General features: G+C 43.5%; 1 protein-coding gene across 2 annotated transcripts; it reads left to right on the forward strand.

The window, feature by feature from the left end:
* Positions 1-11129: 11129 nt before the first annotated feature.
* Positions 11130-94258, forward strand: LOC147443564 (arginyl-tRNA--protein transferase 2-like). 2 transcript variants are annotated; one of them, XM_086526381.1, is made up of 7 exons: positions 11130-11455; positions 64923-64961; positions 65048-65198; positions 65269-66477; positions 93354-93639; positions 93718-93843; positions 94121-94258. In XM_086526381.1, exons 1-6 carry the CDS (start codon positions 11359-11361, stop codon positions 93838-93840), a joined length of 1905 nt encoding a protein of 634 aa, XP_086382507.1. In that variant the 5' UTR covers positions 11130-11358; the 3' UTR covers positions 93841-93843; positions 94121-94258. The 2 variants fall into 2 exon arrangements, with proteins under 2 accessions (XP_086382507.1, XP_086382508.1); XM_086526382.1 differs by lacking the exon at positions 11130-11455 and having other exon boundaries at positions 64892-64961.
* The last annotated feature ends 49921 nt before the right edge of the window (positions 94259-144179 follow it).

Below are 144179 nucleotides of genomic sequence, written 5' to 3' on the forward strand. Positions count from 1 at the left end.
CCAACCAAAAAAGGATGCATAGCCACTTCTGATTAAAAAAAGTTAGTGATTATTGCAAAGGTGAAGAGGGGAACACCACACTGCCCACAGAACATCAAGGGATAAAAGCAATTGCTATTCTGGATAGTGGTGTAGGACTTGCCATTGCTACTAAAGTAATCTAGGAAAAATGGAGAAAACCTGCCCTTAAGAAGACATGGATGAAATTGCAGTTATAAATTATGGCTATATCGCAAAGTTTTTTGGTGTATTGGAGCAGGTGGTGATGACTTCTTGTGGAATTGAGTATGAACATCCGTTTGCAATAGTCTATTTTGGTACTAAGAATAACTATGATGTTAATCTAGGAAGACCATTCATGCGCTAGTTAGTTAAAGATGGTTCAAAACTAGGGCTATAGTTATATCTACTTGCACCACATGGAAACCACCACTCGCATCATTTTAAATGACCACAACTACAGAGATGTATGGAGAACACGTGTAGAAGATTTTGATTCAACGATTGTTGCAGAGTTTGAAGTACCTACGTGGTTGAACTCTAAAGCTCACCTATGGATGTGTGGAGCTTTTGAATGCGGCAGCCTTGCAAAAGTGGAGTGTAAAGGGGCACAGGTCGTTTGAAGATTCTGATTATATACCTGAACCTTTCCCAGAGCAAAGAATGGAACCCCTAGAGTGGACTCAAACTTTGGCCAACTTAGATGTGTGTGTCAATGAGATCACCCCTACAAAGTTTTGTGATGAGGAAGGCTTTGACATAACTCCCGTTTTATGATAAAGGTGTTGTAGTAAACTAATGAAAATTTCAAGTGTGAAAGCAGAACATGCAAGACAAATAGGTATGTCATGGATCACCATGCAAAGACACAAACGAAGGAAGAAAAACCACCACAAGAATTTGTCATCATCAACATACCTGAAGAATTGATAAAAGTTGTTTCAACGAAGTCAACTCCCAAAAAAGCACAATTGACGTTGTGTTTGGGGTATCCAAATTCTTGGGTGCGTACCATTAAATGAGTCAATCACTTCTCAATGCTACTTCCAAGGAAATGCTAATGTTTGCGCCAAAAAGCCTAAAGTAATAGCCTCGACCTACTCACCTCAACTAAGCGATTCTACACAGAGCAAGCTGAGCTATCAACAAAGACAACCACCTCAATCAAGAGAAATAACAACCGCAATGAAAGGCAAAAGCGACGATCTTCAAAGAAACACGCAATGCACCAAGTATGGGTATCGAAGAGGTACAAAAGTCATACTTCAACAAAGCTACCCAAAAAAGACAGGTGCAACAGCGTATGATTCCAATCAAGCTACTCAAAGCATAAGTATTTTATGAAGGTAACACTCGAATAGTAGCAGCTCAACCTGGAACAACAAAAATCAGCAGTCATGTAGCACAAGGCTCTACCCAAAGGCAAGAAGTCAAAACCAAGCACCAACAAACGATAGTCAAAATTGAAGATGATACAACCTCCAGATGGATACCTCATCTTCAACTATATAAGCAAGGCCTTTACAATGGTAATCATCAGGTTTGGATACTAAAGCCTAGTGTCCATCAATTCATCAAGCAAATGGAGCAAATGCAAACAGAGCGGGACATGCAAACATTGCATCCCTCCATTGTGAGATGCATTGGTTTCACTATAGACGCCCCAAGGATTAGTTTCTTTCCATACTATAATGGGGGCTTGTTGATGGGAGATTTGCGAGGCACATTTTGATGTTGCATACACAAACTCCAGTATGTTTGGAAGAAGTTTCCCCCAACAAATCAACAACCATCGGAGATAGAACATCGCATCTTAGAATGGTGATTTGAACATATGTCAGTCATTTTGCACGCTTTGGTTGATGGCATCCCAGCCGCTCACTCAGCTAGCATTGTACACGACAATCTATATCCACATAACATAATGTTAGATTTTACCCGCATAAAATAAACCTCGCATCGGCATCATTATTGATTGGGCATGATTCTTAGAACCCCACCCAAGTGGATGTCAAATAATTATATATATAATGCAATCCAATCTTTGGAAGCAAAGAAGGCAAGAGAACATGAGCTGTCAAAGCGGCCATGGATTGCTCCAGAATGTGGTTCCCTTATCATTCTAATCTTGTACGTGGATGATATGCTTATAGTTGGGATGTCAAAAGATGAGATTGCACTTCTCAAGGATTCCTTAAGCAAGCAATTTGCCATGGAAGATTGGGTGATGCACATCACTTTCTTAGTATGCACATCAAGAGATCGTAAGCATGGAATACTTGAACTATCATGAGAAGAGTATATTCACAAGGTCTTGCACCATTTTAACATGAAATGGGGGAAAAACATTTGAGTACCCTAATGGTTGCATATGTAAAACTTACCAAGAATGAAAAGGCACGGATGGAAAAGGTTCCATATTCTTCGGCAGTTGGTGGGTGTCTCATGTTCGCCATGGTTAGCACGCGACCAAACATTGCATTTGCAATGGGAGTGGCCAGCAGGTAAAATCTGGGCAGAAAGCATTTGAAAGCAGTGAAGCATATCTTGAGAACAATGATGCATCCATAGTTGGATACATTGATTCTAATTATGCGGGTTATGTGGACACTAGGAGATCCATATTTGGCTATGTTTTCTTGTTTGCTAGAGCGACAGTAGCTTGGAGATCGTGTATCCAAAATTGCACTTTGTCTTGCACCATAGAGGCTAGGTATGTTGCAGTTTACAATGCCAGCAAGGAAGTTGTGTGATTATCTCACCTAGTGGGAGACCTTGGTATACACCACACTCCAGTGTTACATTGTGACATTCAGAGTGTGATTGCATTAGCAAAGAACCAAGTGTTTCATTCCAAATCAAAACACATCGAGGTATGGTATCATGTGATACGAGATATTTTGGCTAGCAAATGCATTAAGTTAACCAAAGCCCACAATCTAAATTGGAATATTTTTCTCTACCTAGCCATCTTCACAGTTCCATTGAGGTGACTTTCTTTTTTTGGTAGCTGGCTCATCCTATGATGGACTCTCTGACTGATGCTTTTCCAAGTCACTACCTCTAGCCTCTGCCAAGTCTGATCTGACTTGCCTTACCTCTTCAACCAGACTCTAAATTGCAGCTATCATGGATTCATCCAATCCAGTTGCTGCTTTCTCCTCACCCATTTGCTTAAGTTTGTTCTCCTCATGAGCCCCTGAAGGATGAGGCCATAGTTTTTGAATTATTCTAGCAGCTGAACATTATGGATGCTCTGGCATCTTCTTTGTAATCTTGGCTGCCAACTCTCATTGTTCCTACCATTCATCAACTACTTTTTCTTTGCCTTTTGCCTTCCATGTGGCTCTCTGCTACCCCATTTCTTGGTTTTAGTAGCTTGCTTCTTCTCAGGTTCTTCTAGAATCTCCTCAATGACTACACCTCTACTTGTGGTCACTGATCATATTAGTACGGGTTCAGGTGTTTTTTGTCTGGTTTGGTCGCCTCTAGGCACTAAGCTACAAAATGGCATATTTTCCACAAGTATAGTAATTTAAACTCCTTTTCCCAAAGTCAGTTATGCCTCTTTCTTGGCCAATTCCCCTGGTATCTGCCTTTGTCGCCACCAATACTCGTACTGGTCTCATTCTCTTTGGAGCCACTTGCCCCATCTGCTTTCATTGCTTCTGGATTCGTTAGTGCAATTATGGTTAAGTCTTTCCGTTTCTTAAAATGATGAATCCTTATCCTACAATTGCTCCATACACGCCCATAAGCTTTACAGTATGTGCACTGGGAACATTCATTAGACATGTGCTCTCTTGATCTACATTGAACATTAGATATCCATCTTTTTCAATGAAGATCTTGTCTCGGCCATCTCAGCTATTTGTTTTGACATTTCTTCCAGCTGGTCCATGACCCTTTCTTCTTGCCTTTGGATTTTTCAACTGAATTACTATCAAATGAGCTAGAAGTTGTGTTGGACTCTGATCCTTCAGTCTATGTTTCACTATCATTGGAATCTCTCTTCTCGTGGCACCTTTCCTTTTTAGCTTACTGTTCCAGTTTCAGTGCTTGTTGAACCAAATCGTTGAATTTCTTTGTAGGAGCTTGAACTTCCTTTTCCCTTAACTTCTTACTTCTAAAGCCATTAAGGAACCAAGCTCTCATCCTCTTTTCTAATGAAGGTTCTTGCAATTGTCTGGTTAGCTCCTTAGTCTTCTCTACATAACTTTTGATTAATAATTTGCCTTGCTTTATCTTATCTAGCTCACACAATATGTCTTCATCTCCTATTTTGTTTGAATAGTCTAGGCAAAATTCTTTAATCAACTTGTTGTACGATCACTTTCTAGTTGCACTCCTTCAGTGTTTGAGGAAAACACTCTTCCCATTCATCCTCATATATATCCTTAGCTCAACGTTCTATTCGAATTCCTGAATGTGCATGTCTGGATATCCCCCTTTGAAGACTCAAAAATAAATCTTCAGGTCAATAGAACAATCATGATGACTAGATCTAGTTTCCTATCTTTGGACCGTCTTTTACTGTAATGATCTGTGTCAACTTCCCAACCATCATTGTCATCACTCTTAGTCAATGTACTTTAGGCTTCTTTGCTAGCTTGTGTCTTGTTGATCTATGACTTTGCTTGCTTCCCTCATTGTCATCAATATGTTTCTTGCTTCGATGAGATCCATCGGATCGAGTCCGTCGGTCTGCTCTCTCTATACATCTTCTCATGGAATGAGTCGAGTGTTGAGAATCTCTTGATTCATCGGGTGCCCCTGGATCTGGAGGAACATCTGTCTCATTCCTTAGTTTTGTCTTAGTATTACGAGCCCACATTTGATTCTTCTTAGATAGTGCTAACATGGTCCGGATCATTCATGAATCTTGTAGCTTGCTTTTTGCCACGTGGAACTCTTCTAGGCGGCATGGTTAATTTTAGCTAGCCCTAACACCAATTGGGATATAGTTCTTCTGTCAAGAGCAACTCAACTCAAGCCACCGTGATTGCAAAAATGTAATGAGCTTGTCTTTGTGACAACTATTCCAGGTTGGTCAGTTAAAGTTAGTTTGGATCAAGAAAGCAGAATCAGATATAGATTTCATATATAGAAAAAACAAAGATTGGAATGAAATACAGAGATTGGAATTGAAATAGAAACTGAATGAGATGAACTGTAATGTATATTCAGATAAGTACAACTAGAATACAAGAGTATGAGCCAAAGTGTGCTTTGGGCTTAATGATAAAAGAGTACAAGAGTGTATGAGCTCCAAGACACTAGACTCTATGATAGTGGAACAGTAACCCACAAAATGAATAGTGGGTCCTATTTGTAGCCGTCGGACTGGGACTTTGTCTGACTATCTCTTGTATAGTTATTGTAGTAACTAAGCCCGATAATTACCAGTCCAGCTGTCAATCTGAACTTCTCGTCTAGAAGTTGTTCCCATCGTCTACACAATGACATGCTTATCATTAAGAAGAACTATCTCAAGAATCATACATACATAAGGTCTTGCATCATTTCAATATGTAGGGGGGAAGACATCAAGTACCCCAATGCAGACATATGTGAAACTTAGAAAGGATGATTCTTCTAAATCGGATGCTGAGAAGGTTGAGAAGGCTAAGATACCATGCTCCTCGACTATGGGTAGTCTCATGTATGTGATGATGCCTATGAGTCTAGACATTGCATTTGAGGTGGGAGTGGTGAGTCGTTACGTGGCTAATCTTATAAAAAAATTGGGATATAGTGAAGTATATCTTCATGTACTTGAAAGGTAGAACAAGCAGGTGCTTACACTTCAGAAAAAGTGATGCGCCTATTGTTTGATATGTAGATGCGAATTATGCAAGGAATGTAAATAATAGAAGGTCTACATCTGGCTATGTTTTCATATTTGCTGTACGAGCTATATTTTGGAGATCATGTCTTCAAGATTTCCACTACAAAGGTCGAGTATGTTGCAACGTTAAGAGACCAACAAGGATGCTTTATGGTTGTTGGAATGTTCAGTGGGAGATTTGGACAAGGGTTAGTACATTCTGGTGTTGCATTATGATAGAGTGCTAGCCGAAAAATCACACACTCATCTATTAATACTAATTTTATTCTTCCTTATCTATAGAATAAGGAGTTACTGATAAATAGCTCACTATTGAACTCTACCAAGCAAGTGTCTCCCTCTTCTCATCTCCTTCCTCACCGCGCACACACATGTATACCAATGCTCGCTCACCACACACTCATTATATAAGATCTTTCACAAATAATACATCTTTAACAATCAAGATAAGATTTGATTGTGAATGATGAAACCTCCTATAGCCCTTTCTTTCTTCATTGTACCCAACAAAAATATATTTCATACCCTTATCATCCAACTTTTTGTGCCATTGCTCATGAAGTAAAGCCTTGCCAAGATGCAAAGGACATCCAATAGACCAATAGATGGGTTCTTATCATACCAAGCTTCATAACGAATAGTAGATTACAAGGATTTCAGTAGGACACTCACTAAATACTTATGCATCATACTTCACTCTCTAGCCAAACTGCATGTGGCAAAGCTTGGCTTTCAACTTTCATCATGCGATCTCCATAAGTGACCTATTTTTTTTTCGACAAAACCATTTTTTTGCAAGGTATATGGCATTGTACTTGGTGGTTTATCCCATGACTAGCGATAAATGCTTTAGGATCTCTAGATATATAGTCCCCTTGGCAGTAAGAGGAGAGTATGCCCATAGTACAATCAGATATGTTTTGGGGATGGGAATCGAGAGAGATTTTTTAAGGAAGCTTTTTGCTTGATTTTTACTTGCAGTAGAAAAAATCTGAAAATACTCCCTCAAAAGCTCCCTCGTGGAGAGAGCTTTAGGAGGGAGCTTTCTGTTAGGAATTGGATTGTGCTAGCTATGGTGGATGAAAGAGAAACATAGTGTCAATGCGTGAGTGCGTGTGTAAGCAAGGTTATCACTCAAGCGAATTAGGTTCCAAGATAGAATTAGCTTGGACTCATAAACATAATCTTGAGTATTGACTTAGCTTAGCACAAGCTCACCATAGTCAAGCATGTAGTGCAAAATGAAGTTGTTGTTTATTCATTCAAGAAATGAGCTTTAAGTAGCTCTACAGCCTTGCTCCACAGTATGTGGGATAAATCCACTCTCCTCTCCTTGACTCACACCTTAGGACAAAGCTCACACTTTACAATCCTCCCCTTGAGGTTTGGACTAAGACAAGATACTGAAGATGCATGATCCACACAGGCTAACAAAATCCACATAGGATGGTGATATCCACACAGGAAAATAAAGTCCACAAAGGATGGTGATATCCACACAGGATGGTAAAATCCACACAAGAAAAAATCCACAAAGGATGGTGATGTCCACATAGGATGATAAGCTGGTATCCACATAGGAAAAAGTCTTCCCCTACAAGTAGAGAGTCTGCATCTTCAAAATGGGTCTTCATAAAAGACAACCCTGCTCTCGTCTTCGTCCTTTTTGTCTTCTACTATGTGAACTGATCCTCTGTCAGGTCTCTTGCCTTCGTTGCTTCTACTGTTGCTTCTACTGCTGCTTTCAACTGCTTCATGGTCTGACTTCATATCCTCCCCTTGAACGAGTTCTTCTGTCCCCCTTTTTGTTGTGCAATCAGGCCTTATTCCATGCGTCATTATGACATACAACAATATGCTAAAATATCCTATGAAAAGGTTTATGCAAAAATTAATGCTCTCTTCCATCTTGGTCATACTCCGAGAGCCCAAGCATGCAGAATTTCTCATACAATTTGTCACAAATTCTTCACACATAGAGGATTTTAGCAATTTGGAAACTCTCCAATGCCAATGTCTATCCCATTACAAAAGCACATAATGTCATCCATGTAGACAAATACAATTACATACATTGCAAGAAATTGTTGTGCTTGGCTGCAAGATGCCAATTTTAATGTCTTCTTAATAAAATGATCAAATCTGGGTGCCTAAATGTAGATTGTGTTCTTACCGTGAAGTACCTCTTCACTCGAGGTGAAGTCACCCTTCACAACCTTGAGTTCTTCTTTGGTGATTGGAATCTACCTTCGAAGTTGGCTTTGGATACCTTTGGAGCTCCCCTTTTAGAAGCTTTGTATGCTCGAAGAAGCCGCCTTTGAATGCCGGTGTAGAAGCTTTGCAAAACTTTGCTGCAGCTTTGGTGGGAGCAATGCCTTGAGATTTGGAAGCTTTGGATCTCTTGGGATTTCTACTCCATGGGAGTAGGAAACTTGAGGCCCGTGGGAACTCTTGGAAGCTTGAGGCCCTTGAGGCTCTTGAGGCAGCGGGCTGTGGGAAAGGGGTTATGTAGCCTTGGCCAGGAGCAGCACCGTGGGAGTAGGGGCTTAAAAAACCCTCGAAAATGCCTTGGAGCAGCGCGGGAAGCAAGGCCCAACAAGAGCTTTAAGGGAAAAGGGCAAGGCCAAGGCGCGCGTTGGTATCTGCCCCAGCGGACCCACCGACGGATTAAATTGCAGTTTTACCGCACATTTGAAGTCCGCTGCCGGGGTGGGACTCGCTTCTTGCGGACCCGCTTCCTCCCAAAAGGGGCGATTTGAGGTCCGATTGGCGTCCGCCCACGTTGCTATTTTGGGCTAGCCAACAAGCCAATGCACTTGGTTGTGGAAAAGCTCCGAAAAAGGAGATCTTAAGCTCAACTCAGCAGGCCTTTTCCCACACAAACTCTCTCTCTCTCACACACACACACACACACACACACCTATTTTTAGGCAATTTTGAGGATAGCTTTAATGGAGTTCTCGGGCTCGGTTTGCAGAGCTTGAAGGCTCTACGGAGAGCTTGCGTCGAGTACTTCGAGATGAGGTTAATGTTGTTAAGCAATTGCGAAAATGGAGAGATTAATTGGAGGTGAAAATCACTAGAAAATTGACACAAAAGTTATAGAAATGCCAAAATTTGGGGGCTAATCTTCTCCCTAATCAAACCTATCTAGCCATGGAGGGTAGTGGCCTCTTGGGTGTGCCAAGGACATGCCCACACATAACTAGATTAAGGCCTAATTAGTGAGATGCAACTAGTCATGAAGAATGTTAATGGGCCGTGATAATGAAATGCTAATCGATCTAATGGAGATGCTAAAAATTAACACACACTAATGCATAATGAAAATCCTAGCTAGCACACCATGGCTCTGATACCAAATGTTAGGAATTGGATCGTGCTAGCTATGGTGGATGAAAGAGAAACATAGTGTCAATGCGTGAGTGCGTGTGTAAGCAAGGTTATCACTCAAGCGAATTAGGTTCCAAGATAGAATTAGCTTGGACTCATAAACATAATCTTGAGTATTGACTTAGCTTAGCACAAGCTCACCATAGTCAAGCATGTAGTGCAAAATGAAGTTGTTGTTTATTCATTCAAGAAATGAGCTTTAAGTAGCTCTACAACCTTGCTCCACAGTATGTGGGATAAATCCACTCTCCTCTCCTTGACTCACACCTTAGGACAAAGCTCACACTTTACACTTTCTCCCTTCTCTCTCTCTCTCTCTCTCTCTCTCTCTCTCACTCACACACACACACACACACACACACACACACACACACACACATATCTATATGTATAGATAGATTGTACACACACACACACACACACACACACACATATATATATATATATATATATATATGTATGTATGTATTCATATGTGTGTGTGTACGTACACACACACACACACATATATTTACCTTTTTATATATTCCTCGTGTGTGTGTGTGTGTGTGTGAGTGAGAGAGAGAGAGAGAGAGAGAGAGAGAGAGGGAGAGAGGAATATATAAAAAGGTAATTAAATACATACATACATAAATAAATAAATATATATGAGAGAGAGAGAGAGAGAGAGAGAGAGAGAGAGATGGAGGGACACACACACACACAGATAGATAGATAGATAGAGAGAGAGAGAGAGAGAGAGAGAGAGACATGGAGGGGAAGGATATATATATATATATATATATATATATATATATATATATATATATATATATATATATATATATAGAGAGAGAGAGAGAGAGAGAGAGAGAGAGAGAGAGAGAGAGAAGGGGCGGGGGGAGTGAGAGAGAGAAGGGAGAAAGCTTCATGAGCTTTCTGAGGAAGTTTCTTTTCAATTTTTGCTAGTGCAAGTAAAAATCAGAAAAAAAGCTCCCTTTAAAAGCTCTCTCCATACCTCTACTCATATATTTTCAGCCATGAGTAAAAACTCAGTAAAAATCTCTTGAAGCACATGAACACTTTAGACATTGCCTTAGGTGATATACCCATGCATGCGTTGGGTAATCATCCAAATTACAACGGCTACCAAAAGATGGAGTTTGCATTGGATCTCAAATGTCATTGTGGAAAAGTTCTAATTTTTAAGTAGCCCACATAGATTCATCAATTTGGAAACTTGGAATGCTGCATTTTGCCCAATTATAAGTACTAGCATATTTGAACTCACAAAATCATCTTCCTTGGGCTACTTATATATACCCTCTCTGTTGGTGGCTGGAGTCCCAATGCTAGAGTTAGAGCTTCCCAATTTATTAATGAATTTGAAATGTTGATCAATGCTAGTTAGTGTGCTCTTTGTAAGATGATAAACAAAAATTCAAGACTTGCATTATGTATAGCACATAAACTCAAGCTAGCCACTCTTAGTAATTAGCTATCGAGACTTCACCAAATGAGTACAATATTCAACTTCTATTTTTAAGGTAGCTGACCTTTGCCAAAACTCAATAAAAAAACATGTTGGATATATGAGATTGATACAGAAGCACTAATTGGTCTTAAGGGATGGTTTGTTAAGTACAACAATAAAAAGAGGGAAAAACACGATCAACATGCTTTAGACTTCATAGCACATGCTTTTCTTAAAAATACATAATCTCAAGCAATCACATCATCATGAGTCCACAAAACATCATGGCCATAGATCTCACAAAAGATGACAATTATATGCCAAAAATGTTTTCCCAAAACAACAGGTTTTAAAGAACCCTAATTACAATAGAGTTTATTAATGATCTACACAGACAGTCCATGTAGATTTTCTTTTCTGTGTAGATCAGAGCATATCAATATCATATGCGAGCGCATGTCTACCAATAAGGAGCTCTTTTCTAGTCATGCTATAGGAGATAGTATGCGAGTTTAAGGATCATCAAGGTAGTTGAGACTCAGTTTGGTATGGAACTTGAAACCCAGGGGGAAAAAAGGAAAAAGAAGGTGCTAATTAGAGGGGCCGGCCCGCCAAAATGACTTGTGCGCTTTGGTGCCGAAGCAATGTTCAGTAGTTGACAGCAATGGAAAGGAGCGAGCTGACTGTTGTTGAAGATCAGGGCTTGTACGCAAATCCCTGTGGCTACTGCAAGTCTCAAGGTCCAACCAGTTTTGCTCATGGTGAGTGTGTGTGGAGAGAGAGAGAGAGAGAGAGAGAGAGAGAGAGAGAGAGAGAGAACCTTTACAGAAACGCCAAACTTAGAGACAATATAAATCTTATAGAAATGATGTTTGTGTTATGAAGAATGAGAAAGACTGCTTGTACCTCTGTGTCAATACCATCACTCTTTATGCATTTCCAAATGCAACCATCTCTATATGATATGAGCGTACTAGACACATGCTCTAGAGATACCTATAGCAATCTAGAGAGATCTGTGCTTGCAAGATTAAGTATCTGTAATGCGGTGAGAAGGCCTTCCTTAATGCTGTTGCCAATTGTACGTGTCTTCCGGTCGCAACTATCTTCCAAGCTCTGGCCATGATCTCCTCAATCCCTTTTTGCGTCTTTTAATATAAGTAACCTTGCTTATTGATATGCTTTGGCTGTCATCAACAATCTAGACTATTGAACCCCTTTCTGTACATGGGCTATCTCCATAGCTGTGATGGTTGGCTTTGAGTCAGATTGAAAGGTGGATAGTCATGAATCGTGTAATAGACTTGGACAATCCAAGCCAAAGATCTACAGCAAGACACATGAAAGAAACTGGAAACAACTGAACAAAACTTAAAATAGAGGGAGAGAGAAGAGGAGAGACGACACGGCGCGGCACGGCGGAGTTCCGCACCTAGACGCACTGGCCCCAAAGATTGGTGCCCCTTCTCCGTATTTCTTTATTCTTATGCTTCTCAAAGTACAATGTCTGAGGGTCCTCCTCTCAGCGCTCCCACGCAAAATTGAGCAGAAGTGTGGCCTTGGACACACTTATGGTTTTTCTGTAGGTTTAGGGTTTCACACCTAAATTGCAAGAGAACGCCAGGAGAGCCTCAGGAAGGCCTTGGGATGCTTAGACAGGGCTTCGGGCACCTACCAATGGAAAAACAGAGAATTACAGCACGCTGAAATTCTGTTATAGCTCACCAGGAAGCTTCTAAATTGCAAGGGATTCCGTCTTAGACAGGTACTTTTGACCTACAGGGGATTTGGCATCATTATGTTGCCGAAATTGAATAAAAAACGTGCAATTCAAGCCTCGCCAGGTTTGGACAGCTTTGTGAGACTTTGATCTACGTGTTCGAGTCGTCTATTTTCAATTGAATAAAGAAATACCGAAAGGGGCGTCAATCTTTGGGGCCTACAGGGTGTCGGTCTTCGTGTGCGCATTGACATTCTAGTCGTTGGACGCATCTCTCTTTTCTTCTCAGTGCTATGTGTAAAGTTAACAGATATTTAAAATAGTACCGCCCTCTCCTGTGTACAGGCCGGTTATATCTAGTCTCCCCTCGTTCCTCTTTTCCACTCATTGAGAGCAGACCTTGCACATTGCGGCAGGCCAATCGATGTGAGGTGGGAAAAAGCAACCTTGGTGTGAGCGCAAGGCCGCCAAGGGGTGCACCGGTAGGAAGGAGTTGAGCTTGGGTAAGAGAAAAGCTTTCTTAAACGCAGATTGCAAGCAGTACCAAGTACCCCAAGTACCCATGTACCCCGAGAACCTAAGTATCCCAAGTTTCCAAGTACTCAATGCATGGTCATCAGTAGAAGCAGAATGGATACTTTGTGTGAAGGTGATGAGAGTGGAATTGGAGAAGAAGTCCCTACACCAGGAGGATAGTTTCCAGATCCTCCTCCATCCCCATCTACGCCACGGATTGCACCGAATCCTATGGAGACTCTGGTCAAGTCTATGATGGAGATGATGCTACAATAAGAGGCTCAGCGGGTCGCCATGGACAGAGAATGTGAAGAATGGAGGAGGGCAGCTATGGAGCTTGAGCGTGAGCAAGCACGCGAAGCCTAACGCATAGCGGCTGAAGAAAAGAGGGCAACTCTGGAGCCTAGCCTAACGCATAGCGACTGAAGAAAAGAGGGCAACTATGGAGCCTGAGGGTGAGCAAGCACGCAAAGCTTAACATGTTAGGTGCAGCGGAATGAATGTTTGCGCTTTGCTCAAGATGAGTGCTCCGAACTGTGCTCAAGGTTCCTTTTGTTCTTATGGAAGGGAGAGCCTTCCGTTCTTAATGGAGAGTGCTATGATCACGAACAAGTGAGTGGATATTGTGTGTGTGTCACGTGACACATCTAACCCTATGTGTCCGTGGACAAGCTACAACACGACAAGGGTTCAGTCAGTCCAGTCAGTCTAGATTTAGAAGTGATCTGGCACTTTTTGTGAGTCTATTCGTAGACCGTGCATGCCCAGTCACTTAGTATAGATGCATATCCTGTGGTTGCACATAGCATGATCATAAGCCTTCCCATCAGAATCCATTAGAATCAGTTAGGGGATTTTTCCAGTGCATTTAGCCTATTTTTCCTATTTTTGACATTTTTCACTTATTAATTTAAGTGACTTTCCAACAAAAGTAGGTAGGGCAATTTTGCTAAGTTTGTATATAAGCAAACCCAAGTTAGCACTAAATGGTAGAAGAGGCAGCAGGAGCTCCCCGCTCAACAGGCGTCTTCTCAGCAAGAACCCCACAGTACCCTCAAGCCTTGGCGATTTCCCTCTTCTTGGCGTTTTCTCAATGCCCTAGCGTTTTTTGTTCTAGCAGATTCCTACCGCAAGTCTTAGCCTTGGCGTTTCCAGTTGCTATCATCGCCAGCCTTTCACAGATCCCTAGCGTTTTACTAACGCTACAGAACAGTCCTAGTGTTTTTGATTTTCAGCATTCAGCATACCAGATCAGCATGGCGTTTCCAGTTTTCAGCAGACAGCCCAACGTTTTCAGTTTTCAGCCTTGACGCTGTCATCGTCGACACCATCGTCGTCATCGACATCGTCATTGTCATCACACATTCCATGTCTCTTCCTTGGCATGACAGTTTCTGAACGAGCACATGAAAGTATGAGCACAAAGCATGGGCATTTCCGTTGTGAATTGCCACAGTTGATTGCTTTCGATCATAAGAGAAAGATTCGATCTCATTGTTTGCGTGTGTGGGGTGAACGGTTTGGCACTCCGTCTCTTTGTTCATCTACATTGCATGCACAGTCTTTGAGGAAGACAAGATTTTTTCCACTCACTTTACATGGAATAGGATTTTGTGCTGGAAATGGTTTTAGGAATTTTCAGCCATGGAGATTCTTGAAGAAGAAAGAAGCATGACTAAAGACGAAGTTCAAGCATCGAAGGAGCCACAGAAGACTTTGTGTCGCTTGCGGCGCGGCCCAAAGAAGCAAGCGTTGCAGACCTTTATGAAGTTCAAGTACCGCACGACCCACACATCAGCGTGGGCCGGCGAAGAGTCCCTTCCAGGATTCCGGATGCTATTGGCGATCTCCCTCGATGCCATACTGTTCGGTACCAGTACCTCACTTTGAAAAGGAGGGGATGTCACGTGACACATCCAACCCTATGTGTCCGTGGACAAGATACAGCACGACAAGGGTTCAGTCAGTCCAGTCAGTCTAGATTTAGAAGTGATCTGACACTTTTTGTGAGTCTATTCGTAGACCGTGCATGCCCAGTCACCTAGTATAGATGCATATCCTCTGGTTGCACACAGCATGATCATAAGCATTCCCATCAGAATCCATTAGAATCAATTAGGGGATTTTTCCGGTGCATTTAGCTTATTTTCCCTATTTTTGACATTTTTCACTTATTAATTTAAGTGACTTTCCAACAAAAGTAGGTAGGGCAATTTTGCTAAGTTTGTATATAAGCAAACTCAAGTTAGCACTAAATGGGAGAAGAGGCAGCAAGAGCTCCCCGCTCAACAGGTGTCTTCTCAGCAAGAACCCCGCAGTACCCTCAAGCCTTGGCGATTTCCCTCTCCTTCGCGTTTTCTCATTGCCCTACCGTTTTCTGTTCTAGCAGATTCCTACCGCAAGCCCTAGCCCTCGCGTTTCCAGTTGCCATCATCGCCAGCCTTTCACAGATCCCTAGTGTTTTACTAACGCTACAGAACAGTCCCAGCGTTTTTGAATTTCAGCATTCAGCATACCAGATCTGCTAGCGTTTCCATTTTCAGCTTCATCTGCTGCAAATGGTCAGCGTTTTCAGCCTTCAGGGACAATAGCAGATTCAGCCCTAGCCTCATGCAGAAGAACCTCATTTTCAGCCTCGAGAAACATAGCCAAAACAGTCATTTTCAGCCACCGAAACAGCCCCGAAATTCAGCAGACAGAAGACCACAGATTTCAGCCCTAAAGTCGTCGTCGTCATCGGCATAGTCCCAAGTTGCATCAGTCCATTGCATCCGCATTGTACCACTTTGTGCAATCAATACGTAGACCACTCTCGCCGACGAGAGTGGGGCCTTCGGAGGAGGGTTTTATGTCGTCTCTGGTGTCGTATCTCTCTTATCTCTTCTCTCAGTCTCATACACTTGCACGCACAGTGTCCATTCACTTTGTTTGTAATCAGTGCACTCTCTCATTAAGAACGGAAGGCTCTCCCTTCCATAAGAACAAAAGGAACCTTGAGCACAGTTCGGAGCACTCATCTTGAGCAAAGCGCAAACAATCATTCCGCTGCACCTAACAGCGTGCAAGTGTATGAGACTGAGAGATAGAGAGAGAAGAGAGATACGACACCCGAGATGTTGTAAAACCCTCCTCTAAAGGCCCCACTCGTTGGCGAGAGTGGTCTACTATTGATTGCACAATCTGGTACAAATGGTATGCATGAGACTGATGCAAGTCTAGGCTATGTCGACGATGACGACGGTGATGACAAAGTCGACCTAAGGGCTGAAATCTGCAATCTTTCTACTGCTGTCCAAAAACGCTATGGGCTGAAATCTACTACGGGTCCAAAAACTCTGATTTTTGGGGCTGTTTCTGTGAGTTTTTGTCGCTGAAATTCTGCAGGTTTAGGGTTGAAAACTGAGGTTCCTAAAGGCTGAAAACTGAGGTTCTTACCGCGATGAATCTGCTACACTTTAGGCTGAATCTTGTTGGTCTTTATCTGCTACTGAATATCGCAAGGCTTGAAGACTGCAAAGGCTGAAATCTGCAAACGCTGGCTCTCCAAAAACGCTAACTGATGGGGTCTCCAAACACGCTAGGTTGATGTTTCTGCTGGCGATCCTTGTTGATGCAAAAACGCTAGACACTGGAACTTGCTGGCGATGACAAGGCTGATGCAAAAACGCCAGGCTGTGATAAAAAAGCTAGAGATGTCTGATGAAGAAAACGCTAGCATGGGGGTCTTGCTTGGAGGGGAAACCGCCAAGGTCCTGTTTAGAAGTTGCCTGCTGAGCTTGGCTCCTGTTGCCTCTTCTGCCAAATAGTGCTAGCTCTAGTTTGCTTCTATACAAACTTAGCAAAATTGCCCTACCTACTTTTGTTGGAAAGTCACTTAAATTAATAAGTGAAAAATGTGAACTTAAGAACCCAAGAACCCACAAGAACCCACGACTTCAGAATGGTCATCACTTTAAGCGGAATGGATACTTCGCTTGGAGGTGATGAGCATGAGAGAGGCGATGAAGAATTTTTTCCACGAGGAGGTTTTTCCTTGCCCATTTACGCCAAGGATTGCACTAACTCCTATGGAGGCTCTGAACAAAATGTTTATGGAAATGAAGTTAGAACGCGAAAAAGAAATGCAGAAAGAAAAGCAACGCAGACACGTAGAAAGAAGAGCAGAAAGAGAAGCAGAACGAGAAGCAGCAAGGAAGGAAGCCAAAGCAATACATGAACAGAGCGACCGACAAAACAAAGAGTTCTGGCGACTCTGTTCTCAAGTTTAGGCACAGATGCAAGAGATTTGGGGAACTCTCAGTCTCTTCTTCTCCAAAGCATGACACTGGATTTGCATGATTATGAGAAGCATGATGATTTGATTGACAATGATAAGCATGATGATTTGGATGTTAATGATGAGCATGATGATTTGCATGATCAAGATGTGATTTCTCATAAGCATGATGAGTTGCATGAAGATGATGTGATTGTTTACAAGGATGGTGTGTTAGTGGCTACTTTTCCTAGCGAAGCTAACCTCGTTGTAGATTTGATCAATCTCGAAGAATTGATCTTGACTTTTGAGTCGAGGTCCACAGAACCCCCATAGGACAATTCGATCACTCAGGAAGAACCGATCTTGCCTCTCGAGCCTAGGTCCAAAGAACCATCACAAGAAGTATTATGTGTTCGCATGATTGATACACACGCATTGTTCGAGTGTTTCATTCGTGATTGTTTCCTGTATTTTAGTCAGCATCTTTATGTGATCCCTTTCCTAGGCACGACATATTGTACGATAAGCACGTTTCACTCATGAATCGGCACGAATGTATGCGGATTGTCCATGAAAAGCTGAAAAGTATGTATGTAAGGAAATCACATTCCATGTCTCTTCCTTGGCACGACACAGTTGTAGAACGAGCACATGAAAGTATGAGCACCAAACATGGGCATTTCCATTGTGAATTGCCACAGTTGATTGCTTTAGATCAAAAGAGAAAGATTTGATCTCATTGTTTGCGTGTATGTGGTGAACGGTTTGGCACTCCGTCTATTGGTTCATTTACATTGCATGCACAGTCTTTTAGGAAGATAAGATTTTTTCCACTCACTTTACTTGGAATGGGTACGTTCATGTTTTTGTGTTGGAAGTGGTTTCAGGAATTTTCAGTCGTGAAGGTTCTTGAAGAAGAAAGAAGCATGACTCTCGACGAATTCGAAGCATCGAAGGAGCCACAGAAGACTTTTTTGTCGCTTTCGGTGCGGCCCAAAGAAGCAAGCTTTGCAGACGTTTATGAAGTTCAAGTACCGCACGACCCACACATCAGAGTGGGCCGGTGAAGAGTCCCTTCCAGGATTCCGGATGCTATTGGCGATCTCCCTCGACGCCATACTGTTCGGTACCGGTACCTCACTTTGAAAAGGAGGGGATGTCACGTGACACATCCAACCCTATGTGTCCGTGGACAAGCTACAGCACGACAAGGGTTCAGTCAGTCTAGATTAGAAGTGATCTGGCACTTTCGTGAGTCTATTTGTAGACCGTGCATACCCAGTCACCTAGTGTAGATGCATATGCTCTGGTTGCACACAACATGATCATAAGCATTCCCATCAGAATCCTTCAGGGGAATTTTCTAGTGCATTGAGCCCATTTTCCCTATTTTTTGACATTTTTCACTTAAATTTTCAGCATTAGAAGACCATCAAGATCAGCCCCTAAAGAGCAGCAGATTCAGCCTGGTAATAAACTCAGTTTTCAGCCTTAAGGAACCTCTGTTTTCAGCCCTAAACCTGCAGATTTTCAGCGACCAAGACCCACAGAAACAGCCCCCCAAATCAGCGTTTTTGGATTGTAGCAAATTTCAGCCCATAGCGTTTTTGGACAACAGTAGAAAGATTGTAGATTTCAGCCCTTAGGTCTGGCGTTTTCAGCATTGCCGTCCTCGCCTTCAGTACCAGATCCCTAGCGTTTTGCATAGTGCCAGCACCCCCCCAGATCCTTGGCGTTTTTCGCATCATTGCCAAGTTTTCCAGACAGCCTAGCGTTTTTTCTAGCGATGACAGATCAGTCCAGCGTTTTCATTTCCAGCCTGAAGTAAAGCATTGCAGCAATGTTTTCAGCATTTCTCACAGCAGCAGATTCAGCCCTAGTTGGTTGCAGAAGACCCCCATTTTCAGCCCTCGAAAACGCAGCCAAAACAGTCATTTTCAGCCACCCAAAACAGCCCAAAGATTAACAGATTTTCAGCAGATAGAAGACCGCAGATTTCAGCCCTAAAGTCATCGTCGTCATCCCCGTCATCGTCACCGGCATAGTTCCAGGTTGCATCAGTCCATTGCATCATCATTGTACCACTTTGTGCAATCATAAGTAGACCACTCTCGCCGACGAGAGTGGGGTCTTCGGAGGAGGGTTTTACAACGTCTCTGGTGTCGTATCTCTCTTCTCTCTCTATCTCTCAGTCTCGTACACTTGCACGCATGGTGTCCATTCACTTTGTTTGTGATCATAGCACTTTCCATTAAAGAACGGAAGGCTCTCCCTTGCATAAGAACTAAAAGGAACCTTGAGCACAGTTCGGAGCACTCATCTTGAGGAAAGCGCAAACAATCATTCCGCTGCACCTAACATTGGTATTTGAGCTTTAGCAGTGTTCTGTATCACTCAAGGAAAGAACCACAAGAACCACATAATTTTTTTTGCTTATTGAGGTCGCACGAACCCAAGTTTGCTTGGGCGTGTCGATTCCTAATCGTGTTTTATTGAAGAGTGACAGGAATCCCAGGAAAGAAGGGCTTGTCCAGCCTCCCCTTGTGTCTCTTTTCACTCATTGAGAGCGGACCGTGCACTTAGCGGCCGGCTAATTGACGTGAGGTGGGAAAAAACAACCTTGGTGTGAGCGCAAGGCCGCCAAGGGGTGCGCTCGCGGAAAAGAGTAGAACTCGGGTGAAGAGAAGATCCTTCTCAAACACCGATTGCAAGCGAAAGAAAACCTCAAGAACCTCAAGAACTCAAGAACCCCAAGAACCAAGACACCCAAGAACCCAAGTTCCTCGTGAACTTAAGAACCCAAGACCACAAGAACCCACAAGAACCCACGACTTCAGAATGGTCATCACTCGAAGCGGCAAGGATACTTCGCTTGGAGGTGAAGAGCATGAGAGAGGCGAAGAAGAATTTTCCCCACCAGGAGGTTTTTCCGACCCTCCCCCTTCACCATCTACGACAAGGATTGCACTAACTCCTATGGAGGCTTTCGACAAGAGGATGATGGACAAGAAGTTAGAATACAAAGCAAGAGATGCCGAACGAGAAGCGGAAAGAAAAGCCTACGAAGAAGACATGGCAGCCATCGAGTGCCAGTACGAAGAAAGAATGGCAGCCATAGCGTGTGAGAGCGAGCAAGCACGCTTGGAAGCCAAAGAACGACAAACCAAATTGGATCGTGAATGCAAAGAAAGAAAAGCAGAAATGGAACGCAGACACGCAGAAGACAAAGCAAAAAGACAAGCAGAGAGCAAAGCAAGACAAGCAGAATTTGATCGCGAGATCAAAGCAAGGAGAGCAGAGTTCTTGCGACTCTTTTCTCAAGCTCAGACACCGATGCAAGAGATTCGGGAAAAGGAGACTCTCAGTCTCTTCTTCTCCAAAGCATGACACACAGGATTTGCATGATTGTGTGAAGTATGATGATGATTTGAATGATAATGATTTGCATGACAAAGACAAGCATGATGAGTTGCATGAAGAAGATGTGATTTCTCACAAGCATGATGAGTTGCATGAAGAAGATGTGATTGTTCACATGGATGATGTGCTAGTTGATGCTTTTTCTAGCAAAGCTAACCTCGTTGTAGATTCGATCAATTACGAAGAACCGATCTTGGCTTTCGAGTCAAGGTCCAAAGAACCCCCACAGGACGATTCGATCCCTCAGGAAGAACCGATCCTGGCTCTCTAGCCTAGGTACAGAGAACCCACACAGGAAGTATTATGTGTTCGCATGATTGATACGCACGTATTGTTCGAGTGTTTCATTCGTGACCGTTTCCTGTATTTTAGTCGGCATCGTTATGTGATCCTTTTTCCTAGACATGGCATACTGTATGTTGAGCACGTTTCTCTCATGGATGAGCACGAATGTATGCAGATTTTTCATGAAAAGCTGAAAAGTATGTATGTAAGGAAGTCGCATTCCATGTCTCTTCCTTGGCATAACACAATACATGAAAGAGTACATGAAAGTATGAGCACCAAGCGTGGGCATTTCCATTGTGTTTTGCCACAGTTGATTGCTCTAGATCATAAGAGAAAGATTCGATCTCATTCTTTGCATGTGTTTGATGAACGGGTTGTCACTCCGTCTCTATGTTCATTTACATTGCATACACAGTCTTTAGCGAAGACAAGATTTTTTTCACTCACCTTACATGGAATAGGTATGTTCATGGTTTTGTGTTGTAAATGGTTTCAGGAATTTTCTGCCATGGAGATTCTTGAAGAAGAAAGAAGCACGACTCTAGACGAAGTTGAAGCAAGGAAGGAGCCACAGAAGACTGTCGCTTTCGGCGCGGCAGTGAGAAGCAAGCGTTGCAGACCTTTATGAAGGTCAAGTACCGCACGACCCACACATCAGAGTGGGCCGGCGAAGTGTTCCTTCCAGGATTCCAGATGCTATTGGCGATCTCCCTCGACGCGATACAATTTGGTATCAGTACCTCACTTTGAAAAGGAGGGGCTGTCACGTGACACATCCAACCCTATGTGTCCGTGGACAAGCTAGAGCATGATCAGGGTTCAGTTCAGTCCAATCAGTCTATAGATTAGAAGTGATCTGGCACTTTTGTGAGTCTATTTGTAGACCGTGAATGCCCAGTCACTTAGTGTAGATGCATATCCTCTAGTTGCACACAGCATGATCATCAGTATTCCCATGAGAATCCATTAGAATCAGTTAGGGGATTTTTCCAGTGCATTTAGCCTATTTCCCCTATTTTTGGTATTTTTCACTTATTAATTTAAGTGACTTCCCAACCAAAGTAGGTAGGTCAATTTTGCTAAGTTTGTATATAAGCAAACCCAAGTTAGCACTAAAGGGGAGAAGAGGCAGCAGGAGCTTCCCGCTCAATAGGTGTCTTCTCAGCAAGAACGCGCAGTACCCCCCAAACCTTGGCGCTACCTCTCCCTGCAGCTAGCGTTTTTGATCTCCAATAGTACCTCCCCATTTCTGGCGTTTTCAGCATAGCCGTCCTCGCCTTCAGTACCAGATCCCTAGCGTTTTGCATAGTGCAAGCACCCCCCGAGATCCCTGGCGTTTTTCAGCCTTGCATCATCGCCAAGTTTTCCAGACAGCCTAGCGTTTTTGCTAGCGATGGCAGATCAGTGCAGCGTTTTCATTTCCAGCCTGAAGTAAAGCATTGCAGCAGCGTTTTCAGCATTTCTCACATTAGCAGATTCAACCCTAGTTGGTTGCAGAAGACCCCCATTTGCAGCCCTTGAAAATGCAGCCAAAACAGTCATTTTCAGCCACCCAAAACAGCCCAAAGATTAGCAGATTTTCAGCAGATAAAAGACCGCAGATTTCAGCCCTAGAGTCGTTGTCGTCATCCCAGTCGTCGTCACCGACATAGTTCCAGGTTGCATCAATCCATTGTACCACTTTGTGCAATCATAAGTAGACCACTCTCGCCGACGAGAGTGGGGCCTTCGGAGGAGGGTTTTACAACGTCTTTGGTGTCGTATCTCTCTTCTCTCTCTATCTCTCAGTCTCATACACTTGCACGCATGGTGTCCATTCACTTTGTTTGTGATCATAGCACTTTCCATTAAAGAACGGAAGGCTCTCCCATCCATAAGAACTAAAAGGAACCTTGAGCACAGTTCGGAGCACTCATCTTGAGCATCCATTAGAATCAGTTATGGGATTTTTCGAGGGCATTTAGCCTATTTCCCGTATTCTTGGTATTTTTCACTTATTAATTTAAGTGACTTCCCAACAAAAGTAGGTAGGGCAATTTTGCTAAGTTTGTATGTAAGCAAACCCAAGTTTAGTACTAAAGGGGAGAAGAGGCAGCAGGACCTCCCCGCTCAATAGGCGTCTTCTCAGCAAGAACGCGCAGTACCCCCCCCAACCTTGGCGCTACCTCTCCCTGCAGCTAGCGTTTTTGATTTCCAGCAGTACCTCTCCATTTCTGGCATTTTCAGCATTGCCGTCCTCGCCTTCAGTACCAGATCCCTAGCGTTTTGCATAGTGCCAGCACCCCCCCTGATCCTTGGCGTTTTTCAGCCTTGCATCATTGCCAAGTTTTCCAGACAGCCTAGCGTTTTTTCTAGCGATGACAGATCAGTCCAGCGTTTTCATTTCCAGCCTGAAGTAAAGCATTGCAGCAATGTTTTCAGCATTTCTCACAGCAGCAGATTCAGCCCTAGTTGGTTGCAGAAGACCCCCATTTTCAGCCCTCGAAAACGCAGCCAAAACAGTCATTTTCAGCCACCCAAAACAGCCCAAAGATTAACAGATTTTCAGCAGATAGAAGACCGCAGATTTCAGCCCTAAAGTCGTCGTCGTCATCCCCGTCATCGTCACCGGCATAGTTCCAGGTTGCATCAGTCCATTGCATCATCATTGTACCACTTTGTGCAATCATAAGTAGACCACTCTCGCCGACAAGAGTAGGGTCTTCGGAGGAGGGTTTTACAACGTCTTTGGTGTCGTATCTCTCTTCTCTCTCTATCTCTCAGTCTCGTACACTTGCACGCACGGTGTCCATTCACTTTGTTTGTGATCATAGCACTTTCCATTAAAGAACGGAAGGCTCTCCCTTGCATAAGAACTAAAAGGAACCTTGAGCACAGTTCGGAGCACTCATCTTGAGGAAAGCGCAAACAATCATTCCGCTGCACCTAACATTGGTATTTGAGCTTTAGCAGTGTTCTGTATCACTCAAGGAAAGAACCACAAGAACCACATAATTTTTTTTGCTTATTGAGGTCGCACGAACCCAAGTTTACTTGGGCGTGTCGATTCCTAATCGTGTTTTATTGAAGAGTGACCGGAATCCCAGGAAAGAAGGGCTTGTCCAGCCTCCCCTTGTGTCTCTTTTCACTCATTGAGAGCGGACCGTGCACTTAGCGGCCGGCCAATCGACGTGAGGTGGGGAAAAACAACCTTGGTGTGAGCGCAAGGCCGCCAAGGGGTGCGCTCGCGGAAAAGAGTAGAACTCGGGTGAAGAGAAGATCCTTCTCAAACACCGATTGCAAGCGAAAGAAAACCTCAAGAACCTCAAGAACTCAAGAACCCCAAGAACCAAGACACCCAAGAACCCAAGTTCCTCGTGAACTTAAGAACCCAAGACCACAAGAACCCACAAGAACCCACGACTTCAGAATGGTCATCACTCGAAGCGGCAAGGATACTTCGCTTGGAGGTGAAGAGCATGAGAGAGGCGAAGAAGAATTTTCCCCACCAGGAGGTTTTTCCGACCCTCCCCCTTCACCATCTACGACAAGGATTGCACTAACTCCTATGGAGGCTTTCGACAAGAGGATGATGGACAAGAAGTTAGAATACAAAGCAAGAGATGCCGAACGAGAAGCAGAAAGAAAAGCCTACGAAGAAGACATGGCAGCCATCGAGCGCCAGTACGAAGAAAGAATGGCAGCCATAGCGTGTGAGAGCGAGCAAGCACGCTTGGAAGCCAAAGAACGACAAACCAAATTGGATGGTGAATGCAAAGAAAGAAAAGCAGAATTAGAACGCAGACACGCAGAAGACAAAGCAAAAAGACAAGCAGAATTTGATCGCGAGATCAAAGCAAGGAGAGCAGAGTTCTTGCGACTCTTTTCTCAAGCTCAGACACCGATGCAAGAGATTCGGGAAAAGGAGACTCTCAGTCTCTTCTTCTCCAAAGCATGACACACAGGATTTGCATGATTGTGTGAAGTATGATGATGATTTGAATGATAATGATTTGCATGACAAAGATAAGCATGATGAGTTGCATGAAGAAGATGTGATTGTTCACATGGATGATGTGTTAGTTGATGCTTTTTCTAGCGAAGCTAACCTCGTTGTAGATTCGATCAATTACGAAGAACCGATCTTGGCTTTCGAGTCAAGGTCCAAAGAACCCCCACAGGACGATTCGATCCCTCAGGAAGAACCGATCCTGGCTCTCTAGCCTAGGTACAGAGAACCCACACAGGAAGTATTATGTGTTCGCATGATTGTTACGCACGTATTGTTCGAGTGTTTCATTCGTGACCGTTTCTTGTATTTTAGTCGGCATCGTTATGTGATCCATTTTCCTAAGCATGACATACTGTATGTTGAGCACGTTTCTCTCATCGATGAGCACGAATGTATGCGGATTTTTCATTAAAAGCTGAAAAGTATGTATGTAAGGAAGTTGCATTCCATGTCTCTTCCTTGGCATGACACAATACATGAAAGAGTACATGAAAGTACGAGCACCAAGCGTGGGCATTTCCATTGTGTTTTGCCACAGTTGATTCCTCTAGATCATAAGAGAAAGATTCGATCTCATTCTTTGCATGTGTTTGATGAACGGGTTGTCACTCCGTCTCTATGTTCATTTACATTGCATACACAGTCTTTAGCGAAGACAAGATTTTTTCCACTCACTTTACATGGAATAGGTATGTTCATGGTTTTGTGTTGTAAATGGTTTCAGGAATTTTCTGCCATGGAGATTCTTGAAGAAGAAAGAAGCAGGACTCTAGACGAAGTTAAAGCAAGGAAGGAGCCACAGAATACTGTCGGTTTTGGCGCGGCCCAAAGAAGCAAGCGTTGCAGACCTTTATGAAGTTCAAGTACCGCACGACCCACACATCAGAGTGGGCCGGCGAAGAGTTCCTTCCAGGATTCCGGATGCTATTGTCGATCTCCCTCTACGCGATACAGTTTGGTATCAGTACCTCACTTTGAAAAGGAGGGGATGTCACGTGACACATCCAACCCTATGTGTTCGTGGACAAGCTAGAGCATGATCAGGGTTCAGTTCAGTCCAATCAGTCTATAGATTAGAAGTGATCTGGCACTTTTGTGAGTCTATTCGTAGACCGTGCATGCTCAGTCACTTAGTGTAGATGCATATCCTCTAGTTGCACACAACATGATCATCAGTATTCCCATGAGAATCCATTAGAATCAGTTAGGGGATTTTTCCAGTGCATTTAGCCTATTTCCCCTATGTTTGGTATTTTTCACTTATTAATTTAAGTGACTTCCCAACCAAAGTAGGTAGGGCAATTTTGCTAAGTTTGTATATAAGCAAACCCAAGTTAGCAGTAAAGGGGAGAAGAGGTAGCAGGAGCTCCCCGCTCAATAGGTGTCTTCTCAGCAAGAACGCGCAGTACCCCCCAAACCTTGGCGCTACCTCTCCCTGCAGCTAGCGTTTTTGATCTCCAACAATACCTCCCCATTTCTGGCGTTTTCAGCATAGCCGTCCTCGCCTTCAGTACCAGATCCCTAGCGTTTTGCATAGTGCAAGCACCCCCCGAGATCCCTGGCGTTTTTCAGCCTTGCATCATCGCCAAGTTTCCCAGACAGCCTAGCGTTTTTACTAGCGATGGCAGATCAAGCCAGCGTTTTCATTTCTAGCCTGAAGTAAAGCATTGCAGCAGCGTTTTCAGCATTTCTCACAGCAGCAGATTCAACCCTAGTTGGTTGCAAAAGACCCCCATTTTCAGCCCTCGAAAATGCAGCCAAAACTGTCATTTTTAGCCACCCAAAACAACGCTAAGATTAGCAGATTTTCAGCAGATAGAAGACCGTAGATTTCAGCCCTAAAGTCGTCGTTGTCATCCCAGTCGTCGTCACCGACATAGTTCCAGGTTGCATCAGTCCATTGTACCACTTTGTGCAATCATAAGTAGACCACTCTCGCCGACGAGAGTGGGGCCTTCGGAGGAGGGTTTTACAACGTCTTTGGTGTCGTATCTCTCTTCTCTCTCTATCTCTCAGTCTCATACACTTGCACGCACGGTGTCCATTCACTTTGTTTGTGATCATAGCACTTTCTATTAAAGAACGGAAGGCTCTCCCATCCATTAGAACTAAAAGGAACCTTGAGCACAGTTCGGAGCACTCATCTTGAGCATCCATTAGAATCAGTTATGGGATTTTTCGAGTGCATTTAGCCTATTTTCTGTATTCTTGGTATTTTTCACTTATTAATTTAAGTGACTTCCCAACCAAAGTAGGTAGGTCAATTTTGCTAAGTTTGTATGTAAGCAAACCCAAGTTTAGCACTAAAGGGGAGAAGAGGTAGTAGGAGCTCCCCGCTCAATAGGCGTCTTCTCAGCAAGAACGCGCAGTACCCCCCCCAACCTTGGCGCTACCTCTCCCTGCAGCTAGCGTTTTTGATCTCCAGCAGTACCTCTCCATTTTTGGCGTTTTCAGCATTGCCGTCCTTGCCTTCAGTACCAGATCCCTAGCGTTTTGCATAGTGCCAGCACCCCCCACAGATCCCTGGCGTTTTTCAACCTTGCATCATCGCCAAGTTTTCCAGACAGCCTAGCGTTTTTGCTAGCGATGGCAGCTCAATCCAGCGTTTTCATTTCCAGCCTGAAGTAAAGCATTGCAACAGTGTTTTCAGCATTTCTCACAGCAGCAGATTCAGCCCTAGTTGGTTGCAGAAGACCCCCATTTTCAGCCCTCGAAAACGCAGCCAAAACAGTCATTTTCAGCCACCCAAAACAGCCCAAAGATTAGCAGATTTTCAGGAGATAGAAGACCGCAGATTTCAGCCCTAAAGTCTTCGTCGTCATCCCCGTCATCGTCACCGACATAGTTCCAGGCTGCATCAGTCCATTGCATCATCATTGTACCACTTTGTGCAATCATAAGTAGACCACTCTCGCCGACGAGAGTGGGGCCTTCGGAGGAGGTTTTTACAACGTCTCTGGTGTCATATCTCTCTTCTCTCTCTATCTCTCAGTCTCATACACTTGCACACACTGTGTCCATTCACTTTGTTTGTGATCATAGCACTTTCCATTAAAGAACGGAAGGCTCTCCCTTGCATAAGAACTAAAAGGAACCTTGAGCACAGTTCGGAGCACTCATCTTGAGCAAAGCGCAAACAATTAATTCCGTGCTCCTTACTATAGCTTGTCCACGAACACATAGGGTTGGATGTGTCACGTGACATCGCCTCCTTTTCAAAGTGAGGTACTGGTATCGAACTGTATGGCGTCGAGGGAGATGGCCAATAGCATCCGGAATCCTGGAAGGGACCCTTCGCCCGGCCCACTCCTATATGTGGGTCGTGCGGTACTTGAACTTCATAAAGGTCTGCAATGCCTTCTTCTTTGGGCCGCGCCGAAAGCGAGACAGTCTTCTGAGGCTCCTTCGATGCTTCAACTTCATCTAGAGTCATGCTTCTTTCTTCTTCAAGAATCTCCATGGCCGAAAATTCCTGAAACCACTTCCAACACAAGAACCATGAACATACCTATTCTATGTAAAGCGAGCGGAAAAAATATTGTCTTCTCTAAAGACTGTGTATGCAATGTATATGAACATAGAGACGGAGTGATAAACCGTTCACCAAACATATGCAAACAATGAGATCGAATCTTTCTCTTATGATCTAGAGCAATCAACTGTGGCAATTCACAACGGAAATGCCCATGCTTGGTGGTCATACTTTCATGTGCTCTTTTTACAAATGTGTCATGCCAAGGAAGAGATATGGAATGTGACTTCCTTGAATGCAAACTTTTCACCTTTTCATGAAAAATCCGCATACATTCGTGCTCATTCATGAGTGAAACGTGCTCAACGTACTGTGTGTCATGCCTAGGAAAAGGGATCACATAAAGACGCTGACTAAAATACAGCAAACGATTACGAATGAAACACTCGTACAATGCGTGCGTATCAATCATGCGAACACATAATACTTCCTGTACGGGTTCTTTGGACCTAGGCTTAAGAGCCAAGATCGGTTCTCCCTGAGGGGGTTCTTTGGACCTAGGCTCGAGAGCCAAGATCGATCCTTCGTGATTGATTGAATCTGCAACGAGGTTAGCTTCGCTATAAAAAGCATCAACTAACACATCATCCTTCTTGTGAACAATCGCATCCTTTTCATGCAAATCATCATGCTTATCATTGGCATCGAAATCATCATGCTTAGCAATATCATTCAAATCATCATGCTTCTCAGAATCATGCAAATCTTGTGTGTCATGCTTTGGAGAAAAAGAGACTGAGAGAGTCTCCTTTTCCCAAATCTCTTGCATCTATGCCTGAACTTGAGAATAGAGTCGCGAGAACTCTTTGTTTTGTCGGTCGCTCTGTTCTTGTATTGCTTTTCTTTCTTCGTGTCTGCGTTCCATTTCTCCTTTTCTTTTTTGCATTCGCGATCAAATTCTGCCATGCTTTCTGCATTTCTTACTTCGCGTTCTAAATTCCTTTCCATAAACATCAGCTCCAAGGCCTCCATAGGAGTTAGTGCAATCCTTATCGTAGATGGGGAAGGGTCAGAAAAACCTCCTGGTGAGGAAAATTCTTCTTCGCCTCTCTCATGCTCATCACCTCCAAGCAAAGTATCCATTCTGCTTCTACTGATGACCATTCTGAAGTCATGGGTTCTTGTGGGTTCTTGTGGTCTTGGGTTCTTAAGTTCACGAGGAACTTGGGTTCTTGGGTTCTTGAGGTGTCACGTGACACATCCAACCCTATGTGTCCGTGGACATGCTACAGCACGACAAGGGTTTAGTCAGTCTAGTCAGTCTAGATTAGAAGTGATCTGGCACTTTCGTGAGTCTATTTGTAGACCGTGCATACCCAGTCACTTAGTGTAGATGCATATCCTTTGGTTGCACACAGCATGATCATAAGCATTCCCATCAGAATCCTTCAAGGAAATTTTCCAGTGCATTTAGCCTATTTTCCCTATTTTTTGACATTTTTCACTTATTATTTTTAAGTGACTTTTGTTGGAAAGTAGGTAGGGCAATTTTGCTAAGTTTGTATATAAGGAAACTAGAGCTAGCACTATTTGGTAGAAGAGGCAAGAGGAGCCAAGCTCAGCAAGCAACTTCTCAACAAGACCACTTGGCGGTTTACCCCACCAAGCAGGAAGAATCAGCTCTAGCGTTTTCTCATCAACAGATCACTGCGACGGAAGATCCCATTGTATAGCGTTTTTGCATCATCATCCCTCGTCGGAAGAAGCAGACAAGCTAGCGTTTTTGAAGACCAGCAAGCTGGCGTTTTTGGAACACATCAGCCTAGCGTTTTTGAATGTCCTAGCGCTTGCAGATCCTAGCCTTTGCAAGTTCAGCCCTCGCCATTTTCAGCATTAGAAGACCATCAAGATCAGCCCCTAAACAGCAGCAGATTTAGCCCGGTAAGAAACTCGGTTTTCAGCCTTAAGGAACCTCTGTTTTCAGCCCTAAACCTGCAGATTTTCAGCGACCAAGACCCACAGAAACAGCCCCCCAAATCAGCGTTTTTGGATTGTAGCAGATTTCAGCCCATAGCGTTTTTGGACAGTGTAACAGACTTGGACACTCCAAGTCAAGAATCAACCGCGACAGCACCAAATAACCACTTCAAAACAATTCACAGATCACAATAGATTTGCACTGGCCCGGCGGAGTTCCGTGCCTAGAGATATTGGCCCCAAAGACTGGCGTCCCTTTCGGTATTTCTTTTTGTATTAATCAATCATTAAAGTACAAGAGAGCGGTTAGGGTTTCACTCTCAGACTCTGCGTCCAGATGCTTTCAGAAGTGAGGCCCTCACCACTAATTTAAAGGTTACAAGGGATGCCCAAAAGCAGAGCCCCAAAAGCTTTTAAAATAAAAAGCATCAGTTCTCTCTGTCTTAGAGAGTCTTTTCTCTTTTTTTTATTAAAAAAAAGCAAAATTCGTGTCGCTCATCATTTTCCGAATTTTTTCTTTTTTAATAATGAAAAGCCTCTGCGATTTCCGGAAATGACGGTTTCTAGCAGAAATTAGGGTTTTTGTTGTCCGCCATGTCATCGCTTTGTGACATAACCCCCTCGTGAAAGCATTGTAATCGACTGCGATTACGCCTGCAAAACCGACAAAAGTCATAATAAACCATCTTAACAGACACTGACTGTTAGTACCTACGTACTAGGAACACACATCTAGCACATGTACAAAATCGACAGTCACATCACACGACATCACAGGACATCACCAGACATCACAGGACATCACATGACATTCAACATTCATTCGGATCTTAGACCATGATTTATCGACAATGTAGCTAGCAATCACATCTAGGTCCAATCGGGACCTGATCGATGTCCGATTGACTAACCCCTATTGCAACCATGTCTATTCGAGATCAATCAGACCAAAATGCTGCAGTCATTTCGTCTGTCAGTTCCTGCACTCACAAGAAGTCAAGAACAAATCAGTATCATTATCAGGAATTCCATTTCATAAAGTCATCCAGTAGAATACTGTCAGCTCTCAGTATCCCTGAAGCTCAAAGAGACATCAGTGACTTTAGTATCAAAATCAAGGCATCTGTTGACAAGGGAGCGGAGTGACTCCCCTCTTGTGCATCCCACTGCACCAGATCTCCGGCCAAGCTGAATTCTGGGTTTTGTTTGGAGTAGACTATGCTAAACCAAAACATCGAGGTAAAGTTTCACAATCCGAGGAGTATCTGCTATGTCCTCCTCCTCCATCCACTTCGCATCAAATGCAGGAAAGTTCTTGAACTAAACCAAGAACCGCCTTCGGACTTTACCTTTCTTCGTATCATTATGTGCCAAAATCTGTTCAGGAACAAGGATCTCCTCGTTTTCTTTCACTTCGGGTTGCTCATCAGGCTCCCCATCATCAGGCACATCACCCTTAACAGGGTTCAAGAGACTCACATGCAATGCATTATGAATCCTCCAAGTATCTGGCAGTTTCAATCGGAAGGAGACATCATTTATCTTTTCAGTTATTTGGAAAGGTCCGTAGTATCGCATACTAAGCTTTGGAAAAAGCCTCTCCTTTCCCTTTTTCTTTCTTAGGCGTGCCTTCTCAAAAGTAAGAGCACCCAATCATCCTCCTTCAGTTTCAAGTCGCGTCGATGGCGATCCGCTGCCTTTTTCTGTCATTCTTGAGACTCCTCCAAAGTCTCGCGAACCTCGGCAAAAGCCGTATCCAAATCTCACGAATATTCATCCGCTTCAAATATCTAATCTTTCGTGCTCAGGAAAGATGGAACCTTCGCAGCACTTTCAACAATCTCACATGGCGTCTTCCCTGTCGAAGAGTGTATCGTGTTATTGTAGGCAAATTCCACCAAAGGTAAGTTCTTTTCCCATTGAGTCTTCTGATCCGAGATACAAGACTTCAATAAATCTAAAATCACTGAATTGGCAATCTCAAATTGCCCGTCAGTCTGCAAGTGGAACGATGACGAGAACTGCAACTGCGTGTCAATGTTCTCCCAAATTGCCTTCCAAAACAAACTCATAAATCTGGGGTCTTTGTCGGAGACAATCGTCTCAGACGTGCCATGTAATCGGAAAAATCATCGTGATCATTCTGTGTTCTTGGGAGATCAAAAATGAAATCCATTTCAATATTTTCCCAGGGGCGGGTGGGTATGGGTAAAGGCTGTAACAATCCCTGTGCCTTATGCCTGTCAAACCGACCTTCTGGCATACCAAGCAACTGCGCACAAACTCTTCCACATCCTTTTTGAGTCTCGGCCCAAAGAAGTATCTCTGTACCCCTTTCATGGTGGTAGCAATGCCGCGGTGACCCGTAAAAGGTGGACAGTGGCATTCAGTCATAACCTTTTCCCTCAACGGCTGTGTAACGTACAACATAGTCTTTTTCATCAAGTAGCCTTCCCGAAGGGAGTATCCAGCTACTGTCTCCCCATCCTGTATCCGTGTGAAAATATCTGCAAAATCTGTATCTGTGGCATACTGATCGACCATATCCTCGAAGCTCCTATGATATATCGCGGAAATAGCCAGAACCAATGGTTTCCGAGACAAAGCATCTGCCACCACATTCTTCTGTCCCTGCACATGGACAATCTGGAAGTGGAATTGTGACAAGATGTTCGCCCACCGCATCTGCTTTTCCGAAAGCTGCTTCTGTGACAAGAAGTAGCGCAAACTCTGATGGTCTGTAAAGATAGTAAAATCTGCTCCGAGTAGGTAATACCGCCACTGAGTAAGAGCATGGATAACCGCCAAAAGCTCTTTCTCATAAATCTGTGCTGTCATCTCCGGCCTAGAGAACAAACGGCTCTCGTAAGCTATGACATGGTCTTCTTGCATCAAGACCGCACCCAGACTACGACCACAAGCATCACAATATACTTCAAATGACTTCTGCAAGTCCGGCAAAGTCAAAATAGGTCCCGTAGTCAATTTCTCTTTCAATGTCCGAAAGGCAGTCACCTCTGTGGGTCCCCACGAAAAAGGTACTCCTTTCTGTGTCAAGGTATGCAAAGGGGAAGCAACCTCTGCAAACTTTCGTATGAACCGCCTGTAGTACGAACACAGTCCCAAGAAGCTTCTAACTTCATGGACATTCCTCAAATCGGGCCAATCACGGATAGTCTCTATCTTGGCCAGGTCCATTTGCACTCTTGCTGTGCTGACACAATGTGTCCCAAAAAGTGTATCTCTGGTAGGAAAAATTCACTTTTCTTTGCATTAATCAATAACGTGTGATCTCGTAATGCCTGAAAGACTTGAAGCAGATGATCTCTGTGTTCTGCCTCATTCTTGGAGAAAACAATGATGTCGTCAAAGAAAGTGCCAACAAATAGCCTGTACTCTCGAAAAATCCTGTCCATCATCTGGTTAAATGTCGCAAGAGCATTGGTTAAGCCAAAAGGCATCACCAAAAACTTAAATAACCCAAAAGTCGTCCGAAAAGCTGTCTTGTATACATCTCTTGGCGCTATCCTGATCTGATGATATCCACTCTTCAAGTCAATCTTGCTAAAGCACGAGGATCCCTGTAACCTGTCGAGTATATCATCGATCCTAGGAATCGGAAATCTATTCTTGATGGTGATTTCGTTGAGAGTGCTATAATCGATGCACATTCTCCAAGATCCGTCTTTCTTCAAAACCAACAACATTGGAGAGCAATACGGTGAAGTACTAGGTTGGACAAGACCCTTTTCCAAGAGGTCTTTCACTGGGTTCATAATCTTTTCATTCTGTACTCGGCTCACACGATAAGGTGGCCGATTTGGTGGCGTGCTTCCGGGTATCAGATCAATGGTCTGATCTTCAGGCCCTCTGAAAAGCAATCGGCATAAGTGTGGAGAAAAATCTTGGTGTTCTTTTGATCAGGTCAAATCATATTCAACCTTTATCCATCGTTCAGTTCTCTCCCAAAAGAATGAGTAAGAAACTGAAGTTCATCACGTACAATCTCTAAGCCCTTCATTTATCAAAGTCGCTTTCTCGGCTCGGTAGTCAACCACGGCGTAGTTCTTGTGGTACCAAGGGATCCTGAGTAGAACGTCACTCGCGTGCCCTGAACACCCCTGTCATTGCAAATGAAGTTTGCCAATGCTCGGTGTAATGGCAACATCCCATCCGGGTGCCAGTCGAACTACCTCCGCTTGTGGCGTCAGTCTGTCGGGCGTAATTCCAAATCGAGCCGCCAATTCCAAGTGAAAAGAAGTTGGCCTTGGCTCCTTCAAAAGAGCTTTCTGATCCTTCACTTTGCCCAAAAAGCGGCAAAGTTTGTACTTTCATTCATTAGATTCGGTGCAGGTCCCACGCCATGTGGTATCAGTTCTGCTTTTCTATCTGCCTTTTCTGCCATGTTCCTTAGTTGCTCTCGAACTCTCAGGCCTGTCATCGTCTTTATCATTTTGTTCTTTCTGTGCCTTTTTAGGGCACTTCGCGGAGATATGTCCATGTTCCCCGTATCCAAAGCACTTCCCTCTCTGATGAAGCGAGCTCTCTCCTCAGGAGTAAGCTTGGGTCGTGCATCCTTTTTCGCTCGATTGCTCTTTTTCTTTCTACTTTCATTCCCAGAAGTCGGTCCGGCTCGTTGTGTCATGGCCTCATCTGTGGGGTAGGTCAGATTGTCAGAGTGAATGGCAAAGCCCTGCTTCGCATGACTCATCAACTCCTGAATAGAAGCTGACTTCTGTTCCAAGCAGTGATCTCGGATCTCCCAAGGTAAACCGCTCAATCTGTTCTTTGAACGAGATCTTCTTAAATGAAGAGGCGGGTAGAAAAGAGCTCTAGAATCTTTCACAGTAAGCATTGATTGTATCTCTCTTGGTTATCCGAAGATGGTTCCAAGCAGCTCGTACATCTCGTTCATATTCTTGTGTCAACCAAGAAGAAATAAAAAGATTCTTAAATTTCAGCCATTTAACTGGCGCAGTCTTGTTTAAAAGAAGCGTGGACCACCAAGTACGAGCATTCCCCTTAAAGTAAGAGACAGCTCTCCGAATCTTGGAGTGCTCTGAATAGCGTCCTCCCACGAAAGCGATGTCAGACTGCTGTATAAAAGACAAAGCCTTCAAAGCATCTGAGTATCCTAAAAAAGTATCAAACTTGATCGAGTGGCCACCTTCCTTAAACTCTCGGACTTTCTTGCTTTTATCTTCGAGAAAGTCATACTGGTTGGCTTTGTAAAAATTCTTCTTGTTCGCATAAAAGTTTCCGTCATTGGAATCTGAGTTGTCTGTAGACGAGTCCTTAGTAGAACTGTCAGTCTCTGGGCGAGATTTAGCCTTCTTTGCCTTTTTCTTGCCCTTTCCGAAGCTTTGTTTCTTGCTTCGCTTTTTACCTTTTCTGTCTTCTTCGCTCGAATCTGAAGAGCTAGAAGAACTGTCAGAAGAAGAAGAAGAAGAAGAAGAAGAAGAAGAACTGGGGACTCCTTCAAATCGAACACGCTTCTTCTGTTTCTTTGCCTTGTTGAATGTCGACTGACGACCCAAATATCCCGGGAAGTCAGTGCCTTTCTTCTCCTTTTTGCCGTGCTTTTTGGCTTTCTTTTGCGCGTCAAAAAGCTGAGCAATCCGTGCATTAATCACCTCTTGTAATTGCTTCTCTGAATATTGTTTGTGATCAGAAGGTTTCTTGAGAGTGGGTTTCAGGGGTGGTGTAGTGGTTTTTTGCTAGTGCGTATGCACTTCCTGAAAAGAAGTCTCGCTCATATATTTTGCCAATTTCGGATCCTTCACAAAACTGAGCATCATCTTTGTTGCATCGCCGATCAATTGACGACGCTCCATCTCTGTTTGCTCCGCCTGAGTAGGTCGAGGCGGGCCATACTCTCTGTCTGAATCTTCGTTGTGATCCCAGCCCGCATCTCCAGATGCAGAGGGAGTCGACTGATCCTTGCCTGAAGCCGTAGGTGCCGCGGAAAAAAAATTCGGGGATCGGATTTCCCGTAGAAGAGAATTCGGCCGTGCTCTGATACCACTGTAACAGACTTGGACACTCCAAGTCAAGAATCAACCGCGACAACACCAAATAACCACTTCAAAACAATTCACAGATCACAATAGATTTGCATTGGCCCGGCAGAGTTCCGTGCCTAGAGATATTGGCCCCAAAGACTAGCGCCCCTTTCGGTATTTCTTTTTGTATTAATCAATCATCAAAGTACAAGAGAGCGGTTGGGGTTTCACTCTCAGACTCTTCGTTCAGATGCTCTGAGAAGTGAGGCCCTCACCGCATATTTGAATGTTACAAGGGATGCCCAGAAGCAGAGCCCCAAAAGCTTGAAAGCAAAAGCAAATTCTCTCTCTCTCAATGAGAGTAAAAATAAAGCATATTCTCTCTTTATCTCTCTTCCAATTTCCTTGCAAAGCCAAAAAGCAGGGATTTGCGTCGCTAAAAAAAAAACAAATTTTATTTTCGACTTCCGCGATTTCCGAAAATTAGGGTTTTTGGCAGAAATTATGGTTTCTGTTGTCGGTAGCCACATCATCACTTTGTGACACTCTTCCTCCACATCACCGTGCAAGAAAGTGGTATGTACATCCATTTGGTCCATTTCCAGATTAAGGGCAGCCACTATGGCAAACAATACACGCAAAGTGCTCATCTTCACTATAGGAGAGAACACTTCCTGAAGGTCTATGCCCTTGTTTTGAACATATCCCTTTGCAACCAGCCTTGCCTTATACTTGGGTTTTGCATCAACTGTCTTGATTTTATACACCCATTTGCTAAGAATAGCCTTCCTTCCTTTGGCCAATTCCACCAAATCCCAAGTATGATTAGCATGCAAAGCTTTAATCTCTTCCTGCATAGCACGCTCCCACTTGTCACTGTGCTCACATGTCTTTGCCTCTTTATACGAAGAGGCTCTCCCTCATTTGTCAACATAATGTAATGCAAAGAGGGATCATATCTACTCCCAGTCCGTCTTGGACAAGTAGACCGCCTCACCCAATGATCCACATTATCCGGTAATGGGTCTACATCAGGTGGCATGATAAAATCATCAACAATGGGCTGCTGTACATCATTTTCAGCATAGTTTGGTGGCTGCAAATGCCCTTCAGGAGCCTCAATTTGCTACCCAACATCTTCTGGCTCAAACACCACTGGATCATCTACATTTTCAGCCATATGTGGTGCATCTTGAGGGTCAAGAATAGGCCTAACAGGTGGTTGGTCATGCTGAAATTTGACCCTTTTATGGTCATGCTTTGAGGCACAATTGTTTTGAAGCAGCCTTGCCTCATTAAAAACATCATCCCGGCTGCGTACAACCCTTTTGAGCTGAGGTAACCAAATCTTGTAACCCATTTTGCCTTCTTCACCATATCCCATGAAAAGGCCTTTAATGGACTTGGCATCTAGTTTGCTCCTCAACTCAGGTTTAATATGCACAAAAGCTTCGCAACCAAAAATGCGTAAGTGATCATATGAAGCAAGCAGGCTTGCCAGACCAAACCTCTTCAGGGATGTCACCTTTCGAAGACATGTGAGGGGATCGATTGCATATATGCACTGCAGTTTTCAAAGCTTCTCCCCAAAATCCATGAGAGAGATTAGCTGTGGACAGCATGCATCTCATCCTCTTACAAAGTGTCCTATTGAATCTTTCAGTCACACCATTAGAAGAGGGGCTGTATGGCATAGTAAGTTCCCTCTTAATGCCCAAATTTTCACAAAATTTGTTAAATTCAGCACTTGTGAACTCCCCCCCATTGTCCGTACGCAAGCATTTCAGCTTTCTACCTGTTTGGGTGGTCACAAATGCATGAAATTTCTTAAACGCAGCAAAGGCTTCATCCTTAGATTTAAGCAAATAAACCCAAATTTTCCTAGAATGATCATCAACAAAGGAGACAAAATAGCATGCACCTCCCATAGACTTAGTAGGCATGCTACATACATCAGAATGTACAAGATCAAGCACACAAGATTTACGAGAGACACCCGAGTAATAAGAACGCTTTACTTGCTTGCCATATTGACATTCATTACAAAAGTCAAGCTTTGTGCCTTAAGCATCAAGCTTGTTCAAAGTACAAAGCTTAGAAAGGCCCTTTTGGCTCATATGGCCAAGTCTCTTGTGCCATGACTCCATGTGAGAGTTAATTTCAGCCAGGCAATAAACTTGTCCAACGTGGCCTTTCCATGCATGCAGTAAAGTGTCCCTTTCTTTGTGCCCTTTACAATCAGCCTTGAGCCTTTAGTCATTTTCCATGATCCTCTCTCAAACAAGATGCTGTAACCATGCATATCCATTTGACCAACAGAAAGCAGACTCTTCTTGATTCCCGGCATATATCTAACATCATGCAAGATAAGCTCATTTGTGCCATCTATGGAGAGATGCACAGTGCCAATACCCTCAATGGAACATGCATGATTGTTTCCAAGGTATACATGTCCATGCTTGCCTGCATCAAAAGTAGAGAAACACTCCTTGATAGGAGTCACATGAAATGAAGCACCGGAATCAAGTATCCAGGTTTGGGATAATGCATCATTGACAGTCAACAATCATCAATAAGATCACTCTTGGTGATCTGCATGTCCTGTGAATGAACATTACGAGAGGCATCAAGGTCATAAGCATCATCTGACAAAGTGACTGTCCGCCTTTTACAGGTCACCGCGGCATTGCTACCACCTTAAAAGGGGTAGAGAGATACTTCTTTTGGACGAGACTCTCGGAGGATGTGGATGAGTTTGTGCGCAGTTGCTTGGTATGCCAGAAAGTCAAGTTTGACAGGCATAAAGCACAAGGATTGTTACAGCCTTTACCCATACCCACCCGCCCCTGAGAAAGTATTGCAATGGATTTCATCTCCCGAAAACACAGCGTGGGCACGATTGTTTATTGCCCAGGTCTTCAAATTACATGGCATGCCTGAGACGATTGTCTCCGACAAGGACCCCAAGTTCATGAGTTTGTTTTGAACGGCTATTTGGGAGAACATAGGCACGCGGTTGCGGTTCTCATCATCATTCCACCCGCACACTGACGGGCAATTAGAGATTGCTAATTCAGTGGTACTGGATTTGTTGAAGTCTTCTTTGTTGGATCAGAAGACTACTTGGGAAAGGTTTTTACCTTTGGTGGAATATGCCTACAGAAACACGCTTAACTGATTGATGGGAAAAGTGCGATTTGAGATTCTTGTATTTGCTATGAAGGTTCTACCCTTCCTTAGCGCGAAAGATACGCCAAACAGTTCACGAGGGACTTGGTCCGGAAGGCTTTGCAGAAGGTTCAGGAAAGACAAAAAAAGGTAGCAGATCGCCATCGCCATGATTTGAAATTGAAGGAGAATGATTTGGTGCTCTTACATTATGGGAAGGCACGCTCGAGAAAGAAAAAAAGGGAAAGGAGCGGCTTCTTTGAAAGCTTAGCATGAGATAGTGTGGACCTTTCTAGATTTTCCGAAAAGATAAATGATGTCTCCTTTGGATTGAAGCTGCCAGAATACTTGGAGGATTCACAATGTTCTTCATGTGAGTCTCTTGAAGCCTTTTGAAGGCGATGTGCCTATTGATGAACAACCCGAAATGGACGAAAACGAGTAGATACTCGTTCCAGAACAAACATTGGCAAGAAAGAAGGTAAAGCGAACTGACGGTTCTTGGATAATTCAAGACCTACTTCGCATTGGATGCGAAGCGAATGGAGGAGGAAGACCTAGCATATCTTCCTCGGAATGACAATCTTTACCTTGAAGCTTTTGGTTTAGCATAGTCTATTCCAAATGGAACCTTGAATTCAGCTTGGCCGGAGATCTGGTGCAGTAGATTTGCACAAGAGAGGAGTTACTCCGCTCCTTTGTCTACAGATGCCTTGATTTTTGATACTAGAGTCACTGATGTCTCTTTGAGCTTCAGGGATACTCGCCTGCCCGCACTCTTGTACTTAGAACTCAGATTAATACAAAAAGAAATACCAAAAGGGGCGCCAATCTTTAGGGCCAATAACTCTAGGCACGGAACTCCGCCAGGCCAATGTCGAATGAATTGTGAACTGTTTTCAAGTGGTTATTTGTGCTGTCGCGGAAGATTCTTGACTTGGAGTGTCCAAGTCCGTTACAAGCGTCTAGAAGAGTCTCTCATTAAGTGTTAAAGTCATATGTGTATGATCAATAGTCTCGTTGGGAGCAGTGTCTCCCGCTAGTTCAAGCAATTTTGAATGACTCCTATTCCAGTGCCATTGATAGAACTCCGTATGAGGTCGCATTTGGCTGTCCGTGAAATCGTAGACGAAGCTAAAGTCATGTAGCCGGAGCAGATTTTGCTGCATCGTTTTGGCCATGGCTCAAAGAAACAAGCACGATTGAAACAAACTTGGACACCCCAAGTCTGTTGGGTTAACACTAGGTTGGTAACCTAACAGGACATAAAAGTGTACTTTCAGGGTTTTGAAAAAAACCTCCAAAACCATAGTAGATCCACTCATTTTGTAAAATCCTTTCATAAGGTTATAGTTCAAGGCCTACTACACATGGAAAAAATAAGAGACTTGTAAAATTTCTCATCTTTTGGTCACACCAAGCCTCCAAAGTTGATGGACCAGTACATTTTCATCAAACCAGTCATTTCTTACGTTTTTTTGTATAAAAATAAGATTAGGGATTTTTGTAGGACTTGAGATAAATTCCCTAGTTAGCTTCAATGGGTTGGTGATCAGAACATATGATTGCTTCTCACTCACTATTTTTTGTTTTGCCAAAAGAAATAGGTACAAAAAAGTTGAATTTTTACCATTCTGCAAACCTATCATCAATGTTTCTATAGCCACGCTGAATACAAATAATATATGCATGTTTTCTTAGTTGCCTATTTTCCTTTAGGTTCATAAGGAGCCATGGAGCATGTCAAAAGAATAATACATCTCTTACCAAGGGTAATCTTGGGGACAAAGATGAAGTGCTAAATACAGCAAACATGAAAAAACTGGGTTCAACATTATGAGTTGTAGAATCCCATAGAAACTATTGAGTATCTAGCCAAATTTGATCCTTATGACTAGATATGGTTACTACCTACAAAATGCATATAGTTGTCACAAGAAACTAGCAATATTGAAAAAGCTATACTTGATATACTAGAATGTTTCGTTTTCTTCTATAATAGAAAAAATCAACCATCGTTGTGTACTATGCAAAATAGGGTATTAGGTGCCCCAAAACTCAAGGAATATTAGCTTTATGTTACAATATGGGACATAGAAAATCAAAACTACATTTGGATATCATGAAAGCCACCAAAAAAATCATAGAAGAGCTAAAATTGGCTAAAAAACAGGATTTGACAATTTTTGTAATTTGGTCATAACTTACAACTTTAACATTTATTTCTCCCTAGAAGCATCGGGACATGTTGAGGACTACTAAAGATAGTTCTCTAACATTATAGACCTCACAAACATGAATTCTAGAGTGGTATAGTTGCAAAAAGTTGAAAAAAGCCAAAAACAGGACCCGTTTTTTCACACAGTTTAGGTTGTGAAATGTTGTGCAAGGACAAGGTTAAAGATGGAATTGATATTCCAAAAAAACGTCGAGTTTTTTTCAGCTCATGAGACAACTTTCTAGATAGATAGCACCTCAAAATCCATTTTGAAACTCTTGACATAATTCAAGGAAAATGGTCACTTAACAGGACATAAAAGTGTCCCATTACCAACCTAGTGTTAAAGGCCCAAATGACCCCTTTTATGTACATTTTTAAAGGTTACTAACCTTTGGCCAAGTTCACAATGAACTTGGCCACTAACTTTAAAATGATCCTATACTTTTGATAAAGGGAATGAGAGAGCCCAATACATACTCTCAACTATTCCCCACAAGAAATCGTGCGCTCTCTCTCTCTCTCTCTCTCTCTCTCTCTCTCTCTCTCTCTCTCTCGCTCTCTGCTTCTTCGATTCCTAGCGCCCCATCTCTGCAGGTCAGTGCCTCCTCTCCAAGGCACAACTCCTGCACATCTCCTCGTGCTCTATCACTTGCACACACTGCTGTGCGCTCATCAACTGGTATCAGAGCAAAATTAGGGTTTGCTTCCAAACCTGCAAACGTTGATTTTCAGCCAAGGAGGTCAACTTTCACGCGAGATTTTGCAATTTTATCGCCGAAGGACTCGTCCTCGGACACTAGAGGGCTCCCGGCTAGTCAAATTGACCTAAAACAGGCAGAAATTAGGTCAAAATCAGCAAATTACAGGCTATGACAGCAAATTACACGTTTTGCAATTCATGTATTAAGGTGTGGGAACATCTTTACTAGGTCCCCGCTACCTGAAAACAAAGAAATTGCTGAAAAACAGGTCCCAAAACAGGTGTTTTCAGCAAATTTCAGATTTACGCAGGTTTTTGTAAGTGTATTTTTGATGCATCTACATTGAGGAAAGTGCAAATGGATGCAATCTATGCACATTTGACAAGTTTTGGCTATGTATGACCATTTGTGGCTCAATTTTTTGCAATTTTATTCTACAAATTGGGGCTTTTGCTCATACATGCTTCTAAAGGCTGTGCTTATGTATGTCTTGTGAGGCTAAAAACAACTAAAATTGTTGTTTTTTATCACAAATTCACTCGTTGAAATTTCTTGTGTATAAATTTTAGAAATTGTTTTTTGTGCCTAAATTAACCCATTTTCCCCCAAATTGCTCCTGTGACCATTTGGAGCTATAGTGCACACTTCTGTGAGGCGTTTTGGTGCATTTTGCCCAAAAATTCAGCGCATTAGTCCTCTTATTCGTGCAACTATGGCCTCATCTTCTTCGGATGTGAAGAATCTCTTCGAGATTAGAAGATTCGATGGAACAGGTTTCGACCTTTGGAAAGACACGATCCAGAGAATCCTATTTCTTAAGCATTGTGAAGGGGCACTTGAACAGGTAAAGCCACAGAATATGTCGGATGAAGCATGGGTTAGCATGAATAGGAAGGCAATTACATACATTAAAATGGCTATGACCGATGAGACAATCATTGATTTGAAAGGTCTCACAAATGCTTTTGATGTGTGGGAGAAGTTAAAGGCGATGTATGAGAATACGCCGCCTGTCAACCAAGTACATTTGATGTGAAAACTTGTTGGCATGCAGCTAGATGAGTCCAAGAGCGCTGCAGAGCACTTGTTGTTTACAGGTACTTTGTCGTAGTTACAGGATTCAGGTTTGCCTCCTTTTGATGATTAGCTGAAAGCTATCTTCTTGCTTATGACCTTACCTGATTCATGGGAAACATTGGTGGTTTCATTGTCGAATAACCCCAATTTGACCTTTGATTGTGTTAGGGATTCTATCTTGAATGAGGAAAGCAGGTGGAGAGGGAGGCAGCTTTGCCAACATGGTTAGAGGCAGGACAGAGAAGAAGAATGTCTATGCACGAAGGAGTAAGAGTAAGAGTAAGGAAAGGGGAAATGCCAGCAAAGGCAAGGGTGATGTGACTTGCTATCAGTGTGGCAGGAAAGGTCACAAGAAACCCGATTGCAGGTACTACAAAGCCGAGTTAGAACGGAAAAAGAATGGCGGAGACAAAAGAAAGAGAAGAAGGAAGTCAAGACAGATGCACAAGACAGCTCAAAGGACAAAGAGAAGGCCAATGTGGCTTCTAGTGTTGTGATTGAGGAGCTGTCAGATGTAGAGGACATGCCACTTGGCCCATTTACAAGCATTTTCCCGTTTCGGGGTTGCCGCCTAAAAATCTCCCAACCGGTTGCCCAGTTGACTTCACGGCAGAGTAAGAAAATGTTCTCCTTGTCATTCTGGAGGTAATGATGTAAACACATTTTCAGGTCCCAAAATAGCAGTTCCCTAAATTTTAGGAGATGTTGCCATTGTATCTTTCTAGGTCATCTGACCCCCTTTGTACACTGCAGCCACACCCAAAACTGAAATGTAGCCTCTATAGCAAAGGATTCCACTTTGGCTAGTCAATGACCCCACTTTGGCTAACCATAGTCCTTGTCCAACCTTAGTGCTCTCTTGCCCTCAGGCCTGGACTCCCTCTGGACAGTTCCACACTAGCTATGCAATGCAGGGCAGTTAGTGGCATTCGGTTAGAACCTTTTCCCTCAACGGCTGTGTAACGCACAACATGGTTTTCCTCATCAAGTAGCCATCCCGAATGGAATATCCCGCTACTATCTTCCTTTTTGTATTCAACTAAATACATCTGCAAAATCTGTATCAGTGGCATACTGACTGACCATATCCTCGAAGCTCCTATGATGTATCGCGGAAATAGCCAGAACCAACGGCTTTCGGGACAAAGTATTTGCCACCAATTCCTTGTGTCCCTGCACATGGACAATACGGAAGTAAACTGTGACAAGATGTTTGCCCACTGCATCTGCTTTTTTCCGATCCCTGCTTCCATGAAAAGAAGTAGCGTAAACTCCCATCATCTGTGAAAACTGTAAAATCGGCTCCGAGTAGATAATGCCGCCACTGAATAAGAGCATGGATAGCCGCCAAAAGCTCTTTTTCACATATCTGTATTGTCAATTTCGGCCTTGAAAACGATCAGCTTTCATAGGCAATGACATTGGCCTTCTTGCATTAAGACCGCATCCAGACTACGACCACAAGTATCACAATATCCTTCAAACGACTTCTGCAAATCCGGTAAAGTCAAAAACTGGTCCTGTAGTCAAATTTTGTTTCAATTCTTGAAAGGCAGAGTCACTCTTGTGGGTCCCCACGAGAAAGGGACTCCTTTCTGTGTCAAGATATGCAAAGAGGAAGCAACCTTTGCAAACTTCCGAATGAACCGCCTATAGTATGAACACAATCCCAAGAAGCTTCCAACTTCATGCACATTCTTCAAATCGGGCCAATCACGGATAGTCTCTATCTTGGCTGGATCCATCCGCACTCCTGCTGTTGCCATAATGTGTCCCAAAAAGTGTCTCTGGTAGAAAAAATTCACTTTTCTTCGCATTAATCACTAACTTGTGTTTGCTGTAATGAATCTTCAACTCCAAATTATTCGTCATGGTAGAAAACCCGCTTTCATTGTCCTTGTCGATATGAGCTTAATCACCACCGTCGTCAAGACCTTGGTCGAGTCACACACCGACTTGAGAAGAGTGGGATGGTCCTATTAATTGAATAATTCAACTATTTTCAAAATGGTGTGAACACCCAAGAAAAGAAAAAACTTTGCGTTCTCTGTAGCAGCAGTCGACGACAGAGCTTGTGGACGGTTTCACTCACAGCGGGCTCAAGAGGCCGATTTAGGAGACGATGCAGTGTCGGAATTTTCTCAAACAGCTAGGGCGAACAGCCTGATGCGTTTTTGTGTGTTTTGCAGCAGGTCGATTCCGGGTCCTTCCTCTCTGCAAGCAGCGCTTCCCACATGGCAGCTTCTTCGAGTCGAGCCGAGACCGGGGGTTGGCTCTTATGACTTTGATACCAGTTGTTGGAGCTCGTGCTAGGGAGTCATGGTGGTGCAGGCTTGCAGAGCAAGAAGAGGAACAGAGAAAACGAGAGAGAGAAGAGAGCTTGACACAGTTTGCAGAGAAATCACACGCTACAACTAAATCTATTAAAAGAAGTCTTTACATAGTCTTTGCAAGGTGATATCAACCACACCTTTTGCTCATGCAAACTCCACTAACTGATGGTCTATAGCTGCATGCCTTGAGACTTGTTCTCACGGGCTGACCGGAAAAGGGCTTGAACCCAACAGGTAAAAAGGCTATAACAATCCCTGTGCTTTATGCTTGTCAAACTTGACTTTCTGGCATACCAAGCAACTGCGCACAAACTCGTCCACATTCTTCTCGAGTCTCGGCCAAAAGATGTATCTATCTACCCCTGGGCCCTTTCAAGGTGGTAGCATTAATCACTAACTTGTGATCTCGATAATGCCCGAAAGACCTGAAGCAGATGATCTCTATGTTCTGCCTCATTCTTGGAGAAAACAATGATATCGTCAAAGAAAGTGCCAACAAATAGCCTGTACTCTCGAAAAATCCTGTCCATCATCTGGTTAAATGTCGCAAGAGCATTGGTTAAGCCAAAAGGCATCACCAAAAACTCAAATAACCCAAAAGTCGTCCGAAAGACTGTCTTGTACACGTCTCCCTGCGCGATTCTGATCTGATGATATCCACTCTTCAAATCAATCCTGCTAAAACACGAGGATCCCTGCAATCTGTCGAGTATATCATCAATCCTAGGAATTGGAAATCTGTTCTTGATGGTGATTTTGTTGAGAGCTCTATAATCGATGCACATTCTCCAAGATCCGTCTTTCTTCAAAACCAACAACACTGGAGAGAAATACGGTGAAGTACTAGGCTGGACAAGAACCTTTTCCGAGAGGTCTTTCACTTGGTTCATAATCTCTTCGTTCTGTGCTCGGCTCACACGGTAAGGTGGCCGGTTTGGTGGTGCTTCCAGGAATCAGATCAATGGTATGATCCCGAGGACGAGTGGGTGGTAACTCGACTGACAGGCCCTCTGAAAAGCAATCGGCATGAGTGTGGAGAAAATCTTGGCGTTTTTTTGTTCAGGTCAAAACATATTCAACCTTCATCCATGGATTAGTTCTCTCCCAAAAAAATGCGAGGAAAGAAACTGAAGTTCATCAAGAACAATCTCTGAGCCCTTCATTTGTCAAAGTTGCATTCTCGGCCCAGTAGTCAACTACGGCGAGCTTCCTAATCTTTCACTTTGCCCCACAAGTGGCAAAGTTTGTACTTTCATTCATTTGATTCGGTTCAGGCCCCACGCAATGTGGTACCAGGTCTGCTTTTTATGTGCCTTTTCTGCCACGTCTCTCAACTGCTTTAGAACTTTCTGGCCTTTCTTCGTCTTGTTCATTCGGTGCCTTGCTAGGGCACTTCGCGGCGATATGCCCAGTTTCCCCGCATTCAAAGCACTTCCCCTCCCTGATGAAGCGAGCTCTCTCCTCAGGAGTAAGCTTGGGTCGTGCATCTTTCTTTTCTGAGTTGCTCTTTCTCTTTCTACTTTTATTTGTCAAAGTCTGTTCAGCTCTTTGTGTCATGATCTCATCGGTGGGGTAAATGAGACTGTCAGAGTGGATGGCAGAACCCCGTTTCCCATGACTCATCAACTCCTGAATAGAAGCTGACTTTTGTTCCAAGCAGTGATCTCGGATCTCTGTAGGTAGTGTAAGGTGCAATGGAATGATTGTTTGAACTTTGCTCAAGATGACTGCTCCGAACTGTGCTCAAGGTTCCTTTTGTTCTTATGGAAGGGAGAGTCTTTCGTTCTTAATGAGAGAGTGCAATGATCATAAACAAAGTGAATGGACACTGTGCGTGCAAGTGTATGAGAGTGAGAGATAGAGAGAGAAGAGAATACGGCACCAGAGACGTTGTAAAACCCTCCTCCGAAGGCCCCACTCTCGTTGGCGAGAGTGGTCTACTATTGATTGCATAAACCGGTACAAACTGAATGCATGTGACTGATGCAAATCTAGGCTAGGTCGATGTCGATGACGGGGATGACGAGACCGATCTAAGGGCTGAATTCTGCTGCTTTGGTACTGCTGTCCAAAAACGCTAATGGCTGAAATCTATCGCTGATTCGCTGCTGCCCCAAAAACGCTGATGGCTGAATGTGTCTGGTACCAAAAACGCTGAAATGGGCTGGTTCTTAATGGCTGAAAACTGCTGGTCTTTATGGATGGAAACTGTTGGTCTTTAGGGCTGAAATCTGCTGGTCTTCATCTGCTGAAAATCGCCATGGCTGAGGCTGCAAATCTGCAAACGCTAGGGCTTCTGAAAAACGCCAGGGCTGCAAAGCCTTCTTGGAGGAAAAACGCTAGCAAACTGGGGATCTTTGGCGATGCTTGCTTGGAGGGAAAAACGCCAAGGCTGAGGGTATGCTGGTGATGGATCTTGATGAAAAACGCTACGGGAGGGAGTCTTTGCTTGGAGGAGAAACCACCACCAAGGGTTCTTGCTGAGAAGTTGCCTGTTGAGCAGTGGTGCTCCTGCTATCTCTTTTGCCAATTAGTGCTAGTCTAGGTTTGCTTATATACTAACTTACTCAATTTGCCCTACCGACTTTCCAACAAAAGTCACTTAAATAAAAATAATAAGTGGAAAATGTCAAAAATAGGGAAAATAGGCTTTTTGCCTTTTCGCCTTTTCTTGCTTTGCTTTTTGCCTTTTCGGTCTTCTTCGCTCGAGTCAAATGAGCTAGAAGAATTGTCAGAAGAAGAAGAAGAAGAAGAACTGGGTACTCCTTCAAATCGAACACGCTTCTTCTGTTTCTTTGCCTTTTCAAATGTCGACTGACGACCCAAAAGCCCGGGAAGTCAGTGCCTTTCTTCTGCTTTTTGCCGTGCTTTTTAGCTTTGTTTTGCGCTTCAAAAAGCTGAGCAATTCGTGCATCGACCACCTCTTCTAATTCCTTCTCTGTATATTTCTTGGGAGTAGGAGGTTTCTTCAGAGTGGGTTTTCGGGGTGGTTCTGTGGTTTTCTGCCACTGCGTGTGCACCTCCTCCAAAGAGGTCTTGCTCATATATTTCGGGTAAAATTAAGCATCATCTTTGTTGCGTCGCCGATCAATCGTTGACGCTGCATCTCTCGATGCTCCGGCTGAGTAGGCCGAGGCGGGCCATACTCCTTGCTTGAATCTTCGTTGTGATCCCTTCCCACATCTCCGGATGCAGACGGAGTCGACTGATCTCTGCCTGAAGCCATAGGTGCCGCGGAAAAAAAATAAAATGGGATCGGATTTCCCGTAGAAGAGAAATGGGCCGTGCTCTGATACTCCAAGTCAAGAATCTACCACGACAGCACCAAATAACCACTTCAAAACAGTTCACAGTTCACAATTTAATTCGACACTGGCCCGGCGGAGTTCCGTGCCTAGAGATATTGGCCCCAAAGACTGGCGCCCCTCTCAGTATTTCTTTTTGTATTAATCTGAGTTCAAAGTGCAAGAGTGCGGGCAGGCGCTCACACTGAGACTCTGCATCCAGATGCTCTGAGTTGTGAGAGGCCTGCCCACTTATTTAAAGTTACAAGGGTTGCCAAAAGCAGAGCCCCAAAAGCTGAAAATCAAAAGCTCAAAAGCTTCTTGGAAGCTCGCTACTGCTAACAACCCCCCCCCCCCCCCCCCCCCTTCGCCATCGCTGCCCCCCCCCCCCTCGCTGCCCTCGCGCTGGCGCCCCCCCTCTCTCACTACCCTCGCGCTGCCCCCCCCTCCCGCCTGTCCTCGCGCGCGGCAGCCCAGCCCCCCGTCCCCCCCCCTCCCCCCCCCCCCTTCCCCCCCCCACCTTCCTCTTTCCCGAAGTCTCCTTGCAATTGGCTTTGGCGGCATTGTTCTTTGGACAGTGCTCGGCGCGCTCGGTTCCAGAGGTTTTTTGTTCTGTCCGCTTCTTAGCCACAGGAGTAGATACAGATGGAGGCTCCAGCTCCGCCACAGAGGGACTCGTCCGAAGCCCCCTCGCCTGACTCCGCTGAGCCCACCATTCGACTTGCTCTTTCACCGACAGAGCAAGCGAGCCTTGCCGCAGAGGTACAGTGCTTGCAGGCGACTTCTGTCATCTGCAAGATTCTCGGCACCCGACCTAGCAGAGGAGAGCTGCGTGACCTTCTTCAGGCCTGCCTTCTCGCAGAGGTGGGCAAGATCTTGGACGTACAGATACTCGGACGTGGTTACTATTATATCGAGTTTGAGACCTCCGAGATGGCGTCCAAGGTCATCGCCATGAGTCCACTGACCATCGGAGCAGCACGAGCCCACTTTCGACAGTGGAGACATGGTTTCGACCCTACCTCGGATGTTCTAGTAGAGGAGGCAGACATCTCCATCTCTGTCTGCTTTCCGGGTTTGCGGAGGGAGTACTTACCACTTTTGTCCAGGATAGGCTCAGCCATTGGGACTGTCTTGGAGACACCTCACACGGCAGCCTCAGTAGCTGCCAAGGCGGCTGGCATTCCCTCAGTTCGCGTTTTGGTCAGAGACACTCACATGCTCCCGAAGGTCATTCTTCTGCCTCGGGTGAGTGAGGGTTGGTTTAGACAATGTGGAGTATTCGGGCCTCTCAAACCAGTGCTTCATTTGTCGACAGATGGGCCATCTTGCAAAGGCCTGTCCACGGAGGAGGCCTCGACCTACACCACAGACTCAGCCCCAGCCTGCAAGGGCTGGCCAGCAGCCACAGATAGAGAGAGAGCGCACACATGCAGAGCCACGCTCTGAGCCTGGGGCTCCAATGGAGGAGGGATGACAGCAGCCGTGTGGTCGACGACGGCAGGGGCCACTGTAACAAACTGCTGACGTGTCAAAGCCTAAAGAATGGAAACCCTAATTTCTGCCAGAAACCCTAATTGCTGAAACCCTAATTCTGGAAACCTAACCGAAAAACTTGCAAACCCTAATTCTGGAAACCCTAACCCTAAAAACTGCAGAAACCCTAATTCTAACCCTAAGGGCAGCGTAGTAGATTTTTGAAAATTGCGCTGGCATGATGACGTGGCAGGCTGTACGGAGTTCCGCGTTTTGCGATGGCTGATGACGTGGCAGGCTGTACGGATTTCTGTGATTTACGTTGGCAGCTTTTTGGCTTTGCTTTTGGACCAGAAGCTTTTAAGTTTGAAGGCTTTTTACTGTATACTGCTTTTTAGGCCAAGGGCCTTTAAATATGAGGTTAGGGCTCATTCTCTGGCATGCTTCTTGGAGAAGGTGCGGAGTCCGGAGTACCGGCTTGTACTGTGTTGATGCAATATAAAGAAATACCGAAAGGGGCGCCAAGGTTTGGGGCCAATACTCTCTGGGGTGGAATTCCGCCACTCCGTGTCGCGTGTCGTCTCTCTCTCTCTCTCTCTCTCTCTCTCAGTCCTGTTGTTATTGAAGTGCTAAAAGTCTGTTAAGTCTGCTCTTTTCTATTGGCACGTGGTGCCTGTCTTGTGACAGTGATACCACGAGCCATGAGCTGTTCAACGACTCCCTCATCACTCCTCCCGCAAATAACCTAAAAAGGCCCGGTCCATGCGATGTAGAGGCCTTTTACAACCAAATCCCCCCCAGACCGTAGCCTGCGTCGTTTGGAGGTGCTGAGAGTAACCACTGCTCAGACTTCTTAATACTCCTCCTGTATAACCATCCAGGTCCGGGCCATGAGTAAAAACAACACTTTTCAATCATTCAATACTCCCCCCGCAAATAACCACAAGGGTCCGGGCCATGAGTATGAACAAGCATTCTCAAACATCATTTCTCACTTCTCCACCCGGGAGTAAAATCACAAATCATTGAAACCAGTATCTAACCGGAGTCAAACAATTCAAATCGGCACCAAAACAGGTTCAAAACAGATAGCATCCATTTCAAACAAATTCCAAACAAGATCACCAAGCAAGTTCTCAAACAGATTTGAAACTTAAAAAAAGCAATCTCGACATCAATCGAGCTCGAAAAGTCGACCGACTTTCCATCCTGGAACCTGTAGCAAAAATTAGGGTTAGGTTCATTCCATAGGGTCGTAGCCGAGCACAACATGGTCCATCAGCTCTTGGACAAACAGTGTTTCTTTGGCGGCGATGGTAGTCCCAAGATAGCAATCGCACTAGACCTCCAAGGCCATCTGATCGTGAAGAGACATCTACTGAAAGATGTCGAGAAATTTCTAGTTATAATTTGCTAGGGTTTCCATGGCAAGCATTTCAGGACACCCCACTTTGCCAGAAGTTGCACTCCGAAGGAAGATGTCAAAAACCATATAAGTTCGGGCAAAAATTTTCTTGAAAGCTTGCCAAGTACATGGGAGTATGCTGCTTGGTAGCTGTAGACATCAACATTTGCATGGCACTGCTTCTGAGAAAAAAAACAGTGACTTGAAACAAATCTGGATCCTTCTCTTGCAAGTGATCTTTATTGGCTTATGCCCTGTAAGACATTGTGGTGAAGACGGGAGCGCGCCCGATGTGCGATGAAGTAAGGGTGGGAGTGGCTAATAAGTCCGCTTTGGAGTGGAGGGCGAAGATACCTTGATTAAAATTTCAACAGCTCTGTCTGCTCTTTTGTAGGACTAGTATGCTTTCAGAAAAGCATAGAAAAGCACACGACTGATGCTCTGATACCACTGTCACAAGACGGACACCACGTGCCAATAGAAAAGAGAAGACTTAACAGACTTTTAGTACTTCAATAACAACAGGACCGAGAGAGAGAGAGAGAGAGAGAGAGAGACGACACGCGACACGGAGTGGCGGAATTCCACCCCAGAGAGTATTGGCCCCAAACCTTGGCGCCCCTTTCGGTATTTCTTTATATTGCATCAACACAGTACAAGCCGATACTTCAGATTCCGCACCTTCTCTAAGAAGCATGCCAAAGAATGAGCCCTAACCTCATATTTAAAGGCCCTTGGCCTAAAAAGCAGTTTACAGTAAAAAGCCTTCAAACTTAAAAGCTTCTGGTCCAAAAGCAAAGCCAAAAAGCTGCCAGCGTACATCATGGAAATCCGTACAGCTTGCCACGTCATCAGCCATCGAAAAACGCGGAAATCCGTACAGCTTGCCACGTCATCATGCCAACGCAATTTTTGAAAATCTGCTACGTTGCTCTTAGGGTTAGAATTAGGGTTTCTGTAGTTTGTAGGGTTAGGGTTTCCATAATTAGGGTTTGCAGGTTTTAGGGTTAGGGTTTCCAGAATTAGGGTTTCAACAGTTAGGGTTTTTGGCAGAAATTAAGGCTTCCATTCTTTAGGCTTTGACACGTCAGCAGTTTGTTACAGCCACAGCGACAGCCTGGCACTCAGAGTGGTCCTCAGGTGCCTACCCAGCAGCAGTGGGTTCCCACGGAGAACCGGTTTGGTCCTCTTGAGCAGGATGAGGTCCTTGCTCCAGCCCCCATCCTAGCCTCACCCTCGACAGCCTCTTCCCCCCCAAAGTTCCCCCCCTCCTCATCATCCTCCCCCCCGCCTCCTGCTCCCGCTGCCTCTTCCCCTCGCCCCTCTACCTCTACTGCTCCCCCCCGTCCCTCTTCTCCACCGCTCCCCCCTCTGCTCCTTATCCCCCCCCTTCCGCTCCAGTTCCACAGTCGACCTAGGGGGCAGGGCCCTCTTCGGCTACTAGGAGATCTCTTGGCAGCGCCTTTGCCACGAGTCGCTTGGTGAGAGAGGGACAGCCTTTCTTGCGACCCCTCTACAGGTACAAACGTCTCCCCTTGCAGCTATCCCTTGTGGTCTGACGAGCATCGACATCCGGCGCCGATGGGACTTCTGTGACTACGACTTTACTCGTTTTCTCGGCGACCCCTCAGCAGACCATGAGGCAGCCTGCTTTAGGGTCCATGTTCTGTTCCTTGCAGCTATCCCTCGTGGTCTGACGAGCATCGACATCCGGCGCCGATGGGACTTCTGTGACTACGACTTTACTCGTTTTCTCGACGACCCCTCAGCAGACCATGAGGCAGCCTGCTTTAGGGTCCATGTTCTGTTCCTTGCAGCTAGGGGGATAGAGTTCTGGACTCAGCAGTTGGCTTCTCCTTTCCCCTTTGTGGCAGGGACCAGACTGAGTGGACTCTCAACTCAGTGTTGGGATGGTTGCACACACAGGTCCTAGAGTTCTCTCACCACATGGGAGAACTAGGAGTTACAGACATGCTTCAGACTTTGTGGCCATTGGCCAAGTTTGCGGTGACACCTCCAGATACAGCAGGATGTAGACACATTGTGGTTTACTTCTTTGCCGATACACAGTGCTTGCCATGCTATGTACACATTCATGAGGGCTCCTGGACAGAGGAGGTTGCTTTGCGTACGGCTCGCTCTGCTTGGGCTTGGGCCAGACACTTGTTGTAGTCACGTCTATCTAGAGGACGCTTGGATGCGGATTACTCCCCATCCAAGCCAGCCTCGAAGATAGCCCGTTTAGCTGTTGCGGCAGCATTTGTTCTCTCTTGCTCCCCTTGAGGATCGTCTCATGGAACGTGTAGGGACTTGGTGGGCCCTAGTTTCAACGTCAGTGGGGCCGATTGCGTCATGAGCTTCAGTGCTGCCTTGTGGGAGGAGAGATTGATCTCCTTATGCTTCAGGAGCACCATTTGTGTGAGAGCCGCATTAGACGTTGTGGTCAGCTCTTGTGTGGACGATATGATACTTTTTGGTCAGCTGCTTTTGGACCTGGAGGCATTTGGGTGGGGTATGTATGACTATTGCGGACTCTTTGCAGCAGGCCATTATGGGTAGAGGGATTATTGTGCCAGGCAGGGTTCAGTGGATTACTATGCAGGTTCAGGGTTTCCTTGTGGGCTTTCTGAACATCTATGTGCCCAATGTGGCGAGTGCTCGAGCAGAGTTTTGGTCACAGATAGTTGAGTCTCTGTCGCAGGCAGAACACTGGTGCACGGGGGGGACTTCAACATGTTGGAGGACCCTTCTGACAGGATTGGTGATAGCCATGCTACTGTGCATGGGGTTGAGCTGGCACCTTGGGAGAGGTTTTGTACGACTCTGAGGGTCTCGGATGTTTGGCAGCACTCTAGTTTTGTGAGGCCCCTAGACAGCCTTGCCTTCTCTCGCTTGGACCGCAGAGTGGGGGAGTGAATCTATCGCGGATAGATCGCTTCTACACTAGTGGCCATTTCAGTGACTTGGGAGGGACAGTTGGCAATCTGGCAGGGACTTCCTTCTCGGACCATGCACCAGTGATCGTCACAGTGGCAGACATGCAGAGGAGAGGGAGCATGATGCTTCGCATCCCAGAGAGGGTCTTGTTGGACTCTGCACTCAGAGAGCGAGTAGAGGCTCTCTGGACAGAGAGCTTGGACAGGCAGGATTCTCCTGCTGACAGAGTGGCCTCAGGACTAGCTCAGATTAGCCGTTTCTTTCTCCAGGAGTCTTTGGCTCGTCGGGCTGCAGCGAGAGAGGAGGGGCGGCGTCTCAGACGGGGCATTGCTTCGTTACAGAGGATGCAGGAGCAGCATCCAGACAGTCCTTGGTTGGAGGAGCAGCTATAGCAGGCTCGACAGGAGCTTGTTAGCACAGAGGAGAGGCGACACGAGTTTGCTTTCTACCGACAGGTATCTCAATGGACACAGGTGGGCGACAGAGTGATTGGTGCTTTCTTGGCAGTGGGAGCTCGGCACTCGCATGCCAAGGTTAGTCAATTGTGTAGGCCCGAGGGGTCAGTGGCTTATGAGCCCGAGGATATGCGTGCAGTTGCTACTGACTTTTACCGTGAGTTTCTGTGTGCAGAGCCTCAGTCAGAGCGTCAGGATGCATACAGGGAGCAGGTTTGGGCACAGATGCCTTGTCTTGTAACTGAGGAGATGTGTCAGAGGCTTGAGCTGCCACTTCAGCTTGAGGAGCTGCACGCGGCTCTTAGGGCCCTCCCCTGTGGTAGCTGTCCAGGTGAGGATGGGCTGACTCCCAATTTTTTCTTGGAGTACTGGGACCTGCTTGGCCTCGATCTTTGTAGTGCTTTTCAGTACATTTTGCACACAGGAGTGATGCCTAACAGCATGAGTGAGGGCTTGATCTACCTCATTCCCAAGGAGGGTGGCTCCTTGGATGAGATTCGATAGTGGCGCCCCATCACCATCCTCAACTCAGCCTACAAAATTCTTGCCAAGGCTCTGAGTTTGAGGATTCAGCCACATCTAGAGAGCCTTATACATGGGACTCAGACAGGTTTTGTTAAGGAACGCAGTATCCTTGACAACATCTTTACTTTTTGGGAGGCTTCTGCCCTCACGGCTCCGTGGTGAGGACCTAGTGATTCTTCTTCTCGATTTTGAGAAGTCATACGACAAAGTTGACTGGGACTTTCTAGAGGGCACTCTACGCAGGATGGGCTTCTCAGATGCTTGGATCAGAGGGGTGTCAGCTTTGTACAGACAGGCTCACAGTCAGGTACTTTCGGCAGGAGGTAGAGGTGATCGCTTCATGCTCACACGTTCGGTCAGACAGGGCTATCCTCTTGCCCCCTTCCTCTTTCTGTTCTATGCGGAGGCGATGAACAGGTTTTTGGTGTCGTAGCTGGTTGGTCTATGGGGCTTAGCACTCCCTATTCGGGGAGATGAGCTACTAGACGCTGAGTTTGCCGACGACTCAGCCTTGTACTTAGATGGCCAAGAGGCCAACCTTCACAGGCGTGAGCAGGCTCTGGAGACCTTCTATTGTGCATCGGGCGCACTGATCAACTGGAGAAAGACAGTGGCTTTCTCGGTTGGTAGTGCTCCTGTGCCCGATTGGATGCCAGGAGAGGGTTTTAGGTGGATTCCCTGAGGGACTGCAGTTCGGTACTTGGGTTGTTAGGTTGGTTTGGACTTGTCTCCTGAGCAGCAGATTGCTCCCCTCCTCCTGTCTATCAGGAGGAAGTTGTTACACTGGAGCTTAGCACGACTTTCTTTGGCTGGCAGAGTAGTAGTGGCCAACCAGGTGTTGTTGGCGACTATGTGGTACATCACTTATTGCTGGATCTTCTCGAGTTCTTGTATCAGCTAGGTAGAGAGGCTGATCATGAACTTCCTTTGGTCAAGACGTGACACTCAGATAGCCTAAGCCAAAGTGGCTTGGCAGGTCATCACTCTTCCTTGTTCACAGGGAGGGCTTGGGATCATTGACCCAGCACAGCAGAGCAGAGCCCTTCTTGGGAAGTTCATAGTCAGAGGACTTCTTCCAGGTGAGGAGCCCTGGAAGGAGTTCTTGCTACAGCGGCTTACTGCTAGGGTGCCTCAGGCTGGAGGCCCTTGGCGACCTTTGACCAGATGGATCTTCACAGAGATGCACTGAGTTGGTTTGAGCAGGAGACTGGAGGACCGCTTCGCTGTGAGTTTGCTTCGATCTTGGGAGCTCTTGTGGCGAGGCCTGGAGCAGAGACAGCCTACTTGCACGGAGGAGCACCTACGGCAGCCCCTTGTCTGGAATCCCATGGTTAGCACTCAGAGAGGCCACTTGGTTGGTAGTCGGCCTCATGTTTCCTGGGGTCCCGTGGCAGCGGGTCCAGCGCGCTCTTTAGGTGACTGGTTAGAGTTCACAAGCTTGTCAGAGGAGGTGCAGGGTCTCCAGCTACAAGGCATGAGAGGGGTGCAAAGCATGTGCCAGGACATCTCAGAGGCAGTTCCAGCTGAGTGGCTCACGCCTCTCGAGCCAGTAGCACCCAGGTGGATGCAAGCCTTCACATGATTGGAGGTTCTTATCTCAGTGAGGGCGTGCTCAGAGACTGTTCCATCCCTTTTCTTCGAGCTTCAAGGTGGGGGACGCTTACAGCGAGTTGCACTAGAGGCCCCGCAGGTGGCAAAGTGCAGTTTTCATAGGATCCGAGTAGTGGGCATCTGTGGGAGGACTTGTGTCATCGATCTTGACCCAACAACTCTTGAGACTGGAGGCTGGAGGCTATGGGCTTGGGAGTGCTGTCCACTGACACGAGTACAGTGGGATCCTGGTGAGTGGCTCTGGAGGGACCCTTTCTTTTCTGCAGACCACCCAGGTGTCCCGTTCTTTCAGTACACTGTTCGACTGGGACTTCAAATACTAACAGCACAGAGAGAGGCCCGCCCGGCTACAGCACCTCATTGGCAGGAGGAGGGTCTCACAGCTGAGTTCTTGGCAGTCTTCTGGGAGAGGTTGTGGGACTCCATACAACCGAGGCGAGTCACCTTGTTTCAGTGGCTGGTCGCAGACAGAGCTATAGCAGTTGGGAGCTGGCTAGTGCATAGTGGTCTCTCGGCCGCATGTGCAGCTTTTGACCATCTTGTGGAGAGTCAGCGTCACTGTCGTCACCAGAATGAGGGTTTCTAGTTTTAGGGTTAGGGTTTTAGCAGAATGAGGGTTTTTGGCAGCCACGTCATCACTTTGTGACATCATGATCATCAGATTACAATCAGAACCCATCATGAGCATTTTTACAGTGCATAGACCTATTTTTCCTATTTTTGACATTTTTCACTATTATTTTTAAGTGACTTTTGTTGGAAACTAGGTAGGGCAATTTTGCTAAGTTTGTATATATAGAAACCTAGCGCTAGGCCATTCTGGCAGAAGAGGCAGTAGGAGCACATTGCTCAACATGCCAATTCTCAAGCAACAACAAGGACCCCTTCAACCTGGCGTTTTCAGCAGAGGACTCCAGCGTTTTTTGACCCAGCAGCCTGGTGTTTTTCAGCAATAACTCTAGCGCTTAGCAGCCCCTTGCCTTGGCGATTCTGCAGCAGCAACACTCAGCCATACCAGCGTTTTTGCACAACGAAACTAGCCCATGAACCTGCGTTTTTGCACAGCCATACCAGCGCTTTCAGCAAGGCATTTTCAGCAAGCAAGTGACAAGCGGAGCAACGTTTTGCAGCAGTTAAAAGGACAGCCAACCAATGTTTTCTAAACAACAACAAGACAGCGTTTTTGGTTTGCAGATCAACCTCAGCGTTTTTGCAGGTCTTCGCGACGGAATCAGCCCTAGACTCAGTGTTTTCAGTTTTCAGCAGTCAGTTTCCGTAGTAGAACCCCCGAACCTCGCAGATCTCACCTTCCCGTCGCAGATCCTCGCCGCACGGTCAGATCCGCGAAGTTTGCAGTTTCAGCCCGGAAACGCAGATTTCAGCATCTGCATTTTCAGCGCGTTGTCGTCGTACCATCGTCGTCGATATTGTCATCGACATAGAGTCAGAATTCAGCAGATAAAGATTTGCAGATTTCAGCCCTTCGGAGTTTCAGATTTCAGCCCGTCTCGTCGTCGTCCTCATAGTCGTCGACATCGTCGGCAAGTCCAAGCATTGTAGAGATTTGTGCAATCATAAGTAGACCGCTCTCGCCATAGAGAGTGGGGCCTTCGGAGGAGGGTTTGACAACATTCTGGTGTTGTATTCTCTTCTCTCTCTATCTCCTAGTCTCAGCACCTTCACGCACAGTGTTTATCCACTTTGTTTGTGATCACTTGCACTCTCTCATTAAAGAACGGAAGGCTCTCCCTTCCCTAAGAAAAAGGAACCTTAAGCACAGTTCGGAGTACTCATCTTGAGCAAAGTTCAACATTCACTTCCGCTGCACCTTACAGGATTGGTTCTAGATTGCATGGGCACTGACCCAAGCCTGATTAATGAAAGTACAAAACTTTACCGAGCTTGGGGCAAAGTGAAAGATCAAGAAGCCGTGATTTTCTTCGATGGAGGAGCCAAGGCCAACTTCATTTCACCCGAATTGGCGGCGCGGCTCGAGATTACACCCGATAGGATGGGACCACCAGCAAAGGCAATTCTAGCGGCACCCGGACAGAACATAGCCATTACACCTGTCATTGGCAAACTTCGGTTGCATTGTCAGGGGTATTTGGGGGACGAGGACTTTTACATAATGCCCTTGGAAGGTTGTGACGTCGTCCTAGGAGTCCCTTGGTACCATAAGAACAACGCTGTGGTCAATTATCGGGCAAAGAAAGCGACTTTGACAAATGAAAAGGGCTAAAAATTTGTACTTGATGTAAAACTGAAGGGCGAGTCTGTCCCTATTGTATCGGCTTTAGCCATTCCAAATTAATGAAATCCAGTCTCTTTGTTTACTTGATCTACTTGAAAGAGTTAAATGATGAACACAGAATGAACATGTCTGAACTTTATAAAGAACGCCAAGATTTTCTCCACACTCATGCCGATTGCTTCTCTGAGGGCCTGCCTGGCGAGTTGCCACCATCTCGTCCAGAGGATCACACTATTGATGTGATACCTGGAAGCACACCACCGAACCGGCCACCTTACCGTGTTAGCCGAGCCCAGAATGAAGAGAATATGAACCAAGTGAAAGACCTTCTTGAAAAGGGTCTTATCCAGGCGAGTACTGCACCCTACTACTCTCCGGTGTTGTTGGTTTTAAAGAAAGATGGATCTTGGAGAATGAGCATTGATTACAGAGCTCTCAATAAAATCACCATCAAGAACAGATTTTTGATTCCAAGGATCGATGATATTCTTGACCGACTAAAGGCATCCTCTTGTTTCAACACGATTGATTTGAAAAGCGGATATCATCAGATCAGAATCGGGTTGGGAGTTGTCTACAAGACAGCCTTTCGGACGAGCTTCGGTTTGTATGAATTTTTGGTGATGGCTTTTGGCCTTACCAATGCTCCAGCGACTTTCAACCGAATGATGGATAGGATTTTTTGAGAGTATAGATCATTTGTCGGCACTTTCTTTGATGACATTATTGTCTTCTCCAAGGATGAAGCAGAACATAGACACCATCTGCTACAGTTCTTTCAGGCATTGCGAGATCACAAGTTAGTTATCAATGCCAAAAAGAGTGAATTTTTCTTGCCGGAGATGTACTTTTTGGGACACATCGTCTCAATAGAGCAGGAGTACAGATGGACCCGGCCAAGATTGAGACTATACGTGATTGGCCCGATTTGAAGAATGTTCATGAAGTTAGAAGAAGCTTCTTGGGCTTATGTTCTTACTACTGGCGGTTCATTCGAAAGTTTACAGAGGTAGCTTCCCCTTTGCACATTCTGACACAGAAAGGAGTCCTTTTCTCGTGGGGACCCACAGAGGTGACCGCCTTTCAGACACTGAAAGAGAAATTGACTACTGGACCAGTATTGACTTTGCTAGATTTGCAAAATTCATTTGAAGTATATTGTGATGCTTGCGGTCGTAGTCTAGGAGCGGTCTTAATGCAAGAAGGCCATCTGATTGCCTGTGAAAGCCGATTGTTTTCAAGGCCAGAATTGACAGCACAGATCTTTGAGAAAGAGCTTTTGGCAGTGATCCACGCTCTTACTCTGTGGTGACATTACCTACTTGGAGCCGATTTTACGGTCTTCATTGATCATCAGAGTTTACGCTACTTCTTATCACAGAAGCAGCTTTTGGAAAAGCAGATGTGGTGGGCTAACAGCTTGTCACAGTTTCACTTCCAGATTGTCCATGTACAGGGACAGAAGAACTTGGTGGCAGATGCTTTGTCTCGGAAGCCGTTAGTCTTGGCTATTCCCGCGATTCACCATAGAAGCTTGGAGGACATGGTTGATCAGTACGCCACAGTTCCAGATTTTTCAGATGTATGCACTCGAATACAGAATGGGGAGGTAGTAGCAGGATATTCTATACGGGATGGCTACTTGATGAAGAAAACGATGTTGTGCGTTACACAGCCGTTGAGGGAAAAGGTTTTGAGAGAGTGCCATTGTCCACCTTTTACGGGTCACCGCGGCATTGACACCACCTTGAAAGGTGTGGAGCGTTACTTCTTTTGGCCGAGCTCGACTCAAGAAGGATGTGGACGACTTTGTACGCAGTTGCTTGGTATGCCAAAAGGTTAAGTTTGACAGGCATAAAGCACAGGGATTGTTACAGCCCCCCCCCCCCCCCGAAGACACAGAGTGGGCATGATGACATTTGGTCTGTCATCGATAGATTTAGCATCAAGAACTCATCGAGGAGAACGGAAAACTAAGGGAACGCTTGCATAAGCTTGAGGATGGGAAAGAACTAGAGAGTCAAGCTTTGCTTGCAAAAGCATAGGAAGTCGAATCCTCCCTCGCCGAGAGTGTCATGTAGGTGCAAAAGAAAGCTCACGAGGAAGCACCTAAAAAGATCGACACCAAGATACAAGCGGCCCTACAAGAGTGTCGACTACAAGAATCTCTTGGCCTCAAGGTCAGGATTGGGCACTGACGAGGACACCCTCGAAGAAGCAATCACCAAACTTAATGACATTCTTCAACCCGTTCAAATCAAGCCCGAAACTGTTTCTTGGATCAACAACACACATAGGCATGTGCCTCCCAAGCACTATATCCTCACTCTCAAGACAAAGAGGAGCGGATCAAGTTGCTACGCCAATCCCGACTCTTGATGGGAACAAAGCTCTGGATCGCCGAAGATTAACCACAATGCAACTCAAAATGAAAGCAAACGAGCTCAAGAGGATGGACGAAGCCCGCAAGCAAGGTATGGGCAGTTTACTGAGGCGGTAAAGCCATCATGATCCATAGTCACAAGGGACGTGTCCCGAGGAGTGGGGACTGGGGACGGGGCTCAAATGGATTTTTAGTGTAAAAAAGAGGGCGGGACGGCAAGTGTCATGATAGCTTTGCATTTGCACAGCTATTCACGATGGCCACACCCCTCTCTCTCTCTCTCTCTCTCTCTCTCTCTCTCTCACACACACACACACACACACACACACACACACACACACACACACACACAGACAGGCAATGTTATGTGCAAAAGTTGGAGTTAAATTCATAAATTCTTCAAAGAAAATCACAAACTTTGATGAACATAGTATTAGAAGAAACTAAAATGCTAAAACTACTTACGGAAACTAGTATAGGTAGAGAAGGATGGGAGAAGGAGACAAGGGTCGAAGAGGGAGAACAAATGTAGGTAGAACGGTGGAAGAGAGTAATAGAAGGAGAGAGGGAGGGAAAAGGGAGAGATGTAACCTTCCAACCCTTCAAAAACCACCATGGAGCTTGCTGGTTGTTTTTTTTCAAAGGGGGGGATAACCTCTCTTCTCCAACCCTTCTCCCTCCCTTCCTCCCCCTCTCTATCCATCCCTCCCTCCCTCCCCCTTCCCCTCTCCCTTCTCCCTCTTTCCCTTTTTTTATCTTGCTTCTTGCATCCATGCAAGAAGCATGCACTCTCTTCTCCCTCCCTCTCCCTTCTCCCTCTTTCCCTTTTTTTATCTTGCTTCTTGCATCCATGCAAGTAGAGAGTGCATCCATGCACTCTCTTCTCCCTCCATCCCTTCCCTCTCTCTTTGTCTATGCACCCCCTCTCTCTTCCACCCTCTCCCTTCCCCTATGACTATGCCATCATCCAAGAATTTTAAACTTCCAACCAGCTATCTCCTCACCAGAGTTAGGTTTTTGTTCTTTTTTTCTACCCTTTCGATGGACCCTCAGTCCTTAACTCGGACAGCGGCTGAGGCCCAGTGTGACATGAAACGTTTCGTGGTTTCGATCGTTTCGGGGTTTCGAGGTTTTGAAACGTTTCGTTTCATAGCATCAAAAACATTAAATAGGTTTCATAAATGACATTAAATTATATATTAAATTATATATTACATGACTCTAGACTTTAATGTCAGAGAGAGAGAGAGAGAGAGAGAGAGAGAGAGAGAGAGAGAGGTGCTCAGTGCTTAGAAGTGACTTCAAGCGAGCACGATCAAAAAGATGTTCAATATTGATGAAAGTTATAACACAGCCACTAGTTTCATGAATCATAACTGATGCATCATTGATTCATTTAGCAAAGTACTTCTATTGAACAAAGTTTCCGGAAAAAAAGCCCTAATTTTGAACGTTTCATAAAAAATGTCTGTCCGTTTCATGCGTTTCGGCAAAACGTTTCATAGGTTTCAGGGTTTCGGGGTTTCATCTGCATGAAACGCGTTTTTATGTCACACTGCTGAGGCCGGACATCCTCGGACATTGATGTTCATACACTGAGATTGTACCACCCACTGCTTCACCGTCACACACTTTATAGTGCTACACAGCTCGGAGTTGCTTAGATTTACAACAGTAGCTAGTTAGACTTTACCTTATTTCCGTTCATTTTTTGTTTTGTACCTTGACATTGTATCAGATTCATCAGGATTGTACCGGTTTGGTCTTAGAGGTCATTTTGGCCTTTTGAAGACGTTTAATATAACATTTCATTTCATTTCTCTCTCTCTCTCTCTCTCTCTCTCTCTCTCTCTCTCTCTCTCTCTCTCTCTCTCTCTCTCTCTACCACATTCGGACACAGCATGAGCATGCTAGACAGAGAGAGATACAGCGAGTCTTCTCCGACCCAGCTGCCATACTACAAAGGCTCTTCACACCCTACCCTCCTATGCATGACATCCTACACACCCTCAGTTTTCTACCGGATGGAGCTAGGTTGCATCTCATCATTGTACCCCCTGAGCATATAGTTTCACATCTACTAGAGATAGAGCTCCATCCCCTCAGTATACTGGCACATGTATTACCCCACCTCTTATCCGATTACTGCAGCACTGTACCACCTCACCTCTAGTCTTGTATCACTTTAGTTCAGTTCTTTTTCAACACTTATTTCAGCACTTTTATCCTTTTTTGGATACCCAAAGGATACACACATGTACATGGTTTTGTCTCATAGGCTGAGTTTGGCCTCTAGAAGACGTTAATAAAGCTTTCTTTCTTTCTTTCTTTCTCTCTTCCCCCCCCCCCCTCTAGAAGACGTTAATAAAGCTCTCTCTCTCTCTCTCTCTCTCTCTCTCTCTCTCTCTCTCTCTCTCTCTCGTTCACTCTCACACACACAAGGAAACCACATCTGCAAACTACATCAAATGGAGGTTGAGACCAATGGTGGTGTCCTACACGATAAGAGATTAGTAGCCAGGGAGGTGATATTATTGCCAGTTTAGAGAGGGCCTTGGACAATTAGGAGGGCGATGGAGTAGTACAACTAGACCTGCTTGGCTTTATATTTGATAGACACACACTCACACATGGATAAAGACATCTGATTGTCTGCGTATGTTCCTCTGGATGAATGATGACAACCTGTATGTGACTTTTGATGATCTTGTTTAACTTGTTCTATGCTGAGCAGTATGATGAATGTTTTGGCAGGTCTATGGGCTCACTCCTTGTCACCATATGATTATCAAGGTTGCTTCATGGCTTTTCTGTTTCCATTTTTAGCAAACGCCTGAGATCTGTGACTAATCTGTCATTGCCCTGAATTTTACTTGTAGAGCTTCTTGATCAAAATTGGAGAAGATCAGGCATGGTTCTTTATCGGCCAGAGCTAGAACGATCATGTTGTCCAGCATATACAATTCGTCTGAAGGCTGGTTGCATGGAAAAATCTAGTGAGCATGTTCGTGCTATGCGTCGGATGCAAAGGTTTGGCAAGCATAGACAATTAGTAGGTATAAAAGGTGTTCGTTTTATTTTGAATTATTGATTTGTGCAGGTATTTGGATGGAGTCTACTCTAGCCCTTCTTCCGGGAGAAAGGAAACTGAATTGGCTGAAGAAGTAATGGACATTGATGTGAAGCCACATTATGAGAGGCTTAACACGAACATAGATATCAACCTTGCAACTCATTGCACAAAAGTCAGCAAATTGAATGAAGGCAAACAGAAGTGTGCAGACAGGGATTCAATTGCAGACATGTTGTGCACTAAAGTTGACCAAGCCATAAAAGAATGTATACTGCATGGGGAACTTCCTGATAATTTTAAGGTTTCAAACATAGTAGTCCAGACATTTCAGAAGCGACTCCCTCGAAGAGGTAGAAAATCATCAAACAATGAAATTAGTTATACCTCCAGTATTGCTTTCCCTTGTGCTGCAGCCCTTTTGAGACAGAGAAGTGACTGTAAATTCTTAAATCTCGCACATTCCCGAGGGGCAAACAATGTTGAGGGAAAAGCTACCATAAGTGACGTGGCTCCGTTGCTGGCTGAGAGGATTGCTTGTAGGTTGCAGACTTGTATGCTTGATAAATTCAGAGTCGAAGCCTATAAGGGCCATCTTAATTTCATATCAGATCATTCTGATTCTTCTATCAATACAAAGTTGTTTGCTACAAGCAACATCGCTGATGGGTTTGCTGATCCCAAGTCCAAGAAATCAACAGAAAAACCTCTTTTAAACCAAACCTGGCAACCCGTCAAAGAGGAGTGTGCTGTCAAGCATACGATCAAAATACGTACAACCAATTCAGTTTTTGATCGAGAAGAGTTTTCCTTGTACAGAAGATACCAAATTGCAATCCATAATGAGAACCCTGAAGATGTTACAGAACTCAGCTTTCGCAGATTCCTTGTGGATACACCATTAACTTTTGTCCCTGCTTCTCAAGAGGGAGGGGAGTTCTGGGGTTTTGGCTCCTTCCATCAGCAATACTTAATTGATGGACGACTCGTTGCAGTGGGAGTGATAGACATTTTACCGTCTTGTCTATCAAGTAATTACTTTTTTTGGGATCCAGATTTTGCTTTCTTATCTTTGGGAAGGTACTCTGCCTTGAAGGAGATTGAGTGGGTTCAAGAGGCAAAAAAATACTGTCCAACATTGGAATATTATTATCTTGGTCACTACATTCATTCCTGTCCAAAGATGCACTACAAAGTGACGTTTCGTCCGTCGGAGCTTCTTTGTCCAATTAGATTTCAGTAAGTTCCCAGTCTTTATCTGCTTTGCTTTCAGAATTTTTACAAACAAGTAGAGTCGAATTTTAGTGTGTCGTTTGTCTATTGCAAGCACGTGGTATTTGATTAGTGTTAAGTCTGCAATGAAACAAAGTGGGCCCCTTATACCTATGATTGTTTAAGACTTGAGTTGGTTTGTACTAAGCTGCAATACAGTTGAGAAAGTTGAAAATCTGAAGCAAAAGCTCACAACTCTGGTTGTGTTGAATAAGACCAAGCAAAAGGGCGCTTATGAAGAGTTAACTTTGGGGCTCGGTTTCTTCCCTGCTCGGCTACAGTTAACCGTCTGCTGCCTAACAGTCTCCTGGTGGGGTGCTGTGCTAGATATCTAGAAGAATTCATTGAGTTGTGTCTGTGGATCTGTCCAATCTGGTCCCTCACACTTTCTGTCTGGAGTATGCGCTCTCTCTGCTAATACATCTCTAAGAGGAAAAATGGCTCAGGTGTCTCTGGTCTTGAGTCATCTTGTTGACTGGAATGAAGCATCTGCCACCTCCAAATACAACATAGTACTTGACCCATATGCTGCTATAGTGTGTACGTCTATATACAAAGTGTGCCTTAGTCTTTGTCTGTATGCATAGGGGTTTCTCGTAGGGTACTAGATGCTTGGCCAGCGTTAATCTCTTGAGGATGGGAAGATACTTTGAGGGACTTAAATATCCATGAGGTGTGCTCTCTAGAAGAAGCTAGTGTGTGTCAACACCGAAAACTGATCTTTGTAGCATGCCACCTTAGTTTTAGATAGGGGTTTTCCTGGTGTCTTGTGTGCCCTATCTGAGTATCTCTATTGGAGCTCTTCTCAAGATGATGACTCCAGTCCTTCTACATTCCCATCGTGCATGTAGCCTGGCTACAATGCTCCGTGATAGAAGGATAGTCGACTTGGCAGTTGGGCTAGGTCTTAGCCCTGGCCTGACCTCCATGCATTGTCGAGCCTCTACACCCCCATTTGTATCGTGGTTGGTCCTTGGTTTGGAGTTGAGTCTGCTGCCAGCGTTTAGTTGAGCATTGAGTCCGTGGTTGACTATGTGAAACTTCTGTTCTTTGTCTATTAAGGCCTCAGATTCTTTGTGAGAATTTTGTGCATAATGCAGTTAGAGGCACCCACTCGGAGAGCATGTAGCACATCCCACTTTTCCTTCTTTATTTTGGCATGCCCGATGGGACATCAACGGAAGTCTCATTCAAGGTTGCTATAGATAGCTGGTAAAGCGAGGTGCTACTTGTCTTGTCAACTTGTTTTGGAGTTGGTCCGACTTGTCCATGATTGTCTAAGCTGGTGGACTAGGAACTCACCTCGAGTCAACTGGTCCAAGCAGGTCAACTCGTCTAAGTAGTCGATAAGAGCTCACCTACAATTTGACTGGTCTAAGCTGGTCGACTAGGCCAAGTTATTGACTTGTCTAAGCTAGTTGACTAGTCCAAGCTGGTGTATCTTGGAGTTGTCGACGGAGCTATCTATTAATGGACTTTATGAAGGCTGATCTAGAGTTATAGCGTTGTCTTGTACAGGCAAATGTGGAGTTTCGGCCTGTCTTTAAAGAGGGGTAGTAGGCTGATGATTCTGTTGCACCTTTGTACCAGGTTGTGGATTGTGGATGACAAGAGGGAGATTTCTTTCCTCCTAGAAGCGAAGGATGTTCTTTGATTTGTTTTCTTCTCCGTCCAAGGATGGAAGTTGCAGTTCAAGCTTTAGTGGACTCTTGTTCATCCAGTATGCAGCAGACTTAGTGCATATTATGGTGCATCTGTTGAAGTTGGCTTTGGTAGGCAGAGGGGAATTCATATATCTCTAGTACCACTTCTTGTATGATCATCCGGCTTCAGAAGATGAGGCCGAGCATTGAGTATGTGGTGCGAGATGCTTAGCCGACAATGACAACAGTTTGAGGAGGTTTTGTTGGAGTGTGGACTACTCCTATCTCCATGTTCTCTCCTCACTAACGATAGTGTGGCCCTACAGATTGGGTCTCTTTTATATTCTTTTGTGAGCCTATCAATATCAGTTGTAAGACATGTTTGCAACCTCTAATGGGCAGTATTCTTGATTTCCAACAACAGATTTGTCGAGATCATTCAAATGACAAGTTTTTGCACACAGTGTCAGTAACTAGTGGGGAGATCTTGTTCCTACTTCCGCAGCCAACAACATTTGCAGGTCCCTTCCGTACATACCTTGGAGAGCTCCAACCTTAGGGCAGCCCATTCTTATCTTCGTGGGTATGTTGGCGGGCCCCTAGGCAGTTCCCTTACTCTCACCTCGAGTATTGGTATTATGTTGTGTATTGGATATTGATTGCACAGTTGAGTGGGTATATTCTCTTCAGCACAAGCGGAAAGGACAAAGCTTTCATGGAGATCTTATGAGATATAGAGGCTTTTACAACCAAATGCTCCACAGACCGCAACCTGCGTTGCTTGGCTGTACGTTATTTGGGCTGTTAGGTTAGCTTGGGTTTGTCTCCAGAGCAGCAGACTGCTCCCCTCCTCCTCTTCATTAGGAGGAAGCTGCTTTATTGGAGCTCGGCACGGCTCTCTTTGGCTGGTAGAGTTGTAGTGGCCCACCCGGTGCTTTTAGCTACTATGTGTCACGTCTTGCTGGATCTTTTCGAGCTCCTGCATCAGCCAATTGGAGAGACTGATAAAGATTTTTTTTTGGGTCAGGGCGTGACACCCGGTTAGCCCGGGCCAAAGTGTCCTGGCAGGTCATCACCTTACCATGGAGGGCTGGGGATTATTGACCTAGCACAGCAAAGTAGGCCCTCCTTGGGAAGCTTGTGGTCAGAGGAGTTCTTCCAGGGGGGGAGCCCTAGAAGGAGCTGTTGCTACACCTGGTTCGTGGTCAAGTCCCTCATACAGGCGGCCCTTGGAGCCCGTCCATCAGGGGGATTTTTACAGAGATGCGTCGAGTTGGCTTGAGTAGGAGCTGGGAGGACCGCTTTGTTGCGAGCTTGCTTAGGTCCTGGGAGCAGCTGCGGAGTGGCCTGGAGCAGCACCAACCCACTTGCATGGAGCGCTTGAGGCAGCCTCTTGTTTGGAACCTCAAAGCTAGCACACAAAGAGGCCATTTGGTTGACAGCAGACCTCACGTTTCTTGGGGTCCCATGATAGAGGGCCAAGCCCGCACTTTCGGTGACTGGCTACAGTTTTCAGACCTTCCAGAGGAGGTTGAGAGCATCGAGCTATGAGGCATGTGGGGGTTGCAAAGCATGTGTCATATACCAGCTGAGTGGCATACCCCTCTTGAGGCAGGAGCTCCTAGATGGATGGGGGCCTCCACGCGTCTGGAGGTTCTCATTACGGTCAGGGCTTGCTCGGAGATAGTGCCCCACATGTTTTTCGAGATTCAGGGAGAGGGTCAGCTTCATAGAGTGTCAATAGAGGCATCACATGTTGCAGACTGCTGTTTTCAAAGGATTCGACTTGTGGGCATCTATGGGAGGACTTGTGGCATTGATCCTGACCCAGTAGATCTTAAGTCAGGACATTGGCGGCTTTGGGCTTGGAAGAGCCACCCTTTGGTACAAGTGCACTGGAACCCGGGAGAGTGGTTCTCTCTTTTCTTTCTCTCTCTCTCTCTCTCTCTCTCTCTCTCTGCCTCTCTCTACTTCATTGTCTTCAATTTAGTTTCTATTTTCAAGTGAAGTAAAGTAACTATGTGTTCGTGCGGAGTACTAGATCCGAGCTAAATCCTAAACACTTCCACTGCACTTGACATTGGTATCAGAGCTCTGTGTGCGCCTCCGCTTCGCAAATTGAAGGGAAGAACCACCAAGAACCCAAAGTACCTCTCTCAGTTTTTTCCTCGAGGAAGCTTCGTGTCCCGACCCCGACTTACTAGCCACTCCACCCTTAGTCCATCGCGCATCGGGGACGCTCCCGTCTTCATCGCTATGTCTCTAAACGAAGATCGACATCGGATATACGAAAATCCAGATCTTGAATATCAAGTTTTGCTTGCCTTGAAGGAGTTGGACCCCTAACCCTCTTTTGCATTCGCATTTGCATGTAGCATCCATCCACTTCTGTCGACAAGCAACCCTTGGAAATACCTCCAAGCACACTTACCTTTCATGTTCACCCACAATGTTTTCACGATAGGACTATTCGAGTGGTAGTACTTGGTCACAAGGCAGAGTGAGCATCAAGGGTGACAGTAGTAAGACTACCTAGTAACTCGTATGGTCAGTGTTTACATCGCAGCAGTATCTACATCCACAATATCCATACGTTTGGAGGAGTTTTCATCGGTTTATGCATCCACAAGCATCAAAAGCATTCAACATCAGAAGTACAGAAAGTATCCACAGGAAGAAGTTCGGCAGTTGTGTCTAACCTTTAAGAGGGGGGGATGTCACGTGCGCACTGCACTTGTGCCACGTGGACAAGCGCCTGCTACAGTCTAGCGTTAAGTCTTAGTTTAGCTTAGGACCTAGCCTGACACTTTGTGAGCCTCTAGCAGGACGTGCATGTTTAGGTAGGTGATAGTTGCATACCCTGTCACGTGGACGTGGCAACTGCTAACCTTAGTTGTTGGTTTCTTTCCGATGATTTTCGTTTAATTTTTGAGACCCTCTTTTTGAAGTTGCAAATGGCCGGACATTGTATGGCCAATGTGAAACAGTAGTTTCACTCGCAGACGGTAAGTTAGTCGTCACTGGAATTCGAGTAGTAAAAGGGTGTCTAGGCTCAATTTAAAGTCATTTAGGTCCCCTCGCCACGCTTAATAAGTTGGTGGATACTAGGCACAGTGCCAAGGTGGGGTCACCAAGAGAAAATCATGCGAGAACTGGACTACATTGCATTTTTGGATGCGGTCCTAGTGGTGAAAGATAGTCAGATGACCAGTGAGAGTCCAATGGAAGCATCTCCTAAAATTTAGGGCACTGCTATTTTGGGCCATGAAATCTGTTCGTGTCATTAGCTCCAGAATGACAAGAGGAACATTTTATTACTCTACGGCTAAGTCAACTAAGCAACCGATTGAAATATTTTTACACCGGAAGGTACCAAACGGGAAAACCATGCATGAGTGCCACTTGCCACATTTTTGGGCATTTTTCACCTTGAGAGAGAGAAGTGTTGAAATAAACGTGAGGGCTGCATTTTTCATCCGCATGGTGGATTGCTGCAGGTACCAAAGCTATTGTGTGCAAGCTTTCCCTCTCATGTACAGTGTAGTGCAAGAAGTGATGTCCTGCACACTCTACACTGCTCTCTCACCCCTCTGTGCAGTTATGTGATGCCCCACAAGAGGGCTCTTCATTTGACCTATGTACAATTGCGTGGTCTTATGCTTCTATGCCGAGGCAAGAGCCTCTTTGAGCTGGAACAGGAGTAGTTGACTGCTACTCCAAAAGCAGGCACTGGTGAGGGTGATAACCTCACCTTGCAGGTGCATTTTCAGTGCTGGTTATGTGCTGTTTTTGGACTGTTTTGCAGCCGTATGGATGCCAGAAGCATTGGAAACAGTGCCCCACTGTTAAAGGACAGTTCCTGGACTGTTTAGGGCGGAAAACAGGGTAAAAACAAGTAAATACAGTGAGCTGTAATTGCTGTTTATGGGCTGAAAACAGAAGGTTTACGTATTTGGAAGCGAGTTCCAGCAGGGGGATTTGTTCAGGGCGAGTCTCAGGGCCATTATGTTGCCGAAATTTTACTAGAACAGGTGTGATCTAGTTGGATACAGGTGAAGATCCTCAGGACTCTAGTTTTGTGACTTTACCCTCTAAAGGAATAAAGAAATACTGAAAGGGGCGCCAGTTTTTGGGGCCTACAGGTTGTCGGTGTCTACTCGGAGCATTCTAGCTTCCGAGCCGTGTGTGTTTGAAGTATCAATTCCTGTTACAGGTTTTTATTTGCAAAGTTTCTCTATGTTCTAAAGTTTTCGGTGAAAGCCAAAGTCTACCGCCCTACGGGCCGGTTTCATGGTTCCATTGTCGGGATAAATCACTTTTTCCTCAAGAAGTGAGCCTCGGTTGGTCTGGTGAAGACACAGAGTACAGGAAGGCGGGATTACACTATGGCCGACAAAGGGAAGGGTATTATGGAAGAGGGTTCCTCTTCGAAGGACAGGCAGGAAGTGTTCAAGGTTGGCGAGAGTTCACGGCCACGTCTGTCTGTACCTCCTGTTGATGTGAATGTTGCCTCAGTGCAGGGCTTTATGACTGGGCAACTCGAAGATGATGCGTTCAGGACTCAGTTGGTTGCCGTTGTGAATGTGTTTTCTCGACTGGTGCAGAACCCAAGGTTTATGGAGTTCTTGCAAGTGCCGCTAGTGCCACAGCAGACAAGGCAACTCACACAGCCAGTAGAGCCCGTTGAGGCTCAAGCCGGGTGATATTGTTTAGCGAGCGATGAAAATCAAGCGAGGGACAAAAGGCGAGCAAAGAAAAATGAAGAATAGGCACATTGACTTGATGTTTCTTGAAAATGCATGTCTTTGATATCCTGACCCTTGTGTGAAAGATGGAGCCAAGTGACATTTTTAAAACCTCTCTACATACACTTCATTGTGAATTAAAAGACCCTTTTCTTTCATAAACCTGTAACTTTTTTTTTTTATGACCCTCTTATATTTTAACGTTTTGAAAGAAAAAAACCACTCCGAGTGAACTCACATGTTGCACTTTCATATTTTGAGATGGACCCTCCGGATATATAGAAACTTATCTTCCTTGTATGATATATTTGTATGTAGGCACTATTGTGAATTGTTACCTTCCGCAAAAATATCTTACACCTTATCCAATTAAACTGAGAAATATTATCATAGCATACTCACTACCATTCCATGATCACTAGCTTTAAGTACGTATTCTGCCTATTCTAAGGGAGATCTTAAAATGAAAGAAAGTAATAGCCAAGATAAACATGACAATATACACATTAAGCACCATATCCCTATTCATTTCCTCTTCTGCATGTATATCCTCACATGTAGCACTTTCATCTATTGAGGTGGACCATCGGGCTGTAAAGAAACTTCTCTTTCTTGTATGCTATATTTGTATGTAAGCAGTATTGTAAATTGTTACCTTCCTTATATCTTTATTACATTGTATAAAACCATATCACACATACAAGACTAAGTTGTCCTTCACATGATCATTTTGTCATAGTAGTACTATTGTGGCCATTAGTCATTTTCTATGCAACTGTGCTTAACTCTTGAATGCATTAATAGACATTCTTATGTGTATTATATGGGCACAACAATATCTTACACCTTATCCAATTAAACTAAGTAGTATTATCATAATATACTCGGTACCATTCCATGATCACTAGCATTAAGTACTTAGTCTTCATATTCTAAGGGAGATCTTAAAATGAAAGAGAGAAACAACCAAGATAAACATGGCAATATATACATTAAGCACCATCTCCCTATTCATTTCCTTTCTCTATACATATATCCTTGTAATTCTAGCACAATTGTCATCCCTCTAACTATGCTAACATCCATGCTAAGGACTATTTACATGGATGCCCTATTTGGTTAATGTTCTTTTACTTTTATAACTCTAATAGTATGAAGTTTTTTCTTCAGTGGATATTGCTAAACTTTCAAGTTTCAAAGGATAGTTGATCAAAATTTATTGACTTGTTTAGAGCCCTGTTGACAATATTGATGCAAATATATTGTCCTTCGCATAACTTTGAGCTAGTGAAAAATGAATTCATGCAATCATCCTTTTTAGGGGAGAACAAGATGAAGAAAATTAAGTGGACAATCTGGTATATGGATATATGTTAATTCCATTAACAATCTAGAAAAGGAAATGGCCACTATGGTGATTTATTTATGCCATGCAAGCAGGCGTCATTCGAACTAGGGAATCATAGAAGGTTTTCCAAGAATGGTCAAGTCAAGTAGTGAAATTGTAAAGGGAATATATATGTGTCTCATGAGTTGCATGCTTAAAAAGTTGAGTTAGGATGGAAAGGAGATCTACTCATACAAGTATAGTAAAGCTTGTGAAATATAAGATAACTTTGCTCATTTACTATCTAAATAGGGTGCGAAGAAAATGTTAGATTTTGCAAATATATCCAAGTTTGAGATATGAATGCTCCTTTTTTTAAATCATGAGATAATAATTTGATTCACAAAAAGAACGTTGATCCTAGGCATCAAGTAGAGGAGTTGTAAAACTTGAATTATTTACTCCACTTTTGAATTATTTACTCGGTTTAGTATTATTGTCTTGAGATGCAATCAATGATTTTCTAGGTTGTGGCATGCAAAAGACGATCTTAGAGATACTCATGCCATTTGCCAAGCAAGAAGAAGAATGGAGATAAGGCACTAAAAGAGACGTTAGGTATAGAGGGCCACGAGGTTAAGTTATTGCTCTCATGTAGAAGATGGTGGTGATGTTATCGTGATATCATGGACTAGAAGGAAGGAACTTGATGTTGATGAGGCTATCATATCTCTATGTGGTAAGTGTTTCTCTCAAAGGTTTATTGTCCTCACCAAGGCCCACAAGATTGCGTTTCCAAATGCTAGTCAGAAGGGTTTGGTTTTGAAATTTGTTCTTGTAGAAAGAAAAAAAAATGTTTTTTCTTCACCAAGCCCGAGCACATAGCGTTTCAAAATGCAAGCTGAAAGAGGCCGGTGATTGGGGTAGGTTACAGCCCAAGTAGGTGCATGGTCGCAAGGCAGGTTACAACTCGAGGAGGTTAATTTGACTGGGCAGGTTATAGCCGGAGGAGGTGCATGGTCACAAGGCAACCTGGGAACATAGAGAAAGAGAAGAAGAGAAGAAGAGAAGAAGAGAAGAGAGATTTTAACGTCGTAGGAACACTCCCAAAAGACCCAAAGATCTGTGAGAGAGATAAGGCACTAAAAGAGATGTTAGGTATAGAGGGCCACGAGGTTAAGTTATTGCTCTCATGTAGAAGATGGCGGTGATGTTATCATGATATCATGGATTAGAAGGAAGGAACTTGATATTGATGAGGCTATCATATCTCTATGTGGTAAGTGTTTCTCTAGAAGGTTTATTGTCGTCACCAAGGCCCACAAGAATGCGTTTCCAAACGCTAGTCTAAAGGGTTTGGTTTAGAAATTTGTTATTGTAGAAAAAAAAAGAATGTTTTTTCTTCACCAAGCCCGAACACGTAGCGTTTCGAAATGCAAGTTGAAAGAGGCCGGTGATTGGGGAAGGTTATAGCCCGAGGAGGTGCATGGTTGCAAGGGAGGTTAAAACCCGAGGAGGTTAATTTGACTAGGCAGGTTATAGCCGGAGGAGGTGCATGGTCTCTTCTATCATAATAAGGAAAGGACTTGAAGAGGATCATAAGTTGAGTTGGCCATCTATTTTATGGTCTCTTTTGTGTTTTTCTATATAAATTTAATGATAATCGCCAAAATCTAGCTGGATTGTTTTACCTAGTATACCATGTCAAGTAACCTCTCTCCACATGGGCTCTCACTGGACCATACCATAAAACATAATTGAATTTGGTTTGAAATCCAGTTAAGTTCACGAGATAGAAGGTAGGATGTAAAATCTCTACACACCAAACCGTTATATGAAGCATTTCAAGTGTTTGAAAGCCCATTTGAGCTCTATAGAAACAATGTACTATGCACAAAATGTATGTGCAAAAATGTGTTTATTTTCTCTATCCCTTGCTTTCTTTGCTTGCTTTTTATCCCTCGCTCGTTTTTCATTGCTCGTTAAATGATAACACCCGCTCAAGCCCAAGTACTTCATGCGTCCCAGCAAGATAGAGAGCACTCACATGTTGCGGAGTCAGGGGCTCCATGACAAGTTCCTTCTGTCCATGAACAGGTGGTTAGGACACCTATTCTACAGGCTTTGCCAGTTCAGCTCGCCACCTTTCCAAGCCCGCATGGTGCGTTACAGGGACAAGGAACCAGTTTCCAGGCAATGCATCAGGTTTTTCCACCACCCACGGTACATCCTGGGTATTTCGGGGGTGGATTTGTGTTCCAAAGTATTGCTGGTTATGCGCTTGGAAACCAGCATTATATGCCAGGAACAATGTTTGGGGGTATGCAAGGCATGATGCCAAACCCCATGTATGGTAGCATTGGCATGCATCAAGGCTTTCAGAGCAACCAAGGCCACTTTGAGGTGCCACAAGGTAATTTTGGCATGGCTGGTTTTTTTGGACAGCAGCCAGATATGGCACCTATGACGCAAAATGTCAATGGCCAAGACGTGCCGATGATCCCTATCACAGTGCCCATGTTGCAGGCAATTCCCTATGACAATTTGGGGGCATTGGAGAAACCAAAAGCATACAAAGAAGGTCGTGCAACTGTTAAGTTTGAAACTTTCAGCGGCTTTGAGGATAAGACGAAGGCTCTCACTTTCCTCCAACAATTTTATACAGCTTATGCAAGGGGGAGTTTTACAGAGGCCTCCAAGGTCAAGAAAGCTGCCACCTCTTGAAAGGCAATGCGCTTACATGGTGGACGACCCTCTTGATGCAAGGACACGCACCTGCCACATGGGTATACTTCGCAAATGTTTGCGTGGATGTCAAATGAATTTGAAGTCGACGTCATGACGGATTGGCACCAACTCACTGCGGCTTCTTGCAGAGCCTCCAGGAGAACAATCGGAGGTTTTGTAAATCATTGCTCTCAGTAACCTCCTACAGGTTCGTGCCATTGACAGAGCAGATAGAGAAGTATTGTTGTGGGTTGCCTAAAGGGCTTCGAGATTACTATACAAAGAACAAAGCGACTACCCTCACTCAACTTATGGAAGTTGCTAACACGGGTCTTGCCTTGTTGAAGGGAGAGGACAGTGGATTTCCGGGCAACGTAAAAGGGGGGCAGCAAAAGAAAAATGCAGCAAAGAAGCCCTTTGCAAAAGCGGCTCCTAAAGCATCATAAGGGTCAGAAAAGGACAACAAGGATAAGGACTCAGTGGGGACTTTTGGAGGGCAGGCAAAGAAGCCAAAAAGGAAGCCTTTTTTGTGCAAGTCACTCGAGGAAAAGAAGGTCTTGATGGTTGATAATAAATGCTTTATATGCGAGCAGCCTGGTCACTTTGCTGCAGATTGTCCACAAAGGAAAAGGCTAGCTGATTTGGATGATAAAGAAGATAAGAAAGGAAAGAAGCCTAAGCCCACGGAAGGTTTGGTGCCAGATATGGTGGGTGACAGGCCAAGCACAGATGCCAGCGAGTTATGGAGAGCATGGGGTGAAGTCAGAGATCAGACGGCACTCATCTTCTTTGATCCAGGTGCCAAAGCAAACTTTATTTCACCAGAGTTAGCTATGAAGCTGGGCATCAGAGCTGAAGAGATGGGTACGCGGCAGAGGCAGGGTTGGCATGTCCTTACCACTCAGAGTGTGTTACTCCCATCATTGGAAAGCTGTGTCTGCATATTCAGTCGTATGTGGACACAGAAGAATTTTACTGCCGTTGGAAGGGTGCGATGCGGTACTGGGAATTTTGTGGATGTTCCGAACACATGGCCTGCTGGATGTCTCGAAAGAAAGCCAAAAAGCATGGCAAAAAGCAGAAGAAAAGCACTGATTTCCCTGGATATTTGGGTCGTTAGTCGACTTTTGATAAGGCAAAGAAACAGAAGAAGCGTGTTCGATTTGAAGGAGTACCCAGTTCTTCTTCTTCTTCTTCTTCTTCTGACAATTCTTCTAGCTCTTCAGATTCGAGCGAAGAAGACAGAAAAGGTAAAAAGCGAAGCAAGAAACAAAGCTTCGGAAAGGGCAAGAAAAAGGCAAAGAAGGCTAAATCTCGCCCAGAGCCTGACAGTTCTATTGAGGACTCGTCTACAGACAGCTCAGATTTTGATGATGGAAACTTCTATGCGAACAAGAAGAATTTTTACAAAGCCAACCAATATGACTTTCTCGAAGATAAAAGCAAGTAAGTCCGAGAGTTTAAGGAAGGTGGCCACTCGATCAAGTTTGATACTTTTTCAAGATACTCAGATGCTTCGAAGACTTTGTCTTTTATTCAGCAGTTTGACATCGCTTTTGCGGGAGGACGCTATTCAGAGCACTCCAAGATTCGGAGAGCTACCTCTTACCTTAAGGGGAATGCTCGTACTTGGTGGTTCACGCTTCTTTTAAACAAGACTGCGCCAGTTAAATGACTGAAATTTAAAAAGCTTTTTATTTCTTCTTGGTTGACGTAAGAATATGAACGAGACATAGGAGCTGCTTGGAACCATCTTCGGATGACCAAGAAAGATACAATCAATGCTTATTGTGAAAGATTCTGGAGCTCTTTTCTACCCGCCTCTTCATTCAAGAAGATCTCGTTCAGAGAACAGATTGAGCAGTTCACCTTGGGTCTACCTACAGAGATCCGAGATCACTGCTTGGAGCTTAAGTCAGCTTCTATTCAGGAGTTGATGAGTCATGCGAAGCGGGGCTTTGCCATTCACTCTGGCAGTCTGACTTACCCCACAGATGAGAACATGACACAACGAGCCGAACAGACTTTTGGGAATGAAAGTAGAAAGAAAAAGAGCAACCCAGAGAAAAAGGATGCACGACCCAAGCTTACTCCTCAGGAGCGAGCTCGATTCATCAAGGAGGGGAAGTGCTTTGGATGCGGGGAACAGGGACACATCTCCGCGAAGTGATTTAAAAAGGCACAGAAAGAATAGAATGATAAGGACGACGACAGGCTTGAGAGTTCGAGAGCAGCTGAGGAACGTGGACGAAAAGGCAAGATGAAAACAAGACTGGTTCCAGATTGTGTGGGTACCGATCCCGACACCATGGATGAGAGTACAGAACTTTGCCGAGCTTGGGGCAAAGTGAAAGATCGAGAGGCCTTGATTTTCTTTGATGGAGGAGCCAAGGTCAACTTCATTTCACCGAAATTGGCGGTGCAGCTCGAGATTACTCCCAATCGGATGGGACCACTTGCAAAGGCAGTTCTAGCGGCACCCGACAGGGGCAGGGACGTAGCCATTACACCTGTCATTGGCAAACTTTGGTTGCATTGTGAGGGGTATTTGGGGCATGAGGACTTCTTCATAATTCCTTTGGAGGGTTGTGATGTTCTCTTAGGGATTCCCTGGTACCACAAGAACAACGCCGTGGTCGATTATCGGGCGAGAAAAGCGACTTTGACTACAGAAAAGGGCAGAACAATTGTACTTGATATTAAACTGAAGGGCGAGTCTGTCCCTATTGTATCGGCTTCGGCCATTTCAAAATTAATGAAATCCAGTCTGTTTGTTTACTCGATCTTTATGAAAGAATTGAGCGATAAGGATAGGGCAAATATGTCTAAACTTGATAAAGACGCCGAGATTTTCTCCACTCTCACGCCGATTGCTTCTCAGAGGGCCTACCAGGAGAGTTACCACTTGCTCGTCCTGAAGATCATACCATAGATTTGATACCAGGAAGCACACCACCAAACCGGCCACCTTACCGTGTGAGCCGAGCACAGAATGAAGAGATTATGAACCAAGTGAAAGACCTCTTGGAAAAGGGTCTTGTCCAGCCTAGTACTTCACCGTATTGCTCTCCAGTGTTGTTGGTTTTGAAGAAAGACGGATCTTGGAGGATGTGCATCGATTATAGAGCTCTCAACAAAATCACCATCAAAAACAGATTTCCGATTCCTAGGATTGATGATATACTCGATAGGTTACAGGGATCCTCGTGTTTTAGCAGGATTGACTTGAAGAGTGGATATCATCAGATCAGAATCGCATCGGGAGACGTCTACAATACAGCCTTTCGGACTACTTTTGGGTTATTTGAGTTTTTGGTGATGCCTTTGGGCTTAACCAATGCTCCTTCGACATTTAACCGGATGATGGACATGATTTTTCAAGAGTACAGACTATTTGTTGGCACTTTCTTTGACGACATCATTGTTTTCTCCAAGAATGAGGCAGAACACAGAGATCATTTGCTTCAAGTCTTTTAGGCATTACGAGACCACAAGTTAGTGATTAATGCAAAGAAAAGTGAATTTTTCCTACTAGAGATACACTTTTTGGGACACATTGTCTCAGCAGCTGGAGTGCAAATGGACCCGGCCAAGATAGAGACTATCCGTGATTGGCCCGATTTGAAGAATGTCCATGAAGTTAGAAGCTTCTTGGGACTGTGTTCGTACTATAGGCGGTTCATACGAAAGTTTGCAGAGGTTGCTTCTTGGGACTGTGTTCGTACTATAGGCGGTTCATACGAAAGTTTGCAGAGGTTGCTTCCCCTTTGCATATCTTGACACAGAAAGGAGTCCCTTTCTCGTGGGGATCCACAAAGGTAACTGCCTTTTAGACATTGAAAGAGAAATTGACTACGGGACCAGTTTTGACTTTGCCGGACTTGCAAAAGCCATTTGAAGTATATTGTGATGCTTGTGGTCGTAATCTGGGTGCGGTCTTGATGCAAGAAGGCCATGTCATTGCTTACGAGAGCCGATTGTTCTCTAGGCCGGAGATGACAACACATATATATGAGAAAGAGCTTTTGGCGGTTATCCATGCTCTTACTCAGTGGCGGCATTACCTACTCGGAGTGGATTTTACTGTCTTTACAGACCATCAGAGTTTGCGCTACTTCTTGTCACAGAAGCAGCTTTCGGAAAAGTAGATGCGAGTGAGACTGTTTGTGGCCCAAATCTTCAGATTACATGGCATGCCTGAGACGATTGTCTCCGACAGAGACCCCAGATTTACGAGTTTGTTTTGGAAGGCAATTTGGGAGAACATTGGCACCCGGTTGTAGTTCTCGTCATCGTTTCACCCGCAGACTGATGGGCAATCTGAGATTGCAAATTCAGTGATTCTAGATCTATTGAAGTCATATCTCTGATCAGAAGACTCAATGGGAAAAGTACTTACCTTTGGTGGAATTTGCCTACAATAACACGATACACTCTTCGACAGGGAAGGCGCCATTTGAGATTGTTGAAGGTGTTGCGAAGGTTCCACCCTTCCTATGCACGAAAGATAAGATCTTTAAAGCGTATATTCAATATACGCGAGATTTGGATACGGCTTTTGCCAAGGTTCGCGAGACTTTGCAGAAGTCTCAAGAACGACAGAAAAAGGCAACGGATCGCCATCGTCGCGACATGAAATTGAAGGAGGATGATTGGGTGCTCTTACGTTTTGAGAAGGCACGCCTACGAAAGAAAAAGGGAAAGGAGAGTCTTTTTCCAAAGCTTAGTATGCGATACTACGGACCTTTCTATATCAGTGAAAAGATAAATGATGTCTCCTTTCGATTGAAACTGCCAGGTACTTGGAGGATTCACAATGCATTCCATGTGAGTCTCTTGAAACCTTTTTAACGGTGATGTGCCTGATGATGGGGAGCCTGATGAGCAACCCGAAGTGGAAGAAAACGGGGAGATCCTTGTTCTTGAACAGATTTTGGCAGATAAGGATACGAAGAATAAAGGTAAAGTCTGAAGGCGGTTCTTGGTTAAGTTCAAGAACTATCTTGCATTGGATGTGAAGTGGATGGAGGAGGAGGGCCTAGCAGATACTCCTCAGATTGTGAAACTTTACCTCGATGCTTTTGGTTTAGCATAGTCTATTCCAAACGGAATCAAGAATTAGCTTGGCCGCAGATCTGGTGCAGTGGGATGCACAAGAGGGGAGTCGCTACGCTCCTTTGTCAACAGATGCCTTGATTTAGATATTAGAGTCACTGATGTCTCTTTGAGCTTCAGGGATACTGAAAGCTGACAGTATTCTGCTGTATGACTTTAATGAAATGGAATTCTTGATTTTGATACTGATTTGTTCTTGACTTCTCTTAAGTGCAGGAACTGATAGAGGAAATGACTGCAGCATTTTGGTATGATTGATCTCAAATACATATGCTTGCAATAGGGGTTAGTCAATCGGACATCGATGAGGTCCCGATTGGACCTAGATGTGATTGCTAGCTACGTTGCCGATAAATCATGGTTTAAGATCCGAATGAATGTTGAATGTCATGTGATGTCTGGTGATGTCCTCTGATGTCGTGTGATGTGACTGTCGATTTGGTACATGTGCTAGATGTGTGTTCCTAGTACGTAGGTACTAACAGTCAGTGTTTGCTAAGACGGTTTATGGCTTTTGTCGGTTTTGCAGGCGTAATCGCGGTCGATTACAATGCTTTCAAGAGGGGGGTATGTCACAAAGTGATGACGTGGCTACCGACAACAAAAACCCTAATTTTTGCTAGAAACCCTAACTGTTGGCTGAAACCCAAAGTGGCTGAAAACCCTAAATTTTGGCCCCAGTGCCACGTGGCAGCAGTGTATGGAGGATTCCGAAATTTGCAGCGGAAAAAACGGAGCTGGAAGAAAAGCAGCTAGCGACGTATTCTTGCTGGCTTTTTGCTACGCTTTGAGAGAAAGAGAGAACATGCTTTATTTTACTTGCTCTCATTGAGAGAGAGATAGAAACTGTTTTTGCTTTCAAGCTTTTGGGGCTCTGCTTTTGGGCATCCCTTGTAACCTTTTTATATGCGGTGAGGGCCTCACTTCTCAGAGCATCTGGACGCAGAGTCTGAGAGTGAACCCCTAACCGCTCTTGTACTCTGACATTGATTTTTTAATACATAAAGAAATACCGAAAGGGGCGCCGGTCTTTGGGGCCAATATCTCTAGGTACGGAACTCCACCGGGCCAGTGCAAATCTATTGTGATCTGTGAATTGTTTTGAAGTGGTTATTTGGTGCTGTCACGATTGATTCTTGACTTGGAGTGTCCAAGTCTATTACACTAATCAGTCACCTAAAGAGCGCGCTGGACCCGTTGCCATGGGACCCCAGGAAACATGAGGCCAACTACCAACCAGGGGGCCTCTCTGAGTGCTAACCATGGGGTTCCAAACAAGGCCTCTGTGGAAGTAGGTTGTCGCTCCTCCAGGCCTCGCCGCAAGTGCTCCCAAGATCGAAGCAAACTCACAGCGAAGCAGTCCTCCAGTCTCTTGCTCAAACCAACTCTGCGCATCTCTGTGAAGATCCATCTGGTCGAAGGTCGCCAGGGGCCTCCAACCTGAGGCACCCTAGCACGAAGCCGCTGTAACAAGAACTCCTTCCAGGGATTCTCACCTGGAAGAAGTCCTTTGACTATGAACTTCCCAAGAAGGGCTCTGCTCTGCTGTGCTGGGTCAATGATCCCAAGCCCTCCCTGTGAACAAGGAAGAGTGATGCCTTGCCAAGCCACTTTGGCTCGAGCTATTTGAGTGTGACGTCCTGACCAAAGAAAGTTCCTGATCAGCCTCTCTACCTGGCTGATACAAGAACTCGAGAAGATCCAGCAAGAAGTGATGTACCACATAGTCGCCAACAACACCTGGTTGGCCACTACTACTCTGCCAGCCAAAGAAAGTCGTGTTGAGCTCCAGTGTAACAACTTCCTCCTGATAGACAGGAGGAGGGGAGCGATCTGCTGCTCGGGAGACAAGTCCAAACCAACTTGACAGCCCAAGTACCGAACTGCAGTCCCTGGGGGAATCCACCTAAAACCCTCTCTTGGCATCCAATCGGGCACAGGAGCACTACCAACCGAGAAAGCCACCGTCTTTCTCCAGTTGATCAGTGTGGCAGATGCACAACAGAAGGTCTCCAAAGCCTGCTCACACCTGTGAAGGTTGGCCTCTTGGCCATCTAAGTACAAGGCTGAGTCGTCGGCAAACTCAGTGTCCAGTAGCTCATCTCCCCGAATAGGGAGTGCTAAGCCCTGTAGACCAACCTGCTGCGACACCAAAAACCTGCTCATCGCCTCCGCATAGAACATAAAGAGGAAGGGGCAAAGCATCATCTTGCTCTGTCTACTCTTTGGTAGGACCGGCGTGCTTTCAGAAAGCATACGCCTGGAGCTCTGATACCACTGTCACGGGGACGGGCACCATGTGCCAACGGAAAAGAATAGATTGAATAGCTTTAAGCACGTCAAATAACAATTGAATTAAAAGAGATAGATGACACATGAGACGGGGAGTGGCGGAGTACCACCCCCGAGAGAGAGCATTGGGCCCGAACGCTTGCGTCCCTTTCGGTATTTCTTTATTATTGCTGAGTCGCAAAGTACAACAGTCGAGGAGCACCTCCTCTGCAATGTGCGCGTGAAAGAGTACCAGAGAGGACCCCCAAGGCTCATATTTAAAGGCCCAAAGCATAAGAGCATTAAATATGAAAAGTTGACCCCAAAAAAACAATTTCCTAAAATTTCGGGATTTCTCTAAAAATCCGTTGCGAACTCCGAGATGTCCGTACAGGCGCTACGTCATCATGTTTTGAGGTTATAAACTTGTATGGAATCGTTTTGTGCGCTTCAAACAAGTTTTCTTTGACTTTTAGGATTTTCACCGATCTGTGAGTTGGTCGGGGATTCCTCCTGTTTCTTCTTCTTCTAGGTTTTAGGCCCCTCGGCCGGGATCTATTTCATTGGTCAGATATTGGTGGGAACTCTTCTTAAAAAATAGGCCACTCGGCAAGACTTTATAAGTTGGTAGAACATCTTTTGTTGATTCTACTTCTTTTGCTGCTTCTTCTTAGGGTTTAGGCCCCTCGGTGGGGATGTGCAGGTTGACTTTGCTCTTTAGTGGTAGGACACGTCAGCAATTTGTGACATGTGTTGACAAACTTTTGATGTGGGCGGAAGATCGATCCATCATCCTATTGAACGTAGCACAAGCATTTGTAAGACCGAACGGCTTCACTAAGAATCAGTGTGACAGGAAATGTTTCGGGGTTTCGTGCGTTTTGGGGTTTCGAGGTTTCTGAAACGTTTCATTTCGGGGCTCAAAGAAAGCGGAAAACATGTTTCGTTCTACATGTATGTACCTATAATTATACATTGAATATACGTTTAAATTTACCTATCAAAACATGTGAAATACCAAAATCTGGATGTGAGACTTGAGTCACGAGTAAACAAGGTATCAATTTTGTGAAGCGGCCTGGCCCAAATGGGTGGTTTAAGGTCAACTGGTCAAAAGGGGGCCAAAAAAAAAAAGTCGACTTGTTTTGCCCGTTTGCCGAAACGTTTCGGCCATTTCGCCGTTTCGGGGTTTCAGAGGGGCGAAACGCGTTTTTATGTCACACTGCTAAGAATCATACAGACCAAATGTCTTCCTAAACGCAGTCTTGTGCACATCCTCTACCTGATACAAATCTGATGGTACCCACTCTGCAGGTCTATCTTGCCAAAAGTTGCAGCGCCCTCTAATCGGTCAAGAATATCATCAATCCTTGGGATAGGAAACCTGTGCTTGATGGTATTCTTATTCAACGCATGGTAGTCAATACACATGCGCCAAGAGTCATCCTTCTTCTGCACTAGAAGCACTGGGGAGCAAAAGGGTGAAGAACTAGGTTGAATCAACCCTTTTGTTAACAGTTCCTCTCCTTGGCCCATAATCTCTTTCTGCTGAGCCACACTAACCCTCTAGGGAGGCCTATTTGGTGGGCTACAACCTGGCACCAAATCTATGGCATGATCCTCAGGCCTCTCCGGTGGCAACTGAGACGGTAATGAATCAGACAAACAGTCACGAAACTCTCGCAAACGTGTTGACCCTTCTTTATCTAACATAGATAAATTTGACTAACAATTATCTGAAACATCACGTGCAAAAATCAAGTACGTAGAAAGATGATTCTTAATCACAGAAGTGATAGCCAAAGCAGATACAATAAGGACAGACTCCCTTTTAAGCTTTACATCAAGGATGTGAGTTTTGCCCCTTTGCTGAAGGGTCATCTTCTTGTTGAAGACATCTAGCACTCCATGTATATGGAACATCCATGGGATTCCCAACAGCGCATCGCACCCTTCCAGTGGCATGATATAAAATTCCTCTATGTCCACCTATGACTGAATATGCAGATGCAGCTTTCTAATGATAGGCGTAACACACTCTGAGTGGCCAGGACATGCCAACCCTTCCTCTGCTGTGTACTCCACCTCTTCAGCTTTGATGCCCAACTTGATAGCCAACTCTGGTGAGTTAAAGTTTGCTTTAGCACTTGGATCAAAGAAGATAAGTACTGTCTGGTCTCTGACCTTACCCCCCGCTCTGCATACCTCATTGGCATCTGAGTTTGGCCTATCACCCACCATATCTGGCACTAACCCGGCCGTGGGTTTAGGCTTCTTACCTTTCCTGTCCTCTTTGTCCTCTGAGTTAGTTGGCCTCCTCCTCTGGGGACAATCTGCAGCAAAATGGCTAGGCTGCTTGCATATAAAGCATTTGTTCTCAGCCATTAAAGCCTTGTTTTCCTTGAACGACTTGTTTTCTTAGCCTGTCCTTCAGACGTCTCGGCTGAGTCCTTAGCTTTCCCTGTCTTTTCTGACCCCTGGGATACTTCAGGAGTCACTTTCACAACAGGCTTCTTTGCTGAATTTTTCTTTTGCTGACCGCCTTTCAGGTTACCCTGAAACCCACTGTCCTCTCCCTTCAATAAGGCATGACCAATGTTGGCAACTTCCATAAGCTGAGATACGGTATCCACTCTGTTCTTTGTATAGTAGTCTCGTAGCCCTTTAGGCAGCCCACAACAATACTTCTGAATTTGCTATGTCAGTGGCTCAAATCTATAGGAGGTTACTGAGAGCAACGCTTTACAGAACCTCCGATTGTACTCTTGTAGGCTCTTGCAAGTGGCCGCAATAAGTTGGTGCCAATCGTCATGACATTGGCTTCAAATTCCTGTCCTCACATCAACAGTGTTGTCCACCATGTAAGGGCATTGCCTTTCAAGAAAGTGGCAGCTTTCTTGACTTTGGAGACCTTTGTATAATTCCCCCCTGCCTAAGCTGTATCAAACTGCTGGAAGAAAGTAAGAGCCTTTGTCTTATCCTCAAAGCCGCTGAACGTATCAAACTTCACAAGTGCACCACCTTCTTTGTATGCTTTTGGATTTTTCAGTGCTCCCAGTATCAGGCAAGCCCTCACACATGGCACGGTTAAACATAATTGCTAGTATATCTCTGGCATTCATGAAATGCTCAGCCACTAAGCCATCATGAGCATATGCTCTCCTAGTCCTCATCTTGTCAATGGCCTTCTTCACCATCTCAACGTTGAAAAAAGCACATGTATGTGGGCATGGATTGGGGGGGTTGGGAAGGGGCGGCTGTCCAGGAACTGTGTACAACGATGACGCGTACTGACCCCAAGTCTCTGTAGAGGTAATGGCAGAGGGGGGGGGGGGGGGTTGACTGCTCATGAAAGAGCCGCCATGCCTCACGTGAGCCTGACTCAAGAATAGCTGGTATAGATCCTGCGCGTGCGCGAGAGAGAGAGAGAGAGAGAGAGAGAGAGAGAGAGAGAGAGAGAGAGAGAGAGAGAGAGAGAGAGAGAGAGAGAGAGAGAGAGAGAGAGAGAGAGAGAGAGAGATGAAATGAAATGTTATATTAACGTCTTCCAAAGGCCAGAATGACCTAGGAGACCAAACTGATACAAAAGTGGTGAATCTGTTACAATGTCTGGGTACCTTAGGACTAAAGTACTAAGTGTGAAAAGTGTGAAAGTGCGAAAATAAATGTGAAAAACTAAATACAAAGTATTAAATAAACTTCTTAGGAGCATTCTGGGTGTCTGGCTAGAATGCTTTTAATCCTTTGTTGTAGTCTCCTCCGGTGAAGTGTGCTTCTATATCTTGGTCGTGGTCGTCTCGATTTCCTAAGCTCAATCGCTCTGTCAATTAGGGTGCCTTTGGTATGAATGTGGGTACTCCTTTGTGCTGGCTGCTGGCCTCTTGCTTCTCCTTCCACTCCTGCTTCTCTCGATCCGAAGAAATCTGTGATCTGCCTTTGAGGCTGTATTGCTCTTTGTCTTCTCACTAGATTATCCCTGTGCCGATGTAGTTCCAGTAGGTACAAGCCTCAGCATCTTTGATCTTGGTATTGCATGATTCTATCTAGAGGTCCAAAGCCTTCTTTAAATAGGCAATGGAAATGCCCACGTATCTCATAGTATACTGTGCAGTGGCATATGTAGTGTAATTCTGTCTCCGGCTCCATTCCGCATAACTTGCAAATTCTGCTCTCAGGTGGGATTCCCCTAAATCTGCCAAATTCAATTTCCAACTGGTGAGTGAGAGAGAGAGAGAGAGAGAGAGAGAGAGAGAGAGAGAGAGAGAGAGAGTGTCTCAACGCAGCACGAGGGAGTTCCGAGCCAAGATGCATTGGCCCCAAAGACTGGCGTCCCTTTCAATATTTCTTTATTATTACTCTTCGCAAAGTCCAACTCTCTTCGAGACTCTGTGTCTAGATGCTCTTAGAAGAGTGGCCCTTTGACCATTTATAAACGTACAAGGGATGCCCAAAAGCACTTAAGCCCAAAACCTTTTGCTCTCAAAAAGCATCACTAGGTTGACTAGAGCATACACAACTTTGGGAGATTTGGAGAGGATGTGTTCACAAGTTCAATTCCAAGAGCCTCGCGCCAAGCTGTGGCTTTTTGATACTCCGGTTGCCTCACCTATGGTATATGGAGCACAGATATGGGGACCCTCAATAGATTGTCATAGTGGTTAGCATGGATGTACAGATGGATGGCGAGACATGGAGAGGCGACTTATCTCCATGATCTCTGGGATGATCAAGGCTAAGGCCTTGGTTCCCCATGCGATCATCCGGGCAGAGCTGGCCGCCCCTCGTGTGGTGGTGGAGGCTCTTACGAGATCAATGGCGTTCATATTTAGCTCATGGGAGCTCTCACAAGATGGTTATGCTTGGTTGACTCTGGATGGCGAGACATAGAGAGGCCATTTATCTCCATGATCTTTAGGATGATCAAGGCTAAGGCCTCGGTTCCCCATGCGATCATCCGAGGAGAACTGGCCGCCACTCTTGTGGTGGTGGAGGCTCTTACAAGATCAATGGCATTCATGTATAGCTTATGGAAGCTCCCACGAGATGGTCATGCTCGGCTGGCTGTGGAGTCCTCGCGGCACTTGACCGCACAGGGAGATACATCATGTTGGTATGCACAAATGGAAGCATGGTTGTAAGGTTCAACGGATGTGAATGTTGAACTTTGCTCAAGATGAGTGCTCCGAACTGTGCTCAAGAGTTCCTTTTACTTACGGAAGGGAGAGCCTTCCGTTCCTTTAATGAGAGAGTGCAAATGATCACAAACAAAGTGGATAAACATTGTGAATGAAGATAATGAGACTGAGAGATAGAGAGAGAAGAATACGACACCAGGAAAGTTGTCAAACCCTCCTCCAAGCCCCCTCTCTCAACAGCGAGAGAAGTCTATGCTATTGATTGCACAAATCTGATACAAGATGCTGATACAAGAGGCAACAGGGACCAAGTGTCCAACAGAGCACCTTCTTAGCAGGACTCCTCGGCAGGCAACCTAGCGTTTTTAGCCACCAAAGAAGCCAGCGTTTTTAGCATTTGCAGATCAACCTAGCATTTTGCAGTTGCAGATGAAGCCTAGCGACAGCAGATCTTTGCAGACTCCCTAGCATTTTTGCATCAAGAAGCAGAGCAGGCCTAGCGTTTTTGCACCAGCAGACCTAGCCTAGCGTTTTTGCATTTGCAGACCTACACCAACGTTTTGCAGATTCTCCGTGACAGAAGCACCATTAGTTTCATCGTTTTCAGTTTTCAGCATATAGACACCGCAGAATAGCCCCCAAACCTCGCAGATCTCACCTTCCCGCAGCAGATCCTTGTCGCACCGTTAGATCAACCCAAGTTGCAGATTCAGCCCGCTATTCGCAGATTTCAGCATCTGCGTTTTCAACGCGTCGTCGTCGCATCGTCGTCACCAACATAGAGTCAGAATTCAGCAGATACAAGATTTGCAGATTTCAGCCCTTGGCGTTTTCAGTTTTCAGTCCGTCTCGTCGTCGTCCTCATCGTCGGCAAGTCCATTGCTTTGTAGAGATTGTGCAATCAATAGTAGACTGCTCTTGCCATAGAGAGTGGGGCCTTCGGAGGAGGGTTTTGGTGTCGTATTCTTCTCTGTCTATCTCTCAGTCTCAGTACTTTCATGCACAGTGTTTACCCACTTGTTTGTGATCAACTGCACTCTCTACTAAAGGAACAAAAGGCTCTCCCTTTTGTAAGTAAAAGGAACCCCTTGAGAACAGTTCGGAGCACTCATCTTGAGCAAAGTCACATCCGCTGCACCTTACATTATGTCGTCTTAGGAAGTGTTCTGGCGCCTTTGTGAGTCTGTTCGCAGACCGTGCATGTCCACGCACTTAGAGTAGTTGCATATCCTCTAGTTGCACATAGCATGATCATCGCGCTACCATCAAAATCCATCAGGAGCATTTTATAGTGCAGAAAACCTATTTTCCCTACTTTAGTCATTTTTCACTTATTATTAATAAGTGACTTTGTTGGGAAACTGGGTAGGGTAAATTTGCTAAGTTAATATATAAGGAAACTGGCAGTCACTTAGTGGAAGCAGAAGAAGAAAGGAGAGCACAGGCAAACACTTGCAGCAGGCTCTCTAACCTCCCTTCTCAAGCAAGAACCATCAGCAACCACTAGCAACCACTGGCGTTTTTCAGTAGCTAAACCTACCGTTTTCCAACAGATGAACCCAACGTTCCAGCATCCAATCCAGCGTTTTTGAGCAGCCCTTCACAGCGTTTTGGAGCAGCCCATCCAGCGTTTTCAGCCTCAGCCAAAACCAGTGTTTTTCAGCAAGTGAAATCAGCGTTTCTCAGCAGTTCAAGCCAGCGTTTTCAGCAGATCAAATCAGCGCTTTCAGCCTATAAAGAACAGCGCTTTCAGCCTATAAAGAACAGCGTTTTCTAGCCCTGAAACCAGCGTTTTCAGCCAGCCATCATTCCCGTCGTCGCCGTCGTCTCCGACCTAGATCCTCATTGCATCATTGCATCAAGAACTTGCATCAGCATCTTGTATCAGATTTGTGCAATCAATAGCATAGACTTCTCTCGCCGTCGAGAGAGGGGCCCTTGGAGGAGGGTTTGACAACTTTTCTGGTGTCGTATTCTTCTCTCTCTATCTCTCAGTCTGAGTACCTTCATTCACAGTGTTTATCCACTTTGTTTGTGATCATTTGCACTCTCATTAAAGGAACGGAAGGCTCTCCCTTTCATAATTAAAAGGAACCCTTTAGCACAGTTCAGAGCACTCATCTTGAGCGAAGTTCAACATTCACATCCGTTGTACCTTACAATGGTTTAGCTACATCGTTTCGCTATGGACAGGCTCCCCACCTTTCGATATTCTCTAGATGGGACCCTCTCTCTCTATGACACAGAGAGAGGTCACTAGACTTATACGACAGGATCTCTTTTGGTTGGATACCCAGAGGACATGGATACAACCTATACAGTAGCTGGGCACGAAGACGACTACCATAGAGATCATTTTCTCCAGCTTATAGAGGATGTGTTCGTATCTAGGCCTGCCTACATGGACACTCACACGTCCCACGGCTTATGATGTGCTATTGGACAGATTCGGACATCATCACAGTGATCACACCAGTTGGAGATTGAGACTGGCCAATTTCGAGGCATCTCAGCTGAAGCCAGGCTGTGCTAGCTGTGTCAGAAAGAGCCCTCTCTCTGGTGCTCTCTTTTTCCACACCTCTCTTTCCTCCGTCAGCTTGCCCTAGGTGTCGGTACTAGGTAGCAGTACCATTGTGCCTTACAGTCCTGCCAAGGCACACCTCCTCTAGCCTTCGTGGTCTTTAACCACTTACCATATTGTGCGTGTCTGTAATGTGTGTATAATAATGCATGTGGATAATGCATGTGGAGTGGATGTGTGTGTGCGTATGTGTGGGTAATGATGTGTAAAGTGAAGAGAGAGAGAAGCATGTGAACCTCAGTGCAATGCAATGTGGAGGTGAAGCACTCCCCTTGCTTTGACTAGAGGCAGCATAATATTCCCTAATTCCTATCTGATAACAAATTGTAATTGAAGAAGCCATGTGGCAGAGCATACGATATATAGAATCGTATGACCGGGACCGCATGCAACTAGCATATGGCTGATTTGTGTGGCTGTGCGGTCACCTTGGTTGATTACTTCTCAACAATACTACTCTTTGAGGAGTGGAAATTCTTTGGAGTGGGTTGCATGGATGCATCTTGCTTTGAGAGAAACCTTCAACAAGAATTTAACTGTTAGTGAGTTAAATTGAAAAGGAAGTAGGGCATGAGCTGTATAACGAGTCCCCAAAAATATAGTTTTTGCATGCTGGCAGCACAAAGCCACACTCCACATAGGGGTGAGTCTTGAGCTGCAGAGTTTGGTTGACGCCATTAGAGAGTAGGGCTGTACTCTTCAGCTGAACAGAGAAGATCATAGCTCAAAGGAGGCAAAAAGCTCCCGGACGGTGGACCTCACACAGAATAGATGGGAGATCCAGGAGATCAGGACATGACACCAGCGACGCCTCTAGGAGGGATGCAGCGGTGACCTGCTGATCTGAAGGAGCGATCCGCTGACCAGGACATGACACCGACGACGCCTCTAGAAGGGATGCAGTGGTGACCTGCTGATCTGAAGGCCTTCTGCAAGTCGTTTTAGAGGGTTCCCGCGCCCACCCATTACTACAGGATGGAAGTGATTCAGTATTGCACTAATGATGTTAGTGGGATTTAACACATCATGTAGATTAGTATTGAGTGTTCTACTGTAAGGGTTTCATCCCCAGCCCCTTCTTACATCTGCTTACTTCTGTATCCATCACTTTTGCCTTGGGCTATATGTTGGACCTCATGATATCCAAAGGACACACAGATAGGCTAGTTTCCTTTGGCCTCTTAAGGGATGATAATATGATTCTTTCCTTAATATGTCTCTTTTCTGTCTCTCTGTTTCTGGTCTGTCTATTGCATATGCTGAAAAGTGGTCTTTGCTAACAATGTGGTGTCCATGCAGGTGGGTCCCATTTGACCTTGCACGTCCTTTGCTTGATAAGCAACCTTTTGTCTGTCTCTCAGAGTGTTTGGAATCAATGCAAAAGCCAGATTGCAAAAAGGGTAGTACAAGAGTGATGGACGATAATGCTGTGAGCAGTATGACAACAGATTATCAATGCAATGAAAGAGAAACTGTTGGAGGAACTGAGGTAATGCAAGATTGTGAAGCTGCTGCTAACATAGCAAATGAGGATGAGATGAACAATGTTCTTCTAAAATTTGATGGTGACTATTTGCGGTTCAAGGTATGATTTTCAGTGCATTCCACCATGCTTCTCATCCATTTGTGAAAGCTCTCAAACTAACTTTTTTCTTTCATGAAGCACTTACGAGAATGGTTTACACTGCACGATGAAACTCTGGATGATTTAAGAAGCAAACTGCAGACATATATCCGGCTGGTGGGAAGCAGCTTAGCAGCAAAGATGGCCTATATACTGGTTTGATGGGTGTGTAGCTTATCCTGTGCATATTCTCAACTCACCAAAAATATAATACCACAAACCTTAAGAGCAATTGAAAAGCATAAATAGTGAAAGTCTTGATGTCATAACATGGTGCTAGAAGGCGCCTATGCAGCAGCATTCAAGTATGTTTCAGCAAGAACCTCTCGGCTTGTACGCTTTGCTTGCAAAGACTAACCTGCATTAGATGTTTGTATTCTGATGTTCCTGATTGTTGGTTGTGGATTTTGCTTTGTAGTTGACCCATTTGAATGCTTTTCAGGAACTTTTGCAAATACATTTAGAGATACCTGCACATGTGACCAACTTTCTTGTGGAGTTCCATCAAGCATTGTAGCGCACATCCTACGCTAAAGATGTCCGGGAGAACAAACCTGTCATCTTAGCGAATAATGAAGCTTTTGGTTCAGGCCATGCTAAACAAGGACTCCATCCCATGCCCTCGCTGTATTAGGTCAATGATGAAAAGAAGCATGAAAAGAAAAAGTCTTACAGGTTTGAGCTGCAAAGCTCATTTGAAATGTCCTCTTATCTTGTTTGGAAGTTTGATGTACTTATACCAAGGTGAGAAAATAAACGTGTGGTTTGAGACTGATTTAAAAGATGTAAATGCCTCTGAAGTTTATAGATGCAAAGCCTGTGAAGTGCTCAAGAATACGCCTCGTTTTTTAATGAGCCATTGCAATAACCTGTATCTTGCAAATACCTAAGGGGAGACATCATACTCCTATTTCCTTACCAGTCTTGTATTATAGAACTTCCATCCTGTCATAGATGAAAATATACTGGGATTCATTAACTACCCTATTCAGGGTTGCCATTGAGCATTGTGTGTCCCAACTCTCCTCTCTCCCTCTCTTTTGCAAGATAACCCGGATTTGAACTTTTCAAATTACTTCAAAAACCGCCAAAATGTTCAAAATCCAAATTATCTGTCAGCAACATGGGAAAAGAGATGCCTAGACTACAGGGGGGACAATAGTGTATTATAAAGACAAGCAACAGTGGCTGAAGGGCCTGGGAAAGTACTCGCCATGTCGCCCCTATTGGACATGTTGTATGGTTATATGTGCTACAGATTGGTTTGTACTGTAAATTTCCCAGTTGAAAATGAAAAGTCTCGGCTGTTTCAAGGGCAAATTTTGGTCATTTTAGTTATAGATCCCAGTAAATACTTTATGTTTTAACATAAATCCCGGTTGCCTGATAGTTTGACCTGAAATTCAAAGCCAAGGAAATGGGTTTTTTTTTTTTTTTTTGGAGCACCGGGCCCCAAAATATTACCTACATGATAGTAAAATGCAGTTCACTCCCATTCGTCCAGGTTGTCACGTCAATTCATGCAATTACTGTCCACATTAAAGTATGCACAGCTTCAATCCCAACAATTGCTTGCAGAGGAAGGTTTCCCATAGGAAGCAGAGAAGGCCTACAAAGTCTGAGGTAAAGCAAAGCTTGAGTTCCAATCAAATCTCTGTTCCATAGTGTAGTGGCTTTATTTCTATTTTGAAACTATTTGAAGTTTGCAATCTGTTGCAAAGGTGTATTTCATTCTCAAGTTTGGTGTTTTGCAGCGAAGGAACTCTTTGAGAATCTTAAAGCTCAAAGAAACCAAAGTTTGTCCTCTAACACAATTTTTTGCACAGCTCATGATTGACAGTAGATTTCCAACAAGGCTGTAACCTAGCGGTTAAGGTGGATTTATGGGTGGTTAAAGACCTAGGTCTGATACCCGATAGTATATTTTAAGATCACCACTGCCATTAATCCAGTTGAGCTCGTTCCATTTTCAAACGAAAATGTTAGTCATCGAATGATTTTGTCAGTATTTCCTCATAAGCTTCAGTGGATTGGACATTGCGTTGTTTCCACCCAAAGTAAGAGCTTTGCCTTTTTGTACTACACTAGGATACTTTGAACAAGTCTAATAGCAAGGTTTTCACACTCGGCAAGCCAAGGTGAAAGCATGTATAATGACAAAAATATTGCAACCATCTGTAAAACCTCTTGTAGAGGGTGAGAGATTGAGAGATTTATGGCTGGTTTAGCCTTGAATCTAGGCAAAGTTCCTTTTGTGTAGGAAACGGGAACTACTTGCATTGTCATCACCAAAAGAGGAAAACACCTAGATCCCTGAAAGATGCACATATAGCCCAAAATGTGAAATGATTGCAAAGGTTCTTTGGTTTCTTCGGTGAGATCAAGTGGCATTACAAGTTCCTCATCTATTTTTCACATCGTCTATCGTCTCACTAAAATCACAGAGAGAATTGTATCATGTGTTGGGAAATAAGAACAAGCAAATGCTTTCATTAGACTAAAAAGGATGCTCATGTTTTCTCCATCCTAATAGCCTCTTCACTAGAAACCACCTTTCCATATCATTTTAGATGCCTCACAAATTGCTGTAGGAGCACAGGAAACCTTTGAAGGATAGTACCCACCCCATTTACTATGCAAGTAGGCCTTAATTCTAGTGGAGAGAAACTGGCATGGTACAAAAAGGGAAGCTGCAGGGACGGTTTATGCATTAAAGAGATTCAGACACTACCTATTGGGAAACAAGGTGGTCTTCCATGCAAGCCATCAATGCCTTTGCATATGGTCAAGAAATCAAGAAGTTCTTGTAAATGGATAGTACTACTATAGAAACATGCTTACTTTGTCATTTATACGCCTATCTAAAGCCACATGATAGCAGACCACCTACACAAGATATATAGTGGGGAGCCACCAACAAAAGCCCGGATCACCTTCCATACACATCACCACTTCAAGCTTGAACCATTACAGTGGACAATTGATATGATGAAATGTCAGCCTTTCTCATAGTTGAGAATTTCTTAAACCATGAATAGAGACCTGGGAACAAAGTTAGCACTAAAGATCAAGTCCTTTGCAGTGATTGTTGGAATACTTTACAAAAAGGGGATTGGTCAATTGATTAGAAGATGTGTAACGAGTTTGGAGGAAACAATGGTGCTGAAAGAAGCCAATAATAATTATATGGTGGTTATTCTTGGTTGCAATGTCAAGAAGAAAGATCAAACAATTTTAAGTAAGAGTCTAACAACTGAAATCTATTGCAAATGTCAAAGAGAGAGTGCAAAGCAAATGATATGGACATGATGAGCCATCACCCAATGTTTCCACCAGTGATTGGACTTTGTAGTCCAATAAAGGGATGGCCATGGATAAAAGTTTTAAAGCTAGGATGAAGGTTAGAAGAGTTCAATATTTCATACATGGGATCTTTTCTTATACATCACACATTAGCCCTTTGGGGGTCACTATATGTAACCCCTCTGTATGACATGCGTTCAAGGCCTGCTTTAAAACCCCTTTACATGTATGAATAAAACACAACCCTTCTCCTATTCATTTGTGTAAGCCTCCTTTGTTTCGTACCCTTCAAGTATGTTAAATAAAGATAAAATTTATGGCTTAAAAACCCCTTGTGTTGACTCACATGCTATATTAACATATTTAGGGGTACCCCCCCCCCCCCCCCCCCCCCCCCCCAAACCCCCCCACGTGTCGCTGAGCGCATTAGACTTGGAGAATTCACTATATGAAAACCACTATATTGTGTGCATTCAAGGGGTATTATTAAAATCCTTATTTTGAATTTTTCGTATTTATTATACACACTTTTCAATTTCAATCATTAGAATTTTTCAAAGATGCCCTATGTAAATTGAAATGTGACCGTTTTTGAAATTAACACTATCCTTTTTTTGAATCTACATGATAAATACATGTATCCTGGGTGATCTTTGCCAAAAGGGACGATTCTCTTTTTTTTGACATGTCAAGGAATGTCCATAATAAAGTTGTAAAGGGTTGAAATCTAGGAAAAATATACCATCTTATCCACTTCATCAAGAAATTGAGCTATATCTTATTATTCAAAAGTGCAATTCAAATACATGTTGAAGTCATGCTTTGAAGTGGCACTTATCTATAACACCCTCAACTGCCATGTGAACTCACCCAACTCTTTTCCACTATGGCCAACTCTTTCACACCCCACCTTGCCATGCCGCCAATCTTTTTGCTCAAACACAAAACTCACCCAACTCTCTTTCACTATGAACAACTCTTTCTTGCCATTCTCAAAAAGTACCCTATTGTGGTAGCCCACCCAGTTGAATAGCAGCAAATAAAACATGCACCTCATACGGTTGGATACATTGCATTTCAGCATGGCATGCCTCATGATTGGACCACTAATGGGATCAAGCCTCTACATAGAAGAGGAGTCGTAAAAAATCTGAACAAGTGTTGTACTATGATAGTTTGATTTCATGTGGCTAAACTATTTGGAAATGTCATGCAAGAAACATTGCGTGCATGGGGCCAAAGAAAATGGCAGACATGCTTATGGGCAAGGGTGTTTCCATCAAAGTCATAACACCATTGATCATCTTGTTACCCTTCAAGATATTGTGGAAGAAGGTTGAATGAAAGGGAAAGGCAACATGCTTGCATTTTCCTTTTTGGACTTCAAGATGGATTTGAAATGGTTGGTTTAGAGAATGCATGAAGAACTCTTAATACATAGCGAATACATGTTTGCAGTTTCATGTTTATATGAGAAAGTGTTATGTCAAGCATCCTTCAAAGAGGAAATTTCAAAACTTTCTCAAGCATTGTTGGTGTCAAGAAAGGGTGACCAAGTTCACTACCTACCTTTAGGCTATGGATTGATTAACTAGAGCACATGGTTCTTGAATGTATGCATGAAAAAGACATTGAAATTTTTTTTATTGGTAATATTGTAATCATGTTATAAATTGCTTTTGGATCATACTCAAGAAGACGCACAAAAGCTCATGACCATCTTTGAAAACCTTTTCTTGCATAGTGGCTCCATGGTGAATGCCTCAAAGACAAAGGTTATGCTTGTGGAAAATCTCAAGAAGAGAAAGCATGCATTGTGTATATTGAAGATCCACTTGAGTAGAAGAAAGTTTCAAGTCCCATGGCCTCGAGGTTTTGACCAACTATAAATGGTGTGAATGTACTATACACCATCTTGAAGGCTAGAAGAGAGCCTAATATACATCTAAACAAATGGTCTAGTGAAGGAATATACAAATATTGGACTCTCAAGAAATATTTGTTTGACATCTTTATAACATCTGCACTTATATATTGGGTTGAAGTATGGGGTGGTAGCATTCATGTGTCCACTTGAAAAGAGTTTGAAAATGCTAAAAAATGTTATCGTATAAACTTTCTCCAAGTACACGTACAACCTCTTAAGATTATCCTTTCCCTTGAGTTAGTGTCACTTCCCCTTGAGATTGTGTGCATGCAAAGAGTTTTGTACATGACAAAGATGCACAAAATCTCTCCACAATGGCTTCCTAGAATTGTATGGGAGGTAAAAGGTCAAAAGATTAATAGACAAAAATATCTATCTTAGGAGGGATGTAGGAGATCGCAAAGTAATTTGGAAGATGTGACTTAATTTCTACTGCATCACCAAACCCTTAAAAAAATGAGGCTTTCATAGAATACCAATCCATCATGGAATGGGAAACTTTCAAAGGCTTTACCTTTATCCATCATACCACCCACATTGGCCCCAATTACTAAACTTATGCTCTTCTTTGGGAGGACACCAATTTTCACACCATATCAATAGTTTAGATTGGTTACCACCTCCTTTAATGCGGAATGGATTTGAGGGATTGGATAATTGAATCTTTGTGTATGCTCACTATGCCGCTTACAAGTGAGAGAGGTCGAATGTACTTCCCTACTTGAATTCTCACACTTTGAGCAAATTCAGGATTGCTTTTTACACATCTTTAGCTCGGCTACATAGTGTCCTCTAGTCACTTTGTTGACTTTCCATTGTTTCCTTATATCCACAATCTTTAAGCATTGTGAGTCATGAATCAACTCAACATAGAGCATGCAACATGTTTCATTTGATGCCATGCCAATATGTCACATTTGACCTTCAAGGTGGAGAATCTCTCTCTCTCTCTCTCTCTCTCTCTCTCTCTCTCTCTCTCTCTCTCTCGTTGTGTGTGTGTGTTACATGCATGGAGAGTATGATGAAGTACATGATAAATATATACCAAGGCTCCATGCATTTGATTCCTAGAATTTCAAGTGAGACTTGTAGAGTTAAAGGTGCTGACAAGGACATTCCTTTTTGTACCACCAAACATGCTTTTAGCCAAGTGGGCCTCTTGAGACATCATTTGGAAATAAATGTGCAATGGGAGGTATTGTTTTGTGTCAAAGGAAGCATAATGAGATATTGCTACATAGAATTGTGAGCCTAGAGCTACGTTTATCACTCCAAGACTTTGGACAAATATCGACACTAGTACTAATGTCCACAAATTGTGTTTTAAATCCAATCAATCGATGTGTGCATCTGTAAAGGTGTTGATCCTATACCAATGCTATATATGTTGATATTGTCTATTTTAATATCAATGCCTTTAGTGACATGTATATCATTACAAAGATTATTTAGAATTAATATCAATTATGTATATTGACATAAATAATGAGGGACAACAAAACCTACAAATCATTTTGGACAGAATGGAAGGGCATTTACTACTACAATAGTATGACAACTACTAAACAACCAATTTTGGAAATAATGGAATGGCATTTACTACAACAATCGTATGGCAACTACTAAAGAACCAATTTCAAGACATTCTTCTCAATGAATAGTGGAATAAGCAACCACACTCCTCCATTTAGGGATGAAGTACAATGAATTATGGTTGAGTACATTGACAAAAAACATTAATAGAAAAAAACCAAAACAAGAATAACCATAACTTTGAACAACAATAGTGATGATAACCAACAATAAAATCCTAAACAATGGCTAAAAAATAATAATTCTAGTCATAATTGACAAAATGAACAATGATAGTCCAACCATAACTATAGCATAGCCAAAATGAACCATTTGAAGACCATAACTTGTTACCATTTGAAAACCATAACCATATCGAAACTGATATAGTAGGTATAACCATTACCATGTACCATTTGATAGCTATAATCATAGCCAAAACAATAATCAAAAGGCAATAATAGCCATAATATAGAGAACTAAAAACCCTTAAGCCAACCCAAAACATAAAAATAACCAAAGTAACAACTTTTACCATGAGCATAACCAAAATGATAACCATAAGCCAACCATGACCATATAACAATTTATCATCCATAACAATAAGTATACCCGAAACATTAACCCTAACCCTATAAATTCAATGACCTTAACCTTAGGCACAACCAAAGTGGCAATCTAATCACAGCCACACCCGAAGCAACAACCAATAACCAACCATAACCACAACCATAAACATTCATTTCAATAACCCTGATCATAGCCATAGCCAAAGTGACAATCTACAATCAACCATAACTATTACATTCAAAAACCGTATGTATAACCATAATCAAGAAAATATAAGAATTCATTTTCAAAAATCATAACTACAACCATAACCAAAAGGAGGATGATAACCGTTGTCGAAACAATAATTATAACCACAGTTGAAACGAAATTCATAATCATAATTGTAACTAAGACCCCATATGATAATTGTGAGAAAAACCATGGGAAAATTTATAAAAGTCGATGCCATTAACCATGGCCAAAATGATATAAAAATGTATGTGTGTATAAATAACGATAAGCTACAAAGTTGCAAAAGAGCATAGTCCGCAAAAAATGTGGTGTCTCATGAAGGGGGGCCTTTTGGCAAAAACACCATGACTATAATAAAAGTGCAAATGAAAGCAAATAGAATGAAGTGAAATGAGACCTTCACCTTGTCGAGGTAGTGCATCCCAATCAAAGGTCTCTCCCTCTAGATTGCAGAGTTCCAAAAGCCCAACCAAGCTGTGTTTTTTTTGGACTCTTATATTTGTGTGTAAGCTAGCAAAGGTGAGAGAGAATGGAGACGTGAGATAGGAGAGAGAGAGAGACAGAGAGAAAACATTAAAGAAGAAGTCACTATCAACCCATTGTATGATCATGGGATTGTGACCTTCCCCTATAGGGGTGCTCTGAGAAGATGTAACATCATACTCATGGAAAAGGGGAGTAGGCTACCTACATAGATCACTATATCCAAGTTGGTCAATCCCATATACCATATCCCATGATAGGAAAAAATAAATAGACCATAAATAGGGTGCCTAGAGAACCTCAATTTAATGCACATGTGGATGGCCAGTGGGGGGGCACCCTAACTATACAAGTATGACCTAATCCTAAGGAGAGTTGTGTAACTCTGACACCCCCTCTCAATAGCTAATGTGGAACAAACAACTAGAAGTTGAAGATGTGAGGCCTTCAATTAAGATACCAACTATGGTTTGCATAAGAGGACAATACTTCACAAGCGTAGCATCAATCTAGCCACCAAGAAATCTCCAAGTGGATGTCGTCATGAGCAGTGGTGGGAACTACTGTACTCAACCGTTGTTGAAAGTGTGTACTACTCTAAAGACTTGATGTCTTGAATTGTGTGTAGAAACAATTTTCATACACTTAATAGGTGAAAACGAAGTGTCAATAGGCTTGTGAAATTCCAATCTAACCAAAGAAGATTTGTAAAGAAAAAAGTAAGTAGTCGCAACCCAACATGGCCAAGTAGCCATCCAAAACAACTCTAGGAAGGTTAGATTGGGAAGTCTGTACCACAAACCCCACCCTTTGTTGTAGTACTCACTAGTAAAATCCATCAAACTACCATCAGATGGTGTCCTATTTGTAGGTAGAGTGTCCTCCAAGCGGGAGTAAGAAGTCTTTGCTATGGTCAAAGAGGGATGACCATAACTAGGTGCTTGCATTGTTGTCATACTCTAAAAAGAGGGGCCACAAGAACAAGATGTTTGCAAATCATGCATGTATGTCTTAGGTCCAATTCACCAATTTCTACCAAGCACAATCCACGATGACAATTCCACAAGACCACAAGTAAGGGGCACACAAGGAAGCAAGTATATCCCAAGCTTAGATGGATGTAGTACATGACGTAATGTGTGGGGCAATATGCCGCCTCAAAGAAAGAGAAATCAAAGCATGCTTGAGTGTTCTTTCTATCCCACATCTAAGCTATTCTTGTGAACTTAGAGGAGGTGGAGAAACAAAACTTGAAGTTGCACTTGCATCTGTAATAGTATAAGTAGATTTGTTGGGTCTATTATCTACATCTAACACAATGTTTGATAGCTACTTTGCAACAAGTACATGTTTCATCATGTAAGACCACATCAAGTACCTGGTCACATCAAGCTTAATTTCAAATTGGAACTAGATAAAGAAATTATTTCTTCTTGTTGCCATAGTCCAATAACAAAAAACTGGCAAGATTTGCAGTTTTGGCAAAATCTATGAAAAATCTACAAACGTTATAAACCAACCAAAAACATTGAATCTTGATATAGTTTGGCTTTGGGTGGAGTGCTTGGTTGAGTAAAATGGACATCTAGAGCTCTCAATGTGAGAAAAATACCAACCATCTATCCCATACTTGCAATTCCTGCTAAACCTAATGCGAAGTATGGTGGACATGGAATGCTTGTAGGGGTTAACTAATGCGCTTGTCCTTGGCTCCAACTTGTCCATGGTTGACCTCATGCCAATTTTCCCGTCAAGAACCAACCCAACATGAACAATGCCTGCCAGCCCATTCAATAGGACACAAACACAAGTATAGTGGACATGGAATGCTTGTAGGAATTAACTAATACGCTTGTCCTTCACTCCAACTTGTCCATGGTGGACCTCATGCCAATGTTCCCATCAAGAGACTATCCAACATGAACAATGGCTACCAACCCATTCAATAGGACACAAACACAAGGCTAGTTTGCTAGCCAATGACTCCCAGATGCTAGCAACTTCACCTTCAAGTGCAAGGCACATCACCTTTGCTTTGATATCATCTATTAGAGAATGGGGGGAAACTTTTTGGGTGGTCAAACTTCCTAGTCGTGCCACCTACAACATTTTAACAAGTTCATCCCCCCAAATACAATAAAACATTGCCTCAATGATGATATCAGAGCCACAATCTACAAGGTTAGCTCTTTGGTGCATTTGATCTTATAGAAAGAGATAAGAAAAGACGATATAGAGGCAACACACATAGATGCTATAGAATTAGTTTTCCTAGTGGAGAAGTACTTTCCCTCAAACATGCTTATGATATATTTATCATTCACGTGGTTAATTAGCTCTCAATTGATAGAACAATTTGTGGTAGGTGGATGTTTTTCTAAAAGAGTTTCATGAAGTATTTGAAGGAGTTTTTTTGCCAAAAAGATCCTTGGCAGGGAAGTATGGATCAAGGATGGATCACTTAAGATTTTCTTGTATTTATCATCAAGCTCTTGGGTTCATTTGACCCAAAGATGATTGGACTATGCCTTTTGAGACAAACTCTAGAGTACTTGGGGAAGAGCAACAAGGGGAGGTGTCATGTAAAAATGGATGTCAAGTGCATGGAAAAGTCATGAAATTTTGTATGCTGAACTCAAAGGATTGAAAAATACAAAGAGCCAAAGAAATAGTAGTTTTAAAAATAAACATAACTGAAGCAAAATTGCACCAGAGAATTTATGGTATCCAGATCAACTTCAAAATCTTTCAGACTTTTGAAGCGAATGATGCTGGATGCAACTATTTTAGAGTCCAATTAAAATGGAGTAGTGATAATAAAAAAAGAGGAGGGGCTAACGAAGGGTTACAATTGGCATTTAAGCACCTCTATTTAAAAATTATAAGCTATGGGATTGATATTTTCTTTTCCACATTGAATCTAGTATCACAATATGAGACTATTGTTGCATGGATGGAATTTTTGGGGGCAATGTATAGACATGAGAAGGACCAATTTTGATAGTGGTATGATGACAAGCTTTGTCTAAGAGAGTTGGACTAGTGCTAGTGACAAGAGCTTATAGTTTGGATAGCTTGACTACTTTGGCCACTTACAAGACATCTTGAAGATCACTTGGCATGCATGCATGATCCAAGAAATACATTTGTGCTTCCACAACATTGTGAGCATATCATCTTTGTCCATGATCCAACATAAGACCTAGAGGCCAAGGAGAACCCAAAAAAAAAAAACAAATTATTGTTTGTGTTTCAAATACCTCAGTAATGCAAACAAGTATTTGAAGAATTGGATGTAGCAAAGGACTTGTCAAACTAGAGCAAGTAATGTTAAGAGTTTCACCACTTTGCTACTTCATTTAGGGTTAGATCTTGCATGATTAGTGTGTCTCTTGGGCTAGCCACCCACTATATACACATTTAGGCTGCATCTCATTTTGGTTAGACACTTTTGGTACGACCACTCAATTTTTGGTCCTACACTCATTTATCCTATATTTCATACGTTTTCCCATAGTTATGGGTTGCTGGGTTTATTGCCGTGGACATTGTCTCACCGAACCCTCATCTGCTATACAGACCAGGGCTGGGGCACTTCTCTAGTGTATGTTGCATCTGTGAGTTGCTTGCCCCTCAATGGGGTTTCCTAGATTGTCATACAGATCAGCATTCCTTTGCTCTCTCTCTCTCTCTCTCTCTCTCTCTCTCTCTCTCTCTCTCTCTCTCTCTCTCTCTCTCTCTCTCTCTCTCTCTCTCTCTCTCTCTCTCTCTCACTTCTGATCCACTTGACATGGTATCGGAACACATAGCTCTTTGCTTCTTGTGGACTCCCCCTCTTCTTGTAGACTCTCTCTGTTAACCCATGATGCCATGATTATTCTTTTTTAATATTTTTAGTCATGGGTCAGGCTTGTCAATACCATAGGTTTATGGTCAAGTGTTGGTGATCATTGATGAGAGGGGCACCATACTTATTTAGTGATGATAGCGGAATGTGGGCGCCCATATATGAAAGGGACAGACCCATAGATAAGGATTGTGAACATAGTTTTTTCTCATTCTGAAGGTACTAAGATTTGCTCTTGCCTTATCCTCTTGGGCTGTGTGTGTGTGTGTGCGCGTGCATGCGTGCATGAGAGAGAGAGAGAGAGAGAGAGAGAGAGAGAGAGAGAGAGAGAGGCTCTACTCATTTTTGCTTTTTAATTATTTAGGCTATATTAATTTCTAATTTTGTTGTTAATCTAGGCTTTGTTTGAAGTCAATTTTTGAAATGTTTCCTCTGAAAACTAATTAATTGCAAAAAATAAAAAGAAAAAAAAGAAACTCCCTACAACTGGTTTTGATTTTTTGAATTGACAAAAGAAAACCGCGACTCCAACTTGTTCTTATGTAGGTGAGAAAAATAAAAGGCCTCAATGGCCCCGGCCCCGACCTCGGTCTTGATCTTGATTTATATATAGGAAGTAGGATCCTCCATAGCTTCCTTATATATATACCCCACTTCTCAAGGGCAAAAGGAAGCAAGTATTTAGGCTTCACCTTTCTCTCCACAAGCCTCATTTAGACTTTCCCTTTTTGCCTACATGCCCAAGTAGAAATCGACTATTTTGGGGGTTACAAGAGCTTGGGGTAGCCTAAGTGTGTGTTGTAAAGCATGCCACGTTCCTTCAAATGATACGCTCATTTGGAGCTATCATATGACCTATTCCACGTCACACACATTAAAAAAATTAGGAAAAATAAGAAAAATCAAGTGAAAACGATCAAAATAGCTAGTAGTGAGGCCTCGTAGGGTACTCGTCAATGCTGTTACGATACCCGCATCACATGTATTTACACTTTGGATGAGTGCTAAAGTTTGAGCAATTAGAGAGTGCCACAAATTATGCCAGGTTCTCGACCTCTGACTGGGACCCAAGATCCACATATCACAGTGGCTAGTGAATGTTTCTCTAATTCCAACATGATGGATGGACACTTTATCCCATACCCTAAAAATAGAAACTAAAATGTATATGTCTTAGCCCCACAATCAAGTGCTAGTGTGTTTAGTCACCTAATGGAAACCATTAGCCAAGCCACTCATTCGGAGCCTATGGCTAGTGTGAAGTAAACAAATATGACAAGGAGGTGGTTTTCCTTACATACCTCATGTAGACCATATACTCTCCAAGAGTGTCCATGTCAATAGCCTACCCCCTACATGTATTGAAGATCCTACCAAGAAATCACCCTTTGAAGTTCTACTACCTGATGGTAGGAGTCTTGCAAAAATAGAAGAAGTCAAACGATATATGCAAGCAGCTAGGGAGAAGGAAATTGAGAGATTACGTATGATAGAACAATGCGGAGCCATGAAGGCAAAGGACCCTATGACAACAGTAATTCCATTCAAGCAATTGAGTGCTTCCGAATTAGTAGTCACTGAGTGTCAGACTATAGGAGCCACAATGCCTCCACTTCAAGGGAAACCTCTAGCATGCCAAGCTTAGAGGGGGTATTTCTCAATGAAAATTGGGAATACGACCTACAAATCAGAACTTTGATCGACCTGTACATGGGCTACACATACCATGTGGGTTGGTTGAATATTGTACAATCCACTTCTAGTGCCAGATGTCTAGAGGAGCGGCAACAAATGGTCTACGATGCCATCCATAGGGTTGTCTAATTGGAGAGGCAAAACAAGTGAATTAACATTCCTTCAACGGGTTTTATGAGATTCTTGGATACGAGAAAGGCTAAACAATCGACCCTATCACAATGGAGATTCCCTCAATGAGTCCCATGGATCCTTCATATGTTGTTTCACTTGGAGTCTCGGTACAGTTGGAGCCCACAAAGCAATAGTTTTACCTTTCCAAATTTAGCTCATCTTTGTCTCAAAGACACTAAGGCTACCATGCCTACCCTATGGAAAAAAGTAGACCTTGGGCCTCATTCATTAGTAAAGCACCGCTACCTAGTAGCACAATGCCTACAGCAATACCTACAAGTGTGTACCAGTCACATGTACCTGTTGACCCTCATGCCCATGTAGCTCCTACACCCCCAATTATTCCAAGAGCTTATGCTCCACAATGGCATTATCCAAGATCTTATTCAAGTGGGCCCATTCCCGTTAGCAATAACATGCCATATACAACACCTACTATGCCTAGGGCCACATCTGTGAACTTTGGACGATTGCATGGTACAACACCATACAAGGCATGGGACCCAATGACCGTGCATATGCCAAGACCAAGGCCAATACCCATTCCACATGTAGTTTCGAGGCCACCTACATTTTCTATATCTGCTCCTTTAGGAGATCTGGTAGCATTTGCTCAAGCTATTGGTTGGTCTAGTGTAGATAATATGCATAACATACCTTAGAAAGATCCTAAAAGTAAGGTTTTACAATTGACCAAGATCACATAGAAATTCATCGGTGATGGAGATGCTAGAAAGCATATTGAGGTATTTGAACACGTGTGAGATTCCCTGGAAGAGCACAATGAGCTACATAAGTGCAAGGCCTTGAGCTTGACTTTGAGTGGGAAGGCTAGAGATTGGTATAGAACCTCAGGGGGTTGAAGAGCGTACACATTACCCTACTCATAGGAGATTGTTTTTGAAAGAGTACATACAAGAGGGTGTACTTTGGAGCGTAGCATCTCAACTCCAAAAAGCTAAAAGGGAGGAAAAGGAGTTAGTGAGAGATTTTATTAGTCGTTTGAAGCATTTCAACAGTAACCAGCTGCTCGATAGATTCATTAGAGAATTGCAACAACATGAGGATATCTACAATGGCCTAGTCATTAGAGGTATCTCTACTTGGGAAGCAATCACTACCAATAAAATCCAACTAGAAGAAAATTTAATGATCGCAAGAGCGTATCTTCTAAACCCAAGTCTACTAGCTCACAAGCATCTGAGCATGAGCCAATGAAAATAAATCCAATCATGAAAGAGGAAAATATATCTGAGGAAAATTTGGACGATCTCACCAAGGCTATCCAAGAAAGCCTTAGGGTAATTGTACTCCACAAAACAATCATATGTATCCATTAAGGGAGCAACAATGGTGCTTTGTTTTCTTGGGACCACATAGTACCAATGAATGCCCTACCTTTAGAGTGAAGTTTAATGGGACTTGCAATGCATGTGCTAGGTATGGCCATCAAGCTAAGGATTGCCTAGTACTTAAATGTCCGGAGAGGTCACCTAATAAAAATGTAACCTATCATGTGAGTTCAACAGAAGGGTATTTAAAGTTCTTAAAACTTACAGAAATATATATACATAAGGGCATTATTTTTTCAAATTTGAAAACAACTTACAGATTTTAAAAGAAAAGGGTACATTATAATCCTAACAAAATTCAGAGATAAGGGGTTTTACAAACATGTCTTGAATGCATTTTACACATAGTGAAGCCCCCGAGTTAAATGCATAATGAAAAATAGACCACCCTTCGCTTGGACAGACTCGCCTCAAGTTCTTGCACTAATGCCTACCCCACCTATTGAGAAACCATCGTAGCACATGGTCCCTACAACCCAAAATGTTGTCCAAACCACACGGCTAGGATCGTAGGCTCCACATCCGAGAGTTACCCCTATGAACCAAGTAGGTTGTGAGCCATCTAGTACTTATTTGGACTATGAAGATGACATAGACTCTGGTAGTGGAGTCAATACGCTTGAGGAGACTACATGGAGGACCATTGGGGGCAAGTCAAGCATGTATATCAAGTTACTGGTCTTATAGAAAGAGGCCAAAACATCAATATCATTCCTGAGAGACCTCCATTGCAATGCTACAAATGTGGTGGAACACATTGAGTAGTTGAATGTCCTAATAGAATGCAAAGGAATGTTGCACCAATGCAAACAAGTCAAGGGAGCACGTTGGTAATGTCAATGCTCACTTGTAGTCGTTGTGGCATAAATCATTTGATTGCTCAATGTTATAATAATCCAAATGCACCAAATATTACACCATTGAAATTGAACAAGGTTATCAATGGGACACCACAAACTACACCTATAGTACTAGTGAATGCACTCACACGGTCGATGCTTTGAAACCAAAATTACATCCTCAAAGAGAGAGATGCTACATCAATTGGCCGAGTGAGGAAGAAGAAAACATGAAGGAAGAGATCACTAAAAGCCACAAATTCAACCCCTAGTTCAAAGACCAACATAAGGAAACCACTCACATACCAATGATGCAACATAAGGAAACCACTCAATTAGAGGAGGACATAAGGAAACCACTCACATACCACCAATGATGCAACAAGTTTCTTCAAGGCTAACCAAATCAAGCGAGAACCTCCAAGAGAAGCAAGGACCAAAACCCAAGGAAACCATGACAAAATTGGGACTCACCCAAACCTTGTAGAGGAGATTGAGGGAGTCAGGCATTTAAGGAATTTGGTAGAGGAGACCCAAAGAGGGATTGAGCAAGAACCTAGGCGGATTGTGATTACGGATACAATGTTCCCTACACAACCGCAACCTCAAGTAGATCTTAACCCGTTGGGCCATACCTAGTATCATCTGGGAAGAAAGTGAGATCAAAACATCGGAAAGTGGGCATACTCCTTTCTTGATTGAAATAATTTTTAGTGAGGGAATATCTAAACCCATCGAAGAAATGGAGATCCCATCTTCACAATCCTTAGATCATGGACTAAAATCTCAAAAAGTGCCCTTGAATATTGTCAAATTAACAAATTTCATGGCTTCTGAAGTCAAAATCACTATAATGTCTAAATCATACAGGGATCCATAGCTATTCCTAGATTTTTAGGCATTTCTCAATGGAGAACTAAAAGTCAACCTACCACAATTTTCGCAAATGAATAGGCCCAACAAGATCCCAATGGAGGAGGAGCGCTTGTACCCACAACCTAAACTAGATGAGAGCTCAATTGTTGAACAACCTGTTAACAAGTTGGAGCAATACTTTGAAGGCGATGAATCTAATGCAATCCTTCCTATCACTACTAAAGTATTAATTGTAAGGGCAATCCTTGATGGTGGTTCATGAGTGAGAATTGTAATAAAAAGCTCTTGAAAATTTATGGGAAGACCTCATATTGAAGTCACAAACATAGTGGTAAAAATGGCCAATGGATCTATTGTTACGCATATTGGAATGTTGAAAGATCTCAAGATCAATGTCCTTGGACACAAGGTAAGGTATATCTTCATTGTTATGGATTTATCCAAGAATCCTATGTCATTTGAGATGATCTTAGGGTGTCCTTTTATGAGGGAAGCAAAAATGGTGCATGACTGGTCCAAAAACCACGTCTACTTATAGTTCCAAGACTTTGTCATTTGAGTTTATCTTGTAAGTGGTCAAGTGTATCTTTTAGGGAACAAGTTTATAATTGACAATCAATTGGACACCACAATTCACTTAGCTCCATTGAAGTATTGCTACACATGTAAAAAGAACATGGATATTGGGGAGGATTCTCCTTATATGGATGTCCTACCTAGAATGGTTGAGTTGATGACATTGATTGGGTACATCTTGCAACAACCATAGAAACTTGGGGCAATAGAGGAAAAACTTGGATAACACCTAAGGGGGACAAAATACCGCAGGTTGCACCAATGAATATGTTAAGTGCAATGCATATACCTTCTGAGGATACGAAGAGTGAAGACCTGAATGACATCCAAGCTACTAGTGCCTTGGAAGATTGTGACCAATGAAACTCAGAGAAGACCGAAACACTAACAAAAATTAATTTTGAGCTTTAAAAGGAATTTGACTTGCATATTATCTCAAGTCCAAAAACAAAACCCTCCAGGCCAAGTACTATATCTATAACGATGTATCCTAGAGTGAAGAGGGCACAAATGAGGATGAATCTAGTGATTCTATGCCAGAACCAAACATTATTCATTTATTGAGAAAACTCGACATTTCACCTTGTAAATATTGGGGTTTACAGAATTTTCCAGATTGTATCCCAGTTTTGACATTTAGATTGAGTAGATGGTAACCTCTTCAATCTCAGTAAGATCTTAAGCAATAAAAATTGGTTTAGACTCCTCACCTTGTTCTGCTGATTTATGTCTTTCACTACCGTTGGACCATCGTAGACTTACATCATGTGCCTAAATTTTTTCAATCTTATACCATAGTGGATCAAAAGTTTGTGTATGCCAAAGCCCAACAAATACTACTGATGGAAGTAGTGGAGTCTACGATGGTCCAACGGTAGTTAAAGAGATAAATCAGCAGAACAAGGTGAGGAGTCTAAACCAATTTTTATTGCTTAAGATCTTACTGAGACTGAAGAGGTTACACTTAAAAAGATTCTCAAAGAGTTTAAGGGATTTTGTTTTGGACATATCACGATATGAAGGGCATTGCACCTTCCATGGTGCAACATACACTTCCCATGATTAGCATTGATAAACCAGTCTAGCAACGACCCTACCCAATGAATCCTAAGTATGCAAAGATTGTTTAAGAAGAGACACTACAAGAGGTTATATGCACTTGTGACGGCTGTAGCGATGAAAATATAATGGGTTTTTTTACTCCCTCGACGTTGCTAAAAGCGTCGCAATGGAAACATCACTATAAGCATCACTATATGCATCTCTAAATAGCAACGCTCATAGTGACGCATACAGTTTCTAATTTAGCAATGCATATAGTGATGCTGCAAAACCTTATATAAAGATTCCCATAGCGACGCCTGAGAATAATTTTTTTTGGGTGGCATGGCAATGAATGCCCTGCCACCCATCAACCATATTGAACATTGTTTCCATAATAAAGATGCAAAACTGACAAAAGTATTTCAACGAAAGTGAACTAACAAAAGTAATACAGTGACAAAACTATACACATCATAGGCAAAATCACTTGATTGTTAAGCTTTGACCAAAATGTAATAGTTACAACACAATTGTCATTATTGAAAAAATACATCGTTGACCAATAGTTACAAAAATGACATACACACATCATCTCATTATACATGCTATGACAAGAAAACTAGTGCTATCTAGCTACGGGTAGACTGACGTCGTCTAATCAGACGTCTCATCCCGTCCAAGCGGCATATCTGTTGGATTTTGCAGAAAAAAACAATAAGACTTTCTATAAGGATAAACATATAATTACAAAACAATCTACTTTTTAGCTTATCTTTAAAATACAACAAATGTAAGAGAGTAAAGTGAAATACTAACCATGCCGGAGCAAGAACTGAGAATGTCCATAAGGGCGTTTAAGCCCTTTCTGCCCACATACTCGCGCTCGTGCGATGTGGGGTCATATCCTGTCATCGACCACTATTCAAAACATACAAAGAATACGTCATATTAGAATTTAAAAGTATAATTATCCATAACTACCAAACCTAAAGGGCAATGAAAAAACACTTACAAAATCAGTCTCAAATGATGCCCACCCGCTGCTCCCCAAGTGGTGCGAGCTCACTGCCTCCACTCGCGCTTTGGCTGCCTCCTTTTGTTGCTTCCACTTGTCAGGATTCTTGTGCGCTGCTCGCTTTACATTCTTCCAATCTTCTTTGGCCATCGAATCTGGCATGTTTCACCCATGCTTTATTGATTTTTGCAATTCAAAACGCTTGTGCTTGTAGTATTCGCGCATCCACACCTTCTCATGTCTTTATTGAAGCGCTCATCCCGACTTGACACAAGAAACTTGTTATGCAGCATGCTGATGACTCTGTCTTTTAATTCATTTGGCACTTCACTCCAGGTGTTTAGTATGTAATGTTGAAACACCTGAGAGAAAAGGCCGCGAATGCGCGAGATCACCTTCTTGCCGTTGTTATCTAAGATGATGTTGCCACTGATGTCTGTTGAAGATGATGAAACAGGAAACAGAAGGAAGACAGCAACTCAGAGTAGGAAGAAGATGGAGAAGGAGAAGACACAGAGCTTGTGTACGAGATTTCTGTAGTCTCTCTCTCTGTATTGGAATAATAATTGTGTATCTTTCCAAGAACGCAACCTTCACATACATGTCTTGGTGGCATCTCCAATAAAGACAAATCATGCACCATATTATGACATTGTAAAGTCATCAAACTGCCATAACCAACATGCCCAAATCTAGCATGCCACAACTCAGCATCCTGCATGGCCTGAGTCTTTGTTTCTGCAATACATACCTGAATCTTCTTTTCATAACGATCTAGCACAAATAGTCCATTTTCCAGCGTACCTGTAGTGATAAGAGAATAACCATTCTCTCGATCTCGTACAACACATCTGTCATCCTCAAAAATGACCCGAAGACCATTTTTTGCAAGAGAGGATACAGACAACAAATTCTTCTTGATCCCTGGAACATATAAGACATCTGGCAAGCATAAATCTGAACCATCTGAAATGGTAATCAAAATCTTACCAACGCCTTTGATTGGATAAGAAGCATTATTTGCACATGTCGCCTTCTTTCCTGCTGGAGCTGCATCCAATGAACAAAACAAATCCTTCCTTGAAGTAATATGCCTGGATGCACCACTATCAAAGTACCAAATCATTTGTGTCTTGTCAACACTGTAAGCAGAAAAATCTAAACATACTACAAAAGCATAAGAATCCTGCACAAAGTTTGTAGACTCTTCTTTAGCTGTAGAAGAATCACCAGAAGCTGAAACAACCAAACTTGACTCTTTCTTCTTTTCTTTAGCAATTCGCTTTTTACACTCACTAATGTAGTGACCAGGTTTCTTGCAGTAGTGACATTTACCTTTCTTCTTGGACTTGTCGGAATCACCTTTAGACTTCTCTGAAGACTGTCCTGCACTAGACTTGGAGTGATGAGCACTCTCTTTACCCCTGTTTTTGTTCTGTACAACAAGAGCATGATCCATACCATCCACCTGTAAAGACTTGTTCTTACGTGATTGATCCTCCTGCAATAGCAAAGCCACTAACTCTTCAAAATGAAGAGGGTCAGGATTAGCTCGCAAAGACAGAGTCAAAGAAGTCTGAAAAGTCAAATAAGATGGTGGTAGTGAATTAAGTGTTTTGGAAACCAAGTCCTTCTCTGGAATCACTTCATCAATGCTAAGCAATTGCTCTTTAAGATCCCTGATTTTTGTAAGATGCTCGACAATATCGTCACTTTCGTCCATCTGTATTTTGTCAAGTTGTTTCTTCAAAAACTCTATTCTGGCAGCATTTCTTCCTCCAAACATAGCTTGCAGAGTGTTCCAAGCATCCTCAGAAGTTCTGCAAGATCTGATATGTGGTGTGATTGTCCTCTTTATGGTTAAGGCAATCACAGCCATAGCCTGTGCATCTTTAGTATCCCATCTCTTTTGCTCTGGAGTGACTTGTGAGTGTCCTGCACCAACAGCTGCACCACGACCAGGCGTGGCAAGTGCAATGCTACCTGGACGAACTTCATCTCCAGATACATAATCCCACAATCCTTTACCAACCAAAACATTTTTGGCCATAAAAGACCAAAGAGAATAGTTGGTACCATCCAATTTGTCTTCGGATGTAAACGTACCAAAAATCTCTTTCTCCGTAGATTGAGCCATACTGTAGATGCACACAAGAGAGCAAAAGAACCTCCAAGAGATTCACAAATCTCCTCTCCAATCCAAGCAAAACTCTACACAAAATCTCAGCACAAAGCTAAGACAAGCTGCTTCCCAAAATAACTGTTTACCTGAAGAAAATCTGTCAAAAAGCACACCCTCTTGATCTAAACGCCTCCGAAAAGTAACTTCTGCTACGCTGCTCAGAACAAAATTTTGAGGGCTCGAACGGCTTCGAAAGGGGAGTAAAACCCCAGGTCACCTGATCAGAATACTCCCGGAACGTCGAGGATGCTCCCACGAACAAATTTTCCGAAAACTGCCTGAAAACTGCGATTGCGCGCGCAGACGCAAAAACGCAAGTAGAGGCTCTGGAAATCACCTTGCTCTGATACCAATTGTTGAAGATGATGAAACAGGAAACAGAAGGAAGACAGCAACTCAGAGTAGGAAGAAGATGGAGAAGGAGAAGACACAGAGCTTGTGTACGAGAATGTCGACCAAGTATGGCAAGCCCTCTTGCCTGTGACGCATGAACCTGGGTGTCTTGGCAAGGGTCTCAAGGGCATCTCAATGGGGTTATGGACGAGAGGTGTCTCCACTGGATTCTGGGCTTCGAAGCCAGGAGTGTCGACTTGGGTGACTCCCGGAGTAGTAGAGAGTGGTGTGTAGCCAAGAACGACCGATAGTCGCGCAAAACCTGGAGTAGAGGGCGATGCGTGATTGATGTGGGGGTGGGAAAAAAGGGAAATGCATCCTATTGGCATCCTCCATCTCTTATCTCTCTCTCTCTCTCTCTCTCTCTCTCTCTCTCTCTCTCTCTCTCTCTCAATCTCCCTCACAATCAAGAAACCATAGATCACACTATAAACTACCTCAAATACTCTAGTCATGTCCGATCCTCACACACCTCGGTTTAGAGGTGCATGGAGATTAGAACCACTGGGTTATAATCTCATCTTTATTGGTCAATGCCTATATTTGTGGGTACAAGAGATCTACACACCCACATCTACATGACATTGCATGTAGTGGACAAAACCTTTTTGCCTCTTGTTTAGCTGTAGAAATTCACAGCAGCTTAACATCTCTTCACAGCAGCTCCTTGTTTGAGGGATTTCTATGCAAATTACATGTCTGCCTCCATTCTGAGTATCATGCCGTTGACAGATTTCCAACTTAATGCCGCATTCGTGGAGAAGAAGAGAGGGATCACCATAAACCTAACTCTAAATTGAAACCGTAATTGTGAAGGTAAACTTTATGGTGGGGTATAAACCCCAATGTGGCTAGTGTCAGGAGACATCTACTTCTTGAAGAATACAATGGACTTAGCTCTTCTTACAGCATCTGATGGAAATGCACTGAGTGACTGGATTATAGACTCAGGGGCATCACTTCATGTGTCTCCAAACAAGGAGTGGTTTACTTCTTATGTGACCACTAAAGATCATGTTTGGCTAGGCAATGGGTAGACATGTGAGATCTTAGGTGTTGGAGATGTTCAATTGAAGTTTCAGAATGGCTCTTCTTTCACGCTGAAGAATGTGAGACATGTTCCCGCAATTACAAAGAGCTTGATCAGCACAGGTTTACTTGATGATGCTGGCTACGTCACCACTTTTGGACAGAACATGTGGAAGATATCCAAGGGTTCTATGATAGTAGCACATGGAGTAAAGTCTGGAGGACTTTACATGATTTATGTATCAAATGTCTCTAAAAATGTAATCAATGTAACCGAGCAGCCGAACGTTTCTTTGTGGCATAGCCGGTTAGGACATATGTCCAAGAAGGGAATGGAAATCTTGTCTCGTTCTGGTTATTTGCCTGGCTTTTCATTTAATGATTTTGAGTTCTGTGAACATTGTCTGTATGGTAAGCAAACACAGCAGCCACATAAGCATAGAAGCAGTAGAAGAGATACACAGTTGGCACTTGTTCATAGTGATTTGTGTGGACCTATGCCTAACCTATCTCTAGGGGGAGCTTCTTACTTTATGACATTTATAGATGATTACTCGAGGAAAGTATGGGTTTACTTTCTCAAGCACAAGGATGAAACGTTTAGTGTTTTCAAAACGTTTGTGACACTTGTGGAGAATCAGAGTGGCAAGAAGCTTAAATGCTTACGCACTGACAATGGTGGAGAGTATGTTTCAAAGGCCTTTCAGGACTTTTGTGAGTCAAAAGGTATAAAACGTGAACTTACTGCTCCTTACAATCCTCCTCAAAATGGTGTTGCTGAGAGGATGAATAGGACCATACAAGACAAGGTCAGAAGTATGTTGTCTAATGCACAACTGCCAAATGGGTTTTGGGCTAAAGCTGTATCAATAGCTGTTCATCTTGTAAATAGATCTCCTAGCAAGGTTTTGCAAAAGGATTCAGTGCCAGAGATGGTATGGTCAGGAAAAATGCCCTCATACAAGCATCTCAGAGTCTTTGGCTGTGAGGCATATACTCGCGTTCCAAAGGAATTTAGGAACAAACTTGAGCCCAAGAGTAGAAAGTGCATCTTTCTAGGCTATGGTAATTCTGGTGAGATGGGGTACAGACTTTGGGATCCCGAATCCAGAAAGGTTGTCCGCAACAATGATGTTCACTTTAATGAATCCAAATATCATTCTAAACCAGAGAGGGTTGGGGAGATTAGAAGAGTTGTCTTCCAAGAAGATGGACCTGCACGTGCAAGACAAAATGTCAGGGCTCAAGAGGAGCAAGGACAGGATAGATTGGAACCACAGGTTGTGGCTGAGCCTGAGCCACCTATTGTGCGTAGATCTGGACGTGTCACGCGACCTCCTAATAGGTTTGTTCCATCTATGAACTATGTCATGTTGACTGATTGCAATGAGCCTTCATGTTACAAGGAAGCAGTGCAAATGAAGGACTCCGGGAATTGGCAATTGGCCATACAGTCAGAGATGACAGCTCTGCATAAAAACAAGAGATGGAAGATAGTTAAATTACCACAGGGAAAAAAGGCTCTACCTTGTAAATGGGTTTACAGGTATAAGATCACCGCTCATGATAGTCAGCCAAAGTACAAAGCAAGGCTTGTTGCCAAGGGCTTTAAGCAAGAACACGGCATTGACTTTGATGAAGTCTTCTCTCCGGTGGTCAAGATGACTACATTGAGATGCTTTCTTGCATTGGTTGCCATATTAGATTTGGTGTTGCACCAAATGGATGTCAAGACAGCGTTCTTGCATGGTGATTTAGATGTGGAAATTACATGCAGCAGCCAGAAGGGTTTGTTGAGAAAGGCAAGGAAGATTAGGTATGCCAGTTGTTAAAGAGTCTTTATGGCTTAAAACAATCACCGAGGGCATGGTACCATAAATCCACAAGTTTATGATTTCTCAAGGCTACAAACGTAGTGAGTTCGATCATTGTCTATATACAAAGAAGGCTAAGGATGGTAGTTGGCTGATCCTTATTTTGTATGTGGATGACATGTTGATTGCTGGAAAGCACTTGGAAGAAATTTCAGCTTTGAAGTCAAAGATGGCAAAATCGTTTGACATGAAAGACATGGGTGAGGCAAGTCAGATACTTGGTATGCGCATTGAGAGAGACAGATCAAAGAAGTTGATTTGGTTATCTCAAACAGAGTATATTGACAAGGTTTTGCAACGTTTCAATATGGAGAAGGGAAAGGCACTGAGTGTTCCATTGCCACCATATGTGAAACTTAGCAAACAAGATTGTCCTGTGTCTGAGGAAGAACAGGCTGAAATGGATAAGATTCCATATGCGTCTGCACTGGGTAGTTTGATGTATGCAATGATTTCTACTCGCCCAGACATTGCATTTGCAGTGGGAGTAGTAAGTCGATACATGTCAAACCCAGGCAAGAAACATTGGGAGGCAGTGAAAGGAATATTGAGATACCTGAAAGCTACAAAGAGTATGTGTATATGCTATGGGAGTCAGGAGCTAAGTGTAAAGGGTTTTACAGACTCAGATTATGTAGGTGACTTAGACAACCGAAGGTCTACGTCAGGGTATGTCTTTACATTGGCTGGTGGAGCAGTATCATGGCGTTCTAGATTACAAGTTTGTGTTAATCAGTCGCCCAGGTAAGTGGGCGGGCCGCCAGGTATGTACACATATTCTTTTGTGAAAACCTAATAAGAACTCACTATGCTCTACACATTACAGTAGAGCGAGTTCACCATATCGTCGTGCTCTTCTTCTCGCACTCTCTCTCGCGTCGCACTTCTGCTCGTACTCCTTCATCTCTATCTCTCTCTCTCTCTCTCTATCTCTCTCTCTCTCTCTCTCTCTCTCTCTCTCTCTCTCTCTCTCTCTCTCTCTCTCTCTCTCTCTCCCAAATAGCCCAAGAGGATAAGGCAAGAGAAAACCTTAGTACCTTCAAAATGAGAAAATACTAGGTTTACAATCCTTATCTATGGGTCTATCCCTTTCACATATGGGTGCCCACATTTGGTCATTCAGCACTAAATAAATATGGTGCACCTTTTATCGAGGATCACTAACCTTTGATCATAAACCTACGAGATTGACAAGCCCACCAACCGATGACTAAAATATGAAAAAAGAATAATAATGGCATCATGGCTTAACATGCCTCCCTTCATGATGTAGGTTCCGTCCATGGAAGCTATGAACATGGTAATTGGTGTAGGTACCAAGGATGGTAAACAATAGTGAACATCTTGATCATGAGAGTTGTTGGGAAATAAGACGTAGCTAAATAGATATTTGAGTAGATTACTTAATGGAGAGATATAGATTTGACACACAAGAGATTACAGAGAGAGAGAGAGAGAGTACACACGATATACGTGGTTCACCCAATGTGGGCTACGTCCACGGGAAAGCAGCCACTCAATGGTTTTAGTACTTCAAAAGAAGAAGTAGTTTACAAAGGGATTATACCCTTAATGGAGCTTTCGTTTTGCTTCACTCTCACCACCTCACACTCACCTTGTTGCATCAACTTCACACTATGAAATGTGTGTAGAAATGGCCTCCTTTTATAGGCCAAAAGGGCTGCCCTCTCTCATGAGAGGTAGCCATGTGTAGCCACCCTTGTGTAGATAAGTCCAAATCGGAGCCTTCAATCCGCCCATGTGTGGCCGCCCTTGAGAAGACAAGTCCGCTTTTGAATTCAGCCACCGACCACCGGCCATTGACTTCCGACCAACCGGCCACCGGCCATTGACTACCGGCCACCGGCCAACCGACGGTTTTTTTCCGACCACTTTCCAACCGTCGTGGCTGTCGTCCAGCCATAATATTCCGGCGAAAAGGAATATTCCGGAGAGGGGGAAAAAAAGTCTCAGGGGCTTCTGCCCCCTAGGCCCCTAAAGTTGCCCTTGATTTTTGGCCGTGAAAATTTTGGTTTTCGGCGAGTGATTTTCCTTCACACACGATGGCTTCTCCTCATAATGGGGGCCTTACAAATGTGCGCTTTGCCAAAGAAAACTACAAGGGTAAATCAAGCTCCATACTTAACAATCTCCCACTTGGAGACTGATCTCCAAACCAAACCTATGACTGCTTTCCATTCTGGCTTCTTATCCTTGAATGCCGATTGAAGATGAGCAAAATCTCAACTTCTCCTTGTTGACCACCTTTGTAAACATGTCTGCAGGATTTTCACTTGTATGCACCTTTCTTAGCTTTAGCTGTGCCTCTTCCAAAAGAGTGCGTATGAAGTGATATCTCACCTCAATGTGCTTTGTCCTTGAATGAAAGACTGAGTTCTTCACAAGATGGATAGTGCTTTGGCTATCACTGTACAAGACACAATTGTCTTGTTTGAATCCAAGCTCTTCTAAGAATCTGTGAAGCCACAGAATTTCTTTGCTTGCCTCCATCATTGCTACATACTCTGCTTCCGTGGTAGAAAGTGAAACCACTTTCTGCAGCTTTGAAGCCCAGCTTACTGATGTGCCTCCAACCGTGAACACATAGCCAGTAGTGCTCCTTCGGGTATCTTTGTCACCTGCCATATCTGCATCAGCATACCCTTGAAGAAAAATATCAGTTCCTCCAAAATACAAAGCATTTGTTGTTGTACCTTTTAGATACCTAAGTATCCACTTCATAGCTTGCCAATGCTCTTTACCTGGGTTGTCCATGAACCTACTCACAACTCCCACTACATGTGCAATGTCTGGCCTTGTCCAGACCATAGCATACATTAGAGAACCTACCGCTGCAGCATATGGAACTTTAGACATATAGGCTATCTCCTCTTGTGTCTTTGGACACATATCCTTTGTTAGTTTAAAGTGACCAGCCAAAGGTGTAGAAACTGGCCTTTTGCATTGAAAACCTTTCTAGTACCTTCTTGATGTAATCCTCTTGAGATAGCTTTATTGTCTTCTTCGTCCTGTCCCTTGATATTTTCATACCAAGTATCCTCTTTGCAGCACCTAAATCTTTCATTGAAAAATATTTAGACAGCTCCTCTTTTAGGTCTTTGATGTCCTACATGTTAGCACTTGCAATCAACATGTCATCAACATACAACATTAGGATGATGAATTTCCCATCTCCCAAAATCTTTGTGTAGACGCAGTGATCCGAGTTGCATCTTGTGAATCCATGATCCAACATCCATCGATCAAACGTCAAGTACCATTGTCTTGATGCTTGCTTTAAACTATACAAGCTCTTCTTTAATCTGCAAACCATTTTCTCCTTACCTTTTACTTCATACCCCTTTGGTTGAAGCATGTAGATTTCCTCCTCTAAGTCACCATGAGGGAATGCCGTATTTACATCCATTTTCTCAAGATTTAGATCATGAGCAGCCACAAGGCTTAAGACAAGCCTAATTGAGTTCATTTTTACAACAGGAGAAAATATTTCATTGAAGTCAATACCTTTCTTTTGAGAAAAACCTTTTACCACAAGCCTAGACTTGTACCTTTTCTTTCCACCTTCTTCTTGCTTCACCTTGTACACCCATTTGTTTTGAAGTGCCTGCTTATCTTTAGGCAACTCAACCAACTCCCATGTTTGGTTGCAATGTAGTGAGTCCATCTCCAGGTGCATGCTCTTCGTCCATTCTTCTTTGGATTCATGTTGCATAGCTTCTTCGTATGATTCTGGCTCTCCAGAATCTGAGATCAAGAGATGGTTGAAGGAAGGCACAAACCTTTCTGGAGGTCTACTTGCTCTTGTAGATTTTTGGGGAATAGGTTGAGGCTCCTCATTTGGTTGACGTTGTTGCACATTGTCACCGTTTGCAGTCCTTGAGTCTTCACCGTCCTCAAGCTCCATGTACTCATCACCTGTTTCTTTTGTTTGTTTTCTTTTCAAGTAATCTTTATACATATTTTGTTCGTTAAAAATTACATCCCTACTCCTTAAGATTTTACCATCTTCAGGATTCCATAGGCGATACCCAAAGTCACCTTCTCCATAGCCAATGAAGAAACACTTTTTGGACTTTGCATCTAGCTTTGATCTTAGGCTTCTATCTATGTGCATGAAAGCTTCACACCCAAACACTTTGAGAAATGCATAATTCACCGGTTTACCTGTCCATGCCTCTTCTGGAACTCCCCCATCCAATGCCGTTGAGGGTGACCGATTAATTAAGTACACAGACGTACTTATAGCTTCCGCCCAAAGCTCAGGCAGTAGGCCTTCATGTAGACGCATGCTTCGTGCTCGCTCCATGATTGTTCTGTTCATCCTTTCCAAAATACCATTTTGTTGAGGTGTCCTTGGGGTTGTCCTTTGCCTCCGAATGCCATTGCTAGCACAAAAGCTTTCAAAAGCTTGGTTGCAATATTCACCTCCATTGTCGGATTTGAGGCATTTAACCTTGGTACCTGTTGTTGGGGTATAAAGCCCAATGTGGTCGCCCAGGTAAGTGGGCGGGCCGCCAGGTATGTACACATATTCTTTTGTAAAAACCTAATAAGAACTCACTATGCTCTACACATTACAGTAAAGCGAGTTCACCATATCGTCGTGCTCTTCTTCTCGCACTCTCTCTCGTGTCGCACTTCCGCTCGTACTCCTTCAACTGGTATTAGAGCTCAGATCGAGGCTCGGGGCAGCACTGCAGGAGGCTAGAGTCACCAGCTTAGATTGGAGTGAAATTCGACAGGCGAAGACACGGCCCCAAATCCTATGGGGTAGCCCAAAGGTCTTGGTGTTCTCAAAATTTCATTCTGAGGTCATCTCGGTCACCGATCGGCTTCGACAAAGTTCTGCGCAGGCCATTTTCGACTACGTGGTCTCGACGGGCGCAGATCCGACTCTGCAAATTTGGGGTTTTCGGCCTACGACTGCAGGTGCTGAGGATATCGACACTCCCAGAGTGTTGATTTGTGGCTGTCTACACATCGAAGGACGGCTCACAGTTCTTGGAGGCGTGTCACATACGACACGGACGCATCTACACACAGACTATAGGCGACATCCACTAGTTCATCAGGTAGCTTGTGTTTGCTGCTTGATATTCCAGATTTCATCCTGAAATTGCAGGTAATTCCACATGGGATGTATTGTCAGAGCTGATGTATGTTTGTTGAGGGTTTGTTGGCTGTGAGTCACGCAGCAAACAACCGCCGCAGCGGTTACAGCATATAGTGGGAAATTTGTGGATGTATGACTTTGTGGGAAGTCTATGTACTGTTAGATTTACTGAAGCCTTTGTTGAGGGTCGAGTGAGGTTTTATTGAGCTGAGGGATTCTCGAATGTTGAGATCCTTTCGGTGATACAGGTCTTGGAGCGATCCCTCGAGCACCCTTAGATAGGCAGCTAGGATGTATTGACTGTGAGTTAGACAGTTGGGATTGCATCTTTGCTTTACTGCCATTGAGGCATTGTCACGGTCTATGCTTACAAGACAGTGACAGGACAGTCAGAGACAGTACAGGTGCAGGACAGGTTTACCCGCAGCTTACAGTGTCAGAGAGACAGTGTTTTTGGGCTGTTTTTTGGTCTGTTTTTGAGTACACCAGAGCCATTTTACAAAGGAGACTCTGCCAAAATTTCTGCAGAATCTGAAGCTTTCTTGGTTCATTTGACAAGTTGATATTGGTTCAGAGGTCAGTTTACAGTGGAAACTCTGTCGAATTTTTCCCAGGAAAGTAAACTACTGTGAAGCGTAGCTATGGCTGGATCACAGGACACTTCTCTTTACAATATCAAGAAGCTGGATGGAACCAATTTCCCATTGTGGAAGAAGCAGATTTGGCACGTGTTGGTACAAAAGAAGCAGATAAAACCTATAAAGCTCAAGGGGATAAAACCAAAAGATATGGACGAAGATGAATGGAGTGAAATGGATGAATTGGCACTTTCTACCATTATGCTGACTTTGGCAGAAAGCGTTTACTTCAATGTAGCAGACGAGATGTCGGCTTATCAAGCATGGTTAAAGCTGAGTGATCTTTATGAGAAGCAGAGTGCAGCTTCACAGGTATACTGGCTTACGAAGCTTGTTGACTTGAAGATGAAAGAAGGGACACCTATGTCCAATCATCTGAATGAATTCAACACAATCTATAGTCAGTTGTCAGCTCAAAGTGTCAAGTTTGATGAACCTGTTAGAGCTATGTTCCTGTTGATCACATTGCCGGAAAGTTGGGACACATTTCACACAGCTTTGAGTAATTCTGCACCTCCAGATGGTTTGAACATAGCTGGTGTAGAAGGAAGTCTGCTTACTGAAGAAACCAATAGAAAGACAATGGACAAAGGCAAAGGAACAGCCTTAGTTGTCAGGGGAAGGACCAAAGAAAAGTACAAAGGTGGAAAGAGGAATCAGTCTTGTAGCAAGTCCCGCAGTGCTAAAGGGAAGAGTGACATAGAATGCTACCATTGTGGCAAGAAGGGTCACATGAAAAGAGACTGCAGAGATTGGAAAGCAGAAAAAGGCAAAGAGAAAGCTGAAGACCATGGTGAGAAGAACAAGTCCTCAGTGAAGATTCAAGAAATAAATGTGACAAACACTGTTGCAGAGGATGACAGTCTAGTGTCAGGAGACATCTACTTCTTGAAGAATACAATGGACTCAGCTCTTCTTACAGCATCTGATGGAAATGCACTGAGTGACTGGATTATAGACTCAGGGGCATCACTTCATGTGTCTCCAAACAAGGAGTGGTTTACTTCTTATGTGACCACTAAAGATCATGTTTGGCTAGGCAATGGGCAGACATGTGAGATCTTAGGTATTGGAGATGTTCAATTGAAGTTTTAGAATGGCTCTTCTTTCACGCTGAAGAATGTGAGACATGTTCCCGCAATTACAAAGAGCTTGATCAGCACATGTTTACTTGATGATGCTGGCTACGTCACCACTTTTGGACAGAACATGTGGAAGATATCCAAGGGTTCTATGACAGTAGCACATGGAGTAAAGTCTGGAGGACTTTACATGATTTATGTATCAAATGTCTCTAAAAATGTAATCAATGTAACCGAGCAGCCGAACGTTTCTTTGTGGCATAGCCGGTTAGGACATATGTCCAAGAAGGGAATGGAAATCTTGTCTCGTTCTGGTTATTTGCCTCGATTTTCATTTAATGATTTTGAATTCTGTGAACATTGTCTATATGGTAAGCAAACACAGCAGCCACATAAGCATAGAAGCAGTAGAAGAGATACACAGTTGGCACTTGTTCATAGTGATTTGTGTGGACCTATGCCTAACCTATCTCTAGGGGGAGATTCTTACTTTATGACATTTATAGATGATTACTCGAGGAAAGTATGGGTTACTTTCTCAAGCACAAGGATGAAGCGTTTAGTGTTTTCAAAACGTTTGTGACACTTGTGGAGAATCAGAGTGGCAAAAAGCTTAAATGCTTACGCACTGACAATGGTGGAGAGTATGTTTCAAAGGCCTTTCAGGACTTTTGTGAGTCAAAAGGTATAAAACGTGAACTTACTGCTCCTTACAATCCTCCTCAAAATGGTGTTGCTGAGAGGATGAATAGGACCATACAAGAGAAGGTCAGAAGTATGTTGTCTAATGCACAACTGCCAAATGGGTTTTGGGCTAAAGCTGTATCAATAGCTGTTCATCTTGTAAATAGATCTCCTAGCAAGGTTTTGCAAAAGTATTCAGTGCCAGAGATGGTATGGTCAGGAAAAATGCCCTCATACAAGCATCTCAGAGTCTTTGGCTGTGAGGCATATACTCGCGTTCCAAAGGAATTTAGGAACAAACTTGAGCCCAAGAGTAGAAAGTGCATCTTTCTAGGCTATGGTAATTCTGGTGAGATGGGGTACAAACTTTGGGATCCCGAATCCAGAAAGGTTGTCCGCAGCAATGATGTTCACTTTAATGAATCCAAATATCATTCTAAACCAGAGAGGTTTGGGGAGATTAGAAGAGTTGTCTTCCAAGAAGATGGACCTGCACGTGCAAGACAAAATGTCAGGGCTCAAGAGGAGCAAGGACAGGATAGATTGGAACCACAGGTTGTGGCTGAGCCTGAGCCACCTATTGTGCGTAGATCTGGACGTGTCACGCGACCTCCTAATAGGTTTGTTCCATCTATGAACTATGTCATGTTGACTGATTGCAATGAGCCTTCATGTTACAAGGAAGCAGTGCAAATGAAGGACTCCAGGAATTGGCAATTGGCCATGCAGTCAGAGATGACAGCTCTGCATAAAAACAAGACATGGAAGCTAGTTAAATTACCACAGGGAAAAAAGGCTCTACCTTGTAAATGGGTTTACAGGTATAAGATCACCGCTCATGATAGTCAACCAAAGTACAAAGCAAGGCTTGTTGCCAAGGGCTTTAAGCAAGAACACGGCATTGACTTTGATGAAGTCTTCTCTCCGGTGGTCAAGATGACTACATTGAGATGCTTTCTTGCATTGGTTGCCATATTAGATTTGGTGTTGCACAGAATGGATGTCAAGACAGCGTTCTTGCATGGTGATTTAGATGTGGAAATTACATGCAGCAGCCAGAAGGGTTTGTTGAGAAAGGCAAGGAAGATTAGGTATGCCAGTTGTTAAAGAGTCTTTATGGCTTAAAACAATCACCGAGGGCATGGTACCATAAATCCACAAGTTTATGATTTCTCAAGGCTACAAACGTAGTGAGTTCGATCATTGTCTATATACAAAGAAGGCTAAGGATGGTAGTTGGCTGATCCTTATTTTGTATGTGGATGACATGTTGATTGCTGGAAAGCACTTGGAAGAAATTTCAGCTTTGAAGTCAAAGATGGCAAAATCGTTTGACATGAAAGACATGGGTGAGGCAAGTCAGATACTTGGTATGTGCATTGAGAGAGACAGATCAAAGAAGTTGATTTGGTTATCTCAAACAGAGTATATTGACAAGGTTTTGCAACGTTTCAATATGGAGAAGGGAAAGGCACTGAGTGTTCCATTGCCACCATATGTGAAACTTAGCAAACAAGATTGTCCTGTGTCTAAGGAAGAACATGCTGAAATGGATAAGATTCCATATGCGTCTGCAGTGGGTAGTTTGATGTATGCAATGATTTCTACTCGCCCAGACATTGCATTTGCAGTGGGAGTAGTAAGTCGATACATGTCAAACCCAGGCAATAAACATTGGGAGGCAGTGAGAGGAATATTGAGATACCTGAAAGCTACAAAGAGTATGCGTATATGCTATGGGAGTCAGGAGCTAAGTGTAAAGGGTTTTACAGACTCAGATTATGCAAGTGACTTAGACAACCGAAGGTCTACGTCAGGGTATGTCTTTACATTGGCTGGTGGAGCAGTATCATGGCGTTCTAGATTACAAGATTGTGTTACTCAGTCTACTACAGAGGCTGAATATGTTGCAGCATCAGAGGCATGCAAAGAATCAATTTGGCTTAATCGACCAGTAACAGATTTGGGAATCAAAGAAGAGATGCCTGTGTTCAAAGTGCTATACAATTGGCTCGCAATCCAGTTTATCACTCAAAGACAAAGCATGTGGATGTGAAGTATCATTTCATCAGGGAAATGCTCGAGGATAAGCAACTTCAACTTGTCAAAGTTCATACCACAGAAAATCCTGCTGATCTACTTACAAAAGGACTTCCCTCAGAGAGATTTGCGCATTTTCGCAAGCAGTTAGGTGTAGGGTAGTACATCACTTCTCTACATCTCTTGTATATTAGCTTGTATAGTAGCTTCTCTCACACTTAAAGTACCACATTGGACTTTAAGTTGGAGGTTGTTGGGGTATAAAGCCCAATGTGGTCGCCCAGGTAAGTGGGCGGGCCTCCAGGTATGTACACATATTCTTTCGTAAAAACCTAATAAGAACTCACTATGCTCTACACATTACAGTAGAGCGAGTTCACCATATCGTCGTGCTCTTCTTCTCGCACTCTCTCTCGCGTCGCACTTCAGCTCGTACTCCTTCATTTAATATAAAAACTAAATCCAGAATCTAATCTTAAATCTAAGCTAACCTCTCTCTCTCTCTCTCTCTCTCTCTCTCTCTCTCTCTCAAACATGCATGCACATACACATTAAAAAATGCACATTTTTTCAAATGAAAACTGCTCTTGCTATGTCATCCTCTTCAGGATCTCTAATTTCTACTCAACACCGTGAGTGCTCCCTCTCTCCCTCTCTGTGTGTGTGTGTGTGTGTGTGTGTGTGTGTGTGTGTGTGTGTGTGTGTGTGTGTGTGTGTGTCATAAAGCCGGCTTGATACGTTGTGAAAGTCCTGAGTTATCCACTTTCCTCTTCCATCACTCAATCTGAACAGATGGAGAACACTTTCAGCAGCTAGTGTTGTTGCCTACCCTTTGAACATTCCAAAGCTAACTAGCTTCAAACACCTGTAAGCTCTACAAAAGAGAGAGAGACGGTTTGGCCTCTTCTTCAGCTCTAAACCTTATATCTTAAGTTAAATCCAAAACCTAACCCCAAAGCTCTAATATTAAATCTAAACCTAAACTCTAACTTAAATATAAAAACTAAATCTTAAACCTCTCTCTCTGTCTTTCCCTCACTCTTTATCTATATATGTCATAGTACGTCTATTTACAAAGACAAACATTGACAAAGCTCTTCACCGACCAACGCACTATTTTATTGGACAACATAGACAATATATTCGATCCACAAGGTCAGATTGGTCTCATAAATCATTTTGAAATTTTGAAGACATTTAATATAGCAATTTACTTCATATTTTCTCTCCTTTTTTCTATTTTTATCTCTCTCTCTCTCTCTCTCTCTCTCTCTCTCTCTCTCTTTGTTTTCTCCCCTTATCTCTCTCTTGCTCTCTCTTTGCTTTCTCCCCCCCTCTCTCTCTCTCATTCTCTCTCTTTTCTTTCTCTCTCTCTCTCTCTCTCTCTCTCTCTCTCTCTCTCTCATACACAATGTGTGTGTGTGTGTGGGAGAGAGAGAAAGAGGGGAAGGGAACATGAGACGGAGGAGCATACCTGGCTCTCCTTCCTCTCCTTGTGTGTGTGTGTGTGTGGGGGGGGGGGGGGGGGGGGGGGGGGGGGGGGGGGGGGAGAGAGAGAGAGAGAGAGAGAGAGAGAGAGAGAGAGAGAGAGCGGTGCAGGTATACCTGTTTTGCTAGAGCACCAAAACTCAGATATGAGATCTAAATTTTTGGCGCTCTCGGTTTATATTTTTACTCTGTCGGCGTCGTTATGCAACAAATAATATAGGGACGTGCATAGCAACGTCGTGGATTTTCACATTTGAGCGTCGCAGTGCTAACGTCGCTAATATGAAGAACCTCTTGTAGTGAGATAAAAAAAACTTATCCAATGTGGATTCATATATCCTACTGATAGTCATTTTACCAAAAAAGAATGGAAAACGCAGAGTGTGCATGGACCTCAAGAAGGTTAATGAAGCCACTAGGAGAAATCATTAACCCTTGCCATATTTGGAACATGTGCTTGAAAGAGTTGTAGGCAAGGAAGATTTATAGCTTTTTAGATGGTTACTTTGGTTCCAATCAAATCATGATTGCACTACAGAACCAAGCTAAAACTAACTTTATAATAGAATTTAGAGTGTTTGCATTTTGTGTTATGTCCTTTTGTTTGACAAATGCCCCCACTACATTCCAACGATCAATAGACACTACATTCAAGGAATATTTAAGGGACTTTTGTGAAGATTTCCTAGATGACCTTTGTGTTTATTCCTCTTGGGAGAAGCATCTATCATGCTTACCAAAAGTGTTTGAAAGATGCAGATTGTATTGCATCTCATTGAACCATTTCAAATGCCAATTTTGGGTTAAACGTGGAGTCATTTTAGGGCATATAGTGTCCAAGAATGGGATTTCACATAAGAGAGAAAAATTAAATCCATTTTCAATTTTCCACCACTTACAAACTATAAGAGAGTTCAAAGATACATGGGCCACGTTGGTTATTATTGGAGGTTTATTTTAAACTTCACTAAGATAGCTTGTCCATTGTACAAGCTTCTTATCGAGTTTCACTGGACCAAGGATTGTGACCATGCTTATGAGTTATTAAAGAAGGTCCTTGTAATTTTCATGTACATATTGATGAATCAAACTTTGCTATTGGGTGTGTTCTAACTCAATCAGGATAACATAAATTGGACTACCCTATTAGCTTTGCAAGTTGCCAATTAAATGATGCCAAGATGAACTACATCACTACAGAGCGAGAAGGTTTAGCTATGATTTATGTTATAATGAAATTTTTACATCTTGCTACCAAGTTTGTGTTTTAGATTGATCATTAAGCATTGTTGTATCTAGTAAACAAACCATGTTTCACAGGAAGAAATATGCGATGGTTGTTAGTTCTTCTTGAGTTTGATTTCATTGTTGATTTAAGACCTGGAAAAAAACATGTTATGGTAGATCGTTTGTCTTGCATACCCAATGGTGAATCCCCTACTAAAGTTGATGATGAACTGCCTGACACTTTCCTATTCATAGTCGAGAAAATGCATGAATGGAGTGAAAAGAAAATGCTTGAATGGAGTGAAAAGACTGTCAACTTTCTAGTTAATGGTTTTCCTCCCAAAGAACTTTGATAGGAATTAGCTCAAAAGTAATGAAGGAATGCAAACCTTATTTCTTGATTGCCGGAACTCTCTTTAAGCAAGTAAAAGATGACCTTCTTACGCATTGTGCCTGTGAGGGTGGATATTTGTACACTTTGCAAGAAGCACAAATGGGTGTAGCTGGTGGTCACTTTTTTAGAAGAATTGACTGCTAGAAAGGTATTACAATCAGGTGGCCCACTTTATTTAAGGATGCGTCACTCTTTACAAAAGGATGTAATGAATGGAAACGTTGGATAGGGGGAAAGGGTGAAGGAGTACGAGCGGAACTGCGACGCGAGAGAGAGTGCGAGAAGAAGAGCACGACGATATGGTGAACTCGCTCTACTGTAATGTGTAGAGCATAGTGAGTTCTTATTAGGTTTTTACAAAAGAATATGTGTACATACCTGGCGGCCCGCCCACTTACCTGGGCGACCACATTGGGCTTTATACCCCAACAACCTCCCACTTAAAGTCCAATGTGGTACTTTAAGTGTGAGAGAAGCTACTATACAAGCTAATATACAAGAGATGTAGAGAAGTGATGTACTACCCTACACCTAACTGCTTGCGAAAATGCGCAAAGCTCTCTGAGGGAAGTCCTTTTGTAAGTAGATCAGCAGGATTTTCTGTGGTGTGAACTTTGACAAGTTGAAGTTGCTTATCCTCGAGCATTTCCCTGAGGAAATGATACTTCACATCCACATGCTTTGTCTTTGAGTGATAAACTGGATTGCGAGCCAATTTCACAATATAACACAGTCATCTCTTCTTTAATTCCCAAATCTGCTACTAGTCGATTAAGCCAAATTGATTCTTTGCATGCCTCTGATGCTGCAACATATTCAGCCTCTATAGTAGACTGAGTAACACAAACTTGTAATCTAGAACGCCATGATACTGCTCCACCAGCCAATGTAAAGACATACCCTGACGTAGACCTTTGGTTGTCTAAGTCACTTGCATAATCTGAGTCTGTAAAACCCTTTACACTTAGCTCCTGACTCCCATAGCATATATGCATACTCTTTGTAGCTATCAGGTATCTCAATATTCCTTTCACCGCCTCCCAATGTTTTTTGCCTGGGTTTGACATGTATCGACTTACTACTCCCACTGCAAATGCAATGTCTGGGCGAGTAGCAATCATTGCATACATCAAACTACCCACTGCAGACGCATATGGAATCTTATCCATTTCAGCCTGTTCTTCCTCAGACACAGGACAATCTTGTTTGCTAAGTTTCACATATGGTGGCAATGGAACACTCAGTGCCTTTCCCTTCTCCATATTGAAATGTTGCAAAACCTTGTCAATATACTCTGTTTGAGATAACCAAATCAACTTCTTTGATCTGTCTCTCTCAATGCGCATACCAAGTATATGACTTGCCTCACCCATGTCTTTCATGTCAAACGATTTTTCCATCTTTGACTTCAAAGCTGAAATTTCTTCCAAGTGCCTGCCAGCAATCAACATGTCATCCACATACAAAATAAGGATCAGCCAACTACCATCCTTAGCCTTCTTTGTATATAGACAGTGATCGAACTCACTACGTTTGTAGCCTTGAGAAAGCATAAACTTGTGGAATTTATGGTACCATGCCCTCGGTGATTGTTTTAAGCCATAAAGACTCTTTAACAACTGGCATACCCAATCTTCCTTGCCTTTCTCAACAAACCCTTCTGGCTGCTGCATGTAAATTTCCATATCTAAATCACCATGCAAGAACGCTGTCTTGACATCCATTTGGTGCAACACCAAATCTAATATGGCAACCAATGCAAGAAAGCATCTCAATGTAGTCATCTTGACCACCGGAGAGAAGACTTCATCAAAGTCAATGCCTTGTTCTTGCTTAAAGCCCTTGGCAACAAGCCTTGCTTTGTACTTTGGCTGACTATCATGAGCGGTGATCTTATACCTGTAAACCCATTTACAAGGTAGAGCCTTTTTGCCCTGTGGTAATTTAACTAGCTTCCATGTCTGGTTTTTATGCAGAGTTGTCATCTCTGACTGCATGGCCAATTGCCTATTCCCGGAGTCCTTCATTTGCACTGCTTCCTTGTAACATGAAGGCTCATTGCAATCAGTCAACATGACATAGTTCATAGATGGAAAAAACCTATCAAGAGGTCGTGTGACACGTCCAGATCTACGCACAATTGGTGGCTCAGGCTCAGCCACAACCTGTGGTTCCAATCTATCCTGTCCTTGCTCCTCTTGAGCCCTGACATTTTGTCTTGCACGTGCAGGTCCATCTTCTTGGAAGACAACTCTTCTAATCTCCTCAACCCTCTCTGGTTTAGAATGATATTTGGATTCATTAAAGTGAACATCATTGCTACGGACAACCTTTCTGGATTCGGGATCCCAAAGTCTGCACCCCATCTCACCAGAATTACCATAGCCTAGAAAGATGCACTTTCTACTCTTTGGCTCAAGTTTGTTCCTAAATTCCTTTGGAACGTGAGTATATGCCTCACAGCCAAAGACTCTGAGATGCTTGTATGAGGGCATTTTTCCTGACCATACCATCTCTGGCACTGAATCCTTTTGCAAAACCTTGGTAGGAGATCTATTTACAAGATGAACAGTTGTTGATACAGCTTCAGCCCAAAACCCATTTGGCAGTTGTGCATTAGACAACATACTTCTGACCTTGTCTTGTATGGTCCTATTCATCCTCTCAGCAACACCATTTTGAGGAGGATTGTAAGGAGCAGTAAGTTCACGTTTTATACCTTTTGACTCACAAAAGTCCTGAAAGGCCTTTGAAACATACTCTCCACCATTGTCAGTGCATAAGCATTTAAGCTTCTTGCCACTCTGATTCTCCACAAGTGTCACAAACGTTTTGAAAACACTAAACGCTTCATCCTTGTGCTTGAGAAAGTAAACCCATACTTTCCTCGAGTAATCATCTATAAATGTCATAAAGTAAGAAGCTCCCCCTAGAGATAGGTTAGGCATAGGTCCACACAAATCACTATGAACAAGTGCCAACTGTGTATCTCTTCTACTGCTTCTATGCTTATGTGGTTGATGTGTTTGCTTACCATACAGACAATGTTCACAGAATTCAACATCATTAAATGAAAAGCAAGGCAAATAACCAGAACGAGACAAGATTTCCATTCCCTTCTTGGACATATGTCCTAACCGGCTATGCCACAAAGAAACGTTCGGCTGCTCGGATACATTGATTACATTTTTAGAGACATTTGATACATAAATCATGTAAAGTCCTCCAGACTTTACTCCATGTGCTACTGTCATAGAACCCTTGGATATCTTCCACATGTTCTATCCAAAAGTGGTGACGTAGCCAGCATCATCAAGTAAACCTGTGCTGATCAAGCTCTTTGTAATTGCGGGAACATGTCTCACATTCTTTAGCGTGAAAGAAGAGCCATTCTGAAACTTCAATTGAACATCTCCAACACCTAAGATCTCACATGTCTGCCCATTGCCTAGCCGAACATGATCTTTAGTGGTCACATAAGAGGTAAACCACTCCTTGTTTGGAGACACATGAAGTGATGCCCCTGAGTCTATAATCCAGTCACTCAGTGCATTTCCATCAGATGCTGTAAGAAGAGCTGAGTCCATTGTATTCTTCAAGACGTAGATGTCTCCTGACACTAGACTGTCATCCTCTGCAACAGTGTTTGTCACATTTATTTCTTGAATCTTCACTGAGGACTTGTTCTTCTCACCATGGTCTTCAGCTTTCTCGTTGCCTTTTTCTACTTTCCATTCTCTGCAGTCTCTTTTCATGTGACCCTTCTTGCCACAATGGTAGCATTCTATGTCAGTCTTGCCTTTAGCACTGCGGGACTTGCTACGAGACTGATTCCTCTTTCCACCTTTGTACTTTTCTTTGGTCCTTCCCCTGACAACTAAGGCTGTTCCTTTGCCTTTGTCCATTGTCTTTCTATTGGTTTCTTCAGTAAGCAGACTTCCTTCAACACCTGCTATGTTCAAACCATCTGAAGGTGCAGAATTACTCAAAGCTGTGCGAAAAGTGTCCCAACTTTCTGGCAAGGTGATCAACAGGAACATAGCTCTAACAGGTTCATCAAACTTGACACCTTGAGCTGACAACTGACTATAGATTGTGTTGAATTCATTCAGATGATTGGACATAGGTGTCCCTTCTTTCATCTTCAAGTCAACAAGCTTCTTAAGCCAGTATACCTGTGAAGCTGCACTCTGCTTCTCATAAAGATCACTCAGCTTTAACCATGCTTGATAAGCCGACATCTCGTCTGCTACATTGAAGTAAACGCTTTCTGCCAAAGTTAGCATAATGGTAGAAAGTGCCAATTCATCCATTTCGCTCCATTCATCTTCGTCCATATCTTCTGGTTTTATCCCCTTGAGCTTTATAGGTTTTATATGCTTCTTTTGTACCAACACGTGCCAAATCTGCTTCTTCCACAATGGGAAATTGGTTCCATCTAGCTTCTTGATATTGTAAAGAGTAGTGTCCTGTGATCCAGTCATAGCTAGGCTTCACAGTAGTTTACTTTCCTGGGAAAAATTCGGCAGAGTTTCCCCTATAAACTGACCTCTGAACCAATATCAACCTGTCAAATGAACCAAGAAAGCTTCAGATTCTGCAGAAATTTTGGCAGATTCTCCTTTGTAAAATGGCTCTGGTGTACTAAAAATAGACCAAAAAACACTGTCTCTCTAACACTGTAAGCTGCGGGTAAACCTGTCCTGCACCTGTACTGTCTCTGACTGTCCTGTCACTGTCCTGTAAGCATAGACTGCGACAATGCCTCAACGGCAGTAAAGCAAAGATGCAACCCCAACTGTCTAACTCACAGTCAATACATCCTCGCTGCCTATCTAAGGGTGCTCGAGGGATCGCTCCAAGACCTGTATCACCGAAAGGATCTCAACATTCGAGAATCCCACAGCTCAATAAAACCTCAATCGACCCTCAACAAAGGCTGCAGTAAATCTGACAATACATAGACTTCCCACAAAGTCATACATCCACAAATTTCCCACTGTATGTTGTAACCGCTGCGGCGGTTGTTTGCTGCGTGACTCACAGCCAGCAAACCCTCAACAGACATACATCATCTCTGACAATACATCCCATGTGGAAGTACCTGCAAAGTCAGGATGAAATCTGGAATATCAAGCAGCAAACACAAGCTACCTGGTGAACTAGTGGATGTCGCCTACAGTCTGTGTGTAGATGCGCCCATGTCGTATGTGACACGCCTCCAAGAGCTGTGAGCCGTCCTTCGATGTGTAGACAGCCACAAATCAACACTCTGGGAGTGTCGATATCCTTAGCACCTGCAGTCGTAGGCCGAAAACCCCAAATTTGGACAATCGGATCTGCACCCGCTGAGAGCACGTAGTCGAAAATGGCCTGCGCAGAACTTTGTCGAAGCCGAACGGTGGTCGAGATGACCTCAGAATGAAATTCTGACAACACCAAGCCCTTTGGGTTTTCCCACAGGATTTGGGGCCGTGTCTTTGCCTATCAAATTTCACTCCAATCTGAGCTAGTGAGTCTAGCCTCCTGCAGTGCTGCCCCGAGCCTCGATCTGAGCTAAGATACCAGTTGAAGGAGTACGAGCGGAAGTGCGACGTGAGAGAGAGAGAGAGAGAGTGCGAGAAGAAGAGCACGATGATATGGTGAACTCGCTTTACTGTAATGTGTAGAGCATAGTGAGTTCTTATTAGGTTTTTACAAAAGAATATGTGTACATACCTGGCGGCCCGCCCACTTACCTGGGCGACCACATTGGGCTTTATACCCCAACAAAGGGGAACACACCCGGAACACAAACAATTTGCCTCTCTATAGCCATGATAATCACTGCGCCCCAATCCACTAGAATTCACCTTCCAATCTCACACAACTGATAGCACGCCACACCAATTTTTGTCTGTTTACAACCGTGCCACAACACACACCATTCTCTCTTTCTCTCTCACACATATATAGGCCCGGGGAGGCACACACATCTCAAATACCGGCATCAAATGATTGGAATAGAGAAAAGAGAAGAAGGGGGAAGAAACAGCAACAAATTTTGATATGGTTTGCTTCAATTTCGCCAAAACCACCTTCTACAACACCATGAAAACCTGCTAACTAGCATCGGTTCCATTGACATGAGCATGACGAGCACAAGAAAAAAAACCCTGGCAATCAATGAATTCACCTATGTTCAACTCCCCTTGCTGAGAGTGGCAAGAAAAAGTCTCTGTATCGGTGCCATCATTGGCTTCAATCTCCTCCTCTAAAGCCTCCTCTAAGCTCTTTCTTCTCCAAAACAAGCTCCGTGTTGAGTTTCGCAAAGGACCCCCACCCTTTGCAAAAAAATTAACCCCCCTAAAGGGCATGGGCCACTTCCCTTTATTATTGTCAAACCCCTGCTAATAGGCTGCTATTCTCGGCTTTTTTTTCATGAGAAGCCACTCTAATTTTGGCACTTGGCTTGAGCTTGAAATATCATGGGAAGGGCCCCCCTTTGTTGTCATGGTGGCGTGACAAGGGTGAGAGACCCCCCCTCTTCTCTCCTCAATTAAAAAAGGATGCAGCCTTTGAAGGCCCACATGAGAACAGACACACAACTATGCCATGTCATCACCTAGTTGAAGGCTACCGGCAATGGTAGCAAACCCAACCACCAACCATGACAGCCAGTTCCGTCAGCGCAGGACCTCAGGCTCACCTGTGTTGAGCTCGCTCGACGGTATCCATTCCCAACACCTCTGGATCTCCACGAGCTCCCATTGTGATACCCTTGGACATCACATGGTGCAGTACATGTAGTATGTATGCTCTGCTCACAACATTACATGTCGGTTTAGTGCTTGGCGGCCTGTGAGCGTCCAACCTTCAAGAGCCCACAAACCCCATGAAAAATTAAGAAAAAACCTTTTTTTGTGTCCCTCCTTCAACTGCTTTCCATTTCTTGCTCACCCAACCGATTTTTGAGCGGAAAAAACATAATGGTAGCTCCCGCTCTTGACTCCAGTCCATGATAGCCTTGCCTCATTTTGATTTTGTCAACTCCTTGAACGACACGCCCAAGAAAATTGAAAAAACCATTTGCTACCACCTGACTGGCAATTGCCATCATCTTCAAACTTTAGTATCTTGCCGGTCCAGACTCCCTGTGACATGCCATCACTTTCTATGGACTTCACTTGATGCATAGAGCTCATACAAACCCTAGAAAGTCTCCAACAATCTGAGACTGCACATCGATCAAGAATTGGCACTTAGTGAAACTTCACCCGGAAATATCTTGGCATCTGGGACTCCAATCACTAATCTAAAAAGACCGACATGCTCCACATGATGAGCACTTCAGGACCATATGCTGAAACTAGCTCTGACCACCTGTCTCCATTTGCCTTGTCTGTCTCAAATATGCAATGTACTACACTACACCTTCAAACCCTAATATCTTGCACTTTGTAGCTTTGTTTGATGAGCCATCTCATTTAGAACGTCAAGCTCTACATTCCCAAGCCAAAAACTAGCACCACATGTCATCCTATGTGGAACTTTTTGCAGCCCATATGGTCTTAAAAACTAGATAAAGCATATATCTCTGCTACCACCTACCTTCCTAGGATTTTCCCATCTGCTCCAGCACTCTGCCATGCATCTGTAAACATACACACCACTATATGTGCCCTCTACTAGGGTCGACACACTTTGGTTGCACCAACGTCATGCATAACCACAAAGAAAAGATAAGATACCTCTCCATCCTATTAAAGTGACCCAACCATTTGAAAAGTGGAGCTTAGACTTTGTAGGCTCCATTAGTCCGACAACCCATAATACTCAATCCCGATATATTATTGTTGCCATTGACTATGTGATAAAATGGGCTGAAGCTAAAGCTACACACAAGTCCAACACAAGGTCAACAACTGAGTTTCTCTTTCAAAACATTATTACATGATTTGGATGTCCCTTTGAGATTATGAGTGACAATGGTATCCATTTTATAAATGAAGTGATAAAAGAACTCACATCAAATTTCATGATATCCCACCATGAGTTAACACCTTATAATCCACAAGAAGATGGTCAAGATGAGAGTAGTAACAAGACTCTAATTTCTATCTTGACTAACATAGTAGAGACCCATCATGCAAATTGGGACTTGAAGCTAACATCAGTTCTATTGGCTTATTGTATTGCTTATAAAGTGGCTATTGATTGCACAACATTTAATATGGTGTATGGTCAAGAAGAAATAATTCCAAGAGAGCTCATTATTCTTAGTCTTTGAATAGCTTCTCAAGAAGGTTGGGATGGTAACCCATTAGTCAAGCATTTATATATCCTCAAAAGGCTAGAGAAAGAGAGGCAGTTGTCTATGTGGAATGCCCTTGTGGAGAAGGATAGGAGAAAGAAGTGGTTTGATCACCATTTAAAGAACAAGGACATCAAAGCCGGTGAAAAGGTTCTTATGTATGGAGTGCATAACAAAAAGAAAAAGTTGAATATGCTGACAAAGGACCATATAGAGTATGCAAAATTACCCCACAAGGTACCCTTCATGTGGAGACTCTAGAAGAAGTTGAAACCATTGGATTCCTCAATGGGAGTAAATTCAAAACATATTATGATCCCCTAAGCCAAGAGAAATTACATGCCATCCATCAAAAGAAATAACAAAAGAGCAAGCTGAGTTAAAAAAGATACAAGCCAAGATTGAAGCTCAAGAGTGACAACAACATATTAGAAGCCAAGGAGAAGCTAATCTTGGAGTTACACATTCATTCCAAGTTGAAGCAGATCACAAATCTATAGACTATGAACGACCTCTATGGTACCTAATTGAGTTGAATAACTCCTATGGAAAAGTTCTTTATAATGCATTATTGGACATAGGAGCTCAACATAACTTGTTATCCTATGGAATGTGGTCAACTAAGAAAGCCACCTTTATCCACAAGTACCATCCAAGTCAAAGGATTCAATAAGAAGAAGACCACTATTTTTGGAATCCTATACACTCCTATCATTTATAGCAATAGGACCATGTTCAAATCTTTTTGGTCATGCATGTTGGAACTATGGAGTGTAACATAAACCTAGGGTGCAAGTGGACGTCTGCAACTAAATGTAATATCGATTGGGGGACTGAGAGTAGCAAGAGACAAAAACCAACTCTTAGTCCTACTGCTCAAGGAACAAAACCCAAACTATCTCCTCTTGATAACACAAAAAGCAATGAAACGTTGCAAATCCAAGGAGTTGAAACATCCTTGCTTGTACCTCAACCCTTTAAAGCTTCAACATCCATGGCTACGATAGATATTGTTACACCCAAGAGTCCACTTGATTGGAAAAAGGATACATGTCGATGGGTCCACAAGGCATTGTTACCAAACCCTCCTACACTATAAGTTCATTCACAAAAGAAACCTGGAAAGAATGTGTCCACTCAAATTAATAAAAGGTTATGTTGTGTTGGGCTCCTAAACAACTATTAGAATCCCGTGTCTACTGTGAAAAAAATGATCAAATTTGGGTACCTAAATGTAGATTGTGTTCTTCCATGTCACCTACATATCCATGTGAGTCAAACCCTATAATTTCATATCAAATTGAAGACCGAGAAATGGGAAAGATCATGGAATACTACACCGTGTTTTGGAGCCAGTTTGGGTTCCAAGGCAAGACCAATCTATTCTACCTAGCTCAGGAAGGGGGGAGTCACAAGAATCTTCTAGCTCCTCATATAATGCATCCATAAATGTAAAAGCTTCTACACAAACTCCACCTACCACTACGATTCCCCACAAAGCTACAAGAGAATCTACACCTCCCATTGTTAAATTATCACCTGATGAGCCATTGCAAGTTCGTTCCTAGGAAAGTACCTTGCCACCCTTGCAACTTGATGACGCACCTAAGGTAATGGAAAACTATTGGCTAATATTCTCACCTATTACCAACTAGAATAATTGGTTTCAAAGGGTGATGACATCTTTTTAGAAGGTATGATCTACCCAAGGAAGGGGGGAATGCAGGTACCCTCTTTACTTTTCTCAAGTGCTTCACATGATCTACCATGTGCTTACCTCTGAATGGGATTTTGTAGATAAACTATCGTGTTAGTAAAATTTTGAGTAAGTAGAATGATTGATACATCTATTGACCACAAGTGATCCCTACTTAGTAGAGAATATCTTCCCGATTGCACAAGCTTATCCTTTTGAGCAAGATGAATATCCACGCCTAGTGAAATTCTTAGTGAACCTATGTGCATGGAATGATGAGGGATATTTATCAAATTTCACGGATGAAACCCATGGTCTCACTGAGGATGAATTTATTTATCTTGATGACGATGAGGATATAGGTTTAGTCTTAGGACTGCCAGCCAAATTATACAATATCCTCTTTCCTCGATCTTATAATGTGGAGCAGATAAATAGGTTAGGGTCCTATATTTTGTTTTAATGTTGTTCAATAAATGGTTAATGCCTTCTCTCACTAATGAGCCTTCTGAAGATATGTGGTATGGTTTGCTAATGTGTACAAGAAGACATTGCAATAGCTTAACCTTTTAGCACCAGGTGGTCCTTGGTATATCCACATCAAAACACATTAAATAATTGTGGCCAACAAAAAACACGTGTTTCTTATCCATTATTGTTGCTTTCCTATTTTCTCTAGCATTCATGCTTGTTTGTTTCAAGAGTAACCAGTATCAAAGTCTCTAACATACTTGCTTAAGTATTCTATCTTAAATTCAATTTAACTTTACCTCATAGTCCTTGTCTAGGTTTGTTAATCAAGAGTTTACGTTGAGCTAGTTTAACCAAGGTAAAGCATTAGAGATCTTCTCTATGAGATGCCTCCCTAATTTTTAGTGGTTACTTTAGGCTCTTAATCTGATATTATAAAGCATTGCATGCAGTGTGTCAGTGCTTTCTAGTGGGCTTAATCACTCTTGACATTTAGCTTAAGTATTATACAGGAAGTTTGACTATTGTGATGAGCGTGGGGAGGGTAATAGTGTCAAGATGACCCCCCAACAAAGATACACAATTGAAAATCAACAAAAGGCAAAGCCATTAAAAAAAAGAAAAAAAGAGAGAGAAAACAAAAAGAGCCCAAAAAGTCAATTAAGGATCTACGTGGCAATAAAGTCCACAACACAAACACTTTGCGGGGTCAACCAAAGGGAATCAATTCAAGCGATGATTTCATGTGTGATTTTTTAATCATATCTTAACTTGAGGGTATAGCCTCTAGTCAGCCCTGGGACATAAAACACTCTGCTCTCACAATTAAACAACTTAATTGACTAGGGAGAGCAAGAAGAATTGAGTATGGTAATAAAAATTGACCTTTATTGCCTTACTGACAGTGAAACTTGTAAAGATAAAGTCCTTGATTTTTTGACCTCTACAAGTGCTAGTGAGTTTAATAACTATATATAATTTCTAATTTGCCATGTTCCTATAAGAATGCAGTCATTGTGTTATTCCCTTGATGATTTTGTAGGGATCGAGTGCAACTAAGGCGTTGTGATATTGTAGAGAACATGCTCATGTCTTTGAACTTGGACATCTTGATTGTGAGCACGTCCATGGGCCACTACTCTTGTGAAGTATGGAGCCTGATTTACCCTTGTAATTTTCTGTGGTAAAAGCGCACAGTTGTAAGGCCCCCATTATGAGGAGAAGCCATCGTGCGTGAAGGAAAATCACTCACCGGAAACCAAAATTTTCACGGCCAAAAATCAGGGGCAACTTTAGGGGCCTCGGGGGCGGAAGCCCCTGAGACTTTTTTTTCCCCTCGCCGGAATATTATGGTCGGACAACGGCCACGACGGCCGGAAAGTGGTCGGAAAACAACCGTCGGTTGGCCGATGGCCGGTAGTCAATGGCCGGTGGCCGGTGGCCGAATTCAAAAGCGGACTTGTCTTCTCAAGGGCGGCCACACATGGGCGGATTGAAGGCTCCGATTTGGACTTATCTACACAAGGGTGGCTACACATGGCTACCTCTCATGAGAGAGGGAAGCCCTTTGGGCCTATAAAAGGAGGCCATTTCTACACACTGACGGGAGCAAAGAGAACCCCGAACCCCGACGGCCTCTAAAACACCAGGGACCGAATGGCGCGCCTCGAGCCTGTCATGGTAAAGCAAACAGGGGGCACCACCTAGCTTCAGCGGCTAGGACACAAAAAACACACCACCATAACAAAGTTTTCATCCAAGAGAGATGGATGCTTGGGAGTAATGATGAAGAGGAAAGGGAATGAGATCAAGTGAGAGAGAGAGAGAGAGAGAGAGAGAGAGTGAGGGAGGGGGTGTAGCGGCTTAGTACTTAGGCACCACAAAAGGATGGCGAATCCGCACACCCTTCACACATACACAAGCTCACTCCAAACACAAAACTAGGTAGCGATTCCGCACACCTCACATGGGCAAAACATTGCAAGAAAACATACTCACAAAACCTCAAGCTTTATTTAGAGAATAAGGCGATGAAATGGGGAGCATAGGGTAGGGGAATGAGAAGGGAGAGCGTGGTAGAGCACATGGCGGATAGGTGGGAGTTGATGGCGAAGACTCGCACGAGGGTTATGGCCATCATCCTTCATTTAGTTGCCCTTCATCTTCCATATCCAAGGGTGTAGAGGTCATGCTCAAGACAAGCATGGTGATTGCGGTGATGGTGATGGTGTGGGTGTGTGTGTGTGTGCACTAGGCACACACAGTGCATAGGGTGTTCTTTGGTGATGTTGTGTGTGTTCTTTGTGTGATGGTGACCCCTCTTTATATAGGGGAGGAGGGGGGAGAAATTCTAGAATTTAGAAATGAAG

This window comes from Adiantum capillus-veneris, chromosome 13 (genome assembly GCF_014529385.1).
Source record: "Adiantum capillus-veneris isolate H3 chromosome 13, ASM1452938v2, whole genome shotgun sequence".
Lineage (NCBI taxonomy): Eukaryota > Viridiplantae > Streptophyta > Polypodiopsida > Polypodiales > Pteridaceae > Adiantum > Adiantum capillus-veneris.

Excerpts from the sequence above, each read along its gene's own strand:
- LOC147443564 (XM_086526381.1), top strand. The coding sequence starts at position 11,359 with ATGGAAAGGAGCGAGCTGACTGTTGTTGAAGATCAGGGCTTGTACGCA. Across the intron at positions 11,456-64,922 it reads TCCAACCAGTTTTGCTCATG|GTCTATGGGCTCACTCCTTG; the intron begins GTGAGTGTGTGT and ends ATGTTTTGGCAG. Across the intron at positions 93,640-93,717 it reads GTGACTATTTGCGGTTCAAG|CACTTACGAGAATGGTTTAC; the intron begins GTATGATTTTCA and ends TCTTTCATGAAG.